At 41.1% G+C, this 119,268-nt stretch overlaps 4 protein-coding genes across 13 annotated transcripts; 2 read left to right on the forward strand and 2 right to left on the reverse strand.

Annotated features, from left to right (window-relative positions):
• Nucleotides 1-996: 996 nt before the first annotated feature.
• GTF2B (general transcription factor IIB) lies at nucleotides 997-20,853 on the reverse strand. The gene is made up of 7 exons (XM_068690463.1): nucleotides 20,701-20,853; nucleotides 18,606-18,712; nucleotides 9,664-9,797; nucleotides 3,506-3,652; nucleotides 3,240-3,369; nucleotides 2,590-2,871; nucleotides 997-1,473 (listed from the first exon to the last, which is right to left on the reverse strand). Exons 1-7 carry the CDS (start codon nucleotides 20,715-20,717, stop codon nucleotides 1,340-1,342), a joined length of 951 nt encoding a protein of 316 aa, XP_068546564.1. The 5' UTR covers nucleotides 20,718-20,853; the 3' UTR covers nucleotides 997-1,339.
• Nucleotides 20,854-24,335: 3,482 nt separating this feature from the next.
• On the reverse strand, nucleotides 24,336-59,283 carry KYAT3 (kynurenine aminotransferase 3). Of its 8 annotated transcripts, XM_068690459.1 has the most exons (17): nucleotides 45,920-46,064; nucleotides 42,500-42,544; nucleotides 41,573-41,673; nucleotides 41,234-41,343; nucleotides 39,510-39,596; nucleotides 38,616-38,674; nucleotides 37,249-37,393; nucleotides 34,118-34,267; nucleotides 33,431-33,517; nucleotides 32,146-32,268; nucleotides 31,936-32,056; nucleotides 29,097-29,173; nucleotides 28,077-28,166; nucleotides 27,362-27,548; nucleotides 26,802-26,875; nucleotides 26,302-26,388; nucleotides 24,336-25,363 (listed from the first exon to the last, which is right to left on the reverse strand). In XM_068690459.1, exons 5-17 carry the CDS (start codon nucleotides 39,582-39,584, stop codon nucleotides 25,301-25,303), a joined length of 1,338 nt encoding a protein of 445 aa, XP_068546560.1. In that variant the 5' UTR covers nucleotides 39,585-39,596; nucleotides 41,234-41,343; nucleotides 41,573-41,673; nucleotides 42,500-42,544; nucleotides 45,920-46,064; the 3' UTR covers nucleotides 24,336-25,300. The 8 variants fall into 8 exon arrangements, with proteins under 8 accessions (XP_068546560.1, XP_068546562.1, XP_068546557.1 ...); XM_068690461.1 differs by lacking the exon at nucleotides 39,510-39,596; XM_068690456.1 differs by lacking the exons at nucleotides 39,510-39,596; nucleotides 41,234-41,343; nucleotides 45,920-46,064 and adding an exon at nucleotides 59,024-59,215.
• Nucleotides 53,273-79,940, forward strand: LRRC8B (leucine rich repeat containing 8 VRAC subunit B). Of its 3 annotated transcripts, none has more exons than XM_068690453.1 (5): nucleotides 53,273-53,301; nucleotides 72,149-72,203; nucleotides 72,908-73,003; nucleotides 73,658-75,819; nucleotides 76,823-79,940. In XM_068690453.1, the coding sequence occupies exons 4-5, from the start codon at nucleotides 73,684-73,686 to the stop codon at nucleotides 77,093-77,095; spliced, it is 2,409 nt and encodes an 802-aa protein (XP_068546554.1). In that variant the 5' UTR covers nucleotides 53,273-53,301; nucleotides 72,149-72,203; nucleotides 72,908-73,003; nucleotides 73,658-73,683; the 3' UTR covers nucleotides 77,096-79,940. The 3 variants fall into 3 exon arrangements, with proteins under 3 accessions (XP_068546554.1, XP_068546552.1, XP_068546553.1); XM_068690451.1 differs by lacking the exon at nucleotides 53,273-53,301 and adding an exon at nucleotides 59,373-59,527; XM_068690452.1 differs by lacking the exon at nucleotides 53,273-53,301 and adding an exon at nucleotides 59,847-60,009.
• A 17,533-nt stretch (nucleotides 79,941-97,473) lies between these two features.
• On the forward strand, nucleotides 97,474-117,437 carry LRRC8C (leucine rich repeat containing 8 VRAC subunit C). The gene is made up of 4 exons (XM_068690454.1): nucleotides 97,474-97,662; nucleotides 100,003-100,215; nucleotides 108,874-109,015; nucleotides 111,205-117,437. The coding sequence occupies exons 3-4, from the start codon at nucleotides 108,878-108,880 to the stop codon at nucleotides 113,473-113,475; spliced, it is 2,409 nt and encodes an 802-aa protein (XP_068546555.1). The 5' UTR covers nucleotides 97,474-97,662; nucleotides 100,003-100,215; nucleotides 108,874-108,877; the 3' UTR covers nucleotides 113,476-117,437.
• The last annotated feature ends 1,831 nt before the right edge of the window (nucleotides 117,438-119,268 follow it).

A 119,268-nucleotide genomic window follows, 5' to 3' on the forward strand; every position in this document is an offset into this window, starting at 1 on the left:
TCACATCTGCACCACAATCATTTTTCATGACTGCAACCAACCGCCTCAGTGCTGTAAAACAACTGCACAGCCTTTGTGATTTAAGAAAAAATGGTGAGCTGCCACATTTCAGTAGTCTCGCTTGGCAGAACAGGATTAAAACCAAACCACCAGGAAAACAGCACGGCCTGTTGACAGTCAGTGCTGTTAGCTTTGGACACAAAGCCCTCCCTCTGGATGGCTCAGGACCAGATGTGAAGCAAGCTGACCCCTCAGCTGTTCAGTTTGGAAATTAAAATGAATTTGCACCTGTGAGGCAAAATTAGTTCAGGAACCAGAAGACTCCCAGTTAAGGACATTTGTTGCTTTGCACACAAAAGGAACACTGTCAAGAAGCAGGCAGTTTTCAGAGCTATTACAGTTTGGGAAGGGCTGAACAATTTCTGGCCTTTGCTTTTTCGCATCTGGTGCATTATTTCACAAGAGTCAAGTGCTCAAGTAGAACGTAACAGTGCCAAAGCTTAACCACTGGCCAGCCAGACCGCAAGGCAAAAAGACATGTCAGAACATTGAACAGCAGTATCAAAAATATTTTTGATCTTCCTTTGTATGAAATGAAGCACCACAAAGTTGCCAGGAATTCAACGAAAACTAAGCCTGTTTTGTCATTACAAATTCAGAGAAGCAAAGCACCAAGACATCAGTGAAAGTCAAGGAGAGTGTGCCAGGATGTGACTGATATTTCAATACAAGGTTAGAGACCTTCAGCAGCAGTTGTGCAAATATTCAAACTGCTTTTCACCAACTGTTTGCACTCTGGGTTAAGTCTCCCATAAACTGTAGCTCACTACAAATATTAAAGCCACTGCAGACATTTAAAATTGTGAGGAAGGTGAGCCTTGTGACTAAGTCTGTAAGCATGAAGCTAGCTCAACCATTCTCTGGCCTGCATTCCAGTTCTCAGTATGAAGAACAGCACGTGCACGTCCACTTGGAGTGATATTCACAAGATGTAAGTGTTTTTGGAAAACAGTTTATTCAGGAATTACAGAATATTTTCAATTTTCCAAAATACATTTTACTAGATCCCTACAAAAGAAATCTAAGTAAGTACAACAATATGAAATTAAGTTTGTTGCAAGTCATTAAATATTTACTTCCACTAATATATACATACAAAATGCCACACAACGAGCTTGTTTACCCTTGGAATGTGTGCTGCGTTCTGGCAGTATCCTCCAGTTCCACAACATGAAGACTCAATATTAACACTTTGTACATCCTTTATTATAGGCAAAAAAAAAAAAAAATCAGAAGTTTTTCTTTTTGTTAATAGAAATTAAAGGAGCCTTCAGCAATCTCACAGCTGTGGTAGCTTGTCTACTGGGGTATCGAACTTGAAGTCTGCTGGGAAGAGATCAGGAGCCCGAGGATAGATCAGCCTGTACGACTGTCTGATTGTAACATCAGCCACACCAGCTATATCACCAATTTCTAAGACAAAAAGCAAAAAAATGATTAACAGTTTTTATTTTGTTGCCATTTTTATTGAAGAAAACAGCAAACACCACCATTTACAAAAGGAACTTAAATTGATTCAAGATTTAACAAGGGTTGAAATTTCAAACCTTGAGATGACTGAAAGCCCCAGCATCATCCCAGGACTCTGCAGGAATATGAGGCACGTATGTGTCAACTGCAGACAGATTTATTCTCATTTAACAAAGACTCTTAAGAGATAATCAAATAGCTCGAGGTGAGCAAGGATGAAGGCACAGTACTGCTTGGGTTCTAGATTACTCCCATGCCCAGGAAACTGTCAACACGGTGAAAGTCCCAGGGACAGAATGAACAGCACTCAACACAGAACAGAACATCACAAACCAACAGATAAAGACTATTACTTACCTAAAAGAATCTCTCCTCTAAAGGATTGCTAAGTTTTTAACATCTCTGATCTGAACTGGACCAGACAAAGTGACAGAGCTTCTATCCATGCACCACACCAAGTCCTAACCAAGGCAGCCGTTGTTCCCTTCCCTCCGCACACGGGCCCAGTTCTCTTGCAAGCCACAGTCCAATCGCTGCTGTTCTGAAGCTCAGGAACAGGCCTGAGCTCTTCACTGGCTTTCTAAGGGCTACCCTACCAGAAGAGGATAATGCTGAGGTGATCTATGGCCAAGCTGCCCCACAATCTAGGTGATCTGGGGCTGCCAGAGTGATTTGAGACCAGGAGTGTAAGCTAAGGCCTCACTACTAGCTACAACTGCCACAGAGTTTGCATTTGGAGTATTTTGGAGCAGCAGAATGCACACATACCAACGTTAGCATGGGTGAAGTTACAAGTTATGCTCATGTGAACATACTGAAATGCAGCAGAGCAGTAAGAATCCAATTCCTAGTGCCAGATAATGTGAGTTCAGTTTCACTAAGCACAGCTCACCGTTCCATTTTTATTGGGGGGAGGGCAGAAGAGACATTCTGGTTTGGTCTCTGCCTCATGCTGCTATAACACCAGCTTACCACTACCTCCAGTGACTTCACTCAAGTTCTACAGTAACCTCAAATTCTCTTTTGAGCCGTAAGACATTGAATACAGTGAAGTTTTACCTTTTTGTGTCCTTTTCTCTGCAGAAGCTTGCGATGCCATATAAATCGCTGCAGCTGCTACGGAGATAGGGCTTCTCCCAGGAACCAAATCTAATTCCACGGCCTTACGGGCAATGTGCGTGGCTGCCATTTGCACTTGTTTCGGAAGACCCAGATTTGAACAGAATCTTGACATGAAGTCTCCAGTTGTAATCAGATCAACACTGGTTTCCAGAGCTTTCAAAATGAGTTTAAAACACCGGCCTATTTCCTTCTTTGAAATCCGGGACACTGCACATATTTCTAAACAAAGAAAAAAAAATGAACTTTAGCTTGACAGCTTGCACATACTTACTGCAGAGCTGTTTGTTCAAATTCAGTTGGAAAAGTCCCCAATGTCCTCAGATCAAGCAATATTTTAAATTTCACCGACAATCAGAGTGACCCTCAGGTGCCAATTTTTAAATGCATTATCACCAAAAATCCCGTGCCTGAGAGCCTTATGAACATAGCAATTTTTTTCTAGACTGCCCCGCCCCCCCTCAAACAAGGTGTACTACAGTGGAGAACAACCAATTCAGCAAAGTCCAGAAATAAGAAAATTACCTTGCTTCAGTAACAATGACTGGATAGTTCACAGCAAAATTGAATCTGTATCACTGAAAGCTTACCTTTAAATGTTCTTGGAACACCCTCTTGCCTACAGGCTATGTAGAGACAAGCAGAAGCAATAGCATCATTACTCCTTCCCTTCAGGCTCTTCTGCTCATACACTTGCTTGAATAAATTATTTGTTCTATCCTTCAAAGCAAAAAGACAAAATTTAATTAACTCTAGGCCATTTAATTAGCAGCAATATCAAAAATTCATGTGCTCATTATATTATGCTAACTAAGTCAATGCCAGAACAATTAAAGAAAGAGAGACATGAACTTACAACTATATTTCTAGGGAGGTTGATTCTGTCTGCCATATTCGTGATTTCTTTAAAAGCGTTCATCATTGCACGATCAGAGCTACTCATAGTTCTACGATTCTGGTACTTTGAATTCCCAAATTCATCAAAACTTGCTGCACCTGTGCCCTGAAAAGAAAAATTTTATTGTCAGTAAAACATAATCAACTTCCTCCTCATTTCAAGAACGAACAAGTTCCAGCTTTATAAATCCCAATTCATGACATTCGGTTGGAACAACTGCACAAATACACGACTGAAGTAAATCATACAATTGAGCACTGTGCCAACCATCACGCTCTATACGATGCACAAGTCTCGAATCATGAATTGATTTCCAAGGACTACCAATTATGCAAGTATTTTTCTTTCCTAATGTAACAATGGCTTAAAATATGAGCAACGCATAGCCAGCATACGCATTTCAATACTCCAATCACCAACGCTGAGGTCCAAGACTCAGTTTTATGCAACCCATGTGTCACTGGGCTACATCTGCAGCATGGCAGACTGGCAATTGAGAAAAACAAAACTTTATGGCCAACCGGAGACCACTTGTTACACTGACAACTCAAATATGGTAGTGAAGGCGTGACCCAAGAGAACATCCAAATCAATGACCAATTCAAAACTAATTTGAGGCTTTGCCTACAAGCAGTAGCAAGTGTTCGTTGTGGCAAATGTAAAAACCCATATATTCTGCCTTTACAATACAACCGAATGACTTCTTAAAAGAAAAGCTTCAAGTCTTAGAAGTAAAAGCCACCAACTCAACCCAGGAGCTTCAAAACAAGGTTCCGACAGGCATTGTCTTGTACCTTGTAACTGACAGTGCAAATCACATACTTCTGAAAACTCCCAACTCTATCCAGCTAAGAGGGTTTAAAATGTTTAAGGTGTTCAATTACTTATCGTGCTGAAATATGCCTTTAACAAATAAAGCCATGTCAGATTAGCAATGGCTGATAACAACAATGCGGCCTGTGAGTTCAGGGGAGCAATCTCTGTAATTGCACCACACCCTGGCACCACCTTACTCCCCTGAGCTGCCCAGGCAGAACCAGAGCACTCATGTCTTCTTTCCCAACCCAAGCTCTCTGGAGCTGCTGCTCTATTTTAAAGCAGCCTCTAATTCCGTCCTCTCCCCTTGGTATATCTGCACATAATATACGTTCTTTGGCTGACACTAACAATGCTTGCTCCTTACATTCACTTACGCTGTTCCACTTCGCTATACTGAGGACTCCAGCTACATTCCATTCTCAGCAAGCTCAGCTCATCCCTCTGTCATCAAGACCCACATCTCTGGTGCACACATACTGTGGAAAGCTAGGGCTCTAGCTAAGAAACCTCTTTCTCAAGTTTCCCTATAGGTTAGCCCCTTGAACAGGCCTTCTATGACAGCTGTTAGATCCCGAGACTGTTCTTGGCTTTTTTCCTACTCCTTCAAACATCCTTGCCAATTAAAGAACCACAGAGAAACAACCCTGGCACCAACACAGCAGAGGGAGCTCCAAAGGCAATCCTACTTCCCTGACTGGGTGAATACCTCCAGCTACGCAAAGGTTCCCAGAAAGGTTTAAAGGTAAACAATGAGCACAAAGAGGGCACAACAGCCTTGGGGCCTGTTCAGACCTTTAAAGAGCTTTACAAACACATCTGCAGCACTACCCCTTTCTTTTAGAACCCATGCCAGAACAACACTCCTTGGCCCAGAACACGTCTCTGGTCAAAAGACTCCTTCCTGGTCATTGCTCACGTCCCTGCTCCCTACAACATTCCCTGCAACATTCCCATGCATCACAGGCTCCTGGCCTAGTGCTATGCAGAAATACTTACCGGAATGGCATTTGCTCAAAATCTTGTGAAAAATAGAGTAATGGCCACAGCCAAAGGTCCCTAGTCCCTGTTCATTCAGACCTCACACCAGGTAACCCTTAGGAAATAGTGCTCTGTTCTCATGCCATGAAGTACATCCTGTCACCACAGGGATTTTCACCATACAGCACATGAAATATATATATGTTGTTGTTTGCTTTTTTTTTTTTTTAACGTTCTCGTTAACCTCCCCATTTTTAACTTTCTGGTTAGTTACTTTTTCCTTTGAATGTCTGCTTACACGTACCAAACCACCAGTGCAGCCACATGCAAGTACTGCTAGCCAGAGGACTTCGCCCTGACTGCATCAACACCTTCCAAGAGGGATTCCAAGAGCAATCCCCAACATACAGCTCACAACTATAAAAGGGTTGGAAAATACTCTTCCATTTCAACTGCTTAAGTTAAACCACAGCAATTCTCCCTGCATTTGCTATTTAAATGCATCATCTACTTTCCTTCTGAATCCTTCAATTGAGGGACAATGCTTCATTGGCTTCAGCTCCTGACAACCATGTTAGGAGTCCCTTCCCCTACATGGGCAAAACCAGAAGCCATAGAGTTTTAACTGAAATCCAATAAGCTTTAAGAATTAAGCATCTTTTGGCCATGTCCTTTATGTCTACTCAAACCTCAGCAAGAAAGGTGTGAAAGTCAGGAGTTCCAACTTTTTGGCTTTCAAACAGAGCTGAAACCTTCATGCACTATTTTTCTGTCCTGAAAACTGCCTCTAAGACAGCTGGAGTCAAAAACCAGTTCAGTAAACAGCGGTGATCTCTGGAGACGCTCAGTGGAGGTTAGGTTTACAGCACTGGCATCCAACAGCTTTGCAGCCTAGTACATCCCCTTTAAGAGCAGAAGGGAGAAATATCTCCAGCATCACTGACTTGAGGCTATCCACAGCACCAAGGAATGCACCCATATCAGGCAGTCTGCTTGCCCAGTATAACCAGCTCATTATACAGTCTGGAGGTAACCATGGATCCTTTCTTCTTTCACATTCATCAGCCCTTGATATCTTGCCACTGCTTATCAATACGACACTTTGAGATCCAGGCCACGCCGTCTGACAACATCCAGCTTCCTTTCAGAGGCACCTGATCAAAGGATAGGAATTCTATACTAAGAGAATGCATTAGTTTCCTGTTCAGCCAACCTACATTCTCTTGTACCTGCAGTCACTACAAAAAGGACTAAATTAATAACAAAGCATGACAAAAGACAACTTCTCCCACAAGATCGGTAGCAAAACTGCAAGTTTTCTTTTTAGACTCGGGGAAAAGAGGCTGATGTATTTAAGCTGTTTGCTCAGTTACTGCTCTTGAATTTTGCATGAAGATTTTAGAAATAACCACGATATCCTGGCAATCGAGTCACGACACCAGACCTCACCACGCCTCCAATTGATCTGCAGTGTCACAGAATCAATCGCAGCACACTGCTTCAGAGGCATACAGTTCTGTGTCAATACCCTAAAGATCTGTCTGAAGAATGCCAGCCACTTCCACCACAGCCAGCTATGCTATTCATCCTCCTCTTCACAGACAAATTAATCTTTCTTCCAGCACAGGCTTTTGCTACTTCAGACAGATGGGTCCCGTAAGTACTAAAACCAATTAGGAATTAATCCATTTGTACGGGCAGAACAGCCTCTCTCCTGCTGCTAGCAGACACAGACCACACTCCCGCAGCAGGAGTCCCAGAGCAGGACCTCCTGGCTCCAAAGAGAAAGGACTAGCAAACCATTCTGAGAAACAGAACTGACCCCCTTCTTTTACTATTTCAAGTTCCATCGTAACTGGCAAGTGGTTCGGACTCCATTTTCCCCTATATCCTCAGAAGTTTGCAATGGATGTGTTTTGTTATTTGCTACATATAAAATAATTAATCTTCACTTCTGGCTTTTCCATAACACAGGTTTTATTTCTGTTGCTGTTGTTTTATTCGCTTGTTTTGACAATTCCATTGCCAACAGCTCTACCCCAAGCAGACAGAAATAGCTGTTTCCTGCCTCATGTGAAAGGCTAAAGGGATTTCAGACACAGACATCTGAAGTCCACTCCAAGCCATTCTAGGAATTGTTATTAACCAAGAAAACAGGATCTCATCCTGCTTCATTGCCTGGAATTCCTGAAGGCTGTTCTTTCTTCTTTCGGATAGTATTTACCTTCCTCTTGATTACACCAATTTCATTGCTTGACCACTCTACACATTCAGGTCAATCCTCACACCAGACTACTGCTGGCGCAGACTCCGGAAGACTGCTTTAAAAGTGTGCTACTTGCTTGGTTTAGTTATTTTTGCTGCAAAATTCACTCTTCCTGCACTGACAGAAATCTTCAGCATCTTCTGATGAACTATCCTCTTCCTTCCAAATAACTGATGAAGAAGGCAGCTCCTGATACAAAGTTCACATCAGTGAGCTGACATTCCAGAGCTCCTGGTTCAGTGGCAACACAAAGACAGGAACTCTTGTCCAGAACATATCCTGGTTTGTCACAATTTCCTGTAGAAAACAACGACTCTTCTTTGGTTCCTCCCCTTCTAAATGAAATACGCACAGCAAGACAGACTGTACCCCAAAATTCTCCATGGCAGTTCTAGTGCTTGGACACTTTCACTCACAGTTCTCATAGGTTGTATGTCTCATAGGTTGCTAGTTTAGTCACGTCTGTCCTGGGCTGTTCTGGTTTAATGGCAAAGCTGTTTCATTCATTCAATCTTCATCTCTGATCATTTTTATTTTTTTATTGAAAAAACAAACTTTCACAGGTGTTTCTCTAGGTCTTTAATTCTCTCATTGAGGCTACTATTACTGTTAGTGATACGGATATGAATGCTCTCTAGTGGAAACATTTTTTTGTCTTCTCCAACATGCAGGTTCTGAGAAGGTCATCCTACCTACCGAATCAAACCAAGTTCCCAGAAACAAACCCTGTATTGGCACAGTCCCAGAAATAAGACAACCCTGTGTGAACCCAGAGCAAACTGTCTCTTTCTCTGCCTGTTTATAAAGGTGCATTTCTGATCTTTACCATAGCCCACCACATCTATGACAGAAATCCAAGTCCTGAGGATTATAATCTTCGTGGATCTATTAAGGAACCATTAAAACTCCAATGACTCATTTTTCCATTAGGATTTATTGAAAAGAGAACTAACATCATTCATAAAGGTGGTAATGACTCTCTCTAAGCACCCACCTGACTGCTACCAGAGTGGTCAATACGTATATGTATTGCACAATTATCTGATTCTTTCTAGGACTGCAGGAAATTCACTCAGTTACTAGAAGATTACCCAAACTTTGCACAGTTTTAAGAAAATAACTGTGTTTCTTTGGTAATCATTAAGTATTACAGGATCCCAATTAATGGCTGAAGACCATCTCCCTGACATGTATGAATATCTACGAAATGGACACTTACTTAAAATTAAATGGAAATACTCTACTAAAAACAGGCTAGAATTGCATATGCTCATTTCATTAAGTTATTGGGAAAGATATCAGATGACATCTGTAAAGATTAGACAGAAAGAAACATTCAAGAAATGCACAAATATGAATTTGCAACTTGCAGTAGGAAATATAACAAAGTACAACAATGAAAGCTTATCTGGGTCACTATTTCATTAAGGGCAGTGTATTTGTGCTATTAATCTTGCTCTCTCTTTCTCATGGGAAACATCAGGATAAGGCTGTATCACAAAACTTCAAGCGAAACATGCATCGAGTACTTTCTTCTGCAGCAGTTATGCTATAGAAAATTCTACATTTAGTGCTTTAATATTAACTGAGAGAGAAGGTACAACATGCATGTAGCTCTCAGGTTCTCATCCAATATAGATTTAATTACAAAAAGATAGCTCGAGTTGGCAGTACAAGCCATTGAGACCTCAAAACTATGTCTCTGTTAATTCACAATTACCTCAAATACACCAAGTATTAGAATGCTAAGTCACAGTATTTGTTGTTTTGTTGGTTGTAATTAAACATTACAACATCAGCTCTTCTATTTATAGCAGCATATCAACGGGTGGCAACTAACACCACAGCACTTAAAACTCTTCTTGAAGTGTTCAGCCCCTTCCTGCTACCAGCCAGAGCCAGCCCCTGTTACACACCACTGAAATGCAAGTGTACCATTTAGACAGAACACTTCTGTAAATACATTCTCTGAATAGTTTCGGTATGGACATACAAATACGTACTTGACATTAAAATGTTCAAACTCAGTAGAATTCTGTATTTGAAATTTTACCTTGCCAATCATTGTACTCAAGTCACCATCACTCAACAAAGGATTCTGGGTATCCCCAACTCGAGATGGGTCTTTTGTCGCTTTGTCATTGCTGAAAGTTCTCCATTCTGACCCAACGTCTATGACCCGGTCACCTGAGATCACAGAAAGCAATAGTTTGCATTAATGTATTATTCTGAAACATCAAGTCAAGCATCTGATCCCTCAGTTATAAAAACGCAGCCTTTGTCATTTGCAAACAGAACAGTAACTTGCAGGACAATGTACCAAAATGTTTAGGCTTTCCAAGTTAAGTAGAAGGCAATAGAAAAAAAAATATGCAACAGGAGCTGTATACAAAAAATTAAATATCTAGAGAGATGCATCCAGAACACCAGGAGTTACAGCCATACCTGACGAATACAACAGGTTATCTTCAATACAAAATAAGAATCAAGACCTTGATTTCCAGCTGCAGCTTACAGTTGCCTATGGACATCCTCAGCGCTTACACAAGTGAGTAAGTTATCTTACATTTTCCAAGTGATACAAGTGCTTGTGAATTACCAAGCACCATGTCATCAAGCTGTAGCAAATCAGTTCTGTGCGTGAGCTCCAGGTCCTTGGTACTCCAAAACGTATGCGCCACCTCTAACCCATGATACCATTTTGTAGCTCAATTTTGTTCCTTAAGGGAGTTCTTACCCTGCCCAACTCCATTTATGATACTTGACAGAATGAACTCAAAATCCATACACACAACCCTTTCTTAAACTTGAGCTACCCCTAGAATTGTATCTGGAAGAGTTTAAATACAAATTCAGAACAAGTAGAAAAAGCACTAAAGCCCCAGTCTCTGAATGAATGAAAACTTTCCTCAAGTCCTCTCCGATTCATCTAAACGTTCCCAGCAGCAGCTATTCACGTTGACAAATATCTCTAATCAACACTCTGATACCAGCACAAAAAAAAAAAAAAAAAAAATCACAATGACTAATTTAAAAAAAAATCAGTTCATTCTATTCATTCTATCCACAGGTCTGGTAAAACCTGCATCTCAAAGGTGAGGTCTCCAGAGCAGTATTACAATACTACAGAGTTTTTAGGAATGCATGTACAAAAAAGCACTGAAAGAACACTTTTTTTTTTGGTGTGTGTTTCGCAGTTAAACAGATTACAGCTCTGTGAAGGAAAGGATATCAGTAGAAACTTCAATGTAATCGTCACCTCTGCTTTGCTAAACCTGAGGGAAAATTCACTACCTTCATCAATGCTTAAGTGTGTCATGAAGGGAACATTTGCAAGAAATAAATAGCACTGACAGCAAGAAAAACTTCTGGTATGAAGTCCAAATATGAACCCACAAAGGCTGGTTTATCCTAGTGAAAACATAAGCCGTCAGACAAAAGAACTCTCCACCAAACAATGATAATATAAAAGATATGAAGTGGGGAAAAAATGCAAGAGCAATGGACAGAGCAGTGTAACTGCAAAATTACTGGTGGAAAAATAAATATCTAATCTGAATCTGAGGAGTATTATTCATAACAAATGATGATGCAAGGAGTATGTTTGAAATTGAAAAGCGTGACTGAACCGTAAGAGATCACCACAGACTAAAAAGAATAAATTCAGATTAGAAGTGTTCTCACCAGTGTTTGTCCACTATACCCACAGCTATGTTCCAACTTTATTTATTTAATGCTCTAATGAAGACCAAGAGAGGTTGTGGAAATACCAAAAGCTAGAAGATCAAGAAGATAGCAAGGGGGCACAGATCCATTCTTTCCACCATGAAGGTCTCTGCCTTGCAAGGTTAAATTAGCAGACGGCATGCTCCTCTGGCTCCCGGACTCTCTGTAAATATTTGATTCAGTAATGCTCCTTCTATGGCCTAGCAGTAACTTTACTTTAAGACAACCCCCCAATACTGTTTACAGCATCTAAAAAAAGCAAAATGTACTTAAAATTCTGGCATGGTATAAATAGAACACTGAGTACAGAGCAATGATGTAATATTTTTTCCACACAAGTGGGAATGACCTAAATGACTCACTCAAGGATCTGCCTCTTGTGAGTTATGAACCATTCCTGCTCTAACAAAAAAGTGTTATATCACTGCCTGCTTTGGCAAACGTATTACAAACAGAGGATTGAGACTACTATTTCAGAGTGAGAAAAGATTAAGCAGAACAAATCGCTGGGTACAAAACATGTGTGAGGATGAGGTATGCAAATACCTTTACTTTGCCAAGACATCTAATATTGCAGAAAAATGGTTCTTCTGTATATTCTGTTTTACTTAAAATATACAGAGATCCTAGGGATTGCATTCCACCTTTCAGAAGGCTTCTATAAAAGTGTGACACAAGCTAGAAATACCAACAAAAATGCAACAAATACGCCAAATATTTCCACAAATGGAAAACATATTCAACTACAAGCAACTAATTATCCAATTCTACACGCTCAAAAAAGCACGGCATTTACTATTTTTAACTTTTCAAAAAAAAAAAAAATTCACTTTGGAACTGTCCTGTTAGTATAGATGCACTTAAGGCCCACCTGTAAGTGACAAAAACAAAACCTTAATATACTAAAGTCAGTCCTCTCAGAAGTAGTGCAAAACAGTAGCGTTCAGAGAATGAGCCTTACACACTGCTCACTAAGCTGTCATTTCAAGCTCTGAGCTGCATTTCCTGGGTCATACCCTACCGACTGGCTGTCCCAAAGCACCTGGAAAATGGGTCTGGAGTGGCAAACGCCAGAGTAACAAAAGCTCCCCAGAACCACCACCTAAATTCTCTGCTTTCTCCCATTACTATTATATGGGTTTTGGCAACTGTATCCAGCTATGATTAAGGATGGGAGTGGTTGAATATTCCCTTCACTGCTTCCTTTTGATGCAGTCTTTTTGAACAGAAATAAAATCCACCAGATATGGTGATATTACACATATCTTTTCTTAATTTTCAGAAAAGAGATGAGTTCATCCTTTCCTCTCCTGAAGGGACAAAAACACAGTGTACAGGACTGAATCCTTGTGGAAACCCACCTCCAGACTAACAGCATGAAGCATCTTTACGAACATGTGAGTTTTTCTTCACTGCCCCATCTCATTTCATTTTGTATGCTGTTCTTCCAGTATAGAGCTACTCTTTAAAATTACAGTCTGGTTGACTAACATGTGAACCGTACTGGAAATAACCACAGCAACCTTCAGTGACTGGAGTTACCCACCATTGAAAAAATCAGTTAGTGAAACACAAAGCTGCTGTTACTCAGAAGAGAAGACCTCAGACCAAAGTTACTTTTCTTCATAACTGCCAAATGCAACAAGCAACTGCCACAGAAGTGCAAGAGTAAATTCAGACCAGTATCAAAAATTTAAATGTCATTTTGAACAGATTTTAATAATTAGTTTTAAATGTGTACACGTCACCAATTATGTTTGTTTACTTCCTCCCCCAATAGAAAGTGCTTTATGAAAGGGAAGCATTTTCACTCGACAAGCTCTAAACTCAGTTACATATTTTCAGAGAAATAATAAAAGCTATTTTAGCGTCACACTCCACTCATAATACATATGTATTTTATTCTCTATTTGCATTTCGCATTTTTTTATATAAATAAAATAAAGCTGCCATCTGAAGATGCTTAACCAAAACAAGTGGGATGAAATTCAAGCCTCCAATGTTATCCTCCATATTCAGTCTCGAAGCAGTTCTGAGAAGTATGCCTTAAGTCTTCTTAAGAGGACTATAACATTAGCTGTACATTAAATCAAGTTACAAACATTAACAATTAGTACTTCAATCTTAAATACAGTATTATATTTATTTGCACTTTAAAATACCTACACCACTTGAACAGAATGTTTGTTTCATTCTTACAGTTAGTTAAGGAATCTGCTGCCATCTAGTGAACATATATATGGAAACACATTTTACAATGTTAAATTTAAAAATATATAAGAATTATAATTAATTTCTGTCAGCTCCTTATTAAGGAAAGTACTGACATGCTGAGACAGAGTACAATTTAAAACTTACGTGGCAGACTACAAGCCAAGGAGAATTGTGAAGACTTTCAAGAGTGCCAAGAGACTTGTGAAGAGATTTGTGGAAACTAACCCTGCTTCCAGCAGACACACAGCTGAAATGGGTTAGACTTAAGACAAACTATTTGAAATGCTTACTGCTAAAGGGTAATGGATGGTTCTTTTGGTAATACAAATCACCTATGTAAATTAGGCAGCCACGAATACCCATGCATTCAACTACTCAGAATTTCTGCAAGTATAAGCATACCTTATAATGAGCTTTTCTGTGGATGCAAAGCAGTTTACTTGCACGCACAAACTTGTCAAACACTTTTTAGTGCTCTGGACACCAAGTGCAAAAGCAGTAACCAGACGCTAACGCAGCATCCATAACTAAATGTTTTTGACTGTTCATGTAACATGTTAAATCTTAAATTAAAATCTTCATTTTTAAATGTTAATAATACTTACAGAAAGAGGTAGCCATAAAAAAACACAGAGATATGAAAAAGACTCTCACCATTTTGAGGTATAAAGGTATTAGAATAGGTCCAGTAGATGGCACTTATGGCTAAGTCAGAAGTACTTACGTTCCTTCACAGGTTGCTCAAAAAAAAAAAATAATTAAATAAATAATAAAAAGTTATTTGGTTTATTTTAGAAAAGCAGCATCTATGTACATATGCAATCAATCTTATCCCTGACAATAGACATCATAACATGCTGGTAACAGAGTAACAGTCAGGCCACCAGACAATCATGAAACCCATTTCATCCTATATTGTGAAGAAAAAATATCTGTGGCAAAGTTAAATCTTACCTTTACCACACAGACTACACCTGAACTTAAGACACACCATTTAGATCTTGAACTCTTGACCAACGTTAGCCAACTAATAACGTGTCAATTTTATAACAGCATTACCTCTCTGACCAAAAGCCATTGAACCTTTTTCCTCAAAACTAAGTATTCAGGCACAAATGTCTGAATATAGGTCATAATCTGATTCAAACCTTTAACAAGTTGCTATGCATCCAAAGATTCCCATCAGGTGAAGACAGGCTTCAGCTTTTTTTTTTAAATTTAAGAAGGTTATCCAGGAAGACTCCATACACGAGCTTGTTCTTCTCTATGCCATACCTGCCTCCTGAAGCAGAAGGAGCTAACCAGTTCAAGAACAACTTACTGCTCACAGCTGCAACTCCTGCAAGCTTTGACACAGTAGTTTAAGGAAAGTCCTCAGAAGTACTCCTACCTACCCGAGAAGCTACACAGCTGCACAGGCTACCAGACTTAATCACCCTCTGAAAGCCAGCTCATCACTTCCCTGCAGCAAGAAGTCAGTGCTTCATATTCCACTTCTGTTCTGCTTTCTTCCACCCCTTCTGGTGTCAGCTGACTTCCAGCCTTTTTACTGCCTAAAACGTAGCAAGCAAAATATTTACCTGTCAAGGAAGAGGATTTACTAGTTTACTAGCCTTTGTTCTTGAACAAAAGACTTCCCCCCCCCACAAAGTGTACCTGAAGAATGACATAGGGTCAATATTTCTAAATTAACACAGAGCTCTTTATTCCTCCAAAGCCTAAGAACTGTGTTTGTGAGCTGTTGAGCCAGCACATTAACAATTACTGTACTACACATCCCAGAATGATTTGAGAAATTTAATGAAACACCAGACACACAACAGCAAATAATCTAGGACAAACACTTGTCACAATTCAGATTTATGTCAATCCAGAATGCAAAAACACCACAGATAATTGCAATTTAATCTGATTGATTTTCATGCAAAAAAACAAAGTATCTAATGGGGGAAGTTAGCAAGTTCAAAACAGTTACCAGGAAAAGACAGAACACATGCTATGGCAGAAAAAAGCTGCAGTAAGAAGGTAGATGGAAGTTTTTCATAGACAGAAGCTATATTTTGAAGCCACAATAAAACAACCATCAGCTTCACTTAAAATGTTCTTAAACGATTTGATTACTTTAATGCTGCACAGTGAAGCAGTACGGTTTATTTAGAACAAGTGAAAATTACTGTGCAAAGAAAAAGCACCATACAAGATTTAACGTAAATTTGTACTCTCATTAAGACACTAAGACCACCTGATGAGTACATAACAACACCAGGTAAAAAACCTTCTCCTGTTGCTTCACTACTCCCTTTCAGCTACATACCCCATAAATGCAACCTCAGCCATAACACTAGTAGTACTGATTTCACCTCACACTCCCAGAAAAGAGAGTTTTCAAACTTTGGAATTGATGTACCAGCTGCTTTAACCACGGACACACTGTTTTAAATAACAACAACAACCCAACTTTTTCCTCAAATATGTGAAAAATTATCATCTCACCACAACAAGCAAGAAAAACATCAAGTGGAAACACATTTAGTTTAGTCAAAAGATTCTTTGATCTCATTTCCAGCCAAACTGTACTAAAAATCAGTCAAGTCACATACTACATACTTTATGGCAGTAGAATACGCACACGTTTAGTATGTACCCTTCTGCCACACCAGTACACTGGCAGCACTCCCCAGGCACCAAAACCAGAGTATTTTTAAGTGAAACTGGAACATTTCTTTGAACACAGAGTGTATCAGATCTTTCCCTTTCTTTAACCTTTCTAACAGATCCCTTCCAGTGATCTCCCCAACTCTGAACCCACCTCCATCCAAACATACGAGGCAGACCTAACTCCCATCAGCTACACATCCCGACCACAAGTCTGAAGAAATCTGAACACAAATACATGACTTCACTGTGTAGGAACAGGAAGTGAAATCACAACTCTCTAAGGGGAACCTGCAACAAATGTATAGAAGTTTTACCATTTTGAAACAAAATTTTGTCTTCACTTTACACATCCTAGAAAACATCGCTATACCATGAACCTCAAGAAAAACAGGCATCAACAGTAGGAGCTGTTCTTCTCCTTCACTGAATTTGCTAACAAACCAGAAGAAATGTGCAATATTCACACCTCTGTTTAGTCATGCACTCTTCAATTATTTACCTTCATCTCCTTTAATTAGTTTTCCAAACTAGCTGCTAGATACACCAGCTCATGAATTGGACATATGCAGGAAGACTCAATTACTCAAGGATGGAAAACAAAACAAGAGCAATCAGGACAAGAGAAAATGTTAAAACATTTTAATGATAAATCCATAGAAAGACCTGCTTAAAAAAACCTCCATGCTTACAGAAAAAAAAAAAAAAAACACAACACTTTTTTTACCCTACCAGCAATGTTAGCTCTAAAGAAGACTAGGTTCAGTTTAAACACATTTTGATAATTCAGCTTAGTGAAAGGCTGCATTACTAGTCTAAGGATTTTGTCCAAGAATACCGAGCATTTCAACTAAGAAAAGCTGCAAAGCTACTGAATCAGAAGAGAACAAAGAGCAAATCTCTAAAGCACAAAAACCTTGTGACTAGATAACAAGAAAATATGTGAAAGCAAGGTTTCTCATATTTCAAAAGTTCCTGAAAAAGAAATGTAACAACAGGCAAGCAAAACCTTTCCCCCTCTTCTTCTAAAGCAAGTATTATCTTAGAAGTTATGAACCGATCGAGATGGACTTCTAAACTTCGGTTCAACTTCCAGAGTGGCTGTGCCAAGAGCTTAACACAGACCAAATTATTGTAAACAACAGCTTAAGAACATGATACTATGTTTTAACAGGAAATATTGTTGTGGATATTTGCGTTTTCTAACAGCAGATTTATCATAGTTCATACATTTTCATCAGAATTCACGCAATCTAAACCAGCCTTTCTGTAATAATGCAAGTAACAGTGGGGCTTTTTCAACCTTTTATATGGGTTCATCATTTTAAAAATATTTTAACTTGGGTACCAGTTTTATTAACAACTGTTTTAATAAAATATATTATTTTCTGCGTGAACAAAAATATGTATTTTAGTCACCTGGCTAAGTTAGTGCTGCATTTGTTGCAATTTATTAAGCCTTTAGCTTCATGCTAGAAGCTGTACAAGAACTTCATTGCAAGAGTAGAACCAGCATAAAATCATTACAGTCTAGGAGAAAGGGTTATGATGCTATCAGAAAATTTTTGTACTATTGAATTGATTGAACATTAATTATTGAACACACACCCCCAAAGACAGAGTACTTTCTTTTGGTCACCGCATCTCTAAATAAAACTTAATAGACATAAATGATGTTTAAAGAATGACTATAACACAAGCACAAACAGTTTTCCCACAAAGAGAGATGCATAAAAATGAATATACAACATATTTTATGATACAATTTTCTCTATCATTCAAATAAAGACAATGCCTGAAAAGCCTTTCATTTTAAATATGTGTTATACTTATAAATACAGTTTAGCCTGTGAAAGTTGCTGCCACATGAATTAAGTAAAAGAGATGAGCAAAATTCCAGGAGAAAAACTGGATATTTACTTTGGATAGCGTTAAAAGCCTTTGGAGAAGTAATTAACAAAAACAAGCAATGATATAAAGAATCATCCTTCAGGGCAGAAGATAACCTAGGAACAGATTTTTTTTTTTTATTTTATAAGCAAGGTATTTGACTAAGAGCTTTGATTACAGTTCTTTTACTTTCCTATCTGAAAACAGCAGTTGTGATTAAAGACCAAGTACTGGACTAGACAGCACAATATTCTAGCTCAATATTGCAAAATACTTCAAGTTTTCAATCTTTAAAGCAAGTGTTTTTTTCACCGTAATGCAAGTTACTAGAAGATGGACAATTCAAAATAGCATGCTCTTAGTCAACACAACATCATAAAAGCAAACATTTAGGTATCAAGAAAAAAAGCTTTTAATACTGAAACTATACACCAATCTTGGGGAAAAAACAGATCTACATGCGAAATTTAAGTTACATGGTAAGTCATGAAAACATGAATACCTACTTACCTACTACTAGCCCACACTCAGAACAGATCATATCACCGGCTCTGTAATCCTCTACCAAAATGGAGTCCGGATGGTTGGGACAAGTCACTCGTGGAAGCACATCCAAACTAAGGAAAAAAAAAAAAAAAAAGCATTAATTCTTAATCATGTTTAATCGAGCAGGTTGCATATCCAAAGTATGAGTTCCTCCACAAAAAAGAATGATTTAGTAATATTGGATTTACTGTGTTTTGAATCATAGTATGTTAACCCAAACACCTGAACTTCACCTTCTATTCAAAGGCTGTAGCACTACATTTGACAATCAAGACTTCAGGTCATCTTAAATTCCAGAATTTTTGCAATGAAACTCGTATCAGAAACATAAAATGCCTCCAAATAGAACATCAAAAACTTAAATACAGACATGATTAAGCGTAGTCTAACTTACAGTCTACCACTAAATAAAGGTCCCCAGGAAGTCAGTGGTGATTGCTTCACTCTAAATGAGTGTTCCTACTCATCCTTATCAGACCAATATTATTTATCAGGTTCTCTAATCAGCAAGTAACGCACACATACAACTTTTTTTTTTTTTTTTAAGACAAAAAGAGAATACGATTCTGACCTTATTTTTTTAAACATTTAAAGAAAAACATCCATTTTAAATAAAATTAGAACTAGATCATGCAAACTAGGCAAGCCATTACTTGTGAGATCTTCACAGAAAAACCATCAGCTCACAAAAGGGACTGCATGAAAACAAATTCTGAGAACAGGGAACTGCTTCTTGCACACCCATGCACATTCAAGAGCTACAGCAGATATAAAAACGTTCCCATAAAACATTAGCATTATTTAACGCATGCAGAAACACAACAACTTTAGTTACTGGCTAGATCAGTGACCAATTGTTTCTAGTCAGATGTTTTAACAGCAAATGGCTCCTTCAAATTAATAGTGACCCCTCAGTAATTCCACTAGAAATGTTTCCTTTAAAAAAATAAAACCATCTCTGCTTCCAGGTGTAATCATTTACAATTACGTTCAACAAAGCCATTCTCCTTGAGCTGAAAACACCGGATACAGAGAGCAATCGCACAAGAAAACTTCTCACAGGTACTTGCCAACCTAAACGTGACTGTGTCATAAAATGTCTACTCATCTTTTAAACTGTAGAAAATGTCCTATTAAAAAATTTGGTTAATCTGAGCTTCCCCCTTCCCAGTAGCTCGTTACTTCAGCCTAATCCGTGTACAGCCCCATCTTAGTTTTTGTGTTTTAGGTATTTCTGATATGTCAAAAAGAGAAAAACAACACTCTAACATTTTAACCCAATGGCTCTTCAGAAAACTCCAACCAAAACCGAAGAACAGCAGCAGCAGCATTAATATTAAAAACCTGCGGAAAGGACGTGTTCGTGCAGGCCACTCCGATGCAAACTGCGCTGGAAGCAGCGCACCAAACCCGCCCGCACCCCCTCACTTCGCCGCTCCTCTCCGGGCGGCCGGGTACACACACACAGACACACACAGACACACAGACACACACACACACAGCGCTGCTGACAAAGCGCCGTGCCCGGCACCTGGCGCTCGGCGTCATGCAAAATATCAGCGACGCGATAAGGGGGAGAAGAAACCCTAAACAGCTTCAGGGAGCCCGAAGAGCGCTGCGTTGAGGCTTCACCTCCGCAAACTGCTGCCACAAAGGGGCTTTCCTGTGCGAGCAGTAACCGCGTTACCGGGACACACCGGGCCGGGGGCCCAGCAGCCGCTCCGCGCGGCGCCGCCTCCGCAGGCCGGCTCCCGGCGAGACGCGGCCTGGGCCCGCTCCCGGCGCGGGAGGGCAGCGGCGAGCCCGCAGGGAGAGGCCTGGGCCCAGCCGCCGGGAGCGATGCCCCTCACACCGCGCCCCCCCTCCGGCACCCCCCCCCCAGCCCGTTCCGCAGGGTCAAGGCCGCGGAGGCCCGGCCGGCCGCCAGCCGGAGCGGCCCCAAGCCGGCCCCGCGGCTCCTCGGCTCAGCGGGGCGCTGCGGCCATTTTGTGCCGCGGGGACGTGGCGCAGCGCCCCCCCCCTTCCCAAATGCCCCCCCCCGTCCCGTCCCGGCGCTCACCGGCTGGTGGACGCCATGTCAGCGCCCGGCCGCAGCGGTGCGTGGAGTCGGGCGGCCGCGCAGCGCTGCCCCTTATGTAGCGCCGCCGGGGGGCGGGGCCAGCCCGCTCGCTACGGGCCGCGCCAGGGCACACACCGCGGGGGGGGGGGCTCGGTGACAGGGCCGCGGCGGGGCTGAGACAGCCGGGGGGGGCCGGGGGATACCCCAGGGGGCTGCTCACAGCCCTGAGGAGGTCGAAGTGGAGTATTTTGCCCGTGGGTAGCTCAAAGGAAATGCAGCAAGGCTGGAAAGCCCTGCTACTACCACCACTATTCACACAACTGCTGGGCACCCTTCTGCTTAGGGCTCTGTCCAGGTGCGGCAAAGTCCTGTGGTAAAGAAGACAGAGGAAGAACCTTCACTTAGCCCTAAACAGAGCTTTATTGTGCTTACCAACATATATTTCACTAATAGAAACAAAGAGGTAGAAATTATAAATGTGTAATAAAATTGCACTTGTTTTTATTCTTTGTGTGAGGGGTAAATACTTCCTGAAGCTTGTATTCAACGTTAACTTAAATGCCTTACTAAATTAAAGACCTGATACAACTCTGAGATCAGTTTAATGCAGAACAGAGCCCCCAAACAGCAACCACACCCAAACACACACTTTCAGTTTTCGTTTTAAAACTGGACAGCAGGGTTTCCGTTTGAAGAACACCCCTGCCCCAGACTGCACGGTAGTGTGCACACACTGAGCTCAGGGTGGATTTGCCAAGAGCCTCTTTTTATTTTAGATAAATAAACAGAAGCTTTAGGATAAAAAGAAGATGAACTACTAGAAGATACGGACACTTAGACAAATTTAAAATTTACTTTTTCCCCTTTGCAATGACCCTTTTCACAAATCCTCGATAAAACCAAAAGATTAAATAGTACTTAAGAAGTTGTGTTCTGTTTCCACCTCATCTCCCCCGCTAAACACGTCTTCCTATATTACATTTCCCTGTAACTTCTGAAATTTGGGTGTAGCTGTCTCCAACAGCTGTACCACATCAGCACTGTCAGTCCCATCAAGCTTTCAAGGTTTGTCATGGCTTTTCATATAATCTGTTCTTTGAAAAAGGTCTTCTGCTGACAACCACTGTCAACAGCAGGTCCTTCCTGACCATATTGTCATTAACGAGAATTGAAAGAGTTTAATTTCCAGTACAGAAAGACAATCAGTTTTCGAACTGTTGCAAAAAATACAATAGATCATATCTCAGCACTTCTGTATTTCCTGTCTGCAGCAATTTTTCAAGTGCTTTGTCCCCAAGCAGCCAAAAATAGTGGTTGATATGGCAGATCAGAACAGCACTATTGACAGTCTCAACAACAGACTGTTTTCATAGCTTCTGGAAAGTTCACCTTGCTATCCCCAGCTGTTTCTGTTGTTTCTCATTGCTGTAGTTGCAACAATAATCCTATTTTTAAACCATTCTACTTCACTGGTCATCCTGGGGTTTCTTAAAATTTAATCCAAAGTTATCTCATGGTGGCTACTGTCAGCGTAATTAAATTGCAATTCTTACATTACTAACAATACCAGCATCATTCCATCAAGAATGCAACAAGATATTCAGCTGCCTTTGTGAACACAATGAATAGTACATTAATGAAAATAAGTCATCAGATCTTACTTGTTTGTCTAAAAGTCCTTTGAAATTGGTTTGTTGATTTATCCGATGTTCATTTTGTTAAAATAGCAGATGTCAGTCAAATGTCTCAAAGGAGCAAACGAAGAAAACAATAGACAGCCAGAGCAGCTGAATTATGCTTGGTACATTAATTCATCTCTGTACTCTATCTTACATGTTCAACCCTTTGATGAAACAAAAAGATTAGCACATTAACAGCACCTGGACAACATGGGAAAAAAATAAAACTAACTGAAGACTAATACAATGGGTCCCATAGCGTGAGAAAGTCTCTGGACCCGTACAAAATGCAGAGGTATCTTCAAACATCAGCCACCTGTGTGTCCCCACTCAGATTTGGTGCTTTAGCATACGAGTTATTAGCATACCAATGAAGTGTTTGAAACACAGTAAGATATAGCAGTAGAAAACCAATCATTTTGCTGTACTTTCCTTAATTTCCTCTTGAGTCCTGCATGTCATTTTTCTTTCATGCATATTCTAGACTGATTTTACACGATATCCCATTTGCCAATGAGAGTAATATAAGCAGAGATATTAATAGTCTTGTTGGATTAAGTCTTTTGGAAGCAGAGGGGCTTTTGTTTAAAGGGCAATGAAAACACATTGAAGAGGTGACTAGAAGAACCCTTGGTACCTTTCTACTTTTGTGAGGATACATAACCTAGTTTTTATGGGTGCTCACATGCTAACAACTATCTCTTTCTGGGAAACCTTAGATAGCACAAATGGGGTTTTAAAAATACTTAGAGAATTGTGTTCTGTAGCTGCTATATTTAAGACAAGCATAATGACAAAAATAACATTACTGGCATAAGATTTAATTGCATTGCAAAGCACTGCTTCCATAGACAAGAAAACAAAATTCAAATATTTATTATTTTGTATCAAATGAGAGGCTAATCAGCTGGGAAGTTTTGATTCACATGATCATAACTGAAAACATTTCATAAAAGACCTACATTTTAAATTTGCATTTATGCTAGCAAAGATTTGTTTAATGTTATGAGTATTCACTTTTCAATTAAAATGGTAGTCCACCTTACATTTTCTTTGCCCAAATCATCATGCAGCTCAACGGACTTGGGCTACCCCCTTAGTTCTTGCAACACCACAACTCTCTAGTGCAACTTATACAAATGGATTTTAAAGGCCCGGTAAAACAGTGTAAATTTCACAGAAATGCAGTATCTTAAAACAACATATTCTTCCTGGAATTTCTGGGATTTTGTATAGGAATTTCCATGTGAAATTCATGCTGAAATTTCATTCAAGTCATTTTAATTGCTATATTTATTTTTCTACACAAAGACTACAGGCTCCCTTGAAAATATCAGGTAACAATTTTCTGGTGAGATCTGGGGAATGGCAGTGCAAGACAAATGAAAAAAGACTACAGAACTCCCAGCTCCTGGCCTCAAAAAGTCAAAGAACTCCCAACAAAGCAGCCTAGCAGCTGTTCTCGCAGCCCAGTTTCCATCCTTTATTTTTAGGCCTTGCCATAGTCACAGACTAATGGAATTCCACTAGATTCCAGCTCTGTGACCACAGAATAGCTGCAAAAACTAGCTATTGAGTTTGTTTAGACTTTCTACCATAAGGCCTGTGGGAACAATGTAAAATAACGTGAAGAACATTAACACAGACTTAAAAGCTTACCTACCTGGATTGCTTCTGCTAGTGGGAAACCATCCAGAGATTAAGAAGATCGGACAGGAGGGAACAATGAAAGAATTCTCCACATTGATCTCTTTTGAATCAGTCCTTTATCCACTCAGATTGAAATAGTCAAAAATGGATCTCCATAGCACAATATTAGGTTCATCTCCATGTTCCTAGATATTAACTGTTTAAAATAAATTTGGTGTGAAGTTACCAATAGCTTTTGTGAACATGCAAAGAGCGGAAAAGAGATTACAGGATTAATTTTCTCACTGTACATCTGATTGTGAAGGAGCCTCTATAGCAAGTTCTTTTATTTCTCTTTGTAGGTTCATCCACGTAGTAAACAAGAGGGTAGACATAAAGAAAAAAATTCCTATTCTAGATGTCACTTTTGTAATTTTATTGAGGAATGAATACCTTCCAAACAGCACGACTACTGAGAGAAAATGAAATAGTGATTATGCAACTTAGCGTTTTATATCTTGCCTATATATAAACACTATATTGATTTAACTCAATCACTTTACCTAAACTGATGCCTTTTGTGCACAGATATGGTAGGCAGGTACTTTGCAGAAATTGCAGAAAGGTACTGCAATTACCTTATTTGTGATGTCTTAGTTTTCCTCCACTGCAAGCTATAGGGTTTCACAAATCACAATGTTGAAGTCTCACCCATAATTCCTATACATAACCCCATACCAAAATTTTAGAATACCTGTATCATGTATTTATTCTTACACAATCCCAGAAATCTTTGTATTTCAGTAAAAGATGTGAATATTACTTATTTTTTTTTTTATTAAGGAAAAAATAATTTTGAAAAGACTGAAAATAACTTGAGTTTCTGTCCTGGGTCTGTCCCCTCCCAGCTCCTGCCGCACCCCCAGCCTGCCACTGGAAGGACAGAGCAAGAAGGTGAAAAGTCCTTAGCTTGATGTAAGCACTGCTCTGCAACAACTAAAACATCAGTGTGTTATCAGCACTCTTCTCATCCTAAGCCAAAACAGAACACCCTACCAGCTACTAGGAGGAAAATTAACTCTATCCTAACTGAAACCAGGACAGCTGCATTATACATTTCAGTAAATCCGCATTTTAACTCCTCAGCAGGTGGTAGCACAGTTATTTACAATATCATTAATTCTATACTGTAAATTATTTAATAATTAAATCTTAAATTTGCAATAAAAAAACTCTAGTGTAAGATAATTATACCAGATGGAAGAGTTAATTAATGTATATATATACATATATCAATTTTTCTGTTTAGTCCAGTTCTTCAGGATCACTTCAGCTGCATCCAGTGTGCTGTCTTCCTGCAAAAAAATGGAATACCACTATTACTACAAGTACAGAGTTCTTGAAAACAAAGTAGCAGTCACAATTACATGATCCCAAATCAGTATTTGACAGTGTCACTTATATCCTGTAAATATCCCAGTCAGTTTTCCCATTAACAGTTATAGCTACAAGTCTATATTAGTAGAAGTAAAAGAGTTTGCACACATTCCATCATGTTAAGTCTGTGACAAAGCAATAGGAGAAACATCTCTTAGGGCAGTCGGTTTATCAAAGCTTATGCACATCCCCAAAGTCTTTCTTTTCAAGAACAGAAGCAGGTGAAACAGGAGTTAAGAAAATGTGAAAAGCAAGTGCTCACAAAATGGCAGATGTCAGCCAAGTCACAATTTCTGTTTTCTTCAAAAACAAAAATGGGTGAGATTCCTCCCTGTGTCTTTGTTTTTTTTTTTTTGTAATTTGCAGCCTCTGAAAAATCCTTGGTATTTTCAGGTAAGTGAGCTAAGCTTGAAGCTGACCTACTTACTATTTTTGTTTTTGGAAACTGAATGGACATGCGGTATACAGATCTCTTATGCATTGTTATTCGTTCTAGATTAGAGAATCCACCTTAATTGATAGCATACCTGCCTCATACATTTTCACGGTCACCATAAGTCAAGAATGTTTTACAAATCAGTAGAAAAAGCTAAAAGACTAACCACCAAGTTGTTTCCTGGCAGCTGCCCTTCTTAACCATGCTGCCCATATTTATGGTTTCAAGTCTCTTGGAGGGGGGGGGGGGGGGGGGGGGGGGAAGCTGAAGCTAATTTGTGCTGAATTTTACACCAAACTAACTTTCTGCCTCAAAAACCATCCAACTCAGATCCTGGGCAAAAACGTAACAAATAGCCTCTTACAGTTTTGGTACTGCACTGATTTTTGAGCCTCAGGTCTTCCCACAACACATATTTACCTTAATGAAGCAAAAACGTATATATTTTTCAAACTTCCCTTTTGTTTCAGGACCACAGAACGCTGAAAGAGGAATCGCTGAGAGTTTCTGGAAAATAAAACAGAAATATTATTTGTTTATACATACATACTTAAAAATAGTTTTAAGCATGACTTTACTATTCCATTTCTGTAACTCTCCAAACATTAAAAGGAAATACAAGGTTGGATTTTGTATTTACTAACTAGGCTTAACTAAATTCAAATTACTTTTCTTAGGCAAAACAGATTAAAGGTACTTTTCTACAACTAGCATCTAAGCCCGGAGAAAGAACAAGTGCTGGGACTTAACACAAAGCATGCTTAGCAATATTTTAGCCACAACATTTCCAGCAGTTAGTATAAACAAACAATATTTTGGATGTAGTATCCCTACTATGTTATTGAGTAAGCATGGTTGCACTGCTCTTGGTTTCATTAGAAAAGCATTTCTAAAAACAGAGTACAACTAGGATACCTTACCTTAGATTTTATCATCCATCTGACAAATTTATAATCATAAGGTTGATTCCCATCTTCATCAGAGAGATCCACATCTAAAAAAAAATAAGTTGAAAACAGACATCGTATTGTAAGATTTCCTAGACTCCAGTGGGAAGGCACTCTTACAGTTAATGCTACAGAATAAAGACATAATTTAATAATATTTTTAAATAAAATCATATAACAATTAATTGAGTACAAACTCAGGATATAAAGCCAGGTGCTTGGCTCCCAAACTCTTCATAATCATAGACTTCTAAAAAAAATAGAAATTGTTTTTAATCGATCTCCTTTGCCCTTCCTAAAACTTTACCTAAGCTTTGCAAAACAAGGACAGTAGTTAGAATCACAAATGTTTTGCTAAAGCTTGTAAAATCTAGCTCCTGGCTGAAGTCAAACAGAAAATTCCAGTCTCAGTTAGTATTTCTGACAAGCGTTATGTGAATATGAAAAGAGAAGTTAAGCTGAAAATGCAGCTTTCATTTTGAACTAACTACCCAATTGCTTTCCACACATTTTTTAATAAGCTTTTTACTAACTTAATGTAGAAACATCAGCAATCATAAAGTATCCTCCATCTGGAATGACAGGCTTCAGTCCAACTTCTTGAAGTAGCTGAGCCATCCGATCACGCTTGCTTTCCAGCTCTCGAGACAGTGAGTAAAAATAGCAGTCTGGGTCATCCATGCGTTTATAGTCTATCCAAAATGCTCGTGCCAAAGCCTCCTGGAAACACAAATGTTCAAAAACACTCAGACACACACGCCTCCTACTGAAATCATACAGATTTTTCCCTGATCCTGTAGCAGGATCTGGCCCTTATTAAGCAAATCAGCAAATTAGACAAGCTACATCCAGTAGCATCATTTGTTTGTCTCTTTATACTGTGGCAACATCCCAAGCACCCAAGTACTCACTAGTCAGTAATCATATACATAATACTAATAAAAAAATGTGATCTAACAGGTAGAGACAATGCTCAGTAAAACAAGACCTTATTGCAACAACTTTTACTTCTATTTGGTAGAAAACTACAAAGATTGTCATGTTTGTCTTATGCAACAAGCAGCAGTTTGTAACTGAAAGAGTTCTGTTGTTCTTTAAAACATTTGGTGAGCTGATTGAGTTTATCTTCCTCTTTTAGCACCCCAGAAAATTAATCGCTGTGATTGTTTTACCATAGATTGTTTTACCATAGGCCTACAGATTTGCTATGCCCAGAAAAATAACCTCCTCGGCTTCATCTGTACCTACCTGTAATGGAGTTGGGCAAGTATACAGTGTATTTTGATGAACAACTTGCAAATGCTTAATCAGGTTCTGGGGACCAATAGACCAACCAAGCTAAGGGAAAAAAACATGCTTAAGTTATACTTACAGCAATGCTGTTACTTCAAATTAACATTAAAGTTAACAAACATCTTGAGTTTTTCTTTTTTTCAGAATTAGTCATAAAATAGTTTTGATAAAGAATCCAGAAAAGGGCTAGCTTACCCAAACTTTGCTGAATGATGCCATTAAGAAAGTCTAAATGTGAGGCAACAGTTACAGCTTCACCTACCCACATCTCTCAAATGGTACTGAGCAAACTTTGATTTCTAAACCCTGCTATACGAAGAATTAAAACAAAGTTTTCATTAGGAACACTATTCCTTATTGGTTTAGGATCTTTCCATCTCACAGGGGTCCACACCCAGGGTATTTTGAGCTTAAAACAAGAGCTTGCTATTGAATCAAACTCTTAACCAGATATAACTCAAATATCATGTGTCAGTTGGACCACAGGTGGTGATAAAGAAAGAATTTAGCCGCCAAACGTTTAAATATTTTGTTTACTTTCTGATACGTATTTTAAAGTCAAGCAAAACATTATTATTAAATATTTACAGAAATATAAACCATTCTAAAATACTACCTCAATCTGAAAATAGCTACCTTTTCAATCTGAAAATACTACCTCAATCTGAAATTCCACAAAACTGGAATATTAAAATATGAGAGTGTTCTCCATTAATTTTGATTGATTTTGAACAAACCATGCAGTGTTTTTTTTAAATTGTTATTTTCTCACAATAAAATATTAATCAAGAGGTAAGAATAGACTTAAAACATGGATGTTCTAAGTAGACAGTTGTTCCAATTGAATGTTATCTTCACTTTTTGGAGACACAGATATTTGCCAGACGCTTTCAAAAGACAGGTAACAAAAACAGAGCATGATAGATGCATTTTGTAATTCATATAACATAATTCTTTTCTATTGATTCTTCTTACCTTCCAGCCAGTTACACTGTAAGTTTTTCCAGCACTTCCTATAGTTATTGTTCTTTCCCACATACCCGGCAATGTAGCTGTATATAAAATAAGATTAATTGGTTATATGTACACTCACATATTCCATGTAATTAGAAAAACTGTACTGCCCCTAGCTAAGAACTACAGTATGTTCATACACCATTGCAGGGAGAACATTCTAAAATTACGGCAACTGTAACACGTGAGAAAGAACATATGGGCCAATGATTCTGGTATAAAAATAAGATCAGAATTAAGGAAAGGAGAAAGAGAAAGTTTTCACTAACTGTGCCTCTATTTTTCTATCTTAGTTTTTCTCAGCTAAGATGCAAAATTATTCATAAGAGATACGATCTAGTAAGTGCTACACATTCATCTCAGTACAGCATTATTTCTGATGCCTGGTAACAACACTATACACAACATGAACTCAAGTACTCACAGCCATCTTAACAGACTTGTTTAGCAAACAGTTCAGCAATGGTATCTCAGAAATCAGAAAGTTTCTAAAGACGTCTAACCCAGAACCAAATGCCACAAAAATCAGAAAGTCAGCAGAGAGACATTACGTTTTGTTCAACAGGTCTGGGACTGACAAGCAATAAAAGCCAGCTAAGGATGTCTGCAAGGATTAAGGGATTCATGGAGGCCCATCTCCATCTCTGTATTTGTATCTTGTAGGAGACTAAAACCTCTGCTTTCTTTCAAAGGAGGTGACAGAGCAAAAGTCTTTTCTGTCAGCTTGCAGTTTTCTTTTGTATATTGCTTCACAGTTTGGACTCTAACTCAACTCGTTTTCAGTAGAAACAGGTAAATCAAGACACACTTAAGTCTGAGAGAAAAAAATAAATAAGGTCATAACATTACTGCAGCTGCAGTTACAGCGCTCAACACCACCTGACTCCACCACGCTTGTATATTACAATGCTACCACTGAATTTGTCAATTGTTAAATTCCCTCTCTGGGGAAACCAGTGAACACAGATTTTTCCAAACAAAAACACTGATTTTCATAAGGAAGTTTTTGCAGCAGTTACATTCATTAGCATGGTACAGGTCTTCGCAATTATTTGAAAACATGCATTGTACTCTTTTGAGCACACTTGCCAATAAAAGAACCAAAACAATTAGCAGGAAAGAGACTCATATTCTTATTAGCTCACCCATATTCACTTAACTGCTCTGTGACCTTGAAAACTGAAAGGCAGTTTGAACAGATGCATCTTCTAGCTAGTTAGGTCAAGAGTATATACATCACTTCCCAAAGATGACCAAACTAGTTCTCACAAACTGCAGAAGACTTGAATTTCAAAGCAAATGCCCTCTAGTGATACTGTTTTGCCACACAGTCATAGGAATTCAACCTGGGAGACAGAAATCATTTCGAACAATAGCTGCAGCAAAAGGGCACAGGGGAAAGATCAGCTCCATCACTTTTACAAGCAGCAGGTTTTAAATAGGCAAATTCTTTAATGACACATCATTATATGACACCACAACCAACTCTGATTACAATTTATAACTAACAAAGTGCAAACCGACACACATAGGTCTGTTACCTGGGCTTGCACTCAGCTTGTTGGGATGCTTGTTTTGAATCCTCAGTTATAACACGCAACCCCTAAATCTGCCAGTGCAACACTAATCATTACTTAGAGGAGGTTCACTGTTTTTACAGAAGTTGGATAACGATGAGAAACATGACTGAGTGCTCCGCACAGCAGAAAACTGCCTTAGTGACAGCAAAGACTGCACTAATTTCATGACCTGTGGCTAGCAACTCCATGATTTCTTAATATAACTTAACAAATCAGACACTAAATTGATGCAATAACCATTTTGTACCTCTCACAAAGGAAATGTCATTGCATTTGATGGAACATGTAAAGGTTAATATGGAAACAGGAGCTTTTAGAGACATAACATTCATGTTTTTCTTGTATTATCTTTTTGTAGATTTAAAGAAGCCTAAGAAACTTAAGTTAATAGATCTTGTTTCTTTTACTGAAATAATGCTATTTTTCACAGTTTTATCCTGAAAGTTGTACGGTCATTTTAACAATTAAGTTAAAAGGTAATGTCATGGGATCCATTACAGAGTATATACCAAAACCAAGTTGACTAACTTTCCAGGCTTTAACGTGCATTATCATTACAAGGGATTTTTACATTTTCTGCTAAACTACAGAATGTCTTTTGTTCAACTGTAAATGTTTTGGTTTGAAGCATTAACATGACAATACTGACACTAATAAACAATGAAGTTACTGTGTTTTAAGAATTCACCACCTGTCTACTAAGACAAAGTGCAACTGACAACACCAGTATTCAAACCTGCTGCCATGGCAAAGGAAAATGGATTACCTTGCACCACCCACAGAGACTTTGGTTCTAAAGACGGCTATTTGCATGAACCACCTGCTAAGTCCACCAAGAAAGCTTTAATCTAACTCATTTTACTTTGTAATTGGGACAGGATAAAGCACCAGTTACTGTGGTAACTTCGTATGATGCACTAACTCAGATTACAATCGCATGAAGGTATCTCTATCAAGCCACCACAACAGCCATGAAGACAGGCCTTTCAAAACAGACTCAGCCCATGCATGGCCAATCCAATCAGCATAGTACAGCTGTATGATCAGCAGCTGTGTAGCTGAGCACTGCAAGGTCATTTAGATATGTATTTTTTTTTGTTATTTTTAAGAATCAATTTCTACAGTAATGCCATGCTCCTACTATAGCCCTCACTAAATGGAGAAAATACCATTCCACAGCCACTTCTACGATACCACACACACAAAAAAAAAATCAGTACCTATTTTGATGTGCTTTTTTCCTTTGTACACCAGCCATTCATACACCTCATCACTGATGCACAGGGTATCATGTTTAATGCAGAGATCAGCTATTACCTGGAGCTCTTCTCTAGTAAATACCTAGAATGCAAGAAAGCAAGGGCAATGCATTAATCATAGTCTTTAAGACATGCTCTGAAATTACAATAGCATTAAAAGAGGACTCTTACCTTGCCTATAGGGTTGTGTGGGGTATTCAGAATAATCGCTTTTGTTTTGGAGTTAAATTTCTTTGCAAGTTCAGCAGGATCCAAGACCCAATCAGCACTAGATGCAGAGTTTCCATCATTTTTCTTAAAAATAAATAAATAAGAACTTAACATGCATTACTGGGATGCGCCATGTTACAGACTAAACAGAGATGCTCAAGTTATCACCCTCTGACACTTTACTAACCACACACAACTTATCCCACCTGTCCTGTTCTCCTGGGAGGGGGCACCTCCAGGAACAGGCAGTGAGGCCAAGAGCAAGATACATTTCTATGACAGCAACAGTCTTCTCCTGACCACTGTCTGTCTTACCCATACACTGACCATATAGCGTGTGATGCAGGAAGTCACACAACAGGAGAGTTTATGGCCTTCTCATACACTAGAACAAGTGTGTGCATGTTTGGCTGGAAAGATTTATCACTGCCTGCTGGACTAGGACATCAGCTCTTTCCTTCCTAATCTACAGGAAAACAGCCTAACAGTTAAAAATCCATTCCACTGAGGCATTACATGAGGATGACAAAAGTTTGGGTCTGCTTCTGCTGAGAACAATGAGCCTGGCAGTAATAACTTTCTGACACCTGTGCATTACTGGGAGAGGGCCAAACAAACAAAGAAAGCATGAAACAGAAAATCCATGGAGGAACCCCATTCCTAAGAAGGAGGGCACCACAAGGAGTAGTCTCACCTACTCCCTCCAGTACTGCATAAACAGCCCCTCAGCCCTCCTCCGGTAACAGCATCAACACTTTGCATCCATAAAAATCCTTCCAAGATGCCAATAAGGAAGATGTCTACCACATAAATGCTTATTTAGTAAGTGGATTTTAGAAAAGAAATTACATTCTATCACTATACAAGTTGCTGAAGGCATCAGAAACCGTACATTTTGAGATGTGGCAGATACAGAATGATCACTGATATGATCATCCTTCCTGTATTTCTACTGAAAACATTTTCTGATCACATCCAAACAAAGCAACATTAACTTGTGCGTTCTGAAAGCTGATTACACTAAATGAGAAATGTTGTCCTACTTTTACTAATACCAGGAAAATATTTTACCTGCTTTGGATTATCATCACTTTAGATCACTATAGCGTGAGTCTATCTCATTTTTATATAATTGGATATTATGAAAAACTATAGAGAAAAGCATCTCCTACAAGGTGTTCATCAAACTGTATTAGGTATGGAAGAACAGTTGCATATAATAAATGTATTTTTAAAAGCTACTCACATTTCTCAAAGGAATAAAAACAGGCTTCGCACCCGCCATCTTTACCATTGGTTCATAACAGTCATAAAACGGCTCTATTATTATTACCTGAAATTATAATCATGAGTATCAGAAACAGAAAATCTTCAGTGTGTGATGCCATCATATTTCCAGATTTGCTTTGGTAATGTAACTTGATAATGTTTCTGGCACTCCTGCCTGGTTTTAAAATTGCAGAACGTTCCTCTTCCATCACATAACTTCATATAAAATGCCCTCAGTTTAAGTATGATAAGCACTACTTTTTTTTTTTTTTTTTTGACAGACACAGGCTGTTCTCTAGTTACTTTACAGATGTCAACATATAACATCAGGGTTGCTTGGATCTTGCACAGAGATGTGAAAGTGCCAGACAAAGATGGGAGATAACCAAAGATGGCAGATAAACAAACAAACATGAAGAGCTAAGATCAGAGAACTGTTAAAGAAAAAAAAAGTGACTATCAGAGCAACAAAAAAGGAATAAAGGATACAGATGAGAATACAATATACAAATGAAACTGACGAAACGCTGAAAGCAAAATGCAACAACAAACTCTCGTCCACTGTAGGCACAAGGAAATATCCCCCCCCCCATTAATTTCAGTATCATTATCAAAAAGGCATAGAAATTGTCATTTCAGTGAGAATTTTAAATAAAAAACTTACTTCATCTCCCTCTTCAATTAAAGCCTGTATTGTACTAAAGAGAGATCCATAACCTCCTACTGTCACCAGGATATCTGTGAGAGGGTCAATCTTTCTTCCACAAACTCTCTCATACACTTGAGACAAGGCTTTCACCAGCAACGGATGCCCCTGTCCAAAGCAAAGAAATGCAACTGATGGGCTTTGTACATTCTCAGGAATGCAACACATTTTTTGCTGTTTTTTCCCCTCCCAACATGGAATGAAATTATACATTTTGGAGCATAAGAATGAGAGATGGATGCTCAGTATTAATAGTTTTCAACAGGTGGTATGGTTTAAAATTTTTATACATGGGGAAGAAAAGTTATTTGATTTTATTTGTATCTTTGGGGATTTTTTTTATCTAGTTCTTTTGAATTTTTGTCTTGTTATTTGTCTGAAGCTCAGGATAGCTTCAGGTAGCCTACAGAAGAGCTAGAACAAGAGATAGGAAGAGAGAAGCAAATACTAGTTCATCCTCATTCCTTTTAGAGTCTTTTTTTCCTACCTGACCATATCTCCATCTGAAGCTCCTTCTGTTTCTTTTGTTTTCTTTCAACTAATTTTTTTTTTGGTGCAAGGGAAATTTTTTTAAACCTTTTTATAAACTCCAGATAAACAGCACTTGTGATCAAAATTACGATTCCTATAATGATACTCCAAACCTCAGAGCACCATTTACCATTTGTCTCCTGCAGGAACACAGTCATTAATGTATTCTTCACAAAATGTGCAAAGAACAAGAAAACAATAAAACAAAGACCACCTACAACATATAAATAAGGCGGCACACTTCTGTTTACTCAGGAGGACTAGAGATTTCCTGTTCTGAAAATCTCTTATCTTTTCTATCTTTATACCAAGTATGAAAAAACAGCTCTGTAGGAAAATGCAGCTATGTAACAAAAAAGCCCTTCGCTAAAACATTGAATATTGTACCTCCACATGTAAGGTAAAAAATCATGAACCCCTCTGTAAACAAAAACATTACCACGAATTAAGGCTTGCAAATCATTGCTGATTCAAATGACAGCCATTTCTTCCCATGAGCATGTCAACTGCACAGGAATGCTGCACCACCCAGCTCACATTAGGTCACAGCCCCACAGGCAACAAGAGGCCCAAGTGCTGCAGACACTTGGGACAATGTCTCAATTATCAGATGGATGTGCATCATTCATATTCATCCCTCCCACGTTTGCTATCCACAAATACTTGTGTTCAAAAAAAAATTAGAATTGCAGGAGTTTGTAGAGAATGCACAAAAGCAGAAGATGAGAATATTGGTTAAAAAATCCTCTTTAATTACTATTCACAGTATAACAACTGCAAATGTTCATAAATATCAAGGGAATTTAGAAGTAAGGAGCAAAAGGACAGAACTAAATACAACTAAATACTGAATAATTGCACACAGTGGAAAAATTATATTTATGCTTAACTCACTAATTGTTTTAGGGAATTGTTCTGTGGTTATTTGCTCAACAGGGGACCGTAGCCCATTCTGTCTGTAACAATTCTGTGCCACGGCTCCTCCATAACGCAGTCTGGCTGGCAAGCATAGACTTTTCAGTTAACTTATTGTGGCTGGTAAACATATTCACATTTAGTCCAGAAGGTCACTAAATTCCAGCTGTCTTCTGAGTGCCATGAAACAATGGCTTTACACTTTTGAGATTTACACATACACACACACACACACACACACACACTTGCCATCAGCTAAAGGTGACTAAACAAAGTGACCCAAATAGGGATGATAGTGAGACTGTATTAAGTACGGAATTTTTTGTTCTATTCTTATCAGGGTTCCAAGTGCCCTAATATCCCTTAATGACCCTCACCAGCCTCACATGTATCCTCTACCCATACAACTGCTCCTGGTCCAAAGGCTCCATGTAAGTGCTATGCTTTCGCATTTGCTGGCCTGCAATTGTTACAGCCGTGCCTGTACCTGTCCACGGCCCCTGTTGATCCTAGGCCCCTACCTGCGGGCTGATCTCAGGGCTTGACCTTGCACCTGCCTTCTTCCTCTAGACCTGCCCAGCAACCACTGGGTTGTGTCTAACCGTGGTTGACACTGCTGGTCCTGGTTTGTGTGCTGACCCCCTGGCTTGACCTCAGACCATCTCACCACCACAAGCTTCCTGGCCATCTGGGCTCACCTCACCTCAGCTACCACCTCCTGGCCTGCCTTGCTTAGGTACCACAGCACTGGGCCCTGGCTGATGCAGCCTCTGCTCCGCTCGTTGTGATCGTTTGTCCCTGAGGGAGCTGCTGGCCATTGCTGCTCCCTCCCAGTTCTAATACATGCAGATCCTCAGAAAACAGGCAAGAGGTTATATTGGAATATATGAGCAATGACGCTACAAGTACCAACTCAATCACTGGCTTACCAGTCTGTACAATACTTTCCTAGCACTGCTACATCATGTGATCATCTAGAAAAACATTAGATTGACTCCTTAGGATCTTGTAGCAACCCTAACACATGACTCTCAGTTGGGCAGTATGGTTTATCTTTACCACAAAAAGTGAGAAAGACAAACCAAACAGGAACAAGAAAACAATCACACTAAAAGAGAGTAACAGGCGTTGCCCTGCCTTGGACAATGACAAATGCCACACATTCACACCCAGCTCAGGACTTAAATGCTACAAGACAACTTATCCAACGTGTAGTGACTGTCCTCCAGAGGCAAAACTTTACTCTTTCAATCACTTCCTCATTTCTACTAATGTTATGGGTGAATCTTTTCTTGATCCAGGAGGTTGTCTCAGCTGATATCAAGTACTTCTGTCTCATTCTAGGTTTAGCCTATCTGACTCATGTTTACACTGACCATAATCAGCAGTAAATGTGTTATTTACGATCTTTAACCTTTGCATTGATTTATATCATCTTTGAAGGGTCATGCAATCTCATGCTCTACCATTTTGCTCTTGCTAAAAGTTTCTGCCTTGAAGAAGCCTATACAGAGGACGCTGGTTAGTAACTGATAAATCTGTTAAGAAAACTAGGGACATAAGAATACAAACTACTGGTAAAACCAAGTTAAAGTCTTAAATTTTCTCCCTGAACTTGGATCCTCCAGTTCCACAGTACTTACAAAGCCTCGCGTGTACTGGTTCAGCCTGTCAACTGCTGCTACATTTGCCAGCTCTTCTTTAACATAGCTGGGAGGGGATATATCAGGAAGGCCTTGACCAAGATTAACAATTGAGGGATCTGCTGCCACCTTTGTAAATTCAACCCTGAAGGGAAAAAAAACAGCTTAAATTTAACATACCAAACAGAATTATCTTCTCCTTCATCAACATTAGAAGACAAAAAAAAATATTTTGCTTTGCCAAACTCACAGCAGTGTAAACATCTTTATGTAGAGTGCAAGACAGGTGTTGGGACAATGTTAAGTAAGCAGAGGAGTCACGCAAGAGCCCAGTAAACGGTTTATTTCCTGCCTCCACAGAATAACTTTCCACAGAATAACTTTCTTGCCAGCAGAACTGTGCTTGGATGTGTGGTATCTCTGGACATGGGCAGAAATGAAATACTACCCTCTTCGCAAAATGAAGTAGACCCAATTAGAACAGGTATGTTAAACGATTTAAAGGTTAGATACCGTCAAGTGAAGGTGTCACTTAAACTGTCGAGTCATCTCAGAGCACTATAATTTTGTGTGTGATTTTAGAGAACAAACTGCTGCAAGCTCTTTATTAACTGATACTAGTTCCCTGCCAGAAACTAATGTTAGGATTCTTGAACAACTACTCTTTTCCTCGTTTCATGAAGGAGTCTTACATTTCACCCTTATACACATTAAAGACTAGTAAAAAAATAAAACAACAACAACAACAAAAAATGCATCACAGTTCAATCAAAAACAAACTGCTAAAAAATGAGTCTGAGGACAGATGACAAAATACCTTACATGTGTATGTATATACGCACACATACATACACACTAATGTAAGCCCAAAACATCATTATCATCATCTAACAAAATGCCATCTTTACCAGTGATGGCAATAGTGCTTTGAGACCAATTTAATACCTACAAAAAAAAAGTGTATTGAAATGAACGATTTAAATTATCAAGGCAATTATAATGGTTTAAAAAAAAATCAGATTAATTTGGGAAACAATAAGCGAGTGTAAGTGAAATAATTACTCAACAATACTCGCATTTAAATTTGAAAGCCAGAAATACTACCACACCCAAGAGCCATCCTTCTCTCATATGGTTTACTAAATACACAGAATCCTAAACCTAATGTTAAAAGGTAAATTAAATTATTATTTTTGAGCTTTAACAGAATTTAATTAATTGCTTCTGTCTTAAACAGATGCCAAATATATTTCAGCAGAGACAGCAAGTGCTATGCATGTTCTTATTAGCAGTAACTATGAATTTGGAAAGAAAATATATCCACCAAAGATATTTTCTGAATTTGCTGATATTTTCCTTTTACTTACCACACATTGCTGTCAAGGCCTTCAATTCGTCTTGTGTTTTTGTGTCTGAAGGCCATTGTCTACAAGATCGAGATATACAGACATAAGGGTTTTGTTAAGAAAGACAAAATACTTTATTGTTGGATTATGCAGGACAAACCCTCTTTCATGCTTTCTCAAATACAGCATTGCCAGTTGCATTCAGTTGTTACACAGAATTATAGACATGGTCTTTCATTAAAGCTTCTATAATAGCTTGAATACGGACTAAGAAGAAAATACACAAAAATGTCCTAAATTCTCATTCATTATCATCTAAACCCACTGAACTTGCAGCAAGAATGGAGCAGAGGCATAATGTAGGTCAATAACCTGAGAAGATGACCTAAAAATAAAAAAATTTAAAAAGGATACATTCATTCTTCTTCTTTTATATGATACACTAAGGATTTAAAGACTAATTTATTTCTAGCCCAATCCAGTTTGGGAAGTGTGTTTTCTATGCAATTTTATTTGTTAAATTGGTAGCTAACAAGGAAATAGGATAGACATTTCATGTTTTCATTCAGACTTTCAACACTTTTAAGTATTTAATTACAACACAACAAAATCACATTAGAGCATGTTTTTTTTTGCTGTATAGTGGCTTTCATGTAAGACTGCTTGCTATTATACTGTGAGAAATTTTAAAAAAGCATACTCCAGCTAGCACACTGTGAGATGTCTAAGTTGCCATTACACTCAAAGTTGCAACTTTGAATCAATGGAATTAACTCGTAGTTGAAGTATTACACAGGCACACATTTGTGCTCAACCTGTTTACAGTAAAAATAAAAATAAAAAAACTACCACATAAGGAATGTTTTGAAAAATGGAAAATCATATTACTAAGCTAACAGATATTTCTCTGCTTACTGTACGTCTTCTGTACAGATTTAATTCTGACCTCATCCGTAAAACATAAGTACCAGAGGAACCAAACAGTGACATCTTTCATTTATCCTCAGGAAGAAAAAATATATATTTAAAGTAACTAGACAGGTGAAGTTGTACTTCCTGATATGGAACATACAACATAGTTAAGAGAGAGTTCTGAGTAGGTGATCTGTACTGCATCTATTGAAAAACACATATGGTTTAAAAGATGAATCCAATTTTCCAACGTTTGTCTTAGTAAATTAACCCCTGGCTGTATTATATAAATATCAGTAACACAAGTATTAGTCTGAGCCTCTCTAACGCACACTTTTTTTTTCCACATACCAGATCACTACTCACACTACAAGGAAAAGGAAATCTCACCTTGAATCTTCACAGTTAAAAAATGAGAATTCTGTATGGTACCATGGGAAATTTGTTCTGTTGACAAACTCTTCTTGAAATTGTTTCAATTTAGTAAAAGCTAAAGACTTAACCACACTGTAGGATTTTATCCTTAAATGTAACAGAAATTTTAATTGCAGTAACTAACTTTCCCTTGCCAAAAAAGTACAGTCAAGAAAAAAACCCTTTGAGTGCTACAGCCCTCATACTATTTTAAGTTTAAATACTTAGTATTTTATGTCTTCCCATTTAGTTTTTCTTGTTCCTTAAAACTAGCTTTAAAATGGAATAGCTGGACCTGCATTAGTCATCAGGGGTTCAACATACAGCAGACTTCAGAGCCACCTCATTACCTTGAGAAAGTAAACAAAACACCTTGCATTTATAAATGATACTCTAAGAAGCATTCTTTCTCCCAGAAGAGATTCTCTCCTTAAGAACCTTTTTTGCTTTAACCTAGTTACATCATAGCTTGATCGTCTTCAAGCCATTTTTAGGCACAAGGATAGGATTTCCATGACTTTAAGATCAGCATTAAACAAGAGAGGCATGTCCTCATCAAGTTCTAATTCTGACCTCCTGCTTTCCCTATCACTGATTGCTTTAGATGGAAAGTCAGATGCTACTTGTATTTATCTTTCCTCATAATACAAAGAAACTCATGATTAAATTGAATGGGAATATGTTTAATGACAAAAGTAAATACTTTTACATGGTATATAATTAAATTGTGAAATTTAATGTTGGAAACTACAGCTGAAGCCAAAATCTTAAGTAAATTCAAAAAGAAAAACAGGATTAGATTTCAGCATAGTCAGTAAGAACATCCAGGTACATTAAGTAGAATACAAATACTTACAGAAAACGAAAAACTGACTCAGGTAAAATCCAGCCCCCAAAGTGGCTTGTATGTTAAAAGAAGCCCCTCATATAAGCCAACTATGCTACAGTTGTCTGCATAATAGTTTCAACACCTGTTTTGGACAATCTCACATGTGCATTGGTTGACCCAAGCTGCTGATTAGATGAACTCCTGTTCTGACCTCGGAGGACAATTTACAATCCAGTCTTCTACATGCAATGCAGAGCATGACCTGCAGCCACCCATCATGTTGCAATGCTTTTTTCTCTCAACAAAACTGAAAGACTTAAACTGGAGTTACACAACCTCATAAGCAGTTAAGCTGGGAAATGAAGAAGATTCTGTATAAAATTAAGTTTGAGGTACTTATACATCCCTTGTTATTGCAGCATCAAGAAGCACAACTACTTGCGTTTCATTAGCAGAAAACTGACAAAAGAATTAACTGACTTACCAAGAGTCTGTGATAAAGGTGGGACCGAATCAGTCTCCTATATTTCAGGCTAGTGCCCTAACAACTAGGCGATCCTCCTGGCCTGGTACCTGCAGCTCTGACTTTAAAGACTGAAAAGGATACACAAAGCCGTGATTGCCGAACTGTTGTGCTAGTGTGGCTAAATATTTCACTGGTAGGAATAACTTACTGTAGTCTTAATGTTAAAAGTTTGAGTCAATGTAACAAGAAATAAAGAAAGTACAGCTAATATATATTTATTGGCAACATTACAAAATCAGTGCATCTCTAAAATATTGCGTTAAATAGTTTTATCTATGAAGTTGATGGAATACTTACATCAGAGGCTGAAAGCTTGATAGATCTAGAAAGCAAATCTGCTCGTAGCTGGTATGTTCTAATGCCAAGGTAACTGAAGCTTCGTGAAGCACATAGCATGCCTGTATAATAAGTACATAACCTGAAAAAAACTTACAGATTCCAGGAACACGTTTCCTAAACTAAGGAAACCTAAGTAAACTAAAGAATCACTAAGTAATTTTAAAAGATAAGACCTTCTTTTCCTCCTTTCAGCAATTTTCTTTCATTGAAATCAGTTCTAGTAAATTATTACCAGGGCTTAAAAATGTTTCTGAATGTCATACAAAGGAGAAGTTTCCTCTATCTGAAAACGCTGTTTTGTTGTTGTTGTTGTTTTCCTTTGGATGAAAATTAAGACTAAATGCATTTCAAAGTCTCTGTTAGAATTGTGAAAATATGTTTGTGTAATAAAATTTGTTATCTGAGTTGCCAGTTAAGACGCGAAATAAAAAGAATCATTTTTTTTTTTAAAGTCACACCCCATTAAAACTGGTCTCAATTTTCAAGTGTTTAAAATCATGCACTTTGCAACTGAGATACTCAAGATCACCAGTCACACTGCAGATGCAGACCTACACAATTTATGTAACTATTCGAAGTTTTGCCTCAATGACTGGGCAAACATCAAATGGGAGAAAACAGAGAGCTACGAAAGATGTTCCATGTGGTGTAACGGGTCATTCACAGACTACAGAAAACGAACCCTGTTAATCAATAACCATAAAAAAGAAGTAAGAGCTAGGACTTAAGTTAACCGCTTTCAGGATGTATGTTTAAACATGTGCATTGGATGATGTTGTCAAAATGACTGGAATTTGTAAGAGAAAAATATATAACCCATACACCTAAATTAGAAATACAGTAGGCACAGATATACGATTATTAAATTTGTTTTCCAAAGCTTACTTATTTAGGAATAGGCAGCCCCCACTTCCCTCCAGACTTTGCTACCTGAAAACAGAAAGAAAATTTTAAAAGAAAAAATAATACACTACTTTTATTAGAAAATATTAACATTGTCACCTGTAAAACAATACCATGCAAGCTTTGCAGAGAGAAGCTGAGAGGGTAATTAAATATAATAGTACAGCATGACTTTTTCATGAAGAATTGATTTATTACAAGAAAGTGTTCCTTCTATTTTAAATGTAAGCTAACATAAAAGGTCCACAAATATTCCTTTTAAAGGTGCCTCATTGAATGAGTTAAGTTTTAAAAGTATGTTCATTTTGCCTCTTTTACACCAGTGCTACAAACTCAGCCTCAGCTCTGAAAATACAGGCTTTCCCACACACTACTGAGTTGTAGCTAACTCAATTAGATCCTCAGTAATACCAGTGTGAGCCCACTTAGTGACCTGCAAGTATGCAATTCACTAACAATTCCTTCAAAAGGAGAAACACTATTATTTTCCTCAACTCTGCTGGCCTAATGAGTAGCAAAAATAAACAAGAATTGAATATTTTACACTAGTCAGCAGATATTCTGAAAGAAACAAAATAAATATATGTTTTATAAGACCTGCAAATACATTTTAAGTCACTTTTAATAATACAGTTTTAATAATGCACCAATATGCACTTGGTATATTTGACATAATCTCTCACAGAGTGAAGCCTTTCTCACTGCATATTTTGACAAAAACTACTTGCATAATGTATGGATATTATCTTATCTTATAATGTAACTGCAACAGTGCTGTTCTTCCAAGAGTCAGCCTTACTTGTACTGCAAACCACTGCAGTAGTTACTGCAGTGTGACAAATATGTGGATCTTTACCTCTTTTTGTACTGAGGAATAGCAAAATGAAATCCAAATTTTCCAAACAAAACTAACTTGCAACCTTAATTAAAAAAATAAAAATAAAAATCTGTAAATATTTCTCACATTATTGCTGCATGAAAATACGGTGTGTGACAGGTCATTGTTTCATGTGAGGCAATCACACAAAACCACATCGCATGAGGGGCACCAGATCTGTATCACGCCAATCTCTGAAGGTACCTGTAACACCTGAGTTAAAAACTGATATCCACGTTTAATTCCACAGAACTGTAGCAATTGTCAAAACTTTGTAAGGAACATAATGGAAAAAATATTTTGTAGAACAACCTCAAAAAGCCAAGTCCAGACCCCAGTATGGAAAATTTGTCCTGCTGCATTTCAATCTTTATGATGCTTTTCCAGGAAATACTCTTCTCTCTGCAGTTCTGCAACACTGAATGCTTCCATTTAAGCTACTCAAGGAAGTAAAGGCAAAGGCCTCCTTAATATACCCAGACAATTCCCCACACTGATGTCAAAAACCAAGCATGACCTGCTCTTTTTTTCCACACACACACATTCACACTATTATTTTATATGACATATTAACACATATTACAGGGTCAAGAGAATTATTGTTACTTTTAGGATGATTGCATGCTTAATTATTACCTCTACGCGTTTTGTCAATGGGATGTTTTATAATGTCCTATGGTAAGTTTTTCTCATCCAAACAGAAAGTTTCTCCCACTTCAGGAAAGTTACACAGTGCGTGACAGCTACAAGGGTGTTCCAAATCCTATTCAACTCTTCTAAAAATTTGTAAGGTTCTTCAAACACAGACAACACACTGGTCTTTGTGGGGAAATGGAAAGGTATTAATTTTTTCTTTCTTAATGTTTCCTTTTTCAATCTTGGAACCAGACACAAACTTTTTGACCAAGAGTCATGTCTGAAATTCAGAAATTAACGTTTAGGAATACTTTTCATCCCATTCTAATTTTCAGTGCTCTAAAGTATTCATGCTTTTAGTCATAGTCAGTCCTTCTGGAATTTAGGCTTGCATAGTCGTACAGAAAACAGGAAAGTCAACATACTAGGGAAAGAAGGATAAAAAATGACTATTCCTGCAGCTTCCTTTATTTTTATTTATTTATTTATTCAGGGTTGAGAAGCTAAGAAGGCTATTAGAAAGACCAACATGATGTTTTTAGTGGGGCTGGGAGGAAGATACATGTGGTTTTGATTCTGGTTGTCAATCTGGTTTAAACTCGGGAGATTTGGTGACTTCAACCAACCTAGAATATGCAAGAAGACTTTGTCATGTGAACTCTGAAATACATCTGTGCATTAACAACCATTTAGCTCATGCTGTGCTTTATACGCACTCAAACAGAGACAGCCTCAGAGTTGTAGGGTCTCTAACTCACTTTACAGCAGCTGCACAGCTTCCTGGCCATACAGTGCCCTAACCTGTGATGCTGCTGTAGCACTGGAAAATCTTTTGTGAAGTTACATGTTTCTGATTAAGTCATTTTTTCCCTGTTGAAACTGTACCAAATGCCACTGTCCCTTAATTTTTGAACTTCAGTTATACCAACTCTATAATAATGCCTTTGAGTTTGAAAAACTTATGGTCAGCTCTCTTCAGCTGGTGCATTTTCTCCATGCAGAACGTAGTCTCATTTACTCTGCACTCTCAGTAACAATCAAGGTATTAAAACCAGCACCAGTCCTTCAGACACCACAGTAATCTAAATGCAATCACTATTATGCTTGTGTTGGATTTAATACCCATTGGATATGCAAACGTGTAAGTTTCTCAGCCAAACTTTGTGAAGTCTTTGAAGGACTGCATCTTCATACGTGCCCAGAGTGCAAAAGCTTCAGAGAAAGAAAGGGCGCCATCTCACCAGCCCCTCTCCACAGCTTTTTGTGCCACATAAAACTAATTCCTGACAGGACAAGCCAACAGAACTTGTTAATCACGCTGGCCTGAGGGAAGCTGCTTATTCTTACTAAGGACACTGAACTTAAAAAGTGCCGTATGCGGAGATTTGCCACACTATGGTATTTTGTCACTTCACCTTCTGTAGCCTCCACGAAATGGAGACAACCAAGCATGGAAAAACAAACTTTACAATATAAAGGGAGGAAATGGATCAGGTTTTGTTTTACTCTTCTCCCTCATGCTGCAGCTGTGGCACTCGGGCATTTTACACGGCACTTGGCATGCTTTCACTGGCAGCTCGGAGCACTCCGCGTTCACAGTACGAAGTCTGAAAGGCCACAAAGTGCCGGCCACTAGCGGACCTCCCTCCCTCCCTGACAGGCCCTGCTCCATCGGCTCCGGCTGGGTTTTGGGGAAAAGGCACGCGCCCGGCGCAGCGACACGACTCAGGACGGACCGAAGCCGCCCCGAGGGCTCTAGGCCCCGCTCCCTGCACGGGGCAGCAGCCGCCCGCCACCCCACCGCCGGCCGGGAGCGGACTACGAGGCCCAGCTCGCTCCGGGGCCCCTTCCCCCGCCGGGCCGGGCCGCAGCCCGCCGCCACAACTCACCGCCCGTAGCCGCCGCGCTCCCGCCCGCTAGGGGAGGGCGCGGAGCCGCCAGGGCGGAGCCGGTCACCGGCACGGCCCTGAGGAGCCGGGGGAGCGGGGGCTGTGGGGCCGGAGGTTTCCCTCCCGAGGAGAAGGTGGGCGGGGAGCGCGCAATGGCTCGGGACGTGGCGACAGGCAACTGAGTGGGACTGCACGCGGGGCTCAGCGGTGTGTGGTGAAATAGCGGGTGAAAGGCTGGGGAAAGGCTCGCAAAGACGCAATCAGGTTGGCTGAACCTTTTAGAAAAGCCTCTGAATTTTCAAGTTCTGGTTGTTGTAAATCAGGTTGTAAATCATCTGGTTGTTGTCTCAACTCAGTCTGAATTTAGTAATATTTATAAAAGAATATTTATAAAAGGTATAAAAGGCAACTAAACAGCGCTGGGTGCGCGGGGAGTCTACGCTCCACCAACACGCACACACGAACATCAAACATTCTAAATATACAGAACATTGCTTTTACATACTAAACTCGAGTATGCCTACACATACATACAATCAGGAGTGCTATATAGGGAGTATACTCCATATATAACAATCCCTCCTCTTCTTTTGAATATCATTAATTCGTGTCTTGGCTTCAAATTTGGCCAAGTCCAATTGAACCATAAGAGAATGCTTTCACAATATTCTCAGCAAGATTTAGAAACAAGTTTTTAGCAATGGTTGGAATAATATTTCACCCAACTCATTCCATGGAGTGTATAATAATCATCACTAGCAGCACCATACACATCAAATTCGATTGATCAAAATAAATAACCAATCCTCTAGGTATACTTCCCACCTATTATTTCGATCACTACAATTAGCATCCAACGGGGGGAGCTATGCCCCGATATACTTCAAGCTCTTTTAAGCCTAACTTTCAAATCTCCAGGAGTAGACTCAATCTTCCAAGTTCCTGTTATGGGTCCCTTTTCACCTGACCCATCCTGGAACCTTCAAATAAGTTCCGAGTCCCTGGAACCCTCAGAGGTTTCGAATCCCTGGCTGTGCCTGGGTCTAGAGGTGCCTTGCAAGTGGTTAGCCCACCCACGAATTCCTAGTGCTATCGCTTAGGTCCTTCACTGACTGAGGCCCTCACAGGAGATCAGAACTGCCGTTAGAAGACCTCCGCGCTCGATTGGAACTAAGTTCTGTCTCAGTCACACCCTTACACACAGTCACACAACCAAATCCCACCCAACTGAACAGTATCTTTGTTCGGGTCTTCACACGCAGAATTATGGGTCACAAAGGGAGAGCTCTTGGTTCTTTGCTTGCCTGTTACGTTCGAAATCTTGTTGGACTGTAGCACCATTATCGGCAAGGGCCGCTATGTGGGGCGCCTCTCTTTACCGGTCGCAGATCCAAAGTCCAAGAAGATCACGTCGGGGTCACCAATTTGTTATAAATGAAGTCTCAACTCAGTCTGAATTTAGTAATATTTATAAAAGAATATTTATAAAAGGTATAAAAGGCAACTAAACAGCGCTGGGTGCGCGGGGAGTCTGCGCTCCACCAACACGCACACACGAACAAACATTCTAAATATACAGAACATGGCTTTTACATAGTAAACCCGAGTATGCCTATACATACATACAATCAGGAAAGGTAACAAACAATCCTTTAAGTTCCATGACTTAACAGTCTCTATTTTCCATTCCTTTTGAACAATATGTCTTGCTTTAAGTTGTCAAGCAACTCGGTCTTCATGCCTTATGTATCCCGTTCTTCCCAGATCGAAGAAAAGCGTATCTATCCCCTTTTCAAGGCCAATAGGGCCTGGGTCAAAAGGCACGTCGAGGTCACCAGGGGGCGGAACAGCAAAAGCCTTCGATGGCTGTAGCAGCAGAGGGGCCATGGCGTAGCAGTCGGATCAGTAAAGGAGCCCGCAGCTCCCTCACTGTCTGCCAAACCACACGTTTCTGACTGCGGTCCCACAGGGCTCTTTAAGGCCTCAGAGACTGCTCGCCAGGTGCCAAGCAATCCCACTGCAACCTTGTCGTTTTCAGTTGCAGAGTCCCACACCTTGACCTCAATTTGGTCCCATATTTCAGGATCATTAACTGTCCGATTGTTAATAAAGAGAATAAGCTGTGAGGCTACCAGGACAGTCTTTGTTCCTAAGGACGTATGATTCCCCATAATGCCCGGCTGCTTACCATCGAGGGGCAGTTGTGTGCGCGGGTCCGCTTCTCTCAGCTTGAGCTTCTTCCCAGCTCCGGTGCGCCTGTTTCCAGCAACTTTCAGTACGAGCTTCTCTGAGCGGTTTGCTGAGTGTGGCTGAACCTATCTTCATGAGGCGATCAATGTGCCTGTTCCCGTCCTGGTCTCCGTTCCGTTCTGCTAGCCTGTTCCTTTTCATTCCTTCTTTCTGCTTCTTTATTGATGACGCAACTTCATCGTGTTTCCTTTTTTTTTTTTTTTTTTTTTTTATCTCGAGGAGGACAGGCTCCCCTCTTATACCCTTCTCCCCACAGCAGTTCTTTTCAAAACAACTTTTCATTGGTCAAACAACTTTGCATACAACAACAACAGCAAACACCCAGAAACTTCCATGCCTTAACGGCTGGAGAACAAGCAACCCGAGACTGCATGGAGTCTCCTGAATCACCCTTCTTTGTTCCCTCTAAACTCTTTTATATTCCTGATGGCCTCATCGTTAAGAGTTATCATCAACCACCGGGCTTTCCGACTCCCATGGCCACACTCCCACATCTCCCCCTTCTTTATTAATATCAATCATCTTATCGACACGAATTACCACTCCATATATAACATGGTGGATTTATTTTTATTTTTTTTTTTGGCCAAAGCTTGATTTATAATTTTCCCAATCAACTTGTGCACAATACTTCTTGATGTGAACCCACACGCATGCAGTGTCCCAAAAAATGTAAGAATTGGTGCTAGGCTGGTGTAAACTGGGCCGGGTTACCCAACTCGGTACTCTCTTGAGACATTCTGTCAGGAAGGAATGAAACGTCTAACTCGTTAACAACGATGTCATATGAGAGTTCACCCCTTACTGAGAAAATAAGGGGTTTGCGGGATTCTCAAGGTATTCCACGAATTCACAGGATTTACATTTTTAAGATTATTTTCACATCCACGTAGGACAAATAGAAACTTACTTCATTTTTAACTGAAGGCTGAGGTCAGAGGAGAAAAAGAGCTGTTGGTACCCGTGTTGGGGCACACCCAGATTGTTCCTGAATCTTGCTCCAAATAGGTGTATGTGGTTCCCTTTAATCAGCACCTCATCATCGCTAAATTAGTGAGGGAAAATGTGTTTCAAATGTCTCTTTGCAACCTTTTTATGCTTTTATAAACCCTCACAAAACCATTTTGCCTTAATACCAGCATCACCATAGAGAGTTTTGAGAAAGGACTTATGCATTCTTTAACGTGGTGATCTTAACATCCAGTGTCTTAGACCACTGCAGAGCTGAGGGAGCCTCACACACCGGATTTCTGTGGGGCCCTGTGGAAGTGGCAAGACATTACATGTCAAATTCATCTCTCGTTCTAAAATATCCGGTAATACAGATGAATATTTTTAGAGGAATTGTGCATGACAGAAAGAAAACGCTTAACCTAGAAAGTCTTCATGGTTTTATTTTTAAACATTAATGCTAAACTGAGGTCTAGGATATCAATAATAATCATGAAGAGATGATTAGCAGGCAGAATGCAGGTATCAGATGCAATACTGGGATATCATTACTGAATGTGTTATGTTACATATGTAATCATGAAAGAGTGAGAGCTGATTGAAAAGGATCGATGTGTCATAGAATGAACTAGAAAATGTCTACTTGGATGTAAAAGTACCCTGACAAAATAAATAAATAAATAAATAGCAATATTAAGAAATGAGACCCAGATATGATTTTTGATGCTAAATGTGGTACACAATATGTACCACATATAATATGTACCAATATATAATATATATAATATGTACCAATATAATATAATTAGCACTTTATTACTTTTTTTTTTTTCCTGTAGTGCTTTTTAAAGAAGTTTAATGGTCTCAAGCATGGTGCTCCTGCCGTGCCTGCACAGTCCTGCTCTTCTAGACGTAACCTCTGTAAGTATCCATCGGAGGGCAGCAGATCACAAACCTTGTCGCACCACAAGGAGGTTCCAAAAAAAATCAAGCAAGAAAAATTCAGCCTTCCATTGGCCATTCATGACATTAATGCCCAGATTTTTCACTTAATTTGTTGTACAAAGCAGACATAATTGGGAAATCCGTACAATGACATATTCTCTGGGGTAACCTCTGCACAACAGCACTACTCTAGGTCCGTGATGCAGATAGTTGAAGAGATGTTATTAAGATACTGCTGATTTATCCTCAGCTGATGAAACAAGCACTACTTTATTCTTTCTCCCTTTAAGTGATGATTAGTGTCTACCAGATCAGCTGATATAGTGAAGAATAAAAGGGGTTTTAAAGGCTCGTCTGCCCCATCTCCTCTCTGATTCTGACATTTAATCTCTTGCAAGACATCTGATTATTTGACTTTAACAAACAACACATCTATTAAATGGAATCTTAAGAGAACATGAGTTAATAGAACTCACCGTAGTTAATTAATGTGGCAAAGGCAATATTGTCTGCTTTTTTAGTTTTAATTTTGTAGTATCTGGTGCAACAGTTTTGGTTTAAATTTCAGTTGAAATAATAAGAAAAAATCATAGCAGTTCTGACTTAAGCAACAAACAAAGCCTGCTGTAATGATAGACAACTATGAAAATCTTAGTTGCTTCTATACTGAGTAGTGTTTTTTCAAGTTATCACCCAAAATTTACAATTTAATTTAACTTAATGGAACTTTGTGCTTTAAGTGGGAAAGTCTCACTTCATATCTCAATCAGGTCTTGAAGGGGCCTGTTTCCTGGTGTTAAAGAAATGCATTGAATAGTTCAGTCTTGACAACGTCATCAGTGTGAGTGCCTAAAGCTTCTGTTTCAAAGACTGCTAACTCTAAAGGCTCTTCCAAGTTCTGTCATGGCAGGGAAAATGGGGACACTGAGTGAGCCTAATGATTAAATACATTAAATTTTTTAAATTCAGCGTTCAATAGTGTTCATAAAATGAAAATTGTCCAGCATCACAAGACTCAGCTGAAGTAATAAATTTAGGCATAGTGAGGTATTTGCATTTTCAAATTCACCTAAGTGAATTTGAAGTAATATTTATCATCATATTTAAAATAATAATTATTTTTCCCAGCACCCTCATTAAATTGTTCTGGCTTTATTTAAGCACCCCAACTACCTCATACTGACTTTCAATTTAGAGTCATCTCATTCATTTTGTCACTGCATTGTATGACCTATTCTTTATATATATATATATATATATATATATATATATATATATATAAGTCTTGCATGGATGGTCTAGCTGTTTAACACATTCTCATTCTTTGAAAGTGAGAATTTGTGCATTTTTAGATTAATTTGTTTTAATATAACTCAAGTAAGTCTTATTTATAAAGGAGGAACAGTAGCCAGGAATCTCTACACTTCAAAAAAGATTAGTGAGAGGCATCCCAGTTGAAAAGGAAAAAATACCTTGGCAGGACTTGGATGCACAAATGCTACTGAGAGTCCATAGAAAATCATCTGATTTCAGCTAAGTTTTGTCTGTTAGAGTTTTCTAGCCTAGCTGCAGTACGTAAGTTTTTAATGAACCTGGATATTGGTCAAATCAAGGTAGAGATGAAAAAAAAAAAATGTAGATCAGCTTTCCCTTGGGATATTGCCAGTGCTTTCCAAGGTGGTGTTATGCAAATCATAAAAATAAAACTTTTCACTTCATGGTTCAAAAAGGCACATATGTGTTGTAATTTCCTTTTTATGTGAATTTGGGACCCCAAGGTTGTGAGTTTGTGGTTTTGTTTTGGTTTTTGACAAAAGGAAAAAGTATTAAATTACCAATGGGGCATTGAGGTCTTTGACGTTTTTTTTTTTTTTTGCTAACAAGAAATGATAACAAGAATGCTAACAAGATAATCCTGTTTTTCTGTTCCTAAAAGCAGCTGGAAAGCAGATGAGAGACTTTCTTTGCTCATCATTTCTGTTCTTAGTGTTTTCTTCTATTCCTCTTCTTCCTCAGGACTGCACAACTATGTTGTACTACCAGTCCTGCTTTTCAAGCAAAAGCACAGGAAGACATGCTGATGTCTGCAGAAGTTTATTGCCCAGTCCTATACCCATGCTTCTGCAGTAGGTTAGGCAGGACATCCCCATGCCTTTTAACCACAAATAACTTGGAGTCTCTCAGCTGGGAGGTACCTTCCTTATTCCCAGCCCATTGCTAAGCTGATACTTTACAGTTTGCCTTGTGGTTGTAAGCCCTGTTCAAGAAAAATAGTATGAATCTTTTCTTCAGGAACTGTTTATTAAAGAGATGTTCTGAGAAATCAGTGAGCTATTTTAAATAAAATGTACGATAAGGCAGGTGAAGGAATACAGCCCAAATATCTCACAGCTTTATTGCTAAAGGCTGAATCCAGCCAGCATCTGAATCAGGGAAGAGGATGTGGCTATCTGAGTGCTCCCACACGGTGTGACTAACGCTGGATTGCATCAGGGGACTCTACTAAGCTGGAAATACTTCAGGGAGAATTTCCTGTATTACTCACAGTACGCAGTATTAAATGCATAAGACTTTTCAGTCATTTGGGGTGAGCTGTATGACTCGTGTCTAACTACATTTTTTTACGATTAAACATTCCAATTATGTGCCAAGGAACTCCTCATATCACACTGTGCTTTATGCATTCATTATTTACTTTGATTCTCATTCAAAAATAATATTTGGGATTTGTGTGTGCTTTTATTTATTTATTTATTTTGTCTGGTAGGCTGCACTGGAACAATTTACTTATCAGATAGTAGCTACAGTATATGCTTGGCACTGTTTTAAAAAAGGCATCATAGCCAATTAGCTTGATCCTGGAGTTCAGATTATGCTGGCTTTATTGCCTCTAAAGATCTAATCTTAGCAGGTGCTGAGAATGCTTCAATTCTAAATGACCTCATACATTTTGTATATCTCAGAGAAAATTGAATACAATTGCAGAGTGAAGCAGGTGGTGGGTAATTCTGGCATTTCTTATCATTATCTATATCCAAATTAATATTCATTTATTTGTATATTGTTCACACTGCCAAGGCTGATTATGTGCTGACAAATTCCAGAGGTGCCTTCTCTGCTTATAAATTTGGAAAGAGATGCTTAAGTCAACCTTTTCATGTTTTCCTTTTCATATTCTCCAGAAAGAAAAAGGGGAGTTTCTGCTTGAGATGTAGGATCTGATCATCTACCAGAAAGTAAGTCTGTGGCATTTTTGTTGTCAGGGGCTGCAAATAGCACAGAACTGATGTTTTCACTTTCTGTAGGGGCATTGGGAATATATTTTTCAGATAAATCACTGACCAAACCACACTGAAATGACCGAGAAATAAAGGCCCAGAATGAAAGTGTGCTGAAAGACAAAGATATTGGTTTTGGTCATTTGATCCAAGATCTCTGAGGATCTGAGGCTGCAGAGTGCAGAGCAAGTCCTTCTCTATTGTAAGAGCAAGTTAAATGGGAAAAATGTTATATTGGTTGATCCCAAATTGTTTCTTTAATTGATCAGATCAGTTTTGGTCAAACCAAATTGGGGAGTGACATCACACATAAACAAAACTGCAGTTCTGAAAGTAACTTTTGGTGAAAAAATAGTCGGGGACTACCAGCAGCAGCAGGAAGTTAGTTGAAGGAGGTGACCGTCTTGAGTTGTCTCAACTGAAATCAGAGCTGCATGTCTGCAGCCTAACCATTAAAGCAACAGTGATTTCGTAAAACAGCACAACAAGTAGTTTCCTACTGGAGAACTTCCAATTTCTAGTCTGTGAACTTCTACAGTAAGCATAAAGCTGTCTCCAGACAAGTTCTGGATTAACTAGAAACACAAGACTTCGCAAGAGGGCTGAGCAAACAGAAACTGACATTAATGAAATAGTTACTCAGTGTAAAATTCTTTCATCTCTGTACAAGGAAAGTGAAATACAAAAACTAGCATAGCGTAAAAGAAGGTAAGATCTAGTATGCTTGTGAGAAATCTGAGTCTACATAAGAATTTCCTGTGTTTTCTGCAGAAAAGTAAGTGATGTAGAGTTTCAAGAGCTAGAATCGTAATTGTATTTTTATTGACTTGTAGTTGCAATGTACAGTAGAGTCAAAGCATTTATAAACAACAGAAGTGAATGGCAGGGGAATCCCTAAGCACTGGGAAAAAAAAAAAAAAAAAAAAAAAAAAAAAAAAAAACTTAAATTTTGTTAGTAACTATCTAGTAGGCACTCATCAATGATTAGTAATGCAGTATTGTGTCATGTGTGAACTGTTTATGCCTATAGGGTTTGTAGAGCTAATAAATGTTTACTTTGTGTTGAAAGCAATTAGGGGGCAAGTACTCATCATTAGTTGCTCTGTTTACTAGGAGTCCATCTCATATATGTTTTCTTGAAAATCATCAGAAAAGACGTCACGATTAGTCAGTAAGAATAAGATAGCAGGAGACAAGAATGCAATACTGTTGAAGAGAAGCAGAAAGCAATCCTTATTCTTCAGCATTTAAAACATAAGTGATGACTGGAGAACATCCTGCTTAGAAAAGCATTGTCTGTACTACATTATGCTGTACATTTTTTTATTTCCTTTACTTCTTGCTGTTACTTAGGATTTCACCTGGGTTCCAGCATTATGGTTTCTTCCTTATTCAAGCCTTTTGTTTCCTCTCCACGCTCTTTGAAAACATTTATTTAATGAAAAATATTTCTTATCCAATCTTTTCTAACTAGACCTTCAGTATGCTTAGTACAGGCTTTGTTCTGAACACAAATCAGGAATTACTGTATAATCACCTGTTTCCTGCCTTCTTGTGAACGTTTATTCCATTTAACCTCAGCCTTAAGCACTGTTACCTCTTCTACGTTTTAACACTGAGTACTACTTTGATCCAATCTTTTGACGATATTTTCTGGGGAACTTCTCTGCTTCCTGTTTCAAAGTAAATTTCTCTGACTGGGAATATTGTTTTAGGATTATATCTGTATTGTCTACTCCCCTTCCTCCATGTTTCATTTATTCATCATCTTCCTATGTTTTGACATCCACCAAAATCCTTCATTCGGCAGAGTATGTGAATGGAATCTTTGTGCAGCAGAATGCTTAGTTATGAGTTTAAGTTGTGCTTGTACAAGTGAGTTAGGAGCACGTGTACTATTGCACTGGGACCAGTTCCTGTCCACGGAGAACATGAATGAAGCACAACTTTAGTCAGTTGTCTCCACAATCGTCTTTCTCCCCTCTTTCTGACTCTCCCTCCTCCCTCAGTTGTGGACACTGTTCCTGTAATAGTAAGATTCAAACTCAGGCTGTGTCTGAATATGGTAGTTTCCATCAAAAACTACCATAAAATGTCATACTCTGGTTATTACTAGCAGTTTTGAACAGATGGCCAGATAGGAAGTATAGCACCCAATTAAAATTCAGTGTACCACTCTTTCTCGGTTTCTATCAGAGTCATAAAAACTGTGGCCAATATTTCTCTCTGAAAAAAGTTAACCTTTTCTTGTAGTGCTGTATATACATACACTCTACAAAAGAATGTCTGTTTGTCTGAGTAAAAGGTATTTTCACTTAGTTTTATCTGGCCTGAGGCTCCCTTTGTCACTTAAGAATGAAAACTCCTTAATTTGTCAATTAAAATCAGCACTGGCTGCATAAGAAAGTCTTTGCAGACAATGGATCCATATGTAGGCATTGTCTGCCAAGCAGGGTTCATGCTAACAGCCCTGTATGTTACATGTTTCTGTTTTTTATGCTGCTGGCTTTCTAACAGGACAAAAAATTATGTTAACACGCTGCTGTTGCTTTGTCTGTGCTCACTTCCTCACAGATGAAAAGGTAGCAGCACATAACAGGGAATGAAGAAGAACAAGCTTTCTTCTCAAATACCCTGTATTTTGCAGGATGTCCTCTGTATGGTGTCTTTCTTGGGATGCCCTAAGATCCTAATGCTGTTTCACTGAAGTACATCCAGCCAAGGGTACATCTTCTATTCCAGTTCTCTTATGCTTAAATGTTTTTGTATTATCAGAGTTTATCTGGTCTCTCTTTATTCTATAAACTATTGCAGCTCAAGATCCAATGTGTCTGGGTTTTAGTGTGAATAAAAAATGACAGGCCCTAGGACTCCTGATTTTAGTAATATCTACAGCTTTGAGATAGTTCTGTGTTGAACAGAAATTAAATTTATATTCCTGATCAGCTGACGCTGGATTAAACTGTTATCATATTTATTTGATAAATTAAGAATACCCTTATTAGTGCCTTACTGTCCAAAGCTGTCTGGAAGGAGCAGGGATCCTGCCTAAGCTAGTGGCACAGGATTTGGGCAGATCCCTCCAGCGCAGGGACAGCTGTCGCTGCCCACAGATCCAGCAGAGGGAAGTGTTGTTCTAAAATACCCACCCCTGCGGTGAATGCCTTATTTACAAGCTGCAAGTCACAGTATTGCTCCAGGAGATCAGTGATCTGGAGCCTGTGTAATATGTGATTTATAAATTATCAGCAGGAGACAAAGCTTTAGCAATGCCAGAAACAGTAAGCATGGTAACAATTGGGATGTGCCAAGGACTGATATGAAATTATCTTTAGATCTATGGAGCTTAAATGTATTTATTCCCTTCAAGAAAACAAATGTTTGTATGACATTTTAGAGGTTGAAGGGTTATGATGTGTTGGTTCATGCTTCAGCTAACTTTGAAGCTGTAGCCTTTCATATGAAAAGATGGGATCTTGAAAAACAGATGGTCAGGAGTCCACTTGGTGATCACAAGGCAAGTCATCACAGAGTGCTCTATTCAAAAGGACTGGCCCAGTTTCAGATAACTGCTTCCAGAGCAATTGTCAATCACGATGCTTTTGCTCCTGCAAATCCAAGCAGTGCTGGAGGGTTAAAAGTCAAGTATAAAATCACCTGTCTGATTTGAGAAAGAATATTTATTTAGAGATATTTTAAAGTGATATTTCAACTCCAAATATTACCCTCTTAAGTATACAGGACGCTGCCATGTAGCTTTCCCTTTCATACTGCATCATATTTCCCAGAGTTGTGCATGTGGAGGGACTGAAGTACATGCTCAAGACACCCCTTAGTCACACTGAGCATAGCATTTGAAACTGTTAATTCTTTTGAGATTCAAAGCTGGTTTTGTAACATCTAAATATCAAGTTAAAAAAGATGAAGGGATGGCATGATGTGTGAAATGAAACTCAACTTTTCTTGGATTGTCAAGCTGTTGTTTTTCAGTATCTTAAAAATGTCTGTGACGAAAAACTAGAAAGGGTGTTAGAACTTGAAGAATGTTTTCTGGATAGTGCTGCTTGAAAAAGACTGGAAGAAATTAATCCTAATGTAATAGCACTAAAATAACTCTGAAGATGAACTTGATCTGCTGGATTTACAGTCAGGAGCTGCATAGCTAAAAACAGTGTTGTTTTTGAGTAGGTGGGTAACAGAATATTGCCTCCCATCACTGGGAGATTTGTGGAGAGTGATCAGTGAGAGGAGTGCTCCCCTTGTGGATCCCCAGGAGCCACTCAGCAGTGGAGTAAATAAAAACCAAACCTAGAAAGTTAGGTTTCAGTCTGTTACTCAAGCAATTATGAGCCTTATAGCCATTAGGTTCTGTGTTCTGACTTAATATTTTCCTTTTATTTTTAGCACAACAAAGTGTTCCTGGTTTTATAATTTAATGAAATATTAATTTGTCTTCCTAGCCTATTGCTGACAAAAAAAGAAAAGCGTGGCAGATCATAGAGACAGACATTTCATTTTAAGTAAGTAGAAATAAAAATTATAGAATAAGATATACTTTTATTTAGTTTGCTTACAGAAAGGGTAAACAGTTCCAAGAAGGGAAAATGGATGAAATCATTAATCAGGCAAATGCTAGCAGAGCAGATGATTTATCTTGATGGTGGAAGTCAAGATACATGAAGGGTATGAAGGTGGCAGGTCAAGAAACAGAAGGGTCTCTTAGGAAGACTGCTGGCCTAGCTAATGCTTACCAAACTTTAAGAATGCTTCTTAGAGAAGAAATTGCAGAAAATGTCTCGCTACTGTCACCTCTGACATTAAATTACTATTCATCAAATTGTATCATCATAAGTAACACCAATCAGCCTGAAACAAATGCAAAACAAACACATTCTCTACTAAGCTACCAATATGGCTGCAAACTGGAAAAACAAATGTGTGCTTTTTTTACAACATACATATTTGCATTAGCAGGTCTGTACGTTTGGGTTAAAACACCAGTTTCACTTTTATTTCTAAGTAGTTTCAGTTTTGGCTCAACGGCAATGTTTGTGTTCCAAAACTTGTTTTGCACAGAAATATGTTGTATTTTAATAGTTTCCTTAAGTTGAATAATAATAGATAATTGTATGCTCCATACAATTTGTAAGTTATTTCCACAAAATCTAGAGTCTGTGCTGCTTAAACGAAGGGGGGGTCGTATACCTGTGAGGAAAAGGGTTTTGGTATTTTATGGGGGAAAAGCAGTATTTTGAAAATAGATCCTTTTTCCTAGCTGGTGACTAGACAATTAACAAACATTATTGTAGCAGAATGAATGTAAGGAGTATAATTATGTTGTAAATATGTTTCTGAATAGATTTTTTGCAGTGGGGTGGCTAAGAATGAAAATATTGCAGGAAAATTTCTTGAGCAGATCGAGATGTTTGTGCGTGTGACTAAGAAGAGGCAGAAACACCCCATTTGCTGAGGTATTGAGAGGAATATGGGTAGAAATCAGCCCCTTTTTGCAGGCTTTCTCGCATTTAGCCCTGCAGAAGCAGCTTTTCAGACAGGGCTGAGGGTGGGAATAGCACTGTCAGCTGGAGAAAGAGGAAGTGAGGCAGGAAAGTCAAAAAACTTATGGTGCGTGGGTTGTTTTTTTAAGCGTGTATACTTGTGGAGTTCTGTACAACGTTACCTGCTTTGGGCTGGACCTGACCGGCCGCGGTAGGGTCTGGCCCCGCAGCATCGCGGCGCTGGGCTGTGCCGCTCAGCAGGAGGACGGGCACCGCGCGCACCCGACCCGCTGACGGGACCGGTGCCGGACGAGCCTGGGTGCGCCCACAGGGCCCCGGGGAGGTCTCCGGGGCTGGGCCCTTCCCTCGGCCGAGCCTCCCGCCCGGTGCCTGCCGGGCCGCCCTCAGGCCGGGCCGGGCCGCAGGTGCGCGGCGCCGCCTTTGTCCGCCCGGGCCACCGCCGCCCCGCGGCCTGTCAGCGGGCCCGCCGGCCGCAAGCCCCATTGGGCGGCGCGGGCGGTGACGCGCGGCGGGGCGGGTCCGGAGCCGAGGAGCGCCGGTTGCAGCCGGTGCCTCGCGCTGCGCTGCGCTGCGGGCTGACGGGCGCTGGCGGTGGGCACGGCTCGGGGCGGCTCGGCTCGGGGAGAGGAGAGACCAGGCGAGGCGAGGCTCGGCGGCGCGGCCAGGTAAGCGCGGGGCAGCCGCCGCCGGCAGGTGCCGCATCGCCACGGCCTGCGGGGAGCGGCCCCGCGCCCTCCCGCTCGCCCCAGGGGAATGGGGCTGGGGCTGGGGCTGGCGCCGTGCGGGTGGGGCCGGGGGGAGGCGCCGCGCCCGGTGCCGGTACCGCTGCGCGCCCGCCTCCAGGGCCAGGTGTGGCGGCGGCACCTGCCCCTGCCCTGCCCCGCCCCGGGCTCCGCTGGGCCCTGGCCGCGGCCTCCGCGCTGCCGCCCGGCCCGGCTGCTCCGCCCGGACACCGGGGAACCCTCCTGGCGCCCGGTGGCGGCGTGTCCGGGGGGCGGTCAGCCCGTGCTGCGGGGCCTGGGGGGTAAAGCACCGAACCGGGCTTCCCCGGGGCTCGGGTCTACGTGGAGGCTGCCGTTAACCGTGCTGCTTCGCTCGCTGTGCTCGCCTTAGCACCTGGTGCGGTCCTGTCAAGCAGCAGCCCTGGGTAATGCTGCAGCGAGCCGGGAGCTCCGTGCTCACTTGCGTTTTCAGGCGTTTCAGCGGCGTGTTCTGCTGACTCCTGGCTTCCCCTGCCTGCTAGCTGAAGCGATAAGATAAGGCATCGCTCCCTTCCCCGTGTCTCACAAGTCTCCTCTCTGTACCTGCTTAGCAGGGAGGGCGACTGGTCAAAGGATTGCTTATCTGTTTTGTCTGCGCTCATAAAGTTTTTTTTGGGGGGAAGGGACAGAGCTCACAAGGCTTAAGTAATGTAACATTACAATATATCACTCATATAATTTATTATGTATTGTCTCCGTAAATTGTATGCATTTTCTTCGCTCAGCAGGCCCTGGGAGGAATGGAAGAGTTCTCCCAAGTAGGACTTTTCTTCAGCAGCTGCGGTGCTGACCACAGCGAGGGATGTGGTAGGAGAGAGAGCGGGAGGGAGAAGGGCTGCAGTGTAGAACCAGGAGTTAGGATAGGCTGCAAGTTCTCTTAAGGGTTTTACCTAGTGTTTTTAAAACATCCTGTTGTAGCTAGGTAACAGTGCTTATCGCAGAGTTTCATGCTAGCCTGTATTTTACGTAGTAACCATTTCAATTTCAGTAGGTTTCACGTAATTCATTGAAATTTGCATGTTTGTTCTCTTATGTTCTTGAGAGAAAAAAAGTTGTTGGTCTGACCACTATTTATTATTTTTTTTCTTTTTTTCTTTTTTTTTTTTTTTTAAGGAAGATAGTATTATCATGGGGACAAAAGTAAAATTAATTTCCTGTTGTTTCTCACAAGGTACCTGTACAAGTGCTCTTTGAAGTTGGTGACAGCATGTTGAATAAATTTTAGACAGAGCAGTAATACTAAAGAGGCATCTATCTGTAATTCAGCATTATAAAATGAGCCTCGCAGAGCAGTATATCACTGCCAAAGAAGCATTCTTATAATTGATTTCTTGAATGAGAGGAGGGAGGAAGAAAGTCTTGGGTTTCTTTAAGTTGCTTTTGCACTTGCCCTGCCTGCCACACTAGAGGTAGTGAAGGAGGCTGTAGCTCTAGTAATATTACTACAGGCTGCTAAAGCCATAAAGCTTTACTCTGCTGTGATTAGAAACGGATATTTCATGTGACTAAGGGGGATACAGCATGGTTTGTACTGGTCTCAGCTGCCTGTTTCACACTGCTGCCTTTATTTCCTCCTCTAACCTGTGGGCTGTATTTGTCCTTCCTGTAGGCATCCTCATAACAGCTGTTCAGCTGTTGTCTTGCAAATAGCATTATTCTGCCAGTTGCTCTTGCAGTCTTTTTTTCTTTTTAAGAAGTTAGAAGCCTGTGCTATGATTATGGAGATAATTGGTTAGATCACTAGGGTAGCTACGTAAAAGGAGAGGGAATGTAAAGTGGAATTAATATTTGAATCTTTAAATATGCTGGAATGTTAATGTTTGAGTGGGATAGGCTATGTTACTTTAGGAACAGAGGAATCTATTCTTAATTTGCTAATTAACTAATGAAACATTTGCTTGATTCTTCTTAACTGGTGACAAGCTATGGCAAGTCCTATCTGACAAAGGTTTGTGTTCTGTATGGAGTGAGTTCAGAGCCACGTACTAGGAGCTCGTAACTCAGCTTTGTTGTAGCTGATAAATGTAGCTTTATATTCACACCCCTGTTACCATGTGGATGTTCAGTCTCATTAATGTCAGGTTGTTATGAATCATGTGGTCTTAACTTATTGATAACTAAATTGCATATTTGTGTGCTCTCTCTCCCTATATATATATATATATATATATACACATATACAGTGTCTATGTCCCAGTTAGAGTTGTAGCAGGCTTGGTATGCAGACTTCATTTCATCATAGTTATGCTTGGATTTGTTGTTGCTTTTCACCAAGAGATGCTAGCATGCTGTGTGCTGGTTCTGGATTCAGGTTTGAACTTGTTGAAATCAAATTGTGTTCTGTGTTGAACTAAAACTTTAGAATACACATGAATAGTTTCCCCAGTTAATTGGTATGAGAAGACTAATTTCTATTGGTGTAGTACTTTGCAAGAAAGGTAGACAGTACAGCTATCAAGGAAGCCATTGCAAATGCAGTTTGGTGCATGACACAGGCATGCTCTCCTCCAGTGTACACCAGAGAGGGTTCTATGGTCTTCCAACAATCAGAAAGGAATTGCGGAGAGAACACCTAACGGAGTGTCTTCCATTTAATTCCTACTGGTGCCATTCTGTGTCAAAGTAACACGTCTGAATTAGATGATGTGAGTGCACTTCCATGAGAAGTGTTCAACTTTTCATTGTATTCTAGTATTGTAAGCTGGAATGCAGTTTCTCATAAATAAATTGTGGACTTTCAGTGTAGGAAACTGGCCTTTTTGATCTCTTCAATAAGGAATCCAGTGATATCAATAAAAAATGTTAGCAAAGCAATCTATTTTTGTTGTTGCTAATTGTTAGTGGGCTTAGGAGTTGTTTTGGGTTGTTGTGTTGCAAACACTATTTGCTTGCTTGGGAGATACTTTAGTTGTTACTGCATAAAACTGAAATTTGTCTTCCATATTAAACAAAAGCCACAACTACAAAGCTATGGTCATGTAGTTCATTTAACAATAATTAGTGACATCAATTTTAATGCTCTCACTTAAAAACCTAGGAAATATAACCCATGATTTCCCAGACTTTACTGCTATAGTTTGCTGGGGAAAACATTGGTATTTTGTGAGTAGTTGAGGCTTTCAGATATTTATCTAGATATTTTATGGTAGGTTAAATTTTCCTGCATGCAGACGTAGATGTCTACTGAGCTGGAATTTGAGAACTGCAAGCTTAGATTCTGTTGTTAATGTATTTATCCTTAAAATTCTTTCTTGTGAATGAAGGCAAAATCTTGATATGCAGTTCTAGTGTAATCCGAAATACTTGAAGGGAGGTGCTTGAAAACCTTCAACAGAAACTGCCTGTTTCTGGGCTGTTTACATTATTAACAGGGGTGATAATCTATTGCTTTCCACCCACAACAAATGGAAGTGTGAAAGTGATTATTACTCAGCCAGTGTCCTTGCAAGTAAAGGCACTTGTTTTCTAAGTAAATGTCTTTTATTAAACATTAACGCTGTTTAAATACTAATTTTACAATGACACTGGCTCAAAGTCAGGAAAGCACCAAAACATCGTCTAGTTGACTCCGGGCACATCCTGGCTCAGTTCAAGTGCATTTTCAAACAGGAGTTCAGTAACGTTGGCTTTGCTTGGAGCTGTTAACTCGGTTTCGTATAAACTGGGGGGTGGAGGTTTGTGGAGGTTTTTTTGTTTTGTTTTGTTTTTCACTTCAAAGCTCTTAATTGACTCAAGCAGTGGCAAAACCTTGACTTTTGTTTTTGAAGTTACTACACTTGGCTTCATACTGAAAAGTGGCATTTGTTCTTGTAGTAATGCTGCCTGGAAGGAGGAAAAAAAAAAAACAAAAACAAAAAACAACAGCAAACTTGCCAGTTGTTAGGTTTGCTCAGACAGCCTGCTCATAAAGGGGATTTGGTGTGGTGGAGGACTGTTGTGCAGCACGCTTCAACTTGACAGAAGTATAAAGAGAAAGTTTAAGTACTAAGCTAACTGTCTGTCAAGGTATCAAAGCAGGATTACTGCAGATTTACTGTAGTGCTCAATACTGATCACTTGTACCTTGTTCTGAAAGAGCATTGTTCTAGGAGATGCTTCTGGTAGGTAACTGCAATAGTGCTTTTAGCTCTAGTGATCGCATGCAAACATGTTCTCAGAAAATGTAGTATTGCATAGGACATGCAACGTGGAAACTTGTCCTTCAAACTTGTCCTTCAGTCCTTTAATTTCATTAAAGAAAAAAGGCTGCTTGGTTGAATAGATAATACAGAGAAATATAGCGATGGAAAAGATGCTTAGGAGATTGAGGGGATTGTGCAGTCAGCATGCACCCTGCTGGATGGTTAGTAAAACCTATTCCGCTTCCATTTCAGGGGAGTTTTTTATTAGAGCTTCACAAGTTGTTTTTTTTTTTTTTTTTTTTTTTTTTAATTTTAACTTTGAGTTGTGGAGGTTCTATAAAATGTTAGCAAGATGGGTTTGGGGAGAATTCGAGTACAAAGAGTAGCTGAGTTTGAATCAGATGTATGTTGGATATTTATCTGTTCTTGTTAATTTTTATAGGTATTTAGATGGAATATCTAGAATCGAGTGTTTCAGCTTGTCATCTGGCTTTTGGCAGTAACTGTCTTTCCAATTAAACAAGAAGAAATGCTTTTTCTTCTAAGAAGAGATACTAGCCATGCTGAAAATGTGAATCAACTTTCCAATGTCAAGTAACGGAGTGAAATCAGATGCATTTCTGTATGACTGCCCTGATAATTATGTTTTCCTAGATGCAATTAAATTCTTTTTGAAACTTATGCAGTATCAGGAAAACTTTAAACTAAAACACCATTTTATAAATTTGTTCTTAAGTCTCGTATTTATGTTTAAGTGTGGTAATAATTATCTTGCACAGGCAGACTGTATTTATTTTTCATTTGTTAACTTGATGCTTCTGTTTTTTTAACATCTGTTATCCTGATAGGACATGTTTGGTCTTGGCAGTCTATAACTATTGAAAAATCATCAGTTTCCCTAACTAAAAGCTTTCCCAACATAAAATAATTACTTAAATACATTGAATTTCAATACTCTGCTCTCAGCAAAACAGGCAAGATTTCCCATCATATGTAGCACGTTGGCCACTTCGTTCTTGATCTCAGCTCTCAGTTCTGCTGAATTCCTCCTAGGCCCTTTATCCAAAAGTACCAAATCAGAACATGACCGTGCTTAGTGAATGCATCAGTACCCACGGTGCTGATTTACAGCAGCATGTATGCTGCTGTGCTGCCTAGCCGTAGCACCACAATATCCTTGTGGATTGCAAAACTGGCCCAATGCTTAACCAGGATTTGTAGTCCACTCTGTTGTGCTGTGACAGCAGCACTGCTGGTGCTGGTTGGAAAACTAATTCAGAGCTAGCTCAGGTGTATGTACATACTCTATGGCTCCTCTTTCTCAGAATACTTCTTTACTTAGACTTGATTTCTGTACACTCACTGGGAACATCTTGGATATTACTAGGTTTTCTAGCCATTTATAGTTTTTTTCAAGAGTCAGTTTATTGGAAAGTACACTGAAAATGGAAGGGCACGTACGCATAATTCCCTGCCTTTTCCCAGGGGAGGATGGTCTTTTGTTAAGTATTCTTAACTTTTTTATGCAGCTGGCCTCTCTTGTACTTCTACTGCTCTTGAAGACTGAAGATAATAAACTATATTATAATTAAAGAATCTGCTGGTAGAGGAACCTTGTAGCATTTAAGTAATTACTATTCTCTAGTGTTATCTTGGTATGCTTTGCTTTCTGATGTCCTGAGCATAGCAGCACAATGAATGGACATGGTGAGTATCTGTCTGATTTCTGGAAACTAAGAGGATAAGAATTAATTTTCTATTGTAGCACTTATCTTGGTATGCAGAATTAAGTAGATACTATTGAGACTTCCTTTAGTATGCTGGAGGGATCCTGCTGATACCATTGTTTTACAGTTATGTATTCATATTTCTCAGCATGAGGAAGACTCGGGGATGTGGATACAAGAATAAAAAGGCATTAAAAGTGAGCTTGAAAATCTAGTTCCATGCAGTTGGGAGATGTCTGAGTGTGCTAGCCATGTCAGTATTGGGATGAAAGACTTGGTGTACTGTTCTATAAGATGGTTTCTGAGAAAGTTATAAAAGGTACAGCATGCCACAGATACTGGTCCCAGTCTAGACATGTTGAGATTTCTTCCCTAAGCAAGATTACACCAAAGGCATGGGTGAAGAGCCAAGGAGACTTTTTGTACTTACTGCTTCAGACTTGCTCAGATGTTTCTTTGGAACTCAGAATCACGGACTGCTTGTAGTATTGGCAAAGAATTTCTGTCTTCAGCATTGCAGTACTGATTTCAAAGCTGGGACTTGAGGGGACAGCAAAGGAGGCCCATTCTTACCTCTTTTTAGGCACCACTTGAGAGCGTAATCTGTGCTGCTTCCCTGGTACCTTCCATGGCACGCTTGGGCTGGAATGTCTGACTGCTTGACATGCCTGCAGTCATCCCTGGAGAGAGTGGTCTCCTCCCACGCTGGTTGGAATAAGCATTAACTGAGCACAGACGGGCTGTGTGCATCTGTCCTGAGAAGGCAGATGTGTTTCCCAGGCTGTTCTGTTCTCGCCTCTTCACCCCCAGTAATTTCTCACTCATCTCTTCTATACTAGAAAGACAGCTTCCTGTAATCTACTTGCTTAAGAACCACCAGTCCTCTGAGCGTTCTTAGTCTTGCAGTCCTGATTGTGTTTTTTTGTATTTTTTTCCTAAATGAGATGCTAATGATCTTTCATAATGCAAATGAGGTTTGTACAGGGATGTTACCCTTCTATGGTGGAAGTGTTTTCTTTGGTACTAATGTAGGACAGCCTTTCCTGCTCCTAGGGCTGCATCCTTGGTGGTGTGTATCTTTCCTACCAAAGATCAGTCCAGGCAGGATTTTTCCCCTCTTCTGGTTGCTTCCAACACATGGCTCAAGTCACAGAAAAATAGGTAGTTCTTTGCCTGTTTCAATTCAATCTCTTACGTTTGGCTTGTTTAGAAAAACATTTACTTTATCAAAGAAATGCACCCAGCTGGACTGGCAAGCTCCATTTAATTCTTGCTTCCACATCTACAATGTTGACTGCCATAGTTTAGAGGATTTTTGTTTGTTTGTTTGTTTTTCGTTTGTTTGTTTTTTTTAAGTGGACTTATTAAAGTTTATGTGAAGTTCATGATTGGATGCTTGGGTGACAGCATGAGCTGTTCTAGGGTGATGTTGATAATGAGAGTACATAGATGTGGTTAACACAATCTGGTACCTCAGTGCTGTCAATCCTATTCCACAAATCCATTACCAATTCACAAAAAGGTAGCTTGTCTACAAAGGGATCTTTCATACATTCTTTGAACATTCTTGGCTTCAAATTTATATTTAAATGAGTCTTGTGTACAGTTTGGGTGCTGATCCTGCTTATGTATCTGCGTCCCCTTTTTGAGACTAATGTGAACTGACTTTTCTGTTGTGTACGTCATTATGGGCTAATGCCAAGCTTAAAAGAATAGACTTCTTTGGGTTCTTAAAAGTGTGTATGTCTTCAGAAATAGGAGAAGGGCATGGATTCTTGCTAGCAAGAGATCTGCTATGTTTTTCTTAATACTGAAAATTTTGTTTACTTGAAAATGTTACAGGCCGAAAAAGAAGCTGCTGGAAGACAGTGCTTCACTGTGGATACTGACCTCTTTGTGTTGAAAATGAATGAATGTGACTAGACTGCATGGTGCTGCACAACAAATATTTGGGACTCGTTCTTTGTTGGGTGGTCCTAGGCTCCCCAATGCCCTTCTCTTCCAGTCAGCAGTGCTACACTTTGTTATGCTCACTTAAATATATATATATATATATATATATAACCTATATATTATATATATGTATTTATATATATGTATATATTTAAGCTATACAAACTACTACTCACTAGAAAAGTAAATCAGAATTGATGCAGAGTCCAGATTTTGCGTGGGTTGGTAGGGATCTCAGAAAGCACCCTGCGTGGTAAGAAAGCATCCCTGTGAGGATCACTGCCCAGAATGTAGAAAGCTTACTTTCAGAGAGGTCAGTCATGATGCAGTGACTTGCAAGACAGACAAAGCAGGTCTACGTCTCAATTTCCTTGCATGTTCTTTACCATCAGGTTGCTGTTCAGCTCAAACGTGCCCATCCAGAAATGTAGCTTTGTGCCTACTTGCCTCTTCTGTTTTGCAGTGATTTTTCTGTAAGCTCTCAACTACTGTCTGTCTAGCCTTAAACTTGGACTTAAACTGGGTAGTTTATTTTTATTTTTAGCTTGCATGCATAAATGTTTCTCAGCAGTACAGTCCTTTCTAGGAGCATAGGTTGTGACCTTCTGGTTTGGCTAGAAGGCAACATCTTGAGGAGAGGGCTGGAGAAGTGCTTTTAGTAAAGCTGAAGCATGTATTTAGAATTGTTCTCCAAGCTAACTTAGTATGACACTAAAAGTACTGTTTTTCCCTAAATGTATGTATCTTGATGACTTGTAATATGACTTCATTAGAAAGTTTAACCCTCAAAATATTTAACTTGGTTTCTCCCACCCATCCAGTATTGAGAATTAAGCCCAAGTAACCCCATGCACTTGGGCAGACCTCACTGATGCAATCCATTGTCATGTGGCTACAGGCAGGTAACGGGAACTGGCTGTGCGACCAGACTTTTGGGAGGTGATCCACCTCCTAGTGAGTGTTTGACCAGGGGCCTGTTTTAATACCACAGACTAATTCTTTACTGGACTTTCTTAAACACGGAACAGATTAAATCCTTGCATATTGATGGCATTTAAGGAGAAGTTAGCTACCTATGGTTTGAGGAAGATTGGTGTTTTCAGGAGTGCTGCAGCATAGCTTGGAAACGTATAATGTCATGTAGGTAATCCTGCTCAGTCAGATTTCAAGAATAAGGCTTTTGCTTGTAAAGCAAGTCAATTTGGAATAAAGCTTACTTCTAATTTAGATTAGGTGGCAAGATAAAGTATTTCCCTTGAATTAAGCATAGCAGAGAAAGGAAGTAATAAAAATCAACACTGATATTCTGTGTTTAGGTGAAGCTGCCTTCAAGACACCCTTTTTCACCTGCTCAAAGGCCTTCTGTGTTGAGCCTAGGAATGTTCAAGCTATTGGGTACTTGGGGAAACTACTTATTATATCCTTGCCAAGTTACATGCTAATCTAGTTTCTCAGCTTACGGAAGTTTTGGTAGTGGCAGTGTTAGATAGTAGTTTAATTTTGCAAGGGTTTTTTTTTCTTTTATCAGCTTGTGTGCTAGGCAGTTAACTTTGAAGCAGTAGCAGGGAAGGAGGGCAACCCATGTAAAGTGAAAGTGTAAGCATAGCCTAATTTACTAAATTTTTGTACTAAAAACATGTTTGACTTCCCAGAAATGAATGTCTAAATAGCTTGATATAAGTAGCCTTCTCTAGAGAGAAAGGACTACCTTAAACAGTGGAAGACTTTGCAATTACTGGTCCACATTTTATGTTCAGCAGTACTGTCCTGAGTACAGCAGTGCTTAAGGACTAGCTGGTCTGTATGCAGAGAGTTGAGGTTGCCTACTTGTGGTTAAGATCCTAGACTGTTTGAAAGGTCTTCAGGTATTCAATGGTTTGAAAGTTTGTAAAACTTGTAACACTATTGTTACTGTAGTCTTGAACATCCAGTGCTTGAGCAACATTTATTGTAGAGTTTGGGAGTGTCTTGAGGCTTATTTTGAATACAGAAGGATAATCACTTAAGTTTAATCATCACTTGTGACCTTCTTCAGAAGGAGCTAGAAAGAAGCTTTCTCTAATCTTGTTTGCATGTTTGGCATTCAGTGGAACGCAGATGCAAAAATACAGTCCCCATCTAAAAGATCCTAAAACTACATCTCTGTGCATGCAAGTGGCCAAAGTACAGGTTTTGGAAGACCATATATCAAATGGATTGGATTGAGTATTCTATCACTTCTCAGTAGAAAGCTGAAACAAAAAGCAGTAGGTGTGTGAAGGCGTCTGCTGAGGCTGTGCAGCAGTCGCGTTCTTCATGAATTCTGAGCTGCCCTAGAACACTTGCAGTACCTGGGCTTTTTGTTGTTTTGGGATACTTAAAAAAGGAGATGGTGGCATGCCTATAGATGGGGAAGTTCTAACCAGAAAAGACATGTTGGGGGTGAATGAGCAAGGTTTGTGCCGCCTTTTCCTTTTGTAATATTCATGAGGATTTATTTATTTATCTATTCCAGTGTCACTGGGATACCTGTCAAAGTATGCTTTAGTTGTATAAAATATATTTTGATTAAGTGTCAGAAACACCTGTTCAATACTTAAGGTTATTTTTTGAGTTGTGTAAAACAAAACCTCCTGTCAGGTATTGGCTTTTGTAGCCCATCATCATCTGGGGACAAGTGTCAAGTGTCAGAGCCACCCCAACCAAGTGTGCCTACAGTTATATAAGCATTGACCAAGGGGTGGAGTAATGCAATATTAAGCAACCTTTTGGGGGAAGAGAGAGTTTATAGTGGTAATAGGTAATATTTTTTCAGAATGATAGCCTCTTATTAATATGCTGGATTTGTTTCTATTGAAGTTGTAAGTAATTAAAAATTGCCTAGTTAGTAGTGAATGTTACTATTTTATTTTTCTGGCCTGAGACATGGTTCCAGCCTGGGGTAACTCCTGAAGTCATCACTTAGCTTGGAGCTAAATTTCTTTCTCTCATCTTCTGAGAAAGAGTGCCAATTGAATTAGGCCACTTTGAAAAGCTTTTATGGCTCTGATATGGGTTGAAAGCAGCTGGAGATGAGAGTCATCAAGCCCATTACACTTCAGCTTCTTTCCATTTGATTAGTCAGTCTTGGCATACAGATAAGATCTGAAAGAAAACTGTCTTGAGCAAAATTATCATTAATAATTCACATGTTTATATTATACTTGTATATACTGTGTATTTCTCCAATAGGGGAGTTTATTTTGCATACATGGAATTGTAATAAATACACGTTTCATCAGGCGGTTTCAAAAGTGGTCATTAGGATAACCGGAGTTTAAGTATCTAAGCACTTAATACTGTGACACTCACTTTCTGCTAGAAACTGTTCTAAAACCCCAGTAGGAACTTTTCTTTTCTAGGATATGCGATAGGGACTAAAAATTTTCTAGTGTGAGGCAGAGAGATGACAAAGAAAGCATTTTTGTAGGAAGCAGACCTGACGGAATTACATGGGTCAGTCTCACTCTGAGTTCTCTGACTACATAAGCACAAACCACTTTGAGCATTAAAGCATTGCTTGAAGATGATGTACTAGGTTATGCATATACCCAAATACAGACAGTATGTTTTTAGCAGAATTGACTTAAGTTCAGTTTTTCTGGTTTTCTTTGTAATTTAAATACAAAGCTAAAATAACAAAACCAACCAGTGTTAATTGTTGTAGTATAAGTTAATATTTTTTCATACTCTGAATTCTGTGCCTTGATTATTCCCCAAGACAAGTCTGTTACCAGGAGAGTTTTCTTCCATGTATCAAAATACACATGCATTAATAAGTTGTATTACTTGTAGCTTTCTCTGGGTGCTTAGTTATAAAAGCAATTTCTTAAAATGTTAGTATGCGCCCGTGCCCTTGACAAGGTCCATGCGTTTGTCAGGAAAAACATACTTCCATCCTTCTGCAAATGATTTTTAACATTATTCCAAACTCTCAGCCAATTCTGCTATCACCTTAACTTTTCAAATTTTCTTTGTTAAATATATACTACTTATGGTTTTTGCACTTCTGTTTCACCTTCAACATATTAATCTCTTGGTGTGTTCTTTACAACTTTAACAGGGGTCCTAAATACTTCTTTTTATTATAAAGTTCTGTTTTAATTCTAGGTTAGAAATGGGGAAAAAAAAAAAATTGTTTTTTTTTTTTTTTTGAACTTTGTTCAAATCAAGCACTTATGGCTTGAGTAGAGACAGTATCCAGATACTTTTAGTGAAATGAGAGACTTAATTTGATGTGTTTAGTACCTTTCTGTGTTTTTACACCTGTGAATTTATGTCCAAGCGCCAACGAATTATTCCAAAAGAGCTGATTTTAGAGATACTTACAGATCTGTTTTAGCAAGTTGAGCTGCAGTGAATGAAGAAATTGCTATTTCTCAGCTGTGGTTATAACACCTCAGCTGCAGGAGTAGCAACTTCTTATGTAAATGCAAAACCATTTGTGCTTAAATGGCTTTTAGCACTTAGGTGACAATGACAAGGGCTGTTACTCCATCTCTACTTCAGGGAAAGCAATGCTTGGTTAGTGACCCAGTAAATATTTCACAGGGATGGTATCTTAAAGGATTCTAACTAGAACTTTGGCTTATTAAATGTTAGATTTTTAAAACACTGCTGTGGAAAGACTACTGAAGTGCTGTTGAATTACTCAGTTGTGGAGAACCAAATGTTTCATGATCTGATGAAACCTTTTTTCTCTCCAGGAGCATATTACAACCATCCTGTCCTTCTTCAGCTGCTTTACCTTGAGCAGGCCTGGTAAGTTTCTGCATTTTGTTAAAAGCGGCCTTGTCAAATGAAGAAATGCTAATTTAATTTTGGCCATTCCTCTCTCTTCAAACGTGAATGTAGGATAAGAATAGGGTTCTGCCTCAGTCATGCTATTTGTATTTTTATAGCAGCTTGTCACTTGTGTTGGAAATTAAAAGTGCAGTAAGAGTACATCAGGAAAAATACAGAACATCATCAGTCCTTGTTATCTGTAGTGCTTAACAAAATTTTGTAGTAAGTTTGCCTCAAAACTGGTAGTGTCTGTGGTATTGCTTTTGACAGTGGATAATTCGTTTTAAGTAAAATATGGCCCTCAATTTTTGAGAAACCTACCTTTCTGCCAAACTTTGGTGTATCAAAACTGACTGAACTATTTCTCAGAGTAATGTATGTTGCGTATTTTATTTTCACAGAGCTGTTTGGCTGAAAAAAAAATACTTTCCAGTGAAATAGTTAGCTGTAGGCTGTTTGCTCTTTTTTCTTGTGTTGATATGATGCTGTAAAACTTTGACTTTACGCTCAAGATGTTCATGTCCAAGTGTGCTCTGTTCCATTTTGTGTAGCTGTAACAGTGCAGAGCTTAACAGCTCCTGATGTCTGCAGTAAGGCAGTAGTTGTGCTGAAAGCTGAATATTTGCTCTGTATTTTAATGGCTTCACCCAAGTAAGTATATTCAATATTTTTCCATGCAGAATGAAGACAAATGTAAAGATGGCATGTCCAAGGAATTTTAAAAGGTGTAGACCTCCTGACTGAGAGGTGCTGTATATTTCATTCTCTTTAATAAAGTAAGTATTAATCAAATGTATGCTGCTAGGGGTTAAATTTGACAGTTACATACATGTGTGTGCATGAGAATGACAATAATGCACAATAAAAATGTTAGAAAAGCTACATTTTCAAATCTCTTGGTAGGAGAAGGGGAATTATATGTAAGTATATGTAATGCAGAACTGTTCTTTCAAGAAATTTTGTTCACTCTTTATTCTTTACGAATTGGGTGGAATGATTTAATTCAGTAGAAAATTCTAAATTACAAGAGCAGTCCTGTTACCGTACTGCTCTGATTTTTGGCATTCTTAATAAAAGAGAAATAACTTTAGTTACATAAACTTAGGATAGAGGTCAAGGACTGCTAGTAATATCTCAGGCACTCAACTCGTACCTGCCTGTTCTTACTTGACTAGTACCCAAATGCAAAAAAGCATTTCTCCTAATTTCTGATGCTATTTTAATATAAAATAAAAAATAAAATGAAATCATGGCTATGGTGTTAAGTACCAGGAATTCTTGAATCCTTTTGCTGTACTTTGAATACTAGGCCAATATTTCATATTAGATCTACAAATAATGAAAACAGTGATAAGCTTCAAGTGTTTAATGGTGAAATAAATTGTTTTTAACCATTCTCTAAGGATGTCTTTTCTTTTTTCCTCTACCAGCTGCTGTTCTCTCACAGGTGAAAGTCATGATCACGCTAACAGAACTCAAATACTTAGCAGATGCCCAGTCATCCTACCACATACTAAAACCATGGTGGGATGTCTTCTGGTATTACCTCACCATGATAATGCTGCTAGTTGCTGTGCTTGCTGGGGCTCTCCAGCTTACTCAAACCAGAGTGTTGTGTTGTCTTCCTTGCAAGCTAGAATTTGACAATCATTGTGCCGTGCCTTGGGATTTAGTTAAAACCAACCTTAACATGTCTGCTAGCTCTACAGCACAGATAATCATCCCGCTTAAAATCCAGAATGATCTCCATCGGCAGCAGTATTCCTATATTGACGCAGTATGTTATGAGAGAGAGCTTCATTGGTTTGCCAAATTTTTTCCATACCTAGTGCTTCTGCATACCTTTATTTTTGCAGCTTGCAGTAATTTCTGGCTTTACTATCCTAGTACAAGTTCCAGGCTTGAGCATTTCGTAGCAATTCTTCAGAAGTGTTTTGATTCTCCATGGACAACGCGTGCCCTCTCAGAAACAGTTGCCGAGCAGTCTGTGAGGAAGTTGCCAATATCCAAATCCAAAGCAGTGATTTCATCACCTGGGAGTTCAGTAGATATAGGGGCTAGCAGACAGTCCCTGCCATATACGCAGCCTGGCTTGGAAACAACTGGAAGAGAAAATTCCTCAAGTGTTCTTGACAAAAAAGAAGGGGAACAAGCTAAAGCTATATTTGAAAAAGTGAAGAAATTCAGAGTACACGTTGAAGAGAAGGATGTCATATATAAAGTGTATATGAAACAGATCATAGTCAAAGTCATTGTGTTTGTAATAATAATAATTTATGTTCCCTATTATTTATCTTTCATTACACTTGAAATAGATTGTGTAGTTAATGTTCAAGCCTTTACAGGCTACAAAAGGTACCAGTGTGTTTATTCACTAGCAGAAATCTTTAAAGTTCTGGCTTCGTTTTATGTTGTTTTAGTGATCTTCTATGGCTTAACTTGTACGTACAGTTTGTGGTGGATGTTAAGAAGTTCACTTAAGCAATATTCTTTTGAGAAGCTGAGAGAGAAAAGTAACTACAGCGATATACCTGATGTAAAGAATGACTTTGCATTTATTCTCCACTTGGCAGATCAGTATGATCCTCTTTATTCCCAACGATTCTCAATATTCCTGTCTGATTTGAGTGAAAACAAACTGAAACAGATTAATCTGAACAATGAATGGTCAGTGGAAAAACTGAAAAATAAACTAGTAAGAAATGCCCAGGACAATATTGAACTTAACCTTTTTATGTTAAACGGTCTTCCAGACAGTGTATTTGAACTGACAGAAATAGAAGTCCTAAGCTTGGAACTTATTCCCGAAGCCAAACTTCCTTCAGCTGTGACCCAGCTAGTCAATCTCAAAGAACTCAATGTTTATCATTCATCACTAACTATGGATTATCCAGCAGTGAGCTTTTTAGAAGAAAATCTGAAAACATTGCGTCTGAAATCGAGTGAGATGGGAAGAATTCCCTTTTGGGTCTTTCATCTGAAAAACCTTAAAGAATTGTGCTTAACGGGATATTTTGTGCTAGATCATCACAACTCCATTTACAATGAAAGCTTTCAGGGACTAAAAAATCTGAGATCAATTCACTTAAAAACCAACCTTTCCCGTATACCTCAAGTGGTTACAGATCTTCTGCCTTCTTTGCAACACTTGTCTATCAACAACGAGGGAAATAAATTGATAGTGCTAAATAACTTGAAGAAGCTGGTAAACCTGAGAACCTTGGAATTAATCTGCTGTGATCTAGAGCGCATACCCCATTCCATTTTTACCCTAAACAATTTGCATGAAATTGACTTAAAAGAAAATAATCTCAGAACAGTGGAAGAAATAATTAGTTTTCAGCATCTTAAGAACCTTTCTTGCTTAAAACTGTGGCACAACAGCATTTCATATGTTCCAGTGCAGATTGGTGCGTTATCAAACCTGGAACAACTGTATCTAAATTACAATAATATTAAAAATGTTCCATTGCAGCTATTTCTTTGCAAAAAGTTGCAATATTTGGATCTGAGCTATAATAAGCTAACCTCTATACCTGAAGAAATCAGTTATCTGACCAATCTGCAGTACTTGGCTTTGACAAAAAACCATGTAAGTAGAACTTTGAATTACTACTTAAAAAAAGAAAATCAAATATTGACTTTAACCTCCTGTTCCGTCTGGAGCAGTACTGATTCAAAATGTTTTTGTAGTGCTCATGATTGAAGTAAACAAGGTGGAGCTGAGAGAAGGTGGTACTTGTTTATTTGCTAGAACTTCAGTATCATGAAAGCTTGTTTGATACTAAGTGCTATCTTGGTCCTAAAGTGTCTTCAGGGCTCCGTTCCATAATCACAGATAGCATAGGCTGGGATGGGTGCTAAAATGTAACTTCCATTTCCCTGTGCCTGTCTATCCTATGTAGTATATTAATGGCAATAATCTGTGTTAAATTTTTACCCGAAGTGGCCAAAGTGAAAGCTTTAGTGAATCAGCAGCTAGCTCATGAGCAGCGCAGCTGTCTGACTGGGAGGAGGGAAATAGCTGGTAACCTCAGCAGCAGTGCTAAACTGAGAGGCTTGTTATTGTAGGGTTTATGACCTGAGGACTTCTGTTCAGGTTTCAAATTGCTTTCACTTGTAAGGTTGTTTTTATATGTTAATAGTGTGGACCAGGATTAATTACCACTGTGCTGCTTGTACAGGTTTCACAACACTGGAGCTGCTAATGTGCCTCCACAGAATCTGTGCTTTGTCTTCGTTAAATTGTTCTTAGGAGATGGTGGTCTATTTATCTCCCCTATCACCTGCACATGCACATGTTTGTACACAATTCTTCGTGTGCACACATGCATATGCTCACCCATGCCATGCTTCTGCCTTGACTTCTGCCAGTAACTAAGCATTTCCTTAACAAAAAAGTGTATATAAAACGTTGTAGCGTTCTCAAGCACTTTCTCATCTAATGATAAAAGCATTAGTTATCCTTTCCATGTACCTCCATGAACTAAGAGCTTTCTTACTCTAAAATGAAGTCGGGAAATGTGAAAACTTGCAGCTTAAGTGCAAGTTAACATATTTTAACATAGGTTATTTTTCTTTTTTCCTTTTTCTAGATTGAAATGCTGCCTGATGGATTATTTCAGTGCAAAAAGCTGCAATTTCTTCTTCTGGGAAATAACAGTCTGATGAATTTGTCCCCTTGCGTGGGTCAGCTACTGAATCTTGTTCAATTAGAGCTCGTTGGAAACTATCTTGAATCACTTCCCGCTGAGCTAGAAGAATGTCAGTTCCTAAAACGGAATAGTCTAATCGTAGAAGAAAGGTTGTTAAAAACGCTTCCACCTCGTGTAAGAGAGCGTTTGCAGACATGCTCAGATAAGTGCTAAGCTTGAAATGAAACTCTACGTCAGTGCATCCTGTAAGCCTTTTCACTTAATACTCTCTAAAGATCTGTATAGATGGAGAGAATAGCAGTTTACAGATTAGTCTTAAACATAAATGCATTGAACAGAGTTGATTGTATTGGAAAAGAAAAATTTGTTTGGACTTGAACAAAAAAATACAGCCTTTAACAGGTAATCATATATGTGGAAAGTCTGAAATATGAATTGCCAGTTTGATTCTACTATTTGAAATAACTTAGTTAAATGTTTATGATAGTACTGGAATGGAAGAGTTGATTGCCTGGTTATAGTGAGTGTGTGTATATACTTTTTTTTTTTCTTATGGGGAATTTATTTCTGTTGGTAGTGACAATTTTAAACAGTTTCATCTCCTGCCATATGAGGCCTAAAAACTGTCTGGAATTAGTTTTTAAATGTGAACTCTTCACTAACTTAGAATATCTTAAATTGAGAATTTAAGCTATTTGAGCAGTTCAGTTGCATGGGATATACTGAAAATCATTTTTCAAGATACCTTAATTTTTGAAGATTTTTGACAAGTACTAAGCATTAATTTTATAATTGTGGAAGATGCCATTTATGTCTTGCTAGTAAAACCAGCTGGGCAATAATATCTGAAATCAGTTTCAGTATTTTTGTCTTATATAGTAAGTACAAAATGTTGCCTAGAAATTGGGAGGAACCAGAAGAATCTGGAATAACTGTTGTGCACGTGTACTAGTCAAATTTTACAGTACTGATTTTCGTAGATAATGATGGCAAACAGAACACGATAAGGTATAAAGCTGTCTTCTGTGTGTTGTGAGCATCCCAGGTGTCAGTGTAATGTGTGTTGCTATTTAATGTTTTTTATAACCTCTCACTTACTGACTGCCTCAGTGCTTCTCCATGCCCAGTTATGGTATTTTGGTGGCTGAGGAGAGGAAGAAAGAGGTATGTGTTAGATAGGAACTGAAAAACAAAGTTAAAACAAACCAAATAGTCACACAGTTCATAAGTACCTGGGAGGGAAAACCAGGAAAGCATTATAAACTTTGTCTCTTCAAGGGATGGAATAATTTCATAATTAACAGTGGTGAAATAAGTTCTCATGCCATCCTTAATACTTGCAAAGCTGGATGGAAATAAAATGGTTCCTGACTTTATTAATTTTTCTGCTGTGCGCTGTTTTATTGTACTTGAAGACTTAACTCTGTAGACATTTATTATGCTCACTTAAGAAGTTCTGCCCCTGGAGAAAAAAAAAAAAGAGCATGCTTTCCAAAAAAACACAGGTTTGAAAACTTCTTGTAGTATATTAAAGTTTTCAAAAACAATCCTAATTATAGTAAAATAAATGTGGTAAATTGTGTTCTTAAAGACTTCATTGTCATCAAGTGGGCTAACTATACATTCCAGTTTGCAATAACAAATAATCACAGATAAGCCAATTTTAGTATTAGACTGTTTCTAGTCATCTCTTGCTTCCATTTCAGTGACACTTCTATGGAGAGTAAGGTTTATTTTGAAGGAAAATACCAAAAGTGAGTCTGATCAACATGGAACTAGGAGATGTCTCTGCAGTAGCAGTGCAAGAGGTACCTCTTTATTCACTGTACTGATGGCATTCCAAAGACCGCTGTAGTTAGAGCACTGTTCTTCTCAGGGAACCAAAATATGTAATTATTATGTTTTATGTAGTTCTAGAAATAGTGTAAGCTGATTAGTTGTTTTTATGTGCAGATCAGTACAGTTGGAATAGTCTTTCATAGCAACCATATGTAGCTCTCCCAGGCTCCATTTCCATCTAAATCTGAGTTGTGTAATAGTTCACGGGAATTGACGTGGTTCACAAATGGAGCCAGTCGTGGTAGATGTGATCGATTAAACTGGAGTATGCTGATTTGCACCCCTGTGGCTGGAGCTTTGTTAATAATTGCAATAGATCTGTTAGAACTTGATAAATTAACACTGGGGAATGCTTCATGCCATAATTTGACACCTGAGACTTGCGGCTTAGTATTTTTTTTTTTTAAATAGGCAAGTATTTTCTTTAAAGGTTTTTGAAATTGGCAAGTTGTATTGAAAAAGTTGAATAAGCAAGGAAACTGTACACATGGTTTTGGCCAATAACTTCATTTTTTTAGCAGTGAATCTGCCCTTTGCCACAATCAACACAACTGATAGGTGAGCAATGATCTTAAGTATGCATTTTATGATAGTTCTGCCAGACTGAAATAACACCAAACTTTGAAAGGTACTTCATTTCTCTAATGTGTAATCTCAAATCCTTTAAGGAAATGGTAGAAGAAAAAAAATGCATAAGTATACAATGTTTTATAATTTAAGTAGTTTACATTTTTTCATTCAGACATCTTTTTCAATGTGCACCACTTTAAGAGGGTTGGATTTTTTCACTGTATGTTTGTTTACAAGACACCCAGAGAAAAGCCAGAAAGGTTAAAGGCTAGAATCTCTAGCCTTGCTTTCAATCCACAGTGTGCCTTTATTATCTGTTTTCTACCATTAAGCCCAATCCCAATGTTTAGAAGTGAGGACAGAGACAAATACAGCCCTTAATTTCTTGCATTTATTTCAGCCGTGACCTTAATATTCAGTATTTCTTCAAAGAGAGGAGGTTTTCAGGGAATCAATCTGAATCCATTGTCATAAGCTTTACACAATAAGCGGTACTGGCATCTAGTCTTTGTATTAAACAATCGCTTCCAATCGAAAAAAGGCTTTTCAAGTTGTTTGTGTTGTGTTGTTTGAGAACTTTGTATTGTGCCCTTCCGTATCGCGAATGCTTTTTTTAAAAAAATTAAATTTTTTTTGCATTACAATTCTATGAACTGTTCTTTTATTTCCTAAATGAGATGTTGCATTTAATGCAAAGCTCAGGAGTTTGCTTCCAGCTATCTGTATCAATGTGCATAGTAGGCATGTCTGCTTCAGGAAGGTGTGGAAAAAATGGATGCTCTGCTCTTCCATTTTCAATGCAGTTCTCATGTTCTGGGCCAGGAGAGAAACTCTTGTGTGAATTAGAACTAAACTTTTGTCTTAATCACAGAATCACTGCAGGTCTCCCAGTTTGATTTTTGGGGAGCTGGGTAAATACAGAATGCAGCCTGGACTTGTACTGACAGAAGTGGGAAAGCAATGATTCTCTTCCCAGCTTGTTTTTTTCTCCCCCCTCCCAAAAAATGCTGCGTGTAGTGATCCATGCATATGTTTTAAGTATTGTATATTCTGTGAGTTTGAGGTTCTAGCATCTCTTGAAACACAAGATGGTACCTGATAGTGTTTTTTTTGTTTGTTTGGTTTTTTTTTTGGTGGTGGTAAACCATGGTTTGGCTCTTCTGTTTTGAAAAGAAGGAGGCAAAAATAAACAAACCATGCAGGTGATGTTACATGTTCAAGTGCTAGCTGTGTATCTTTCAAAATAAGAACCTTCCTAGCCAGTTTTACAGACTTATCTCTATTTCTTCTTGGAGGTCAAATTAAAAAACTAATAAAAAATGACACACAGCTTACTTTCTTGGATGGTGGTAGCGTTACTAAAATCAGGCAAATCTTCTTTCAGCTGTTGTTTCAGGATTCTTCAGATCCATATATTCTGTCTTCATGGGAATTTATATGTATTCTAATGCCTTTGGTAGACCTGTGTCATCATTGGTATATAGACTTTCCATCTTCAGAATGAAAGTCGAAATTCTCTCTGTAATCACTTACAATTAAAGCTTTCCCTCTTCCCTTTCCACCCCAATAAATGCTGGGATTATAGAGGGCAATATGGGACCAACTGAAGTAGAATCTACTAGTAAGCACCTGATCCCAAATCCTGAAATCAGAAGGCAGTGCATGGCATCCTATGGATTGCATATCAAAGATTTTATGGAGCTCTGGCTATTTCCAGAGATCACTAATTGCCCAAGTTCTTACTTTATTCAGCCTTATTGACTGAACAAGTTCCTCGAATGCCCAAGCATGGCAATTTGTTTCCCAGAGACTGGTACAGGCTTTATTGTAGTGCTTGAGGCTTTCTGGAACAATGCTGGATGTTTTACGGTGGAATGGTTTCAGACATGGCTGATCAGGAAAGCCAAACTGAACCTTATTTTAATCAATGGATACAAATGTGTTTAAACTAGCATTGAACGTTTGTGTTTTTAGCTTTGATTCGTTCTTTTTTGTTTGTTCCCAAGGGTTGAGCTCTGCACTTCAGATACCCTTCACACCCAATGGGAGAATTTGTGTATCTTAGTTGAGATCTAGGATATTGAAGGGGTCCCTTTCACTCGCAGCAGTAAACTAAGGGGTTTCCAGCTCCTCAGATCACTTGCTCTGGGGCTCTCTGTGTGTAGGGTATTTGGGGGAGTGGCGTGAATAGTTCTGTATGTTTTCCAGCTAGCATCAAAATGGTTCCAATCTGGCTGTTTCTGCCAGCTAAAAGCAGGAGCTGTCACTGCAGCATACTGTTTAGTTCCTAGTAGAGGCTGTTGGCAGTAGCTTGTGCATCTCAGAAGGCGAATTTCAATTGAGATGCAGAGACTGCAGCTTGCTTGCTGTCATGGTGGAATTGGCAGCTAACGTGGACTGGCAACAGAGGGGGGATTGTAGCTGACAGATAGGAAGCATCAAGCAGTAATACTACAGTACTGTGCGCTTGTAGGACACGGCAATGTTGCTGGAATTCCTGTGTCTGGAGAGGCGCCGTCCTGGCGTTATGCAAAGAGTTTGGCCCTGTCCTCTGCTGCCAGGATGCGTAGGTGATGGAGGGGGCAGTAGCAGCCCACTCCAGGGCTGGACTGGCTTCTGAAAGAGCTTAGGCACTAACTCAGTTCGGTGTGTTTATTAATTGAGCTGTTATGCTTCTGTCTTGTTGCTTCCTTATGTTCCTCCACTTATGTGAATATATCTGTTCTTTGTCCTACCTCTAATAACTTTCAATCCATTTTCATTATATTTTGTACCACAGTGTGCTGCTCTTTGCTAAGCGACAGATAAAACTTCCTTTGTCTTTTCCACTCATACTTTCATATCTGTCCATTGCAGAACAAATGCTCTTGTGAAAATATTTTGTAAAGCAACTAACAGGATTAGTATTTGAAAAGTGTGCAAGGATGAAAGCTGTCTGTAGTGGAGGTCTGTAGAAACGCCAGTCACTGCAAACTCACTGCAGTCTCAGTAGCAGCAAAACATTAATTATTTTGCTAGTTCTCTGCTCTTTTAACAAGCTGAATTATCTTGCTACAGTCTGATAGGCACCAAAGTCAATAGCAAAAAGGGATAAGGACAAAACCTCCTATTGTGATGGTTGTTTAGGGTGCAGCTTTGCACTTGCTTGCGAAGTAATCATGCTTTGCTGCTGCTCCTTATACATGTAGTACTTTATTACAACCAAATGGTAATGCCCTCTGTGGGTGAGCTATAATGCACATATGTATCTGGCTTCAGGGGCATGCACATTGAATCTGGATCTAGTATTAAGCATGTCTAGCACACAGTAATATACTGAATATGTTCTTTTATTTTAATAATATTTTTAAGATATTAATGAAGTGGAAACTATAAGCATAAAAGATACTTAAAACTTACCAAGAATTCATAAATATCATGTCTTGAAATAATCCCATTGGATGACACATGCTCAGTTACCTCGGCTGCAATGGTTGCATAAAACTTTAGGAATATGAGGAGAAAGCAATCAGACCAATCAAGGTGTGCAACCTGTGATAGTCGGTTGTAAAGCAAGATGCTTCTACTCCTGAATCAGTTCCTTATTCTGGATGGCGAGAAACACAGCCTGTTCTTATTCAAAGCAGTCTGTCTTGTTACAAAAAACACATGAAGTAACTTGATAGCTATGCAGGGATTTACTCTGTAAGGTGCTGAGTTTTTGAGTAACTGCTCATGTGAATGAGCTTGACTCCTACCCAAAGTCAGTGGGAGTTCAGGGTATTCATACTACTTCAAATAACCCTTGTTATTCTCCAAGATGCCTTGATAAAAGGAGCTTGTAAAACAATGATTTGTTTTCTGTCTGTTCTGTGGGTATAAATCGTACCACATGCATGAAAAGGAAATGGGGAACAGTTATCTCTTTTTAAAAATGGCTAGAAACAAGCAACAATGTCAAAGGCAAGGACACATGAATCTTATTTGTTTTAAATCTCTATTCATGCCAAGTGTGTGTGGTTTTGCTAGCTTGAGAAATAAATCAACTAACTAGTCTTAACTGATAGCATTCTTCCCTGCATTGGTTCAGAGGAAACTTTGATATACTTTAGGTACAAACTCACTTCTAAATTTACTGAGTTTTAACTATAGCTGCGTATTTTTCTGGATTTAATAATTTCAGTGGTTTATGAAGAAGGAATGGTTTTCTGCTCATTTACATGGATATATCAAGAGTATAAGCACAGCACTCTATGCAATAGTGAAGGAATCTGAAATTCTCCATCAAGCTTCTAGTTTCTCTAGGCTACAATACAGTTACATTACGTACGTTAAAAATGGAGGCTTTTAAGTTTAGCTCACAAATAAAAATTAATAGTAAGTGGTACTTCAGATATTTTGATGAAAAGCTCTGCATGTTTTATGCTGCCCTCACTTAGTTCTTAATATATCAAAGATGTTTATGTTGGAAATGCACAACTGTCAGTGAGAAGCTGGAGCAATGGGCAGACAGGGAAGAAGAAAAAGCACAGGAACTGAGTGTACTCAAGTCAGCAATGTAACAGCAAATAGTGCATGACAAGCTGTCTTTTAAGACTTCAGGCTTAATCAGTCAAGATCTCAGTCATTTGCTTCACTTGGAGTATTGCTCTGGTACCTTGCAGACTCAAGAAAACAGAACTAGAGGATAGGACAAGTCAAGGTTCAGGGATCTTCCTTCACTGGAAAAAGCCATCGCCTTTTCTTTAAAGGGAAACAACAAAGTCATGATGCAGAAGTCTAGTATGTTCAATAAGGCTTTGAGTTTGTTCCTTCAAATTGCAATATCCCTTTTGAATTTTTCAGAATTCTCTATTTAAGGAAAACCTGTTGTGGTGGTTTTACCGTACTGGGCAGCTAAACCCCACAACCGCTCTCTCACTCCCCCTCCTTTAGATGAGGAGGGGGAGAAGTAAAGCAAAGAACAACTCACGGGTTGAGATAAGGATAATTTAATTAAAGGGAAAATAATTATAATAATAAAATAAAGACTACCGAACTAACAATTTAACTAAGGGGAAATAAAAAGGGAAAGGGGAAAGGGAGGGGAAAAAAGGAAAATAAAAAGAAGGGAGGAAAACAAACAAACAAAATAAATGAAGGCTATATGGAAGTGCAGAGGAAAGAAATTACTCTCTACTTCCCACAAATGAGCGATGATTGACCACGTCCTTGAAGCAAGGCCTCAACGCACGCAGCCGGTGTTCGAGAGGAGGACCGACGTCTTCCAAACGAGAGCCCACCCCTCCTCTCTTCTTCCTGTTTTCCCCTTTTATTGCTGAGTGTGACATCACATGGTATGGAATATCCCTTTGATTGGTTTAGGCCAGCTGCCCTAGTGATGTTTCTCTCCTCAACTTTTGCCCACCCCCTAGGAGGGTTAGAGAAAGGCCTAATACTGTGCCACTGCTGCTCAGCAGCAGACACAACACTGGTGTGATAACACTGCTGTTCCAGCTACAAGTACAGCGTACGGCACTGTATGGGCTGCTGCTGGGAAAGTTAACATTCCAGCCAGACCCAATACACCTGTGTGCAAGTTGATTTCAACCCTGCCTTTTCTCTGTAATTGCCCATTCTTGAGTGAGTTTTAGTGTTAATTATAATTGCATAGGACAAAGGAATCCCTTACAGCTTCTAGATGTCAGTGAAAGTCATCTTTGTGCCTAGGTAAACAGCGATCTGGTTTCTGTGTCAAGGGCAGGGAGATGCTAAGCACTGTGGCTTCTGAGTCCAGCCGCTGCTTACTTCACACTTGTGCTGCACAAGAGAAGGAGCTGGGAGGGGCACAATAGGACTGATTATTTTGGTGGCTGTGCCAGTTCATGTGAGTTTTGATTGTTTGTAGGTAGAACTGTAACCTAAGTAGTGTAGACTCCAAGTATAGAACATTGAGTAAAAAACAACCAGACTGGGAGGCAAACTCAGTACTTCTCTGGAAGTTGTGCCTGGTACACATTGTAGGAACCGAACTGGCAAAGAATGGTGGGGGTGGGTGGAGGGGAATTCTGTTTGAAGGGGAAACATTAAAGGGCTGAGTCCCTCCCGATGTGAGCATTTCTCATTTTGCATTCTTAGCATGCAGTTAGCTAATGGCTTTTTTTTGCCATCTTCATAAGATTAAACCAGTAGCTTCTTTATTTAACGCTACCCAAGTCCATAGGCCAGTGGGAAGGGAATAACACTTATTTAATTCTTTCTCAGCCAAAGTAATATGCTAAAAAGTCAGAGAGCTTTAGCATGAGCTGTACATGGTGATATTGGATTGGATTGCTAGTGAAGTGTGGGACGTGCATCCTGCACAGCTAGTGACCCGATGCATTTGGATATGCTAAGTAATGTCTTTGCCTTTCCCTCCCCAATGCTACTTGTGCTGAGAATATAACCAGCTGAGAGAGGTTATACCTTGAGGAACACTAACAAAAGTATTGTAGGTATTTACAAACACTTGCACAACCATATAAGGTATGAGTGTATAACTGTTTATTAAAATTTGAAAATTAAGCTACTAGGTAAGAGTTCAGAAGTAATCAGCTATACCCAGAAAATTAAAACAACTGTTTGCAGAGAACATTTACTTTGTGCTCTTGCTTGTTAGCAATTTGTTTTTCACTTGTTTCATTTTTAAATCCCTTACTTAAATTACAGATTCTTTTGTTTATAAATGTTATTTACTGCACAAGGCATTTCATTGTAAAACTTCGTCCTACCCGTGCTTTATGCACCCAGAGGCATAGCTTGCTCTTTGTCTCCCTCTTTCGGCACTATCTCATGACTGAATTGGTACAGTAGGATGCTTCTAGGCATGGACGATCTCATTGAAAAGACAGTTTTAAAATATCTTAGTAAATTCAATGCAAATAATAATTTAAGAAGATCCAAATTATAAGTTTCTGTAATTTGAATACAGAACAATGTATTTCTGAATCTTTCTGAAATTTGGATGTAAACACACCCCAGATTTCAAGTTGCTGCAGTATGGAGCAAAACCATTTATGGGACACGGCAGCACCAGTTCATCTTCATGCTGCCAGTTAACCACTGTGCACAAAGCAAATGCAATACCCAAATAGCCGAAAAAAAAACTGTTATGTATTTGAGTGGCAAGATGTGTGTTTTCAGTTTACTTTTTGTTGGCAGGTTGTCTTTACTCAGTTTTGATGTTGATTAGTGCAAGCTGAGAAGTAAACAGTGATATTAAGATGTATGTTAAGCTCTATAAGAAGAGTTGTATTAAATGTGTAAGTTCTCCAAAAAATGGGAAAAGTCATTTTCCATTGGGAAACAGCTACCTTTAATTTGTGAGGAACTAGATTTTCTCCCTACTTCAAATCCATGTCACAGTTGTTGCGGGTAAGCATACTACTCACGTTTCCTTTTGCTGTAAAGTCAGTATGCCACTCTGCTGTGTTATTAGTGTGGAGTGTCTTCTCCATCCCAATCCTTTCTTTAACTTTTTTCCTGAAAATCTGCTGTTTCCTTGGTATGCTTGGAATGGCTTTCCTGAGAAGAGTGTTTTTCTTCATTTCTTTTGAAGTAGTAGGGAAATAGAGTACTTGTTATTTTGAAACTGTGCCTAAGATCTGAGTAACTTCCAAATAAATCTGTCTTCTGGACTTCTTAATATTTATTCTGAATGTGCAGCATAAAATACTGTATGTGATTTTTCAAACATAATTAAGCAGTCCTGTTATGCAGAATGGATGAGATTGAAAAAACAAGTGTATACATTGCTGATGTCCAGTATTTATGTTTAACTACTTTCTGTTAGTAATAATCTGGAAAAATATTGCATCTAATAGGTTATTTCTGGTAAGAAATAGAAGCATTCCCTTGCTGTCTTGCTTATTTACAGGAAGTCACAGTTACCTCCTCCTGCTTCATTTCTGTGTTTTGGAAAATGTATTTAATCCACCAGTTTCATGTCAAGTCTCTTCCTTAACTGACTCCTCACCCTTGATATTCTTCTAAAACTATACCACAGTGTCTGTCTCTGGGGACCGCTTTGTCCAGTCCTCTCACTGAGTGCGTTTTTCTCTCATAGTTGCAGCCATTGTACGGCTGAAGGCATCTGTGCACCATTGTTCTGTATTCAAATATATCTGTGCATGCATAATTTATGCTATGTAGCAGCTTTTCTGGGCTCATTGTTTCAGCTGGGGGTTTCTGTTCCATCAAAAGGACATGCAATTACTCATCTGCCTGAGGAGGATGAATGGTTTTCTGTGCCAGCTTCAGTGAAATTTTTGGCTAGCTGCTTGCAGAAACATTTTGTTGTAATCATGTCACCAGGTATCCCCAGACTAGTCACTAGAGGTCAACATTATCATCTCCTAGTAGAGCATTAACTCACAATTAAAAGGCAGTGTCTGGTAGCAGTTCGTGCTTCTATATGTTAGATGTTCATGACAGGATGTTACTGATTCTGCCACTGCTCGAGGTTAAGAGAAGGCGTAAAGACAGGAGACAGTCATTTCTTACAGTGTGGGCTTTTTAAGGATAGCAGGAGCAAGGAGGGGTGGGGGGGAGCTGAAGGCTGTTGCTTATTTGAGCCTGAGGTTGCTTTTGGTGAGTGTTTTGGAACAGTGACAAAGGCAACAGGGCAGAGCAGTGAAGAAAACTCTTTTTCTGAGGCCGTTGCTGTGTGTCAGATTTGTGGGGTCTCCCAGCTAACACATGTAGCCAGGGATCCCGTTCAGCACAATGCAGCATCATAAGAACTCCTGGGGATCCCAAAAGCAGAAGTGTTCATTGCATTCCTTCTTTAAGGTGTTTTTTTTCTAGCTTGGAAAAGCATGCAGGCTCTTTCTGAAGTCTCTGACTAACTGCTCCATAACTGGACGAAGTTAAGAAAATTGAAATCAGGGAGGAAGAGCCCAGAACTGCATCATTTAACAAGCAGCGGAAGGAAAGAAGCCTAGCCTACAGATCAGTGTCCCTGAAGATTTCCTCATAGTTAGAGTATTTAAAAGTGACCTCCCTCTTCCAGATTTTCTGCTGTGTTCTGATCTTGCAGGCTTTTTCTTGGCTGGAGGACTTGCAGGATCTTTGTCCCCTACATATCCAGTTGCATATTTTCATGCAACTCAAAGGAAATCAGTTTGAGATTTCTATTCTGTTGTTGCATTTGTTTGAAATCAACTAGTACACTCAGTATTTATTAAGGGGATGACACAAATCACATTATTTTGATGCTTTTTTTTGTTACCTCATTTTCTATGAGAATATGATATAAATAGTCTTCATCTTAAGAAATCTGCAGAAACTGTCTGTTATGAATGCAGTATTCTCTGAGCTAAATCATCCACTCCACATCTAATGAATTGTGGGAGAGGTAGAAGAATGCAACATTTTTCAGAGAACATGGATTAGAGTTTCAGGTGTGCATCTCTGTATACAAAATCTGTTTTTGACTTATAACTTTCCCTGGTAGGTCTAAGAAGAACACTGAGGGAGAAGAAGGGAGGACTGACCTGCCTAAAAAGGCAAAGAATGAGGTTGCCTGAGTGGCCCTGAGTGTAATTTTCAAGGACTTACCTAGGCAGGGTTTTTGTTGCTGTTCCTTTTATTGTAAAGTTGCTCATAATTTACTGTGTTCCTGTTACACCACATAAAAGTGTGGTGTTCCTGACAAATTTATGGAACTTAAGCTGGCATTTCTTACACTGGAAGGAAAAGAACAAAAACAGTACTTTACAAACACTTTTTTGTTATAGTTGTTTTTTTCCTAACTGTAGTCAAGAGACTTGCCAGGAGTGGGAATGCAAACTGCCCTCCGTTCTAACCGGGGTGCTGTGCCCTGCTTTCTCATTCTTAGCTAATGCACCTCTGTTGCTTCTGGGCCACAAGCTGTGCCTTGGGCTGTGCCAGGCAGTGCTTCCAGCTCATCTGGACTAGCTCAGGATCTTTGCGTGGTGGTGCCTTGAATGGGGGGAGTTGCACAGGCATGAGGAGACTGAAGTCTGTGCCAGAGAGATGCTGTGGATGTGATGGCAAAGCAGAGGTGCTGGTGGGAGAAATGTTCGGTTCCTATTTTCTGGTGCATCACCTTTGGTAGACTGACACCTGTGTTTCTTCTGAATGCAGGTCTGGGGGAGGGCTGTTTAGCTGTCATATGGCGTTGTTGCAGGGCTAAGCTGAAATTCCCTGCATAGTTTGAGCTGGCACAAACTGATGGCACAGCAGAGGGAGGTAGCCCTGCTGCCCTCTTTCCACTCCCTCCTATATCTGCAACTATTTCTGCAGCTGTGTAGGCTGTGTGTGTGTGCATGGATAAGCTAAATAGGCCTGAGGCAGAAGCCAAAGCACTCACATCTGCTATATCCATGCTGCAAGTTGTAATGTTGTCCACAGCACAACTCTGGCCCAGTTAACATCCTTTCCAGCTGCATGCAAGCATGGCTCTGGTTGGCACAGGCCAGCTGGCAGTTTGATTTTAGTCCTGGTGGTGGCAATAAGGGAGTTTAACTGTGTGGGCACAGGCTGTTCTTGGCAATACGTAGATATGAAAAGTAACTGTAGTATCATGTCACTGTTTGCTATTTAAACATCAATAAGCTTTCTGTAACTGGTTGCATATCCTTGGACTCCTGTAAGTGGGTTTTCATATTCCTGTTTCTCTCTGTGCGGAACCAAAAAGTAACAACAGAAAAACAGGCATCTTTGTATATGGTGAAAAGACCATCAGAAATTGTAGTATGCAAGCACTGTGCAGTAAGCATGAAGTCACCTGGAATTGATACTTCACAATCACAGAATCATCTAGGTTGGAAGAGACCTCCAAGATCACCTAGTCCAACCTCTGACCTAATACTAACAAGTCCTCCACTAAACCATATCACTAAGACTTGATTCCTTATTAGAAGTTGCAATCTTTACTCACCAGTAGTCAGCTTCAGATCCTGAGCTGCACTTGATAAAGCTGAGAAGCAAATATTTCCGGGGTTGAAAACGTACTAGATTTGCGCACCTCTGAGACTGACCTTATTTGAAAGTAAGACTCCCTCCAGCTTGTTGGAGCAGAGGTTTATTGAAGGAAGAGAGCAGAAGGCTTGAACTGGGAGGTTTGTATTCGTTATATCCAGAGGCCACACTTCAGCTCATGCTGTGTGGTACTTTGACAGTGCTCTGCTTCGCCGCCGCTTCAGAGTAGTTTCGAGTCAGCATGAATCAAGGCAGCAGAACAGATTTCTTCATGAACCTGAATGGACATGTCTCCTCTTGCTTTTGCACCCCCAGATGCACTATTCTTCTTTCCTTTCAGAACTGCAGAGTTCACCTGTTTATATAGCATTATTGCCTCTGTCCTCTATATCTAACAACCACCAGTTACTCCTTTATTGTTGCTGGATGGAAACATTTATGTAGAGCTCTTAACAGTGAGTTCAAGCTAAAAATGGATTTGATTTCATAAGATGAAGTCACGGACAGCTAACATCTTATGCTGAGATCATTTTGTACTGGTTTATTTCATGGTTTGCTTTTGACATAAAGGCTTCCTGTTACTCTGGTAAAATATGCTTTCTTCATTCTTCTTTTCACAAACTAAAATAGCCTTGTAGTGCAGAGACCATCGGCGTTACCTTTGTTCCCTGGTTCTGCTTGTATTCTACACAATCTCCGGGAAACAGTCCTATTCCTGGAAATCCATCACATTCCACACAGTTGTGTGGCCTCGCTGATGGTGTTCTTCAACTGCTTAAAATGATTCAGTGGAGCTTCCATTTGTGTTTGGGATTCCTGGAAGGTTTGTCATATACAGTGCTCTAAAAATGCCATACAGCAGTTAAAGCCAGACATAGAGACTGAACCGTGCATTTTTCTTAAATTGTTACTAGCCAATCTAAAGGGGAAGTTGTCTACTGCGTAGTCTGCTGGGTATTAAAGGTCTCCAGTACAAACACATCTGTAGCCTTTTGCTGAGCAAAGAGTCATCTTACTGTATACAGCCCAATCAGCAGCTAGCTTGGATTCATCTCCTTATGTTTGCGGTATAAGAAGCAATCCTCTCTCATCTCAGCTGCACGCAGGCTTGTTTCAATAAGCATACATGTGTGTACCCACATACACACAGCCTGAACTCTAAATACTTCAGTGTGATAGTTGTTCATACAGATACAAACTTCTGGCAGTGTAACCTGGACTGTTTGGACAGCTCTGCAAATTGCATCCACCAGGAACGCTAACAGCTGTGAGAAGGGAAGAATGAAGCCTTTGGACTGCACGCTTTCAACTGTGTGAATGGCTCGTAGCCAGAGCCCAGAGGGCTGAAAAGCACTTCTAGAAGTAAAGACAGACTTGAACGTGCAGTTGCTGAAGTAGCTGAATCAGGTGTAGTTCCAGTGGCGAGCCAACCTTTAACAACCTGGAGAAAGTGAAAATTAAAAAGAAGCTGCGTGCCTTGTGTATGGTAACTGAATGGTTGGACTGACTGTTCGCGTTGTCCACAGGTTGCTGTAATTGATGCCCACTCATGTCGGAAGGCCATTACAAGTTCCCTAATGCTGCTCACTTTCCTGTGCAGTCACCCTCTTCAGAGACTGCCCACTGGGGCTTTTTCACCAAAGAAGTCCTGAAGCAATGATGTATCCTGTCATTTGGGTTGGTTCTCTCCTGAAGAAGCGTGAAATAGGCAGAGCTGAAATTGTGAACTTAAGTTCTGTTTTTTTCCTAGGAGTTGGATTCAAATTGATTTGTTGTAAAGTACAAGGCTCAAAACTGCAATTGAAAAACAACAGAGGGAATAACACCTCTTTACCGTGTGCGCTGAAATAAGGGCAAGTCTGAACATTAAGAGTTGGAGTGGGGTCAGATGCATTCCATGTAAGCAACTGTCAGTGATGAACAAGCCCGAAGCCCAGGACAGGATGTATGCTGGCTTCCTCTGTTGAAGTAGTGTTGGCCTGGACCTGTGTCATGTGTAGGCAGCAAAGCATGCATCTGTTCATTCGGTGCGAGGGCCTCGTCTAATGACACAGGGAAACGTTGGGACCTGTCTTCTGCTGTTACACTACTGATTTGAAGAATCACTGGCATCCAGCTAGCGTGATGGCGAGGTTTTCATTCTGTTGTGCCTCCTTTGGCAGCAGGACGGCCTGAGAGCTGTGCTTCCACACTGTGCCAGAACATAATTTTAGTGCCTAGTATCTTAGTGGCATTATAAATCCAAGATGTGATTGCTTTTATCTGACCTGACACTTCTGCATCCCATGCAGAATCCCATGGCTCTTAGAGCTCCTGAGCTCACAGAGAAACCACCAAAAAACACTTCATGTTTTGTTCTTTATTAGCTATGTCTGTATCAGCTAATCACCTTTGCAGGTAAATTGACTAGCTCATCCCCAGTCTACCAAGCCTTCTCCCCTGTCAGGCACCAAATTTCAAGGAATCATTTAGTCATGTGTTTTTTTTCTCAGTGTTGATCTGTTCCAGCGATTAACACAAAGCATTGTTTATTTGAAGTTTAGGCAGCCAAGATTGCTGCTATATTTTAGTACTTTCTAATTCTGAGAGTCTGTTCTAATCCTGACCCTTTCCTGGCTAATAAGTATACCATATGTCTGATTACTCAGGTTCCCATGCAAAATAGGAAATTAAAAATTCCACATGATCAATAAACATTTCTTTTTGTTTATTTTGAAGTGTCTTTTAAAATACCACAAACGTTTAGGGACCTGTTTCTCAAATGTTCACTCCCTCAGTTAGATGCGTAAGATGATATTTTCATTAAGCGCACGCTGTTTGTTTTTAATTTGATTTATTGACACAGATTTGCTAGCAGTAAAAGATCTGCAAATAACTGTTGAAAGAGACTGGACAAAAAGATGAGTAGTTTGGCAGTGGAATTTCATGGCGGGGGGAGGACATAGGGGAAAAAAAATCCAAGCTGAGGTCTAATGACAAGAAAAAAATGGGTTCTTCTTTGAGAGATCCAAGCACAAAGCACGATGCAGAGTATACCATAACTGCCAGTCTGTTACCTCTTTCCATGATGTAAACCAGGGGAGTGTGCCATGGAGCCAGTGATTCAGTCCCATACAGCATCACAACCAGGATACCAGTCAGGGTATGTCACCGTTCTGACAAACAGACACTCCCCTTTAAGTCAAGCTGTTTTGTACTAATATATATTCTATGCATTAATTTGGTTACAAGCAGGCTGGCAGTGTGAGCATCGTGGTTTGGCTTCTGTGAGGGATAGGAGGCTGTTGAGGAAACCAAGTATAAGAGAGAAGTGATCACCTGAGTTAAGCTATCTGATGTATGAATGAGGGTAAGAGAAGGTGCCCATAGAGGAAAAGGAAAAAAGCCAGTATGTATGTGAGACCACCTAGAGCAGTTTAGCAGGGAGTGTCAGAGGGGGCAGGATCTCAGGCAGCCAAAGGTGTCACGGCTGCCCCAGCTACCCCTCGTCCTAAAATCCTCCCCCAGAAGACGTCCTTGCTCCTGCTTGCTTATTCGGTCATGCCAATAAAGATGCACTGGTAGTAATAAAACCAGCCACTGTTTGGATAGCAGTGTTTAGTAATTATAAAGTGCTGCTTCTGAGCTCTGATTGCTGAGCTCCATCCCTCCTGCCTTGTGTGAGCTACCCCCCTCACTGCGTCACCTCTAAAATTAGATGATAACGTGCTGCATCCTGTGAAGCACGTGGCTTGGTGGCTTAGAGCTGCAGTAGGTGTACTGAGCGTAGCTGCACGGCTCCCCACTTAAGAAGTTTGCAGATGGATCACTGAAGAAAACTTAACGATCAGAAGCCTAACAGAGGTAAAGCGCCTTTCAAATCCAGGAGCTCCAGTTCAGCCAAAGGTCAGAAAACGGGAGTTAGTCCTATTTCTTTTGGCATGTCTTCTGCTCTCTGTTTTCTGAACAATACAAGGTACATGCTGTCAATACAGCACTTCACAGAGAACTAGTTAGGCTGAATTCTTCCCTGCTATAATTGTACTGCTTTCGTTGTAATTGTAGCAGTGCTGAATGTGGCTCCACTGTACTTAGGAACACCAAAAGCGTCCATGAGATTAAAAATCCTTTGTGTTTTCCTTCTGATTAAAGTGGCTGTTAATATGTGAAATAAAAAACAAAAATGTTGCAGGCTTAAAAATGGTAGCATACTACTCAACTTGCTCTGAAGCTTTGCTTCTCCTACCTGGATTCAATCCATAGCATCCACATGATCTATTTTAAAAGTCTGTATTTCCAGGACATTGCTGTTGTTTAAGCATATGGTGGTGTAAAAATCAAAATCGTGTTTCAAAAACACTGCTGTGGAGGGAGAGGGGTTAAAATGTAAATCTGGAGAACAAAGTAGAGGAAAAGATAAACTGACAAACTTCAAGTAGCTGAGAAGCACTTGAGCTGTCAGAGCATGCAGCTTGGACGCAAGTTAAATCACAAGTAATTTTTCAGTACTTTGTCTGAAAGCAATTTAGCATTCTGTGTTAGCAGATTATGCTGTTTTCAACAGTTGTTGGAAAGAGATGACTGATGGAAAGCATTTTCATTGTGGGTCTGTTTCCAAGTATAGTCAAAGCTCTTGCACTCTGGCCTCTGTTCTCTTGCCCCAGTTTCTCTCCTGATGCTGAGGGGAGATGGGATCTGCCAAGCTCTGAGCGTCCCCATCCCTTGTCCCCAATTTCAGGGCTGCTCTTGGGAGCCAAGAGGCTTGGGGATTTTGAGGGGGAATAGGAACTGTGGGGCAGTATCCTGGCAGATGCTGTGCTGGCGCTGTGCATCTTGACTCTGGATCACGAGAAGGGGTCAGCCCATGGGTAGATGCATGGGGTGAGCGCTGACGGTGCTGGCTGTCCCTGCAGCCAGCTGGTCAGCTGTGGGTTTAACTCGGTGCAAACCAGTGCTGCACCGTTTTTTTTGCAGTGTAAATGCTGCGAGGCAGCACACAGTAGCAGCAATAACACTTCCGGAATTTGTAAAATATGAATGATAGAATAGGCCAATTGACAAAAAAGGCAAATACACAAAGTCTGCAGCAATGGCATTTCTTAGGTGGCCTGTCCCACATTCCTTCGGAGTCAATGGAAACCAAAGAGGCTATCTGAAATCAAAGCAAGCAAAAACTTGCCGTCACACAAGTGGTTGAATCCAGTTTCATTGTGGTAGAAATGATGCTTTCAGTAAAATAAAGACACTGAAAGGACTTCAGGCTTCAACTGCCTGGATGACCTTAAAACAATGGGGGAACTTTCCAAATAAAGTACACATTTTTTTGCAGGTAGCAAAGGAGTGTTTAATTTCAGATGTGAATTTTGGGCCTTCTCCCACCAAGAGCTCACGCAGCAGAAGTGCACTAAGCCTCCAACCCACTGGCTGTAATTATCCGTGGACTGTCTTTTCTGTTGCAGTATCAGTGACCTTGCCTGTGATTATTCTTCTTGGGGAAGTTTAGCTCAACCCTCAGAGTACATCAGCAACTCTGAACAAAAATAGCCCAAAAGTCCACAACAGGAAACGTTAACAATGGCAGGATTACTGGCCACCATGTCACTGTGAAATAAATGAGCAACCGAGAGGGACTTCAGGGAAAAGCAGCAACGTGATTAGGTAACGGGAGGGACTGGCTTATGAGAAAAGATTAAATGAGCTAAGTGATGACGAAAGGGTGAACAGAACAACTGCAGATGGCTGAAAGAAGAAACCATCCAGGACAGGGAGGGATTCTCCTAAGCTGCTGCCAGGAGTTAAGAGTAATGGAAAGAAACCAATAAAAAGAAAACGAATGCAGCAGTCACGGTAACGGTTTCTTTAGCTCAAAAAAAGAAACCCAGTGCATTTGTCCGTATGGAAATCTTGCTCATTTGTTTTAATCTTCTGCCATATCCCCCGGTGCCTGGGGACAAGCATTAAAATTATATAATGGTGAATTACTGCGGAAATCTTTTAGGCAGGTGGCTCCACAGGGCCAGAAGTGGGTTGTGCCAGCTTCAGCCCCTTGGTTCTTGAGGTTCCTCAGAAAACACAGCCCAACCGGGGGCTTCTGCCAAGGGAAGCGGCTCTGCGCAGCAAAGCACTTAACTAAACGCATCGGTCGGGTGATGAGCTGAACTTCCACTGCTACACATCACATCAGCGGCTCCCAGATGAGGAACCTGCGCCTGCCCTCAGCAGCCCCTGGAGCAGATGGCTCAGAAGGACGCGAAGCCAGAGCTCCCCGCAGCAGTCCCTCGGTCCACATCCTGATCCAGTTAGTGTTTGTGCAGTAAGACAGCTGGGATGCCTCATGGCCTATTTGTTTCCATTAACTCCCCCCAGGGGGGTTATATATTTTGAGTTTCTCCGTGTTTACATATTTGCGTGTCCCTGAGGGCATACACACACTATCCCTAAGGCTCGGGGCAAGTCATCGGAGGAAAAGGAAGCACCTCCCTCTGATGCTGAGCCCGGCCCGGCTCTACAGAGCCCTGACTCTGCCCTGGCAGCGCCGGGCACCCGTCCCTCGCAGCAGCAGCCTGCAGTGCGCGCCTCGGGAGGCGCCGGCTGCAAGTTTGTGTTTCCAATTGTCACCCTCCGAGGCGCTCGGCCGCCGGCAGCGCGCTGCCAGCCCGCTCTCCCCGCAGCCTTTCCAGGCCGCCCCGCCGGAGGCCGAGGCCTCGCCCGGCTCCCCCCGCCGCCACCCGCTCCGCGGCCGGACCCCTCCCGGCCGCCCCGCCGCGGGCCGCCCCCAGGGAGGCGCCGGCTGCCGCTGCCCGGCGCGGCCCCCTCCCGGGGCGGAGCGCGGCCGGGCCCGAGGGGGCTGCGCTGCCCGGCGCGGCCCCGCCGCGGGCTGGAGACGTGGCCCCGCGGCGGCGAAGGCGGAGCGCGGCTGCCGGCGGCCTCCCCGCCCCGCCCGGCCCCGCCCGGCCCGGCCCCGCCCGGCCCGGCCCGCTCGGCTCGGCTCGGCCCCGCACCGCTCCGCTCCGCACCGCGGCGTGAGCGCCCGGCCGCCGCCCGTGACCCCGCGCCCAGGCGGCAGGCGGCAGGCAGGTAGGCCCCGCGGCGCCGGGAGCGGGCTCCGGGAGGCTCCGTGCCCCGGGCCCGCCGCTGGGCGGGGGCGGCCCCGGGGAGATGCCGAGCCCCGGCGGCTCCGCGCTGCCCTCCCCGGGACGGGGCAGCCCCGGAGGGCGGCTGCGGGGGACCCCGGCCGCCAGCTCGTCCCCCGCGGCTCAGGCAGCGGGGCCCCGGGGGGGTGCCGGGGGCTCGCGGCCCTCCCCAGCCCGCCGGGGGCACGGAGCGGGGGCGTCCCGGAGCCGCTGCACCGGCTGCGGGCAGCGCAGCCCCGCCTCGCCTCGCCTCGCCCTGCCCTGGCGGGTGCTCGCCAGCAGCCGCTGCAGCTCGCCGGGGAGAGTTGGCCGAGCGCGGTGAGAGGCTGGGGAGGGCTGCGGGATGCGTCGGGTGGGGTTTCGTCGGGACGAAAACGTGTGGAAGCGGGGACTGTGCAGAGATGAGGTGCGGCCCGGTGGGGTTTTTGTTGTCTCTTGCTGCGGGGTCGGGCGCGGGGTCTGGCCACGCACGTGTGCCGATCGCTGCCGGCAGCGCCGCAGCCCCGCGAGGGTCTGGAGGGGAGCCCGCGGGGGCAGGGGGCTGCCCTGCGAGGTGGCGGGGGAAAGAGAAAAGATGGCAGTGCGGGGAATACGGGAAAAACGCCTTCGCTGCTCAGCCGAGGGGGCGCGTCCCCCCTCCCTCCTGCGATTTCAGAGCCGCTTTTACTTTTCTTTCTGGCGCGGTGGAAGCGGTGCGGGGGCAGCGCTCCCGTTCTCGTTGTTTCCCGGCCACGCCGCCGCCAGCAGCCGGAGCCGGGCCCAGCAGCGCTCCCCGCCCCGCGACCTGGCCCCGGGTTCCCGGCACCTCCCCTGTGCCCGGGGCTGCCGGCGAGGCGCAGCGGCCCGCGCGGAGCACCTGTGGTTTCTGAATCATTTCCTTTTCCAGTTGCGCTCTGAGTTTGCTAAAACGTGTGGCAGCGGTGATGCTGCTTTCCTCCCGTCTGGGTACTCACAGGCCCTGCTGTAGGTTTTACAGTAATAACACCGTTCTGTGGTGGCTTTCTTTTTTTTTTTTTTTAATTGCTTGTTTACTGTTAGAATAACTTTCAAGAAGAAACTTTTTGACAGAAACCCTGAAAATCCATTACTTTGTGTGCCCAGCATCAGCCACAGCCAGCGCTGGCTGCTGGAGAGGACCAGCACTGGAGACTCCTGAGCTCCACAGAAGTTCCTCACTTCAGCGCCCGGCGCTATCAGGCAGCCGGATCCCGCAGCAGCCCGGGCTGCTTCCTGCGGTGGGGCCACCACCTGGGGTTGGAGGCCCCCCGTAAGGGCTCTGCCTGTGGGCAGCGTCACAGCGGGTGGCAGGGAGGTGAAGTGGCATCGGGGTCACCCAAGTGACCGCAGGGTCTGAAACAAAATGGGCCGGAGGCTGTTGGGAGCAGCAGTTCCCCCGATTGTCCGTTGACCTCTTAGCATTGATTCAAGTGGCCCCGATTTCTTGCCAAAAAGGCATTTCCCAGCCCAAGCCTCTTTGAATGCTGCAGGAAGTGAAAAATCTCCAATGGTACTCCAAACAATTCACAATAGCAGGAGCTAGAGTTTAATTTTACAGGCTTTTTTTTCCATCTTGAGAAAACTGAGTGAAAAGATCCTGTCCTTGCTGCCGGGGAGCTGTGAAGGGCAGCGGAGGAGGGCGTGTGGTAAAGAACCGCCTGAAGAGGAAATGTTGTACGTCAGGGAAAAAAGACAGGAACTCCAAAATACTTCCCCCAAAATCTTAGTACAGCAAAGAAGCCTCTCTCTTTCCGGAACAGTTTGTCAGGAGACTGTTAGCCAGTGTTGGATTTCACATGTTCGACATAATGGAAACTTTTCCCTCCGCTTCGTCCCTGAGCTGTGCTCCCATCGGTTCTGTGCAACCCAGCTCTGGTGCAAGCTCAAGCCATAGCGCGATGGCTTTGGTTGGGTTCTGTGCTCCTGAGACCTCTGTCCCCTGAGGAAGATGGGAGGTTTGGTTCACTCCCTGGGCAGATGTGACAGTGCCATTTGCTGTGTCGCTTCCCACTGCAGCAGAGGGCAGGCCTAGTGCTGCCTCAGCCCCAGGCAGGCACAACATCTCAGGCTGCCTGCGAGGCTGGCGACCCAGGCTCAGCCTTCCCACACCACGCTTCTTTGGTGCCTGATGCAGTGGCTGGTCAGGCATGGGACAGACCCTACAGCTGCATCATCTGGAGACTCAAAGCTTGGATCGGGATGATGGGGTTTTTCTCTGTTTTTTTTTTTGTTTGTTTGTTTGTTTGTTTTTCCCCAGTGTGGAGGTTGTGTCAGCTATTTCCATGAAGGGCTGATTTGCAATCGAGTGTTTGATCGGGTAGGTAGGGCAGTGCCATGTATGTGCTTTGTGTGTTTTCTAATCGTTTGGGAGAATCCTGCTTTAAGCTGGAGTTCTGGGTTTTTCTTGGCTCTGTTATCTCAGATAAGCTCATAGTAATGTGCAGGGTCTGCTTCTTGGTGTGTCAGTGGTGAGAGAAATGCCCCCTGCAGGGCAGCATGCCGCAGCTCTCCTGGAAAGTTGCTGGCACTGCTGCTGGGGTGAGCGTGGAGATCCCTGCGGTCTGAACCAGAACGGGTGGCAGAGCCTGCTCCTGCAGAGTGATGTAAAAGGCATGTTTCTTTCTGTTGGAGTCAACTTTCAACTTTTCCATTGACCCTTAGGCAAGCAGCACCAGGCCTTGTATACCAACTTCAAATTCTGGACTAAAGGATGCTCTGCTGAAAACAGCGAGACACCAGCCCACGTTTCCCTTCAGTGGCGACAGCACCCAGTGACTTTGTGTTGATGGGAATCCAAAATTCAACAAGCCAGCAATGAGACTGCTAACGTGCTGAGAACACTTCAAGTTCTGTCTGCTCACCGTTGGAAACAAGGTAGGAGCTCGGACTGCATGCTTGCTCTGGAGCTGGCAGTGAAGCAGAGCACAGGTTGGGTGCTGCTCTGTGGGGGGCTGACACGTGCTGGTTTCACGTCGCCCTGCGGCAGCTCGGGACCACGGGTTGCTGTAAGGAAGCAGTTAGGTGCTCTGAGAGAGTGCTGCCGGTGTGCATGCCTGAGCAGTAGTCCCAGTGGTAGGCTGCTCTCATGCGAGCACACAGGGCGAAGTGGGTGTTCGTGGACGGTATTGTCAGAAAGGGCCCCGCATGCCACAGCCGGGTCTGAGCCCCGTGTGATGGCTTTGATCTGGTGAAGTTGGGGCTCAGTGGATACAGCCTTTTGTTCTGTGGGGCACCAATGGGCAGTCTGATGGAGTGTGTTTCGAGCTAATCCCTCCAGTGGGCCACGGCTGGGCGCTGCACTGAAAACGTCTGGTAAAGAATTTAGGCAGGTAGCTCTGGTTTTCCAAACCTTGATTTGTGATCTTTAAAAGTCTTCCTGTGTGAGTAGCAAGTCGGGTTCTGTAGCTGTTCGTGCTTACCTTTGAGTGTGCAAGGATCATACCTATTGTGAGAATACCCATGCTTGACTTTCTATATGTTAGTCTTTCCATTTTTTCAGGAGTGCGGGTGGGACTGAGCTGTGTTTTCATTGTTGGAGATTTTTGTCACAAAGGATGGTTTGGGGGTAGGAAAATGCATCAGCTGTGCTTCAGGCTGAGAATACCCACATGTTTATTTGGGCGTTTGGGGATTCGTGTTTTACGAGACTATTGCAAAGTTTAGAAAGCTCTCTTGTGTAGCATGCGAGCAGGAGCAGAAAAGATCCCTTATGCGAAGTAGTCTCACAAATCATGAAAGCAGCATTTCTTTAATGTTTTTGGCTCAATCACTGCATAAAAAGTTTTTAACTAACTTTTCAGATGGTTGAGCTGCTTAGGCTCAGAATGGACCCTTTGTGCTTCATGTCCCAATTAGGAATTAACTTTTAATTATATCATCTGAACATTTTTTATTCTCAGCACTTGTTTTAGCCTGGAGTCCCTGAATATTCCTTTGACAATGACTGGCACTAGTTTATGTAATATTCTCTATCCTATGACATGGTTCCTGTCTTCATTATCTGAGCGCATCAGTAAGTGCTTGTGGAAAGCCTGCTGTAGCTTCGATTAAAACTTGATCAGCATTTCCTTTTCTCAGTCATTCAGACGTATCTCAGCAGTACTAAAATAGTACTTTCTGGATAGTTTCTTGCTCTTGGGGTTGCTGTTAAAGGTTTTCACATGCATTAAGAATGTTTTGCAGCTCTGGAAAGAGGGGCCTAGCCTTGAGTGATAGCCCTGATAAACTAAGAATGTGACTGTCAAAGCTGAAAAGTGGAGAGTATCACATGGAAATATACAGAGTTCACTTTTCTTTAAATTTGGACAAAGAGTTCAGCAAAGCTAGACCTCCACACAGTGCTGTGGTACAAAAGAGCTGCTATCGATTCCACTGAGATTTTATCTGGCAGAATCTGGCCCTGGACATTTTTTTTGTCTTCAGTCCAGCCAAACAGAAGTCAAAGAGCTGCTGACAATAGGAAGTATTCTTGGTGTGTAATGCGTGAAAAAGGACTGAGGCTCAATTAAAACAACAAGGGTATTGTATGGGATGCTGTCGCCAAGGCGGCGCTTACTGGATGTGTAGGTGGAAATTGCAGCATATACTTTGATGCGCAATTATTAAAGTCGCTTCCTCATTACATTCTTCAGGTCTGCTCCGAGCTCTGGATTCGGGGCTGGTTGTGGCTCCCCAGGCACCGCAGCAGGGACAAGGCAGTCACTGTCACCTCTGAACCCGCAATGCTGGCTGCGGGTGTTGGGCAGGGCATGGGCTGTAGGGCCACCAAACTGGGCGCAGGAATAACACATCCTACGGGCTGGCTGTGTTTTGTCTGCGCCCCGCATGGCAGCCTAACGGCGGCTGTGGTTACGCGTAGCATCAGCGCAGCTCTGGTGGCTCTGCCGAGGAGTTCGGGCTTGCTGTGAGTTCAGACTCAATCACTTGCAGAGACATGGAAAAAGCAATATATTGTGATTTTGTATTCACCCCTCCCAGTAAAGGCAGTAGGCACCTTTCTGCTTGCAGCTGGAGGCATGGCAGGGTGATGTGGCGTGCCCAAGGCAGGGAGTCCATGGCCAAGTATGATGGGAGGCCTGACTCACGCTCTGTCCTTCCTTCTGGCCAGGTTTCCTTGCCAGCCTCACCCCCGAGAAGACAAATGTCAAGTGGTTTGTTTGATGATACAGTAAACATATGTCTCTTAAAAATAACTTGTTTGGATGCAAATGGATTGTTTTTAATGACTTTCCAGTTCCTTAACGTGGGATTTGTGTTTAAGCAACAGCATCATTTGTTTGTATCTCTTCCAAATGATGGTATTTCTTCCTATGAAAACCTCTGATATGATCAACAGAACAAAAAGTAGCCCATCATGTTTGAAGAAATGGCAATGTGCGACCTTTTTGCTGTATTTCCAAATACTCAGTTTTCAAAGCAGTTTTTCCAACCCCTACTTCCCCCTCACCTCCTCCTCCCCCCCCCCCCCCCCAAAAAAAAAAAAGGCAGTTTTTATTTTATTTTACAGGAAACACCAATGGCTGGAGGGCCTGACAGGGGACACTAGTTTCCTGAAATGCTACAAAGCCAGGAAGAAATTACTAGTAGAGGTATTACTGTATGTTACATGGGAACAGACCATTGCTGGACATCTCGGTCAGTGCAAACAGATAGCAAGGTAATTACCAGAGCTTAGTATCAGGGTAGTTCAGGTACCATTCCACTGCATGTACGATTTCTGTAAGAACTCAGATAAAGGCACAGCATCAAACTCTTTGGAATTAGGAGTTGCTAATTCCAGCCCTTATCATCTTATTCCCCCCTTAGCCTAATCAGTGCTGTTTCAGACTGGAGGCCTTGTCCCTGGGCCCGCTTTTGGGCTCCTCCCAGTTAGGTGACGAAGTGGAGAGGGTTCATTATCTAAGTCTGCAGTGCCAGCACAAGCAGTGCCAGGAGCTGTGGGGGACTCCAGGGCAAGCTGTGGAGACGAGGATCAGCCTTTGTAGCTGCCACAACCAGCAGACATGCAAAACCACAGTTTCCAAGGTTTATAAATTAAAATTAGTCAGCTGTGGGCAGCTGTTTACAGTGCAGTAAAAAACGCTTCCCCAATACACAGGCCAAATTTTGGGTCACAGGGGTCTGGAAAGTTCAAAATAAAAAGACAGCAAGTTCTGTAACACGCATAGTCTAGTGCTGTTCCCCTAAGCCAGTTTCTAGAAGTGGTTAGAACAATTTTTGGTGCCACCTGAAAAGTGGCTTGACAGTATTTCTGTGGAGCAGTGACCACTTACAGCCAGCTGCAGGGTGCTGGGGATTCGTGATAGCAGTTCCATGTGCCCTAGGGCTCAGCAAGTCCCTGCCACCAAGTCACGAGCTCATCGCTTCCTGTAATTGCTGCGGCCTCTGTTACATATGTGCTGCGCTCTGTTCCTTTAATGAAGATGAATATGCTATAAATCATGTATGGGAACCGGCCCAGAGACCTACTTGCAGTGGTATTCCCAAAAGCCATTTCATAATTTATCCTAACACATGCAATATATTTAAATCAGCAAGGAGAGCTAGTTTTACCCAGCCCAGTGCTTTCCCCCCTTGATAGATCTCTGATATGAAGGACTGCACAGTCCTAGTCTGAGTTTTCTCTTGTGGAAACCCATCTCTGCCAGCGGCTCGGGGCCATGGCTGTGGTGCCCAGGGCTGGGCTTAGCCTTTGTGGCTGCTTTAGGAGGTGGTGGTGCCAGTCTTCTGCCCGAGGTGGGGTCGATGCAATGGTGGGGAAATGTGGTTCAGTGTCAGCTGGCAAATAATGCTCACATCTTTTCTGATTAGTTTAAGAGAGATCACCACCTTCTTGTGCTTCCTCATTCTAAACTTCACTGTTTCTGCAATTTTACCGCTCTCCTAGTGCTGTGTTCCTCCTCCTTTCGCCCTCTGGCCTGCTATTTATGCCCTGCCCTAACTGAATTGGTGCAACCTTGACATTAGCTGCCTGCCCAGTGCTCAGGGGCCCCGACTGTGGTGTGAGGCTTTGTATGTTACCTAAAACAAGCCATGGATGACAGCCATTGCCTGGGGGCACAGCAACGTGGTTGAATACCTACTGGAAGAGTAAGACAGCAGAGAGCTTGCCTTCTGGGGAATGATGTCTGTAGCCTGACAAACACAGCGCTGCCAAGCCCCAGGCTCTCACATACAGCACAGCAAGCAGCCGTGCCGCCACCATTCTGTCAGATGGTGGGTTGGGTTGGGCCCAAAGCATGGGGCATGTCTTCAGGCTTTGCTCAGCAAGGATGTGGTAGCTGGGATGGTGGCAGCAGGCCTCGCTGCTCAGCAGCTTTCTCAGCAGTCTGGAGGTCGTCCTTCCCCCTCACAGCCAGGCTGGTCCCTGGACTGAGGACGGTGAGGGAGGGACAGCAGGTGACGGCCCACAGCTATCCCGCTGTGCCCTGCTGGGGTCTGGGCGCTGACAGACCTGCACCAAGAGATGGAATAGAGGCAGGGATGCCCAGTCATCTGTGTCCATTCAGAGTTACGTTGCCTAAAACGAGTTAAGTCGCTCCACAAGCATCTACTTAAAAATAGCAACGGTCACCTAGCAATAGCTGGAGCGTGGGGAGCCGCCAGGAGCCAGCAGCGTTTTTATTGAGGGCTGTATTGGAGGTGAGCAGCTGCAAGCATTAACGTGTCTGTACCCTGTAACCGTGCCGCATCCCTCAGAGCACAGGCTGAGGCGAGGAGCTCTGGCAGCCCGTGCAATGGCAGGAGGGCTCTGGTGTGTCCACCGTTGTCACCAGGGGCGGCAGGGCGGCTGCAGCTGCAAGCAGTGTCTGTTGGCCTGTCCCCGTCCAGCCACTGATGCAGCCGTTCCTCAGAGCACGAAGCCCAGCACAACCACAGATCCCACTGGCAGCCCTGCCTGCCCGCTCCTGCAGGCTGCCAGCACCAAGCAGCTAATTAATTAATTTCCTTTACATTCTGCAGTGTGTGTCCACACGGGTTCCCCGTGTTTCCCCTGGTGAAGGCCAATTGCTCAGAAGGTGCTTTGTGACGTGGCTGTTTTGGAATCATCCCCTGATTTAATCTCTCATTTATTAAGTCTAACTTGTGTCCAGTACTTTGCTTTCCCACTTGAATCTATTTATTCTCTTTAGCTCTTTCAGGTCATGTTAAGTCATCATGCTTTGCTTCTTATTGCCCATGCATGAGCTGATTTCTGTGGTTAGATTTCTGCAGGAGTAAATATCTATTTGGCTGGAAGCTATTCCTGTTTACATCACCGAAGAGTTTGGGCCTGAAAGTTGTGGGTGTACTTTTTGTTTTTGTTTTGTTTTTGGTGTTCTTCCACATCTCTATTTCCAGTGAATGCCGTATCTGCTTATTATCTTCAAGTCTTTGCGCATGCCTTCAGGGTACTTTATTTGACCCTCCTTTTCCTTTGCAGGGGGATTCAGGTGTTCTTTTCACATCTTCCTGGATTCCAGCATTTCATCACGTACTTACTTTCATTCATTGACTCTTCTTTGTATCCTAGATAATTTAAAATAATAAAAACCTGCTAGTTTCTCTCCCCTTCCATTTTGTTGTTGTTTTTGTTTTTCATCTGGCACACTCTCAGCACTTTTTTGCAGCACTGTTCAATGAGACAGTACAACTCTTAATCCAAGTTTCTTTCTGATTTCGTACTGGTAGCAGAATGCCAGATGGTTTGTCTCATGTGCAGTTTTCTTTTCTCTAGAGATTGAGGATTGTTAGAAATATGGAAGAGATGAAAAAAGAACAAATTCTGGTTGTAATTGGAAAAGTTACTCCAATATTTAGAATTCAAAGTTTCCTAAGGTGGGTTAAAAGAGTGTTTAACTTAAGTCACGTTTCACGTTTGGGGTACCATAAATTGTGCCATTAAGTAGCGTTTTGAATGTAGGTGAGCTGAAATCAGTCACGCTGTCTTAGTTTCCACCAGCTGAAATTTTGAACTCATGTTCTTCCATCTGCATGTGGTAAGAGGAGGTACTGACCTACAGTGGATGGTGTGCTGTTCCAGAGATGGCTCAATTTTTACCATCTCTGGTTTGATTTGTTTAGATGTATGTAAAGATCATCAGAATCACTTTGTTTTGAGAGAATTACAACAGGCCTTGTTTGTGCACGTGGCCCCAGGTGTCTGCTGGGGACAGGAGAGTTATGTCAGGGTTGTGTGGACCTGCTGTGTCTCTGCTGGGGCTCTGAAGCCATTGCTAATGGATGTCCTCCTGGTCACTGGACAGGCCAGAGTGTGGAAGCAGTTACAGGGAAGAAGGAGATGAAGACTGCGCAATTTTGTATAACTCTGTCATGCCATTACAGCAGTGCTGGCAAGCCCTTGCTCCTCTACATTTCTTTCCAGTGTTTTTCTTTATTGCTGGTGTCACAATGAAAGAAGAACTAGGGTTTCTCCAGAGAATCTTGGAAAATGGTTATCCATCTTCTTTGTGTCCAATCTCTATTTAAAGCTTCTTGTGAATGTCTTTTTTTCTGAAACTAAAAAAAAAAAAAAGTAGCCTGTCATCAGACACTGCTAGTTTATTTACCATCATTATGTGCAGTACTACTGCCATTGTTCAGTAACTGTTTCATTAAAAAAAAAATAAAGGAAAATTTAAGTGGCAAACAGATTGTGGTGTTGCTCTGCAGACCTGGCATGACTCAGAGAGAGGCTGGCTGTGCACAGGTCTCCCCGCTTGGACCATTAACCAGGGTGACAGTATGTGCACTGTGCTAATGAGGAGTCACACTATGCAAATAGTGACCTCAACAGAGAACAAGGGATGGGAGCAGCATGTATTTGTGCTACCAGGAACTATCTGCCTTCATTTAAATTCTCCACACGTCACTTACAAGAAACAAAGCAACCAGGGAACACAACAAAGGCCCCTAAAAATACAGAGTGGAGCCCATCAGACGGAACAGCCGCTCTGCGTGGTGCAGGTCCTGAGGGCTGTCCCTGTGCCATGGGTCCAAGAGAGTCCCCAGCCCCTGCTGCAGCCTGGCCCAGCGCACGTGGACCAGGGGAGTGGCTCTGGGGTGCACATGGTACTGATGGCTGCGTTCATCCATTCAGGCAGCTTAATAAAATTAATAATACATTAATTTGCATGTGCTGCAGGGGACTGCTGGCTGTGCAAGGGAGGCGCATGGCTTCACCTGGTTTCATAGCCTGCATCGTGTCTTGGGGACTACTTCCTGAAGACAAGAAGCTGACAGTGACTCTGTTGTCTGCCAAAGTGATGCTAAAAGCAACACAAAAGGGTTAAAAGAGGGCAGGGAGCAGGGGCTAGGAGGTGTTTATGCTCCCCACTCAGGAAGTGGTGAAGCCCCAGCCCAGCTATTAACCCAAGCTCATTTACAGGCATCACCTCTGCTTGCTACTGCTTTTGGGGGTGGGTCCAGTTCCTGAGGAGGTGCTGGGCAAGCAGAGACACGGTGTTCCTTAAGGGGGCATTGAGCTGGATATCTATTCACCCAAGTACAGCCAGTGCAGTGGGAGCAGTGATACATTTGTAAGATGACCATACACTTGCAGTTAGGGCTGCATCCTTCTCTGTCTGGCTCAGGATCTGCCAAATCCCCACAGTCCCCAGGAAGTGTGTCAGCACGTGCACCCTCATGGCTGAGCCTTCTTGCTGCTGGGTGGCACCAAAGCCACCCCATGAGTTCCAGCACACAGCTGAACTGGGACTGTGAACTCTTAAAATATGTCTGTGACACGAGGTGATGGTGGTGAGCGTTTATGGTATTAGTTAAAGGACATTTTTCATAAATTGTCCTTGGGAGTATTTTTGTTACATTCCCATGTGGATTTATCTTTCCACTGTAACTTACTGGGGAGTTTCAGTGCTGGTTTGATCTCAAGGATTCAGTTACACAACTCGCTGTGGACTTACAGATCGGTGTCTGTGTGTACATGCTCGTGCGGGAGCTGATTTCTCCGAGGAGGTGATGATGTAAGCCTAGACATCTGAGGTGAAGATAAAGCCCTTGATCTGCCCATACTGCCTGTAGTTCTGGTTAGCTGAAGCACTTTAGCAACTTGCACTCAAAACATAGTAGGTTTAAAACTGTAGTGAGTATGCACACAAATATTCAAGAGCATCCCAGAAACCACTGTGAATACAACGGAAGCGAATGAAACGTGATAGCTAAACAGGCCTGTGAAATCCGAGCACCGGATAACTGCTTTAGCCAGGCCTTTGAGATCAAGGCTAGTGCGTACGGAGCTGGCAGCGTTCAGAAGGCCGTGCCGACCCGTCAGGTGGGGTGGGAGTCAGTGCAGAGCACGTTGGTGTCCCTGCATGCACGGGGCATGGTGGTGCTGGGTGGCAGCACGAGCATCCCTTGTCAGGTGGGTGTCCGAGGGACCTCATGGGAGGCAACTGGGGACTTTGTGCCACATCCCAGGCCTCTCGTGTCCAGAGTGGATTGTGTCAAACCTCTTGGAAGAACTTTCTTGCTGTCTCGCATAGACCGGTGGGTGCTGGCTGCAGGAGGCTGATCTCTGGCCTTGCTCTTTTCCAGGAGGATGATTCCCGTGACCGAGTTTCGCCAGTTCTCGGAGCAGCAGCCAGCGTTCAGAGTGCTGAAGCCCTGGTGGGATGTGTTCACGGACTATCTCTCCGTCGCCATGCTGATGATCGGTGTGTTTGGGTGCACGCTGCAGGTAAATTGGCCGAGGGAGGTGCTCTTGAGGGCACTGAGAGAGCAGTAAGCGAGGACAGTCCTCACGAGTACACTGCCACACATTGTTTATCTCTTGAATTTTCAGTGAACAAAGCAAAAATTTGCTAGTCGTGGGTTTAAAGCTGCTATAACACAGACCAGACTTTCTGCAGCTGTAAATCAGTAGAGCTGTACCAGAGTCAGTGGAGTGATGCCAGCTCAGATAAGAGCTGTTGCTTTGGCTTGTGCATGTATGCCTGTTTTCACCGCAATCTGACATAACAAAACAGATGATCAAATATAAGTTCTTTGTACTACTTTTTTTTTTTTTTTTTTTTTGCTTAGAAGCTTGGAAAAATGTGATTCTGTAATTTCTGTTTTTCTTTATTTGGCAAATGTTAATACTTTTTGCTTTTGTGTTTCAAAGGGATTTGAAATGCATGTGCTTATTTTATTAACACCACCCACAACTAATATTACGCCTCCTCCATTCCAAAGCATCTCTGAGGATGCTGACGCATAAACAATTGACATTACTGTCACTCACTGCAGCTAAATTTTGCTGAAGAGCCAAAAGCTGAAAAGAAATGGAAAGTGCTGTTTGGGATGGACTCCACAGGAGCAGAAAGTTGTAGTACTGGCTCAAATGTGGGTCTCACGTATTTTGGCATGACTCAGAAATGGAGCTAAAGGGACACACTGACAGAGCTCTTACATGTATTTCAGGAGGATTTGCTCACCTCTGTGGCCTAAGATTTTCACTTACCTTGTCCCAGGTTTCATGTGAAATCAACTATGGTTTCACCTGTATTCACCATTTTAAATATTTTCAGTTGAAAAGATAGGATGTCCATGTTTAAAAACCTCTGTACAGTACTGTGTTTTGCATCATAACCTAAGTGTTTGCTTAAGCACATGAAGTAGAGCTGTTGTTTTTAAGTTTACCTGCTTGACTGGATGAAGCATGCTGGAACATAATGCATGGAAACACTTCAAATGACGGGCAGGTTCTTTTTATTTCAACTTACTACCAGAGGTATGAATCCAGAGTGTAACTAACAGCAGTGTAAGTAATACCAGAATAGCATTTACAGACAAAAATTAATGGTAGGAGTTTCTGAAGTGTCAACAGTTACAGTTAAAAATGTGCAATCTCATCTCAGCATCTTCCTACACCACAGTGGATTGTCAAGGATGTTCTGCACTTGGAAGCTCTTGTTGCATACCCTATTTTTAGTGCTTTCAACAACCACGATGTCAAAGGATACATTCATACTACAGTAGAAAACATGTTCTTAGTTTGGCTAATCCCAGTTAGTTGTTCAGGGAAAATTACAGATCTCTTTGGTTTATCACACAGATTAGTATTTTAAAATTAAGACCTCTGGGGAGCATGGCCCTGAACTCAGACTGTTATCCCAACTTAAACCAAAGGTGATTGGTCCCTGAAGGTAATCTGACCTGAGTTTACCAATGTGAACGGTGAGCCCAAATTAAGGAAGTTGCTCTTTTTTTTTCATTATAGACAGTCAAGGACAGGTACTTTGTTTCCACAGGTGTGTACTGTGAGAACTGTCTCTGTATGAGACACTGAATAAAAATGATATCCGTGCACGTACATGTATAAAATGCCATTGACTCTCTAATATCACTATCTGTATTTATTAAGACTGAAGATAAACAGCGTCCTCCCAGCATAGATATGCCCGCGTTGGCTCTTTGTCAGCCATTTTGGGTGTGATAGACATCACAGTTTAAGTGTAAAGCCACATGAATGCAGTTATGCTGCTTTCAAAGCCTGAGCTCTTTCTGAATACTGTGTAGCACTTGCCAGGATGAATACACCCGTCAAGAACAGTCTGTCTCTGGGGAGAGCAGGACAGGAGATCCCTGGTCTTTTCTGGAAGCATTTCCCATACTTCTGCTTTTTCTGGATTGTCTCAGTGCCCTTTTATCCAAATTACGGAAAGCTAATCATTGATGAAAAGGGGTGACCTAGTTCCTCGCATATAGGACAAGTATCTTGTTGGGACTAACAACAATAATAATAAAAGCACAGACTGTGAGATCAAGTGCCAGGCTATGGGAAGGAATGCCTGACAGCTGGAGGAACTCCAAGGACAGCTACCCAGTGGTACTGCCGCCATTGTTTGTACATCAGTTTAAAAGATATCTTTTTGTGTGTTTCAGGTCATGCAAGACAAGATAATATGCCTTCCAAAACGAGTACAGCCTTGCCAGAACCAATCCAATAGTTCAAACGTGTTTAGTACAATCCCAGATACAACCCCTCTTCCTCCACCCAAGCCATCCACTCCTCCAGCTACAGTTGAAATGAAAGGGCTGAAGACTGATTTGGACCTTCAGCAATACAGTTTTATAAATCAGGTGTGCTATGAACGTGCCCTACACTGGTATGCCAAGTACTTCCCTTACCTTGTTCTTATACACACGCTGGTCTTCATGCTGTGTAGTAACTTTTGGTTCAAGTTTCCTGGGTCGAGCTCCAAAATTGAACACTTCATTTCAATACTTGGGAAATGTTTTGATTCTCCCTGGACAACAAGAGCCTTATCTGAAGTATCAGGAGAAGACTCTGAAGAGAAAGATAACAGGAAGAACAACATAAACAAGTCTAATACTATCCAGCCAAGCGCTGAAGGCACTCTGGTCAAGACACAGTCTTTAAAATCAATCCCTGAGAAGCTGGTTGTGGATAAGGGAACACCTGGGGCATTAGACAAGAAAGAAGGTGAGCAGGCCAAAGCACTGTTTGAAAAGGTGAAGAAATTTAGACTGCATGTTGAGGAGGGTGATATACTCTATGTCATGTATGTTCGCCAGACTGTGCTTAAGGTAATTAAATTCCTTATTATTATTGCATACAACACAGCACTCGTCTCAGAAGTTAATTTTACAGTAGTCTGTAATGTTGATATAGAAGACATGACAGGATACAAGAATTTTTGCTGTAATCACACGATGGCACATCTGTTCTCTAAACTCTCCTACTGCTACCTGTGCTTTGTAAGCATCTATGGTCTCACATGCCTTTATACTTTATACTGGTTGTTCTATCGCTCGCTGAAAGAATATTCCTTTGAATATGTTCGGCAAGAGACAGGAATCGATGATATCCCAGATGTCAAGAACGACTTTGCTTTTATGCTTCATATGATAGATCAATATGATCCTCTCTATTCCAAGAGGTTTGCTGTCTTCCTGTCTGAAGTCAGTGAAAATAAGCTGAAACAGCTGAACTTAAACAATGAGTGGACCGCGGATAAACTGAGACAACGGCTACAGATGAACTCCCATAGCCATTTGGAGCTACAGCTTTTCATGCTCTCTGGACTACCAGACACTGTTTTTGAAATTACTGAGCTGCAGTCTTTAAAGCTTGAAATTATTAACAATGTAATGATACCAGCAACCATTGCACAGTTGGACAATCTCCAGGAGCTCTCATTGCACCAATGTTCTGTGAAGATCCACAGCGCTGCCTTGGCATTTCTGAAGGAGAATCTCAAGATCTTGAGCGTCAAGTTTGATGACATCAGAGAACTTCCCCACTGGATGTATGGCCTCAGAAATTTGGAAGAACTCTATTTAATTGGCTCCTTAAGTCATGATATTTCCAAAAACATTACGTTGGAGTCTTTTCGGGAACTTAAAAGCCTTAAAGTTCTTTACATAAAAAGTAACTTGTCTAAAATCCCACAATCTGCTGTCGATGTTTCAAGTCACCTTCAAAAATTGTGCATCCATAATGATGGCACTAAGCTGGTGATGCTCAACAACCTGAAGAAGATGGTCAACTTGACACAGCTGGAATTGGTTCACTGTGATTTGGAACGCATACCTCATGCAGTCTTCAGCCTTCTCAGTCTTCAGGAATTGGATTTAAAGGAAAACAACCTCAAATCAATTGAAGAAATAGTAAGTTTTCAACATCTGAGAAAACTGACGATCCTAAAGCTGTGGTACAACAGTATAACATACATCCCAGAGCATATAAAGAAACTCACTAGTCTTGAACGGCTTTCCTTCAGCCATAACAAAATAGAGGTTCTTCCATCCCACCTATTCCTATGCAACAAAATCAGATATTTGGATTTGTCTTACAATGACATTCGCTTTATCCCACCTGAAATAGGAGTTCTTCAGAGTTTACAGTACTTTTCCATTACTTGCAACAAAGTGGAGAGTGTGCCAGATGAACTATACTTTTGCAAAAAACTTAAGACTCTGAAAATTGGGAAAAATAACTTGTCAGTCCTTTCACCTAAAATTGGTAATTTGGTATTCCTCTCCCACTTGGATATTAAAGGCAATCACTTTGAAATTCTCCCAGCTGAACTTGGTGAATGTAGATCTCTGAAGCGGACTGGTTTCACTGTAGAGGACACCTTGTTTGAAACGTTGCCTTCTGATGTCAGGGAACAAATGAAAGCTGAATAACTAACTTCCTCTTGCTCAGTTTTACAGAAATAATGCTTCTACCAAATATGCTGTAGAAAGTGCATACTCTGAATATGCATTTAGTTTGTGATTTTTTTTTTCTTTTTCAAGAAGTCCTTTCTGTACAAAGCAATTTGGAGTAAGGAGTACATATATTTTTAATAAAATTTTCTCGTATTTTTTCACTGTTTTAAGATATTTTAAGTTTATTTTACCCTGAGAACAAGGGTGTCTGTAACTTAATTTTTACTGGCAAAAGTAAATGTTTTTATCTGATGACTTTTTTTTTTTTTTTTTTTTTTTTTTTTTACTTTGGCTAATCCCAACAGGGGAACTGTGTATAAGTTGTATGCTTTGAATTGCATAATTTGTAACAGGTGATTATATTGTCTTCCTGGTTATTGTTAGTCCCTTAGGATGTGGTCTTCAACGGGTAATCCTGCAGGTGTTGGGTGCCCTGTTCCCTCTTTTCTTCAGTGGGAGCTGAAGGTGTTCAACATCTAACAAGATCTGGGTTGACCTTCCTTTTATTTATGACACTGTTTTCTCACACGGTCAAAGCAGATAGAAAAGGTTCTTTATGTACAAAGGCTGGAGGTATTTTAATGGGTCTGAGGGATCATGCAGAATTCCTCCAGGGCCTTTTGGAAAATTTAGTCCAGGTCTCCATTCACATGCAGCACCAAACAGGAGGCACTGACTGCAGTTTCCTCTCCAGAGCTGGAAGAGTAAGGCCATAGGTCACAGAGGAGTCACTACCAAAATGGCTCATGCTGAAGGTTTTCTGAACAATGCAGAGAGGTTCAGGGGCCAATTTCCTGCTGACTTAAGTTTAAGGGGTGCAACGAACTCACTGTTTTGGAAAAGTCAATGCAGGGAGACAAAACACTAATTTCAAAAATCCCCTACCTATCTTCCACTAAAAGCCCAGTACCGCAAGTGAGCAAGTGTCCTCTGTGTCCCTCAAGGATGCTGGGCAGCTTGCAGGACTGGGATTCAGAAAAAGTGCAATCGTGTTTAGTTTGTAAAGTTTCTGGCAAGGAAATGATATTATTTTTAGCAGCTAATATGCTCCTTTTTTTGAACTTTGGTATTGTATTACAAGCTCAACACAGGAACATTTGCAAATTTGGAAAACTGAGGTTAAATGAATACATTAACTTCTCAAAACTCTCAGCCTACCAAAGGGCAGTGATGAAGGCTATATTTTCATCTCCCAAATAGTAATTAAATTGGAAATCATACAGTTGGATGTCAGCTTTTTAAAATATTTTAATAATCTGTAATATCTTTAATGCATCAGGCTGGGAACTTTGTCCTCTGAAACCATTCTCAGTTGTTTGTTTATCCAGCTTTTTTTTTTAATTTATCCAGCCTTTTATTTATCCATCCTTTCTCTTAGGCAAGTTTGGCAGGTATAGTCTTTGATAACTCTTGTGCTACTCACAAACTAATTTAAGCTAATAAAAATAACCATATAAAAAATAACCAAGCAAAATATCTTGCCGGGAGGAGATTTCTTCATCCTCTCCAACGACGCATATTTGAGTCAGATGCAGGCACTGGATAAATGCTTTGCAAGAATATCTAGGAGTAACTACTTCTTTCTGTAGGAGGCAATGCTGTTTATAAATTGCAGAGGTTGAGTTGCAGATTGTTTAAAGTTATGTAAAATAATTTTTGATGATTGTCAGGTTGGTTGCTTTTCAATGTTCTCTAACTGCCATTGCATGTCTTGAACTCCAGTTAATCTGGGTTCTTGAGCTTATTGTTGTTTTGAGTCTGATTTATAAAGGTGGGGAGACAATCTAAAATAAATATTTCCTCGTTAATCCAGGGTATGCTGCGCAATCTGGTAAGTGGGCTTGCTACATTACCAAGTCAGACTTGCTTTTTGCGCTTGGCTATGTTCTGCAGAGAATCTGTGTGATTAATCAGAAATGGGTCAGGCGTGAAAGAATCAGAACAAGCTTTTTTTAAAGTGGTTTAATTTAGTTCTGTAAAAGACCTATAACTGATGTAGCTGTTGCAAGAGTTACTCTTACTCATATGGAATGCACTTATTGGAACAGCTTGGCAGTATATATATATATATACATATTCTAAATGTATTTCGCTTTGATGTAATGTGAGGGAGAGAAATGTTTCATTGCTCATATTAACCTAATTATGTAAACCAAAGTGCTGTTGTCTCTGATGAATGTAAACTGTTTAAAATGTCCAAGTAATCGTTGGAGCTATATAGTTATCTTATTTAGATTTGAAATATGGGAATACATTTGAAGTTTTTTTTTAAATCTTTATATTCCTAGATGTAGCATTTTAAATCCATAATTTATTTTATGTCTAATGTTTCATGTGTAGTGGTCTATCTTCTGAATGGGAATTATGCACACCTCATAACTGAAGGTTGGAGACTGGTTCTACACCTTTTTTTTTTTTATTTAAATACATCACTTAGAGGATGTGGAGGTTTTGTTTGCCACTGATATTTATGTCAGGGCAATCCCTCATATGGGCACAGTTACATGAGTATAAAGTGCCTTGTGCTGGTATTTCTTTATTTACCTTCTAGATAGCAAGAAACTATACCAGTGTAAGCACTTTCACGCTAATAACTGTATCTCCTCCAAGGGTTTGGTCTGCTGAGACAGCTTAGTCAATCGAACAGCTAATAACTATCCCCTCCAAAAAGGGGCAGTTTCCTTTGTCCACCCCTGCTCCCATCCCTGGCCACATGGTCCAGCCACTTCTCTCGTACCTCTATGGGTCTGGTGCTTGTCTGATCCCTCCACAGGATGAATCAATTTACTATGCCAGCAGAAAACTAAGCCAGTAAAAAAAAAAAAAAAAAAAAAAGGCAAATCTGCTGGATTGATGGACGCTAGGGTAGGAGCAGCAAGGAAACAGGACTCTGCAGCCAGGGTCTGGGCAAGGAGGAGAAAGGACAGGGCACTTTAGAGGTGCTAGGTCAGCTCATCGTCATGCCAAGCCACGTGCTTGGAGAGCTGTGCTGTTGCATCTATAGCAGGGTTAGGCAGCATGCCTTTTGTGGGTAGAAAACCCTCAGGCTCACAGTGAGTGATAAAATATCAAATTACTGTTAATTGCTTAAACTTAATGGAACAAACTCAGGTAGCTGCACTGTTGACTTTTTCTAAACTTCTTACTGTCTGGTCTGTGGGGTGTATTTTCCAAAACCATATTACAGTATTTTAGAAGCGCATCAGCTAAGAGAAGATTGTTTCTTAATTCTGTATGACCTCCAGAAAAATATGTAAAAGTGCCATGTTTACTCAGTGATTCATGTACTGCTCATATGTATATTCACATGCAATTGCATAATAGAAGACTTTTCTGTGAACTATAGTATTTGACTTACAATGGATGGACTTTTTGTGGATAATACTTCAGGCATGGTTTCTATGAGTTTATATAATTAGTTACAGTAATCAGGTGCCTAACAAATAATACAATTGCCAGAATATAAGCAAGGCATTTTACGTTACTGCTCAAAAATAATGTAAATCTTCCTTGGTAATGGAAGCAGAGATGACAGAGTGCCTCAAAAATACGAAGACAACTTTCATAGTATATTAAGCCTGAATAACAGATCTACCATGTGATCAAAATCTGGAGATGTACACTTCCCCCTTTGTCACAATTAGGATTTGTGCTGACCTCGTGCATCCAGCCAGTCCAGCAACTTTTTCAAGTTCGGATTGGAAAGCGCCCGCTCCAAGTCTCATATCACATTTCTGGCACTTCCACTAATTCCTGTGCTTAAGTGGTGACAAGTCCTGTAAGAATGCCAAGGAAAAACTTTGAAATTTGACCAAACGGACAAACACCTTAATTCTGTAGCAAGAATCTTAATATGATAAAAGACCTGCCTAGTGTTACATTGCAATATAGTACACCCAGGAAAAAAGTGAAATAAAATGTTCTTTTGTAATAATGAACATTGTCAGACTGCAACGTGATTATTTGTTTTGGAAACACTTTGTTTCTGGGTTACCTAAAGATCAGACATAACCATCTTTTGGGTTTATTCTCTCGGGAGGGAAGTCAGGAAAACACACTTGAGAAAACATCGTTAGACTTGACAGGATTTACAGTGACGGTCTGGCTTCCTGAGCTCCCCCTTCCATCCAGTCTCTCCGCAGCCAGCTCAAGGGCACACAAAGAGGCCGTCCCTGCGGGAGCAGCTCCCTGTGCTCCACAGGGGCTGGGGGGCCTGGTGCTCGCCTGTGCTGTGCGGGAAATGATGCTGCGAGCCCTCACGGCTGACGCAACCCCCTATAAATCTCCCTCCTGAAGGCAACAGGCTCGTGCTGCCTGCGTTCAGTATGGTACGTGTTCCTCCTTTCTTTAGGTTGGGTTCAATGGTGTGTGTTGATGTGTGCAAGGATGTGAAGGGCCAGGAGAGCTGGCCCACTCCCAAAAGGCACACAGGAGGCAGCATTTTGGGGCTACACCCAGCGGGATGGGCACAACAGCACTGGCAAAACCATTGCAGGGTCCTGGCGTGTTTATTTAGCACTGTGGTTGTAGGACAAGCTCACAGCCTGAGCAAGCTGAGCTCTGACAAACCTCATCTTTCAGTTTGGTTAGGACATGTCCTGGGAAGTGGGACCTGAGGGACTCGCAGGGTTGCCTACTTAACAGTGAACAGCAACATGAAAGCCAGGCTGTCCTTCATTGCGTGCCAAATAGCTACTGGGAATTCAATAGCTGTGATGGATGCTTTGTTTTTAGGTATTGCATTCAATAGTGAAGGCCACGGTAAGGAAATCACACGTCTGTCCTCTTTTCTCATTTGGAATGTACATGAAGCCCTGAAGAGCCAGGTGAAGAAGAAAAAGGTGTTTTTTTTTTCTCTCTCTCTTTTTTTTTTTTTTTTTTTTCTCTCTTGTGATTGCCTCCAAAACGCCTCTCCTGCCAAGGGAGCAGGTCTTCCTCCAGCCACCTCCTTCCCTGTGAATGGCGGGCAGGTGGGAGCAGTGATCCTCAGGCGAAGGCCAGGGCCACCACAGGAGCATGGAGGCGGGACCAGGCCTCGGCCGGATGAGCCCTCGGCCTCCTCCTCCTCTCCCAGCTAGGGCAGTACCAGGGCAGGCAGTGTCCCACCATCAGGGCGGCTCAGCGTGGCAGGTCCCTGCAGGCCCTCCACACACTGGCGCCCATATGCTCCAGGCTCTGCTCCCGGTTTCCCGTCGCACGTCCTGCCCTCCTCTGTAGCAGAGGACCTGGCAGGCTAGTCCAAGCTGGACCTGCCCTGTCCCCACTGGGATGAGAGAGGGCTGACGTGCTACAGGCGGACATGAGGTTTGGCAGACGTGCAGTGGGCGGCAACAGGCCCAGAGCTTCCACATAAGGAATCCCAGACCATTGTGAGGACCTTGCTCCAGTCCTCTGGCTCCAGGCATGCGTTTGAAGGAGCTTGTGCTGGCAGAGAAGTTGTTTTTATCACTGTCTCGATGCTAAATAGGCTGTCTTGTGACTGGGCTGTGGCTGACTGCTTTGGCTCTGTCTAGTAAACTGTGATGCTACTCATGATGGTTTGTATGGCCGTGATGGGTCCTCACACGTGGGCTGTTGGCAGGTGACTCCTTTAAGAGCATGGCCTCCTGCACTGGGCCCATGAGGGCCTGGATGTACCCAGAGGTACTTCCTGTGAGAAAACAAATGCAGTAACCTCAAGGAGCACTACCATCATGTGGGGTTTGGTGGCTCTTGGCCAGGGCAAAATTTGCAGGTATTACCATGGGCAGTGCTGGCAAGATGTGTAAT

This window comes from Anas acuta, chromosome 8 (assembly GCF_963932015.1).
Source record: "Anas acuta chromosome 8, bAnaAcu1.1, whole genome shotgun sequence".
Classification (NCBI taxonomy): Eukaryota; Metazoa; Chordata; class Aves; order Anseriformes; family Anatidae; genus Anas; species Anas acuta.

Coding starts and splice junctions, on each gene's coding strand:
- GTF2B (XM_068690463.1), bottom strand. Junction 3,370..3,505: donor ACCTCCCTAGAAATATAGTT/GTAAGTTCATGT, acceptor TTTGCTTTGAAG/GATAGAACAAATAATTTATT. Junction 2,872..3,239: donor TGTTCCAAGAACATTTAAAG/GTAAGCTTTCAG, acceptor TTCTTTGTTTAG/AAATATGTGCAGTGTCCCGG.
- KYAT3 (XM_068690456.1), bottom strand. CDS start 41,671: ATGCTATGTGCTTCACGAAGCTTCAGTTACCTTGGCATTAGAACATAC. Junction 33,518..34,117: donor TAATTGAAGAGGGAGATGAA/GTAAGTTTTTTA, acceptor TTATAATTTCAG/GTAATAATAATAGAGCCGTT. Junction 27,549..28,076: donor CTTGCCCAACTCCATTACAG/GTAGGTACAGAT, acceptor TTGTGTTTCCAG/GAGGCTTTGGCACGAGCATT.
- LRRC8B (XM_068690453.1), top strand. CDS start 73,684: ATGATCACGCTAACAGAACTCAAATACTTAGCAGATGCCCAGTCATCC. Junction 75,820..76,822: donor TGGCTTTGACAAAAAACCAT/GTAAGTAGAACT, acceptor TCCTTTTTCTAG/ATTGAAATGCTGCCTGATGG.
- LRRC8C (XM_068690454.1), top strand. CDS start 108,878: ATGATTCCCGTGACCGAGTTTCGCCAGTTCTCGGAGCAGCAGCCAGCG. Junction 109,016..111,204: donor TGTTTGGGTGCACGCTGCAG/GTAAATTGGCCG, acceptor TGTGTGTTTCAG/GTCATGCAAGACAAGATAAT.